This window comes from Neltuma alba, unplaced genomic scaffold (assembly GCF_004799145.2).
Source record: "Neltuma alba isolate B1F8T4 unplaced genomic scaffold, ASM479914v2 tig00005273_pilon, whole genome shotgun sequence".
Classification (NCBI taxonomy): domain Eukaryota; kingdom Viridiplantae; phylum Streptophyta; class Magnoliopsida; order Fabales; family Fabaceae; genus Neltuma; species Neltuma alba.
Genome location: NW_021634043.1, coordinates 11209 through 155052, shown reverse-complemented (window position 1 = coordinate 155052; position 143844 = coordinate 11209). Strand labels below are relative to the sequence as shown.

The 143844-nt window shown below is 33.7% G+C and overlaps 15 protein-coding genes across 24 annotated transcripts; 14 read left to right on the top strand and 1 right to left on the bottom strand.

Moving 5' to 3' along the window:
• The first annotated feature begins 18940 nt into the window (after positions 1–18940).
• Positions 18941–23676, top strand: LOC114747251 (TMV resistance protein N-like). The gene is made up of 5 exons (XM_028935549.1): positions 18941–19425; positions 20391–21501; positions 21736–22008; positions 22103–22939; positions 23214–23676. Exons 1-5 carry the CDS (start codon positions 18941–18943, stop codon positions 23625–23627), a joined length of 3120 nt encoding a protein of 1039 aa, XP_028791382.1. The 3' UTR covers positions 23628–23676.
• A 13682-nt stretch (positions 23677–37358) lies between these two features.
• On the top strand, positions 37359–41604 carry LOC114747249 (TMV resistance protein N-like). Its single transcript, XM_028935548.1, has 7 exons — positions 37359–37849; positions 38490–38844; positions 38932–39062; positions 39243–40353; positions 40613–40888; positions 40988–41459; positions 41561–41604. Exons 1-7 carry the CDS (start codon positions 37359–37361, stop codon positions 41602–41604), a joined length of 2880 nt encoding a protein of 959 aa, XP_028791381.1.
• Positions 41605–41672: 68 nt separating this feature from the next.
• On the top strand, positions 41673–42882 carry LOC114747237 (uncharacterized). The gene is made up of 2 exons (XM_028935536.1): positions 41673–41827; positions 42054–42882. The coding sequence occupies exons 1-2, from the start codon at positions 41693–41695 to the stop codon at positions 42462–42464; spliced, it is 546 nt and encodes a 181-aa protein (XP_028791369.1). The 5' UTR covers positions 41673–41692; the 3' UTR covers positions 42465–42882.
• A 15047-nt stretch (positions 42883–57929) lies between these two features.
• LOC114747248 (TMV resistance protein N-like) lies at positions 57930–58474 on the top strand. The gene has a single exon (XM_028935547.1). It carries the CDS (start codon positions 57989–57991, stop codon positions 58472–58474), a length of 486 nt encoding a protein of 161 aa, XP_028791380.1. The 5' UTR covers positions 57930–57988.
• A 58-nt stretch (positions 58475–58532) lies between these two features.
• LOC114747247 (TMV resistance protein N-like) lies at positions 58533–62651 on the top strand. Its single transcript, XM_028935546.1, has 5 exons — positions 58533–58561; positions 59420–60530; positions 60762–61034; positions 61128–61964; positions 62238–62651. The coding sequence occupies exons 1-5, from the start codon at positions 58533–58535 to the stop codon at positions 62649–62651; spliced, it is 2664 nt and encodes an 887-aa protein (XP_028791379.1).
• Positions 62652–68561: 5910 nt separating this feature from the next.
• On the top strand, positions 68562–72407 carry LOC114747246 (TMV resistance protein N-like). The gene is made up of 5 exons (XM_028935545.1): positions 68562–69310; positions 69987–71097; positions 71293–71565; positions 71657–72102; positions 72182–72407. Exons 1-5 carry the CDS (start codon positions 68829–68831, stop codon positions 72405–72407), a joined length of 2538 nt encoding a protein of 845 aa, XP_028791378.1. The 5' UTR covers positions 68562–68828.
• Positions 72323–73358, top strand: LOC114747238 (uncharacterized). Its single transcript, XM_028935537.1, has 2 exons — positions 72323–72481; positions 72754–73358. Exons 1-2 carry the CDS (start codon positions 72434–72436, stop codon positions 73162–73164), a joined length of 459 nt encoding a protein of 152 aa, XP_028791370.1. The 5' UTR covers positions 72323–72433; the 3' UTR covers positions 73165–73358.
• A 5768-nt stretch (positions 73359–79126) lies between these two features.
• Positions 79127–82043, top strand: LOC114747245 (TMV resistance protein N-like; the record flags this gene model as incomplete). The annotated part of the gene is made up of 3 exons (XM_028935544.1): positions 79127–79614; positions 80289–80861; positions 81275–82043. Coding segments are annotated over exons 1-3 (1830 nt in total), but the record flags the coding sequence as incomplete, so codon positions are not given.
• Positions 81975–89745, bottom strand: LOC114747236 (rhodanese-like domain-containing protein 4A, chloroplastic). Of its 6 annotated transcripts, none has more exons than XM_028935533.1 (5): positions 88949–89616; positions 88112–88214; positions 87585–87818; positions 87122–87183; positions 81975–82041 (listed from the first exon to the last, which is right to left on the bottom strand). In XM_028935533.1, exons 1-4 carry the CDS (start codon positions 89599–89601, stop codon positions 87133–87135), a joined length of 1041 nt encoding a protein of 346 aa, XP_028791366.1. In that variant the 5' UTR covers positions 89602–89616; the 3' UTR covers positions 81975–82041; positions 87122–87132. The 6 variants fall into 6 exon arrangements, with proteins under 6 accessions (XP_028791366.1, XP_028791365.1, XP_028791368.1 ...); XM_028935532.1 differs by lacking the exon at positions 81975–82041 and adding an exon at positions 84512–84569; XM_028935535.1 differs by lacking the exon at positions 81975–82041 and adding an exon at positions 85059–85453 and having other exon boundaries at positions 87707–87818; positions 88949–89745.
• On the top strand, positions 82049–84595 carry LOC114747244 (TMV resistance protein N-like). Its single transcript, XM_028935543.1, has 4 exons — positions 82049–82382; positions 82635–82913; positions 83024–83860; positions 84101–84595. The coding sequence occupies exons 1-4, from the start codon at positions 82260–82262 to the stop codon at positions 84593–84595; spliced, it is 1734 nt and encodes a 577-aa protein (XP_028791376.1). The 5' UTR covers positions 82049–82259.
• A 1304-nt stretch (positions 89746–91049) lies between the features above and the next one.
• Positions 91050–92285, top strand: LOC114747243 (uncharacterized). The gene has a single exon (XM_028935542.1). The coding sequence runs from the start codon at positions 91050–91052 to the stop codon at positions 92283–92285; it is 1236 nt and encodes a 411-aa protein (XP_028791375.1).
• A 1838-nt stretch (positions 92286–94123) lies between these two features.
• LOC114747239 (uncharacterized) lies at positions 94124–100119 on the top strand. 5 transcript variants are annotated; one of them, XR_003740359.1, is made up of 8 exons: positions 94124–94297; positions 96612–96761; positions 97197–97348; positions 97562–97671; positions 97779–97864; positions 98928–99032; positions 99131–99316; positions 99883–100119. XR_003740359.1 is itself a non-coding variant. In XM_028935538.1 (8 exons), exons 2-7 carry the CDS (start codon positions 96652–96654, stop codon positions 99264–99266), a joined length of 699 nt encoding a protein of 232 aa, XP_028791371.1. In that variant the 5' UTR covers positions 96022–96120; positions 96612–96651; the 3' UTR covers positions 99267–99295; positions 99883–100119. The 5 variants fall into 5 exon arrangements, 1 of the variants encoding a protein (XP_028791371.1); XR_003740357.1 differs by lacking the exon at positions 94124–94297 and adding an exon at positions 96022–96120; XM_028935538.1 differs by lacking the exon at positions 94124–94297 and adding an exon at positions 96022–96120 and having other exon boundaries at positions 99131–99295.
• A 21061-nt stretch (positions 100120–121180) lies between these two features.
• On the top strand, positions 121181–121984 carry LOC114747256 (uncharacterized). The gene is made up of 2 exons (XM_028935554.1): positions 121181–121857; positions 121961–121984. Exon 1 carries the CDS (start codon positions 121236–121238, stop codon positions 121836–121838), a length of 603 nt encoding a protein of 200 aa, XP_028791387.1. The 5' UTR covers positions 121181–121235; the 3' UTR covers positions 121839–121857; positions 121961–121984.
• A 6867-nt stretch (positions 121985–128851) lies between these two features.
• On the top strand, positions 128852–129649 carry LOC114747242 (uncharacterized). Its single transcript, XM_028935540.1, has one exon. The coding sequence runs from the start codon at positions 128852–128854 to the stop codon at positions 129647–129649; it is 798 nt and encodes a 265-aa protein (XP_028791373.1).
• Positions 129650–139470: 9821 nt separating this feature from the next.
• LOC114747241 (uncharacterized) lies at positions 139471–139962 on the top strand. The gene has a single exon (XM_028935539.1). The coding sequence runs from the start codon at positions 139471–139473 to the stop codon at positions 139960–139962; it is 492 nt and encodes a 163-aa protein (XP_028791372.1).
• The last annotated feature ends 3882 nt before the right edge of the window (positions 139963–143844 follow it).

Sequence of the window (143844 nt, the reverse complement as noted above, 5' to 3'; positions counted from 1 at the left end):
TCAAATGGTTCTTTATTCTCCAACATTAATTTCTTCTTCCCATATCAGACTTTCCTGCATCCTATTTTTCACAAGTCAACAAGTAAACTATATTAATTAAATTTGTTTTGTATATATATGTCTTTGCGATTTAACTGGATGAGATTTTTCACTTGGATGTCCTCGAGCTTTATTATATTGGATCTATTAATATGGATTATTATTCCCTGAAATTAAAATTTGCACCTCTCAATAGCTGGAAAGAAAAGACTTTCCCTCAAGAGCTGCAAGCAGGATTTCAACAAGATATTCAGCCTGTTCGTTGAAGCGTTTGGGGGTGAAAAAGTAGTTTATGAGTATGATAAGCCAGTTAGTAAATTTGGGAACTGTTTATCATAGCTTTTGGTCAATTTAACTTATAAATTAAAAGCTAGTTTTCAAGCATGATTGTAAAAACACCTAAAACTTACTCATGACTTTTGCCAAAGTAGTTTTTTGAAACTAAAAGACATTTTTACCCATATGTTTATATTGTTCTTATGCTTCTCATATATTTTTTGTGTTTCTCAATCAGTTTTTAGTAATTTATTTTTAATATTATGTCAAGTAAAACTAACTTTTAACATTTTTTATAATATTTTAATTTTTAATATCATTTTTATTTTATATTGACATAAATTATATATAGTATATCATCCAATTAATTATGTAATATTATTTGGTTCAAAAAAATTTCACATTACTATGATTTCTAATTTAAATATATTTTATTTATTAAATATAAATTTTTCCTATTATAATAATTTAAAATTATTATAAATTGTAAATTCATATTTTTAATCATTGTTCATTATTTAATAAAATTCAAACCCATTTTGGTTATTCTATAAACTAAATTTATTTATTTAACCATAATCCAAATAACTTTGTTATCTTACAAACTTTTATAAAAGTTAATCTAAACACAAATTATATTTTCCAATCTAACTTTTACCTAATCTTACTTTGCTAAAAGTCAAATTGAAAATAAGTTATTTTTTCTACCGCCACTGGCTTTCTTTCACTACCAGCATAGCCACCTATAAATATTTTGCCACTTTACGTTCTCATTTGTCTTCCAATTCTGTACTTTTTACGTTGTAAGCCTTTTTTTTTTAATTATGAATGTGATATACTTTTTTTAAATTTGCAAGATATGATTTATTATTCTAAATATAATAAAATTTATAAATTTAATTTACTTTTTTAAATAAATTTATTAATTCAACTGCATCTGGCTGCTCTATGATGGAGAAGGGAGCATGACTCATTTATAACAGTCCAAGTGAGCAAATCTACCAATATACTACAAACAGTTGAAAAGAAAAAAAACTACCCAAGTCCTATAAAGTAAAAATTAAAAATTATTCACTCAAATACTCTACTTAAAATCATCCAGGTCAAGATCTGCCATTATTTTCTCACACTCACCTAGTCACCTTTCCCGCATCCATGCTATAATGTCCTCATCATTCTTTATTGGCATGGGCGGAACATTTGACTGGTTGGAGTCGGAGGTGGGGCAAAGGGAACGTATAATTATTAATTATTATACTAATTATTATAATTATATTATTCTATTTTATATCTTATCTAAATATTTTTAAAAAATACCTATCATTTATTTGGTGTTTTTAATCAAATATTTGAAAAAAAATTATTATATTTTATTTATATTGTATTAAAAAATATCTAAAATTAATTTTTCAAAAAAAATATAGGTTGACAAGCCAATCGGTCAATTCATTATAACGGGTTATGATCGGCTATAGAAGACAATTGGCCATCACACAAGTCTTTTTTAACTCATATTGCCTGGTACTAACCTGTCCCAGTTGCAAGTTACCCCGTCTTATTAGCCCTAGACGAAAGTGAATGAGGAAACAGTAAAGATATGATATGGTGAAGTGATGGAACGACACCAGCAGAGGTTGGGAGGGGGCAGTCATCGCCGGGTGCTGGCGTGCTGCGGTGGAGGCAGGCAGGCACCCACGTAAGTCAGCAACCTTTCCGGCTTTGATTCCGGGGGCATTTCGGTAATTTTTCTTTTTGGGGGGGATGGGTCAAATGACGATGGGTTAAACTCAAAATGCCTTCATAATTTTATTTTTAAAACTAAAATGGAATTCAATAAAAAATTATATAATTTGCTAAAAATTTGAAATCTTTTATTTTTTTTATATATGTTAAACGCAGGCTATATATGTCTAGAAAATAAAAGTAAAATTTATGCATTTTAAAAAAAAAAATCAAACGCAGCTTGTATAATTTATTTTTATTTTTAGAATAAATTTATGTGAGTTTTAAAAGTTATCGCTATGCATTCATCGCGCCCTTGAAAATGTTGGAGTAATTATTATAGTGTTGCCTGTTATGCTCTTGCACTCACGGACAAATAGTTAATTCTAATATTTTCATAAGGTGGAGACAATTTTCGGACAAATAACTAATTGTAATGTAATGCTGTAATTCTGTGCTAAATATGAGCAGACAATTAAAAATATATGTAGAGCTAAAAACTGAGTGTTAACAGAGCTCCCATAGTCCCCTTGTGCCATTGGCCTTCTTTTGAAGCCTTCTCCTTTCCTGTTCCAGCAATTAATACCCACTCATTTATCCAACGCTCGAAAGTTTTCCTATGACGCTTATACATATTTAATACTACCTCCGGTCCTAATTATAAGACCCAGTTGACTAATTTGGAGAGATTAAAGAACTTAGTTAAGTTAATTATTTGTCTTAAATAGGTGTTGTTTTTCCTAAAATATCTTTACTAATCAAGTATATTGGCTAGAACTACTATTGTTAGAAAGACTATCTTGGAAAAAGTGGATAAATATGAGAGACAAAGTGGATTGGGGTCTTATATTTAGGACCAAAATAAAAGTCAAACAGAGTCTTATAATTAGGACCGAAGGTAGTAGCTAAATTGGTCCATCTCTTATTCTTCATGGCGCGCTAAAATTCTTCTGTTGAACAGTAAGTCTTGCTGGTTTTATTTCTGATAATGATACAATTAAATAACTGATTATATTGTTTTACGGACATTTATTATCGATATGTCTGAAGGTGAGCTGATTCATACCAATGCGAAGGATAGCTTAGGGAAAGTAAACATTGGACAATTGTTTGTTGCTGAGCATCCAATGGGAATAGAGTGTCGAGTTCAGAGACTGGCAAGTAAGTCGTCCAAACAAAGATTCCAAAAAGCTCTTATCATCGGCCTTTGGGGGATAGGAGGCGTTGGTAAAACTACAGTTGCCAAAGCTTTTTACAAATACAGTTCGTCATAAGTTTAGAAGGGCAAGAAGTTTTCCTGCAAATATAAGAGAAAATTCAAAACATTCTAATAACCTAATTAATTTGCAAGAGCAACTCAGTTCTGATATCATTAAAACAAAAGTTTTCAGGATACCTAATATTGACAGAGGGAAAAGAATAATTCAGGAAAGATTTCCCAACATAAAAGCATTTGTTATATTGGATGATGTGGATAGCATCAATCAGCTGAACGTATTAAAACTGGAGATGTGGGAGGAATGTCGATCACAGTTTCGATTTAATGAAAGATTGGTAAGACTCTTGGATGCCTTGTATGAGACAGAATTTATGGGATTGGAATCAACCGGAGATACACCCAAGATCTCATATATGGAAGCTTCTGCATCATCTGAGGGCCATGATGACCAAGTTCACCGTGGAAGGTCAGCAAATTCCGTCAATTCTCTTTTGCTTCAATTAGGAGAGTGCGACAAAGCAAAGTCATTGAAAGAGAAGATTTCGCAGGTTTGTCTCTTATTCTTGTTTTTGAGCTATAGTTCGCGTGTGTGTGTGTTTTATGTGTTGATATAAGGATGCAAAGTCTTCAGTTTTTAAGCTATAATAAATGCTTCTGATCCTGACTTTGTTTCCTTTTTCGGGCACATTTATTTGATTACTATTGTTGATGCAAATAGGGATAGAGGTATGGTAGGTGGGATGATTGCCACCTACCTGGTGATCGGTACCCGATTGGTTCATCTTCAGGGGTGAAGGACGCTCAGTAATATTTAAAGTACCTCAAGTCATAGGTTTTCAGTTGAAAGCGATGCTTCTCCATGTTGGGTATTCTTCTCGCATGGATAACACAATGCCTCAATTTCTCATAAATGTTCTGATCATTGACCACACGAAGGGTACTGTTAAACATCTTAAGGGAGAGTCGGCAACTTTCCACGAAGATACAAAATGGCAGAGTATCATTTCAAATTTTCAACCTGGTGATCTGGTGGAGCTCGTTTTAAGTATTGGGCCTCCATTTCCTGTGACGATGATTGCAGCATACTTGATTTATGACGCTTCTAAGCCGCGCAGGTTATTGAAATCATCATTATCGCACAAACTGATTTGCGTTTGTCATATAGCCCCTATACTTCTGATATGTGCTGCAGTTTATAGAAAGGGAAAACGATAATTAAAACCTTTTTAAGCAAGATAATGATAGTTAAGTATCCCAAAATTTGAAACTGCCAATTGATAGACATTTCAATTTTATATTATTACAAGTCAGCCAGAGCATTCTGTTGGTTCATAGAATTTTCCTGATCAATAAATCATCTTGGTCTTTAATAGGACTTTCATAAGATTATTATTGTTTTTCAGATACCATTTGAATGATAAAAGCTTTCCTTTCCAACAATGTGATCTGAGGATCAACTCTCTCTATTTTGTTTTTTTAAAAGAAGGTCAATTCTCTATTTGTCCTGCAAAAACTTACCCAAAACACTGAAAGGATAATGTTAAACAAATATTACACTTAGGAATGGCCCATGCATAAAAGGATCACAAAAGATACACAGGTAGGTATAGGATTTGCTCTCAGTTTTAGTTTTATGATGGATCACAAAGAGAGCCATAGGCATAATTAAAGTACTGCTGTTCAATTTGTTTCTTCCGCTCAAGCATAAATGTGGTCAGAATCACTTGCAAATCACTAAGCTACATAAAGAGTACCAATTAGGCCAATGCGAATGGTTCTTCATTCTCCAACGTAATGCTTTCTTGTAAACTAAAACTCTGTCAGACTGTTCAGCAAAAGTTTCTTTAGAGGAGTATCCCTTATGAATTTACAAAGAATTGAAAAGGTCTTTGAAGCTAATATTTGTTTATCTGTTCTTATCAAAAATATTTTTTTTTTCCTATGAAATGAATCTTTAAAAAACCAAAAAACAAACAATAGACCTCACTTGATTTTAAAAGGCACATGTTTTCCAGTGAGAAATATCATTTCCCGGAGATTGAGAGAAGTCAAATAATTCAATTAAACAAAAAAGAAAATGAAGCAGAATCAGAGATAAGGGGGAAAAAAACAGAATAGCTTCTTCAATAGGACCAGGGTGAACAAGCAGATAGGATAGTACATCCTACTATCCTATTTTTCTCATATAAATAAAAAGCTTAGTAGCTTAGGATGACCTAAGAATTTATTAAGTGGGTTAGCCCACTCCTGGAATTACAAGGCCTTGGCCCTTTATGGAGGGATTCCGCCTTAGTACTGCTTTTGGTAAAATATAGGGAATAGCCGAATAGGTAAGCAAAAAGTTATCAAATAAAATAAATAGCTAAGCAAAGTTGTGAATGACTTGAATGAGTAATCTTATTAATTGCTAAACGATGGTTATTAACAACATTTCAAGTGAATATATAGGGACAGCGCTTCATTGATAGCATATTTAAAGAACATTTTGAGTATACTCAGAGAGTTATGATTGCAATTTTAAATGATTTATATGAGGTAATTAGATAAATTTTGAGCATTAATTTAGGGATCTTCATCATATATATAATAGTTTTAAATTAAAATAGAGATAGATTGGTTTAGGAAACAAATTAATAATAATAATTTAAAGTTTTCTAATGAAAGAAGAGTTTCGATCTCATTTTATTTTGTTTTGTTTTACCTATTTTTTCTTTTTATACTTTAAGCTATATGTGGAAATACATAGTGAACAAAAATAATCTTAAAAGGGTTATATATGTTGGGTTTTTAGGCATACCAATACCCCCTAAGAGGGTCTTAAATAGAGAAAGGGTAACTTATCAAATTGAACTTGAGATAATTTAGATCGTAGACGCTGCTCCTCGACACGATCGGTATCCACATGAATGGGATCATGAACACGAATGCTCTTCATCCAATTGATTGGCCCAATGCACAATCTTCAACATTATGTGTGCAAATGTGAGAGTTTAAGGATTTCATTTTACATAGGCTCCTGGAAATATTATCCATACATAACAGAACGTAAAGTTCAAAAGGATTATGCAGAATTTGACCTATAATTTATTATAAAATTTATGTTTTACATTATTGGTATTTACTTAAAAATATAAGAAGGGGACTGGTAAGGCATATTTTTCTCAAATCAAAAGTCCTTCCTTGTTGGAAAATTGAGCAGCTTGTTTCTTTATAATTTGATGCTCATTGCTATTATATCAGGCGCATGAAGGATCAGATCGGATCTGAATCAACGCCTTGCTTATTGAAGTTTGTCGTGGTGCTTTCATTGCATTCCCTGCACCTCAGAGTCCCGGGCCAACACGCTTATAATTTGTACTACAAAGCTGACCACTTTGTCGGAAATCTTTAATTTGTCTAGGAAGCTGAGCTTAGCCTAATTATGAAATCTTCAAAATGATGCTCTCTCTTACCATCAATCAATCATCAATTAAGTTTATTTCCCAATTAAATGGCGGAGATAGAGAAACACATAGTTGGAAGAGCTTATAACATTTTTTTGCCAACGACGGTAAAATCAGAAAGCAACAATGAATGAGTTAATTGATAGATTATATTTAGGAGCAAAAATTACATCTTGAACATAACTTAGAATAAAGACCGGAGAGAGTAATTGAATTTAAATGCCCTTTTGGTACTTGTCATAGTGCTCCTTTAGAATAGTAATTGGAAACCTCAAAAGCTGATTTACAAAATACGAGGAGGTACGTACATGGGGATTGTTATATTCCCGGAAGGTACTTATAAGCACCTGTCAAGCTAATAGCACATTTTCAATTAGAAGAAATTTTTTGTCGTTTATAGTTTTAACAAATGCTCCTCTGGTCCTATTTATAGAATAGAGAGAGAAAGTTTTTTTGTCCTATTTATAAGTCACTTTATTAAATTTTCAGTGTGAATGTACTATTTTGTCCTTCATTTATTATAGTGTAAGTAGTTATCTTTTTTAAAAGGAGTATATATTAAATAGGTGTAAAGTTGGAAAGTTGTTATATTTTAATGGAGAGTTAATGTAATTTAAGGTTTTCCTTGGTCTGTGTGAAACATGTTGGAAATGCCTTATAAATAGAACCAGAGGAGTATTAAATATTTTTATATATACTCATATTTAATAAGTAAAGTATAAAAATTAGTATAATGTTAGAATTTATTGTTATTAATAAAGATCATATTTGACACTCATTACTATTATATCATGCGTGTCAAGGATCAAAAGGTCCATTAACCCTTTCTTTTAGAATATCATGCCTTGTACCACACGAGATGGAAATAAATATAAAGTAGTTCATCAAAATAAAATTATTTACTTTTAGGGTGAAGAGAACGATGGGCCTTTTTTTTAGAATCAATTAATAACGAAAAAATATAAATGAAAAATAATAAAAGAAAAAGGTGCATAAAATAGATGATAAGGGCCAAGGGATACAGAGTATTACAGACGCACAAAAAAATCCAAGGGATTTTTTTTATAAAAATTTATTCAAGAGTAAATCAACATGACGCTAATTATTTTTTTTTCTATATATTTGACACTAATTAATGTTTAGCCCAACTTCAATGCGTAAAAAAAAATTTGGGATAAAAGTCACTTTTATCAATATTAATCCAAACAAACCTCTAAATCTGTCTTCCTATGAGATGTGCTACCCAATTTTTATTAGAAGGCACTTTTAAAAAAGAATAAATGGTCATTGTTATGAGTCAACAAGTAAATTTGCTTTGCATACATCTGTCTTTACCATATATCGTTGCCGGCTTTTTCATGGCAGCAAAAGTATTTAGCTGGGTGAGATTTCTTTGCTAAAGTGTCTTCAAGCTTCATTATATTGGATCCATTAATATGGATTATTATGTCTTGTGATTAAAGTTTTGTACTCCTTCCGGTTTAAAATATAAGATAATTTATTCATTTATATTTATCAAGAAATTAATTAAAATCAATTTAAAATAATAAATATATAAGACATGTATTTTTTTTTTCAAATACACCTTTATTAATGAAGAGAATAAATAAAAAATACAATAAATGAATCAAAGAAGAAAGAGAATATATGAGGTAAGATAAAAAAATTATTAAATACTTAGATAAAAATAAATATTATCTTATAAAGAATATTTTATGAAAAAATCAAATCATTCTAACAAAATTTAGTTTATATTTTGAATAGGAGGGAGCACCGCTCAATAGCTGGGGAAAAAAAACGAGTCTCCCTGAAGAGGTTTCAAGCAGCAGCAAACCACAGAGATTCGACAAGATATCATCATTAGTTTACTAGCTTTCTTTCACCCACGGCATAGTCGCTTATAAATAATTTGCTACTTTACGTTTTCATTTGTCTTCTGTAGCTTTTAAATTGTAAACCTTTTTTATTATTAGTGTGAGGTTGCCCTTATCTCAAGAAAAAATTGATATAATTTTTTTTAATTTTCAAGATATGATTTATGATTGTAAATATAATAAAATTTAGAAATTTAATTTAATTTTTTAAATAAATTTATTAATTTAACTACAGCTGGCTACTCTATAATGGAAAAGAAAGTCGACTCATTTATAAGAGTCCAAGTGCCACCCTACTGACTACCCCAAACAGAGAGGGCTCACTTTTGAAATAATTTAAATCGGAGACGCTGCTCCTTGACACAATCGGTATCCACACGAATGGGATCATGAACACGAATGCTCTTCATCCAATTGATTGGCCCAATGCACAATCTTCAACATTAAATGTATAAATGTGAGAGTTTAAGGATTTCATTTTACATAGGCTCCTGGAAATATTATCCATGCATAGCATAACGTAAAGTTCAAAAATATTATATAAAATTTTACCCATAATTTATTATAAAATTCGTGTTTTACATTATTGATATTTACTCAAAAATATAATAAGAGGACTGGTAAGGCATATTTTTCAAATCAAAAGTCCTTTCTGGTCGGAAAATTTAGCAGCTTCTTGCCCAGGTTCTTTCTTTATAATTTGACGCTCTTTACTATTATATCATGCGCATGAAGGATCAAATCAGATCTGAATGAATGCCTTGTTTATTGAAGTTTGTCGTGGTGCTTTCATTGGATTCCCTGCACCTCACAGAGTCCCGGGCTAACACGCTGCATAAAAAGACACTGACTTGTTTCTTATTCAGGCTTATAATTTGTACCATAAAGCTGGCCTCTTTGTCGTAGACCCCAACCCACATTGACAATAATTTGTAACGTAGCTGTGACGTCGGAGGATTGTACACAATAGTTTGTCTAAGAAGTTAAGCTTAGCCTAATTATGAAATTTTTAAAATGATGCTCTCTCTTACCATCAATCAACCATCAATTAACTTTATACTTACAATTTTGTGCCTTAAAATTTTGTGCTTAAAAATGGGTCGGTTAAGGTTAAAAATAGGAGAAATTGCAAAAAAAGACTTTGGAATTGCAAAAACGTAGATAGGGACCCTTGACAACTTCACTTTGGGTTTTGACAACTTCAGGGCATATTATTCTTGTCAAAACCCAAAGTGAAGTTGTCAAGGGTCCCTATCTGCGTTTTTGCAATTCCAAGGTCTTTTTTTGCAATTTTCCCTTAAAAATATTTTCAAGGATTAATGCCATTAAGGTGGTCATTTGTTATTTTTTTAAAAAGGCTAAAAATTCAATATGTAATAATATCTATTAGTCAGAATATTAATATTTATTAGTACTTTAATGCTTAAAACAAAGCAGCCTAATAAAATTTTAAATCTAATCAAATGTATCACCTTGTGCATCGCACGAGGGAGAAGTTTTACTCTTCAACTAATTCTCACATACGAAAAAATAATAGTTTAAGTATTAAATTTATCTGATAATGAGTAACAGATAACATACAGTAAACTAAATCCAAAGTGAGTAACCCTAATTCTAATATATGCTCACTTTCTGAGGGTTTTCTGCTGGCTTTATAACTCTTTATCATTCAAATCAAGGCCTTCATCAAATCTATTAAGCTAATAACGAGAAGTATTTATAAGTCTTATGTGACTCTTTCGAGCATCATACACATATATATAATCTGAATTGATTAAATAATAAATATGTGTGTTGTTTTTTCTACAGGCGTGTATCTCTGAAGTTGCCCCATAGAGTAAGTGAGATTGATTATGGGGGCATTCAAGGCAATGAAAAAGCTGAGATGGCTCTAACTTGACTATGCAAATATTGAAGGAGATCAGAGGCACTTTTCCCATAAGCTAAGGTGGTTCTGTTGGCACGGATTTCCTTCCACTAAGTATACATATCAACAAAGAAGTGGCATATAATTGATTTTTTATTACAAAACTGGGCAAAACCCAATCAAAAATTAAAACAGAACATTTATACTTTCCAGGCTCAGATAAGCCTACAGCCTTACACCATCCGAAGTGGCAAATAATTTTATTGGAAGGGATACCACCAAAAGAAGTCATAATGCCAGGAAAGAGATCGTGCTGGACAAATGTCTCTTTAATACTCTTCCGGTCCTTAATATAAGACCCAATTATTGAGTTGGTTTTGGTTCTAAATATAAGACCCATTTCTCATATTTATTAATTTTCTCTAAATTACCCATATGGATACTCGCTCAACCATAGAAGAGGGAGAGGAGGTATTAAGGAAGATGATTATAGTGTTTTAGGAAAAATGTGTCACATTTTTTATAATTAACTAACTTACCTAACTTTCTTAATCTAATCAAATTAATTAAATGAGTCTTATATTAAAAATCGAAAGAGTATTAACAATGAGAATTATATCTAATCAAAAGCGCCAATCATTTCACTCAAAAAAAAAAAAAAAAGCGCCAATCATTTATAAGATGTGAACTAAGTTTTGAATTTTCATTGAAAAACGTGCTAACATTAAATGTTTAATCAATAAGAAAATATTCTGACTCCTTTTTTTTTCCCGACTCTATATATATAAATAACTTTTTTTTCACATAGAATTGGTCTTGTATAAAAACTTTGTTATGTTCTATAAATTTAACACAATTTTTTATTTTATTCCAATTAATATCTTAATCATGTTTCAAATAGAATTGACTCTGAAAACCAAAATATCTATGCGCAATTTCATTATCTCTCAATGAAAATTTTTAATGTTAAAAATAGGACAAGGGGCTCCAATGCCCCACAATCTTATGCCCAAGAAATAGTCTTCTAAGCAAACCAGCGAGATCTTTCTAGGCTTAAGCATTCAAACAAAAAAATAAGGCGAGTTGAGATATTTGAAGGGAGCAGAAAGGCCCTTCCACGAAAAAATGTGTATGACTTGAACGGCATAAGAGAATAATATGGTAGGACTATAACTAAATAATAATAATTGACTGACTTCTGGCCAAAAAAAAAAACAAATATAACTGACTGACTTAGGTATGTTTGGATTAGTGGTGGGAGAAGTTATTTTTTTTTTCAATATGACTTTTTCAAAAGTCAGATTAGGTAAAAGTCAGATAATGTAATATGATTTATGTTTGAATTGATTTTTGTAAAAAAAATCAATTTGAGAAGCTGAAACTTGTTTAGATAATTAATGAAAAAGCAAGTTTAGATGTAAAATGACTTAAAGAGATATAAACTTTATTAAATAATAATGTGATAATTTTAAGAAAATATTAAATTATAAGGGTAAAGGTGCATTTTTAGTCCTAATCTTATTTCTCAAGTGCACCCAGCATTCTGATATTTTTAGTGGTACAATTTTACCTATGATATTTTTTTTGTATATAATTTTACCCATGAACTTTTTTTAATGCAATTTTACTCATTATTTTTTTTTCCAGCATCCCATTTGGTTATCTATTATCTATTCTCATAGTCTTATTTTAAAAGTTATCTATTCTCAAGTAATAAATTTTAGCTTTTGAGAGAACATGGCTTTTGCATCATAAGCCCTTTTAGTGTATGGTGAATCCAAATATTAATTTAGGCCTCAATGTATTTTTTTCTCCTTTAGTGCGTGGTATCACTGTCAGAATGCTTTACCAAACATACTCTTAGAGTATGTTTGGATTGGCGTTGGGCAAAACTAACGTCTAGTCTAACTGACTTTTGTAATTGAAATTAGAGTAAAAGTCAATTAGTGTGATGCAATTTATGTTTGGATATGTGCTTATAAAAAATCAGTTGAAAAGATTAAAAGTTATTTGGATGATTTTTTTTTTATATAATAAATACTTAACACTGGCTGCCCCAGCTACTCCGATTCCCCAGATTTTTTATCAAGAAATGAAAAACCGGACCGGACCAGCCGGTTTAGGCCGGAAACCTGCCAACTGGCCAGTTGTCTGGTCCAGTTTGCCATTTTAACCGTGAAGGAATCAACCCGGTACAAATCGGATTAACTCGGTGTGAATCAGAAGGAACCGGGCAACCCACTGGGCTGAGTGGGTTGGCTGGTTCACTTTTTTTGAGAAAGAAGACAAAGGTGTACCGGGGAAAGGACGAAGAAAAGAGAGGGAAAAGTGAGGGAAAATAATGGAAAAATTTAAAAAGATACCATAAAATAGAAGAAGTAATGAGCAGTAACGAGGAAGTTGAGATTCAAGCTGCAAAATAGGAGGAGAGAGGAGGAGGAGAAGGTGTTCACAGATCCGGCCGGACGAAAATGGCGTTGCTCAAGTTGCAGAAGCACACTGCTAGCTTGTTGAATCGTTGTAGAGGCAAGGTTTGGTTGGATTAGATAAAAAGTCAATAATAAAAGTGGAAGAGGCTGTTATTTTTAATGCAATATTTGATATTAAAATAGAATAAAAAAAGGGAAAAAAGGGACAGTAAACAAGACGTGTTGCATTCAATGTATCAGCTTTTTCTCTTTGCATTTAGGCTAACTGACAACGTGTTGCAGTGATCTAGGATTTTCTTTCCTCTCTTTTCTTTTCATTTTCCTGACCTTGCTTGTACCGTGTTATGTAAATAATAAAATATTTAAAATACACAGCATATAACCCTAATTTTTAATGTTGTATTCAAATTAAATTTTTAGGTATTATAATTCATAAAGTTATTTCTTAATTATTTTTTTATTAAATTATATTATTTTAATATGAACAGTCTAATTCTGATTCGACCCAAGTTAGACCATTAACCCTTAACCTATTATCTCGACCGGTTTAGTATCCGGTCCGGTTTTTTGTTCCTTGTTTTTTATGCCTCCATACCTCTCATCATCCCCCCCTTTTCCTTTTTATCATTTCTCCTTTCTACTTTTTTTTTTTTGGTTATTAATCGATTCTTAGTAAAATGTCCCTAGACCCTAGTCCTCTTCTCCCTAAAATTATTCTAATTTGATGAACTATTTTATATTTATTTCCATCTTGCCTGATACAAGGAATGATATATAATTAAGATAAAAGGAAGGGTTAGTCAACTTTTTAATCCTTGATATGAATGATATAATGTAAACAGTGTCAAATTATAAAGAAAGAAGTTGAGATAACTTGTAACCAAAAAACAAAAAACTGGATTGGGAACTAAACTGATTAACGTAATAATTCAAAGGTTAGTTAGTCGGACTGAGATCAACTAGAGATCAAACAAGTTATATTAAAATAATATAATATAATTAAAAATAATAAAATATAACAACATTAATAATTACTAATAACAAAATAAAAGAAAATATAATAATTGTTTGCTTGTAACAATAACAAAGTACGGCGACATTGATAATTTTAATCTTTTTATCCATCTATAACTAAAATTAATAATCATTGATAAGAAAATCATTACTAAAATTTATTCAAATTAATAGTGACTGAGATATGAGGAGCTAAACAAGATAAAAATAAAAATAAAAGAACCAATAGCAACATAATCATCCAAATCGGCTTATCATCGATTCATACCGGTTTTCATCAGTGCACCCTAGTTTAACCGGTTCGATACCAGTTCAATTCCTGCCCGGTTCAACAACCAAACTAAATCAAACCAAACTACTGACTAATTCACCGTTTTATTTTTGTCCTAAACGTAAAATCTTAATTACTTTGCTTTGTAAATTTATATTTCTTTTAGCTAAAGTATTTCTATTAAGAGTCAATATATTTTTTGATCCCTCAAGTTGGTCTTCATTTTAGTTTTGGTCTCTTAAGTTTCAAATCATAGGTTTTGGTCCCTCAAAAAGCAAAATGATTCAAGTTTTTATTAGATTATAGCAACCAATATTTTAAATCAAAAAAACTTGAGAACCAAAATTTATGATTTGAAACATGAGAGACCAAAACTAAAATAAGGACAAATTTAATTAACCAAAATTGTATTAAGCTGTTGTGAACTACATTTTTTTTAGCCAAGCCTATTAGTTATATATACTAATGGTTCTTAAACAAAGAATAGTTCTGATACATATGATTATAAAAGTAGTTTAGAAAAATAAAAATACATTTATTACTTATTTTAATTATTATATTAAAAACAGGAGATATTACTCATTATGGCATTAGCAAGGAAGATGAGAAGTGGCGCGATGGTCAATAAAAAAGGCAAAGAAGTGTACGAATACCTAAATAAAGAAGAGTCTTACAGCTCCCTTTTAGATTACCATGGCAGAGGTATTAAGGCCAGCCCGTCTTGGTTCGAGTTTTACTGGGACAAAATGGTACACGGGACAGGATTATCTCATCTTAGTCTCTTTATTTTTTTATTTCATTTTTTTAATTATATTTATATAATACATATTATTATTATTTTCATATTTTTTAAAAATTTGAGACTATTGTATGAAACTATGAATCCATTTATTTAAAGCTTTTATATTTGCTAATGACTTGAAATTATTGATAATTAGAATTTTCAGCAAATTCTTATTGTGTTAAGAGTTTTTAGGGTTAAGGTACAAAAATACCTATAACCTTATACCAAAGTATACCCACCACTATAATCTTTTTTGAGGTGTAAAAGTACTTATAAACTTGCAAAATCAGAGCAAAAATGACACTGGGGTTAAATTTGACAAGAGACCGTTACTTTCTGTAGTGGGGCCCACACTAATGTTACGAAAGTATCAAAATACCCTTAAGGCAGGAAAACAAAAAAGGACGAAAGTGCAGAAATACTTATGCACTTTTAGTAAAAGTGCGCTAAATACCATATATTTTTTCACAGGTGTAAAAGTACCAATGACCATGCAAATAAATTAATTCTTTTAGTTTTAGCAAAAAAAACTCTATTAAATTTTATTATATTATTGTAATACTAATAATTTTATAGTTAATATATATCTTTGGTCTTCTCAATTTACATCAAGTTTTAATTTAGCTCCTTAAATTTATGAAGTGTATTTTTAATTCCTTTAGTTCAACACCATTGGTTTCATTAATAGTAAAGGTTGATCTAGCAAATTTAAATGGTAACTTTGTAATTAAATATTAAAATATTAATCTTTAGTTTAAAATTTGTAAGTTGAAAAATATTTAAAATAAAACCTAATAAAGATGTAGTCTGATTTTTAATATCAACAACCATCTTTCAATATATAAAAATATTAATGGACTAAAAATAAACTTTATAATTTTTAGAGGTTAAAATAAAACTTGATGCAAATTTAGAGGTTCAAAAGTATAATAGTAGAATACTTTTTGTAAAACATGAAATAATCAATTTTTAGACGTTCATGGGTACTTCAACAAAGTTATTGTTTAAATTCATTGAGTTAGTATTTTCTATTAATGAGACTAATGGTGTTAATATTTAGTAACTCAAAATATACTTTAAATATTTAAGAAACTAAATTAAAACTTGATAAACTTAGAGAACTAAACGTATAAGTTGACAATACAATTATTAGTATTATAATAGTATGATAAAATTTAATAGAGTTTTTTTTGTTGCCAAAACTGAAAGAATTAATTTATTTTCACTATCATTGGTACTTTTGCATTTGTAGAAAAACATATGGTATTTAGTGTACTTTGACTAAAAGTTTATAGATATTTTTACACCTCGTCTTTTTTAGTTTCTTTTATTTAGGGGGATTTTGGTACTTTGATAACATTAGCATGGGTCTTACTATAAAAAGTAACAATCATTAGTCAAATTTAAGGGCGATGTCATTTTTGCTCTAATTTTATAAGTTTATGGGTATTTTTGCACTTCAAAAAAAGTTATGGTGGTGGTTACACTCTTAGTATAAGTTTATGAGTATTTTTGCACCTTGATCCAAGTTTTTATTTAGAGTTTTTAATGACTATTATATGTAATATTTTAGGCTTTTGTTTAAGGGTACCCAAAGAAAATTAAAAAAAAAAAGAAGAAAATATTTTTACATGGACTAAGCCCAAAAAACTACAATGAGAAAAAAAAAGAAGATTTTATTGTAACAGGCCTAACAACTCAAAAAACATTAAAAAAAATTATATCAGGACGTCTCGGGCTAGAATCAGGACAACACCAGGACGGGACAGGACAGGGGACAGTTTTTCTATCATGTTACTGCTCATTAGGACGGAATCAGGATGGACCTATCACGGTCTTGATCTGTCTCGTAAACAGCCCTAAACAGAGGATAACACTAGGGGAAAGGGGAATTTATGGAGGAGGAAAAAAACGTGAGAATGTGGAAATTTGTGCATCATAAAAAGTTTTCCACTCACGTCTTCCATTTCAGAAGTTCCAACACTGTCCCCACCAATATTGAATTTTCATTGTAGGTGGGTAGATTTCTTCATATTCCATTTTATTTTCTACTTCATTGATTTTCAATCAATGTTGGCATCGCCTGCCATTTTGTCCCAATCAGAACAATGAGGACCATATTCCAGCCATGATGAGCTTACTTGGAAGCGACGTCAGTATTTTTTTCAGAGTGTCAGCAACCCCTTTTGTCATGTAGGATGAGTCGTGTAGAAGGATTACTTTATTAAGTAAGATAGAAATTAAAGAGTGAGTTTTAATCAAGTTAAGAATTCAGAGATTAAGTTATACCAAGTCATAATTAAAAGACTGAGTCACTGAGTTAAAATTTGAATCATTTTTTTCAAATTTTTTTAACTTTTAAAGTGATTTTGACCCAAAAAAAAAAAATCAGCAGCCTTCAAATCCATATCACACAGTATTTTTTCGTTCGACTACCATTTTTTTTTTCAATCCCAAGTGGCTTTTGAGGCTGTTCGGGCACTATCCCAATAATTCCCAAACAAGTTCTTAGATTAAAATATACATTTAGTCTTTTAATTCTGTATAAGGTTTTAATTTGGTTTCTTAACTTTAAAAAGTATATTTTTTATTCTTTAACCCTAAATTTTTTTAAAAAAATTATGACATTAAGAGTTTAAATGTTGATAAAATATTCTCAAATGTTAGCATATTAAGTTCAATTTTCAAAACATCCATGATTGTTACAAAAAATCATCATTAAAGCCTAATGATTTTAAAGTTAAAAGATCAAATATATGGTTTTTAAAGTTAAAGAACCAATTTGAAACCTGGTATAAAATTAAAGATCAAATATATACTTTAGTCTAAATGTTTTTTAACATTAGTTTTTTCAGTACAAACTGCTCTGATCCGCTCAGAGAGGGTGAGAATTACGATTAAATTAAGATGAATTGGCGATAATATAATTAAGAATTTCTCAACTTTCACGGCCGCCAAAAATAAAATATCGAACAGGGCTACTGAGTGATTGACTAATGATTATGATAAGCAACAGACTAGCTACGTACAGTCATAGACAAGCAAATTATGAGTATTTGTGGTTTAGATATCTCGACCAAGCATAAAATTATAGATGATTACACTGCTGTTTAATTTAGGGTAGTTGATTTGCAAAGAAAGGCTAAACAAAGACTGATTTATACTCCCTCTGTTTTTTTTTAATAAGATACAAATAATTAAATAATGTAAATTAAAAAGCTAGTTAAAAATGATTAAATGTAATAATATGTAAGAAAAAAATGTAACTTATTTTTCAAAAGCCCACTTATCTGTGAAAAAGGTAGATGTGATAATAGAGGTTGAAACCCATGCATAGTCAAAATCAATTATTATTTTTCATATTACTATATTTTATATCCTATATAAAATTTTGAAAAAAACTTATATCATGTTTTCAATAATTATGATAATTAACCTGTACTGTCAAACTCATTTTTTTTTTGATACACCGTCAAACTCATTATTATCACAGCTTTTTTTTCAAAAAAAAAAAGAAGAAGCCAGCATTGCCTAATCTCAAGCCACCATCATTGTCAATGGTCCCGTATTCCCTGCCCTTTAAAAATATCAATGGGAGAGAATAAGCCCAAAAGCGAAATAGGAAAGATACATTGCGGTAGGGGTTGGTTATAGCAGAAGATATTAGTATCTCACAACGTGACAAATTAAAGTTTGAATTCCTGCTGAGAAAGGTGTCTACATTTAGTACCCGACAGTGTCTTGAATATGATTGTTTTTAATAAAAGGATACCTATGTTTTAGCGGGAAAAAAAAACCTGACTTCTGGGGACCAAATACAGTTGTAATTGACTGACTTGTTTGTACGAAAAGTATTCAGACGTGGGTGACTAATAAAGGAATAAACCATGAAGCCACACTCCTGTGGATGCCATATCGATATTCTCGATCCTATGATGAATTGTGATCGATCCGTTGAAGCGTTTTATTGATTGGCCTCCTGCCTGATTCCCTCAATAAGCCATGGCTTCTTCTTCTTCTTCTAGTTCTTCCTGGACTTACGACTTGTTCTTGAGTTTTAGAGGTGAAGACACTCGTAGCGGTTTTACTTCTGATCTTTATAGCGCTCTAGGACGGTCAGGGATGCATGCTTTCATGGACGATGAAGGCGTTGAGAGGGGAGAAGAGATCTCTGCCTCATTATTGCAAGCAATTGAACGATCACGAATTGCGTTGGTAATTTTGTCTCCAGACTATGCATCTTCCAAATGGTGTCTGGATGAACTGGTGAACATAATGGAGTGTCGAAGATCTGCAGCTCAGGTGGTTATTCCCATATTCTATAACATAGACCCGTCTCATGTTCGTAAACAGACAGGTACATATGGTGAAGCGATGAAACGACACGAGCAGAGGTTGGGAGGGGGCGATGATCGCTGGGTGTTGCGGTGGAGGCAGGCACTCACGGAAATCAGCAACCTTTCCGGGTTTGATTCCAGACCATTTCGGTAATAAATTCCAAACTAGCTCTCGTTCAAAAAACAGAAAATGCCTTCATAATTTTATTTTAGGGTTAATATAATTTTTCTCCCTCAAGTTTCTTCTCATTTTAGTTCTAGTCCCTCAAATTTCAAATAATAAGTTTTGATCTTCAAGAGGCAAAATAGTCTAGTTTTTTTATTGGATTACAAGACCTAATATTTTAAATAAAAAAAACTTAGAGATCGAAACTTAAGGAATCAAAATCAAAATGAAGGTAGATTTAAAGGACAAAGTTGGTACTAACCATTTTATTTTTTAAAACGAAACAGAATTCAATAGAAAAAAAATTATATAATTTAGTAAAAATTAGAAGTCTTTTATAATTTTCTTATATAGGTTAAACAAAGGCTATATATGTCTAGAAAATAAAAGTAAAATTTATGCATTTAAAAAAAATCAAATTTTGTAATTTATTTTTATTTTACAATAAATTTATGTGAGTTTTAAAAGTTATCGCTATAAATTCATCGCGCACTTGAAAATGTTGGAGTAATTATTATAATTGCGTTGCCTGTTTTGCTCTCGCAGCGCGCCACGGACAAATATTTAATTATAATATTGTGGACAAATAACTAATGCTAATATAATACTGTAATTCTGTGCTAAATATGAGCAGATGAGGGTCCAATTAAAAATATATGAAGAGTTAAAAACTGAGTGTTAACAAAGCTCCAATAGCCTCCTTATGCCATTGGCCTCCTTTTGAAGCCTTCTGTTCGGTTCCAGAAATTAATGCCCAGCGATTTATCCAACGCTTGAAAGTTTTCCTATGATGCATATACATATTTAATAGCTAAATTGGTCCATCTCTTATTCTTAATGGTCCACTAAAATTCTTCTGTTTAAAAGTAAGTCTTATCGGTTTTATTTCTGATAATGATGCTATTTATGTGGCTAATCATATTGTTTCACGGACATTTATTATTGACAGGTCTGAAGTTGAGCTGCTTGATACCATTGTGAAGGATGTTTTAGAGAAAGTAGATGTTGGACAATTGTTTGTTGCTGAACGTCCAGTAGGAATAGAGTCTCAAGTTCGGAAACTGGCAAGTAAGTTGTCAAAAAAGAGATTAAAAAAGGCTCTTATCATTGGCCTCTGGGGGATGGGAGGCATTGGCAAAACTACTGTTGCCAAAGCCTTTTACAATACAATTGGTCGTACGTTTAGAAGAGCAAGAAGTTTTCTTGCGAAGATAAGAGAAAATTCAAAGCATTCTAATGACCTAGTTAATTTGCAAAAGCAACTCATTTCTGATATCATTAATACAGAAGTTTTCAAGATACCTAACATTGATAGAGGGAAAAAGATACTTCAGGAAAGACTTCCCCACATAAAAGCATTTATTGTATTGGATGATGTGGATAGTGTCGATCAGCTAAACGCTTTATGTGGAAGTCTTGAATGGTTTTGTCCTGGGAGTATAATAGTCATAACAACTAGAGATTTGCATCTGCTTAGTGTCATTAGAGCTGATCACAAGTATAAAATGGAAACAATGAATGAAATTGAGTCACTCGAGCTTTTCAGTTGGCATGCCTTTAAACAAAAAGCTCCCCTTGAAAACTTCATAGAACTTTCTAAAAGTGTAGTTGCTTACTGCGGAGGACTTCCTCTGGCTCTTGAAGTCCTTGGTTCTTATTTGTTTGATAGAGAAATTGAAGAATGGGAGGATGTGTTGTCCAAACTAGAAAGGATTCCAAATGATGAGATACAAGCAAAGTTAAAAATAAGTTTTGATGGATTAAAGGATGATATGGAGAAGAATATATTTCTTGACATATGTTGCTTCTTTATCAACAAGGATAGAAACTATGCGACGCATATATTAAATGGATGTGGATTTAACGCAAAAATCGGACTAACAACCCTCATTGAGCGATGCCTAGTAAATTTTAATAGGAAGAATAACAAGCTTGAAATGCATGACTTATTACGTGATATGGGAAGAGAAATCATTTGTGGAAGCCCACGAAAGGACCTTGAGGATCGCAGTAGATTGTGGTTTCAGGAGGATGTAACTGAAGTGTTAATGCAAAACACGGTAAGGATTTCTTTCATGTCTTATTTTCTTTTGCAAGCTCTAATGTCAAAGAACATGCGTTGTTTTTCCACTAGAAAACAAGAGTTATGTACTTTCTTCTTTTTTGTTGCTTCAATTTACGAGTTCCATATTCCCTTTGTCATAAGCATCATGTATAATTTGTATATTGTCTTTCTCTTAGCAAATGGTGAATACTTCTTCTTCTTGTAAAATTTTTGCTGTATGTTTTAACAGGGAACAAAAGTTATTGAGGGCCTATCCTTAAAGAAGCCCCATGAAGTATGTGAGATTGATGCTAAGGCATTCAAGGCAATGAGAAAACTCAGATTGCTCCAATTAGAGTATGTAAATCTTGAAGGAGATTATAGGCATCTTTCCAATAAGCTAAGGTGGCTTTGTTGGCCTGGATTTCCTTTAAAATCTATACCTGACAGCTTGTATCAGAAAAACTTAGTTGCTATTGACTTTAAATACAGCAACCTCAGGCTAGTTTGGAAGAAGCCCCAAGTATGAATTTGTCTTTCCCCACTTGTCAAATGTTTTAAGACGTTAGTATTATAATTTGATTAATTTTTCACATGAAACTTCATTTTTTTTGCAGTTGTTGCAGTGTTTGACAATCCTCATTCTCAGTCACTCACCTTATTTGAGACAAACTCCTGATTTTACAAACCTGCCAAATCTTGAAAAGCTAGTACTGAAAGATTGCCCGAGCTTGAAGATAGTTCACCAAAGCATTGGAGATCTAAAAAAAATCATTTTGGTAAATCTAGAAGACTGCAAGTGTCTAAGGGTTCTTCCTAGAAGCATCTACAAGTTGAAATCAGTAAAAACTCTCATTCTTTCTGGTTGTTCGTTGGTTGACCATTTAGAAGAAGATATTGAGCAGATGGAATCCATGACAGTACTAAAGGCAGATAATACTGCCATAACAGTAGTACCCAAGTCATTAGTAAGATTGGAAGCGCTTAAACATGGATATGTATCTTTCCCAGGCCTTAAAGGAAGAGCACAAGATGTATTTCCTTCTCTCATATGGTCTTGGATGTCACCGACCGATATTCCCCAGTTCAGCAGTGAAGCATTTTTGCTGAGGATGTCATCTCTAGTTTTTTCTGTTGTACAGAATGGCGGCTTTCATGGCCTATCTCCATTTCTAGGCGATCTTGCCAAGCTTCGAGGTATGTGGGAGGAATGCCGATCACAGTCTCAATCCAATGGAGAAATGACGAGACTTTTGGATGCCTTGTATGGGACAAACTTCGTGGAATTGGAATCCACGCCAAGCACATCACAGTTCTCATACGTGGGAGCTTCTGCATCATCTGTCGGTCATGATCAAGTTAACAATGCAAGACCAGCGGATTCCTTCTATTCTCTTTTAATTCAAATGAGAGAGAGCAGCAAAATAGACATATTGAAAGACAGAATACTACAGGTTTGTTTTTGTTCTCTTTTCTACCTCCAATCATGTTTGGAAATATGAGTTATCTGAAGAACCTAACTTACATCAATATTTCTTACATGCATGAAAAATCTATAGTTTCATTAACGAACACTATTACCGGACAGATGCATTATTACTTCCCACAAGTCTAATGAGTATGTGAAAATGAAGGGAGTCGATATTTTATTTTCCCTTTTTTGGGCCACATCATTGTATAAGTACCTAAATACAAGCTCTTGATTCCTGTGTTGATGCCAATATATAGGGATGGAATAATGGTGGGTGGGGTGGTTCTCACCTACCTGGTGATCAGTATCCTGATTGGTTCATCTACAAGGGTGAAGGACATTCAGTAATTTTTAAGGTGCCTCAAGTCATAGGTTGTCACTTGAAAGCGATGCTTCTCAATGTTGTGTATTCTTCTTTCATGGATAACAGAAGCCCTCGATTTCTCATCATCAATGTTCTGATCATTAACTACACGAAGGCTTATGTTAAACACTGCAAGGGAGACTCGGCAACTTTCCATGAAGACACGGAATGGCAAAGTATCATTTCAAGTGTTCAACCTGGTGATCTGGTGGAGCTTGTTTTATATATTGGGCCTCAATTCCCTGTGAAGAAGATTGCAGCATACTTGATTTATGATGGTTCTAAGCGTCGTAGGTTATTGACCTAATTGTCGCAAAAACTGATTTCGGTCTGTAATATAGCCTCAGTATTTCTGATGTAGCGGCAACTTTTAGATATGGAAAATGACAATTGCGACCTTCTTAAGCAAGATAATGATACTTGAGGACCCAAAATTTAAAGCTGCCAATTGCCACAGATCCCAAACAAGATGTTTACAATTTGAAACGCTGGGAGTCGAGCTTCTTTAATTTTCGGTGAAACCAATTTGAAGTTTTTGTATTCACCATAAACATGGAAAATAAAAACGGAAATTAAGAAGGAAGGAATTGTTTAAGAAAAGTCAGCTTCCTAAAACTGCATGTGATAAGCCGTAATACTCAGGAAACATGTTTCTGAACAAGACTTCTCATCTTCAAAAGGTTTTTCAGGAAACAGGGGAGAATAAGAAACCTTGACCTTGCACCACAAATTCCAAATAAGCTAAAATTTAAATGCACATGTAATTGCTATGCTAATTTGTGAGAAAGCTTCTTAAAATAATAATCATAACTAACAGTCAGATTGATTCTGTAATCTGTATGTCTTGTGTGAGGACTAAGGATCTCATGCCCTACCCCCAACAAGATACAAAGAATTTTGATTGCTGTCAGAAAAATTGACAAATAATTCCCTATCTCAATTATAACTGAGAACATGGTTTTCACCATCTCTGAAATTCAACAATCATTTAACGAAAATAAAATTGTGGAGATAAGAAATTCAACTATTTATATTTATATTTGAAGATCATGATCAAACAATAAGTAAAATTTCATTATGGTCCTCCAAGATAACTCCTGTATCAGATAACTTTCTCAAGGACTTCTTGTTTCAATTCACTACTCGAGAGATTGACCTTATTTCAATATTTGTTCTGCAAAAATTCACACAGAACACTGAAAAGATAATGCAAAAACAAAAATATTACACCTAGGAATGGCCCATGCATAAAAAGATCACAAAGATAGATAGATATGCATGGAGTTTGCCCTCTGTTTTAGTTTCTGATGGATCACAAAGGCAGGCATAGGTATAATGGAAGTACAGCTGTTCTATCCGTTTCTTCCGCTCAAGCATAAACATGAATCACGATATGAGTTTATGTAAATTAATTAAAGTGCATCTTAGTTATACCTCACTTCCCATCATATAATCCTCCTTCAGCATTGTAAATTAAAATTTTCAAGTAAATGCCTCACTACCCATCATATAATCCTCCTTAATAAATTTTTCTTTGCTCTATGGTGTCTCTGCTCATGCAATGTAATGTGAGCATGATTTGATTGGTAAATTGACGAGGTCCTAGGAATGATAATATTGCAAGGGAAGTGGCTGATCTGAAAAATAAAATCAATAAGCTTTGGCAGCAGGAAGAACTTCACTGGGCTGAAAATACCTTTTTATTTTTCATATGACTACAATTCAGAGAAGATGCAGAAATAATATTGTGAAGTTGATGAAGGCTGATGATGATAACTGGTTGGAGACAGAAGGGGGAATTGCAATGGTTTTTGAAGATTTTAATTGAAGACCTTTCAACCTCATCAAGTAGCAGAGATTTTTCAGTCCAGAAATCAATGAATTGTTGAGGATAGATCCGTCTATTGATGAAGTTAAGGCTGCTGTTCATGAAATGGGAGGAACTCAAGGGCCTGGACCTTATGGCTTCAGAGGGAACTTCTTCCAAAGCAGCCGGGAGATGATAAGAAATCAGGCATGCTTGCGGGTTAAAAGAAGATATTGGACAGAACTTACAGGTAGATTTGGTAGATGCTCTAGGAAGCTATATGGGCTCAAGCTTTGGACTTTGTTGTTGATAAAGTTTTTTTTTTTTGGGGGGGGGGTGTTAAGGACGGCAAAAGAAATTCCCATCTGAAGCAAGAAGAGACGTGGTAAATTCGATTCCAACGTGAGTCTGCTTTGATGGATGAATGTTTGAATTTGGCTACAGCTCTGGATTTTACTATTAATGAATCATTAAATGAGGCAATCTTCATATCAGATAAATCCGTTTGCGAACCTTATTGGATTCAGAATTTCAGATCGAGCAGGAGTTTGTGATAATGGATGATTGTTTTGTTAGTACTGTTTTTTTTTTTTTTGGTCTTTTGATTTCTATTAGTACTGCTTTATGCTCTGGACTTGTGTTTCTAGTATTTCAATATAATTTTGTATTTTTTGCTTGAAAAAAGAAAGAAGTATTACATCTCGCTCTGGGATGGCGTGGACCATATTTAAGTATTGGGCCTCAATTTGTTGTGAAGAAGCTAATACTTGATTTATGATGATTCTAAGCGCGGCAGATTATTGAAAAAATTGTTGCAAAAACTGATTTCGGTTTATGACATAACCCCCTTACCTCTGATGTGCTGTAATTTTTAGAAAGGGAACAAGATAAATATCGACCCTTTTAAGCAAGATAATGATAAAGTGTCTTTAATTTTATCAACTATTGAGTTTTTGCTTACCAAAAAAAAAATCATTTTTGCCTAAGGAGAATGTCGTACTTAACGATATATCACTGTTAAAGTTTTGATGCATGAAGGAATGAGGTGGCTTCATACGTTGGGGCCACACTACCAAAAAACAACTGATTAGCGACGGAATTTGCGATGGAAACAAATTCCGTCGCTAATTTCCGACGGAATTGGGACGGAAATTCCGTCGTTAATTTTTTCGACAAATTAGCGACGGAATTTTTCCGTCGCTAATATTTGCGACAGAATTTCTGTCCGTCGCTAATCCGTCGGAAAATCCGTCAGTAAATATTTAGTGACGGAATTAGCGACGGAATTTTTTCCGTCGGAAATTTCCGCCGCTAATTCTGTCGCTAAATTGTTTGTCATAGAATTTTTTGTCACTAATTCCGTCGCTAATTCTATTCCGTCGCAATTCCGTTGCTAATCTGTCACTAATTTTAAATTTCGTTATTTTAAATTATAATCTTACAAAAATTATATTATAACAATTAAGAATATAATGATTTAAAAACATTTTTAATTATAAAATAAATTGATATACTTATGGAGTTGGTGGTAATGAAGATATCATCATCATTTATGTCATCATTATGTATATACTGAAAATAGAAAGATAATTTCTTAAAAAACTTATTTATATTTAAATTCCTCTTGATTATTAATAATAATTAAAAAATACAATAAGAATATTAATAACTTTTTTATACAAACTGATATAAGAAAGAAATAATTTTATCATATGTAAAATATATTGAAATATATAATATATGATAGAAATTCAAAACGATTTAATAAATTTATATGAATGGAAATTAATATTGAAGTGAATTATGAATTTCAATCATTAAACAATAAAATTTAATCACGATATAATTAATACTCATGATAGATTGATTTTAGTCTTAATACAAAAACAAATGGTATATATAAAAAATTTTAAGAAAATAAATTACATAGGATATATATACAAGCAGGAGAATACTGTTTATTATAATCTATTCAAATCATTTAATTTTTTATATAGAATAATTTATTAGATTTTATTATAGTAGTTATTTTTTGAATAACAAGATTTTTTGACTAATTATAAATGATTTTCTTCAAATATATAAAACACATATAGATAATATAATATAATGTAATATAATACATATATCATTAAATTGTATATCTTATCAATGTTAAATTAAAAAATAAATTTAAAAAATATTTATAAAAAAATTATTTATGATTTAAAATTCAAGATTAGTGCGGTTAGAAATTAAAATTATTAAAATATTTTTTTAAAATTAAAAATTATAAAACAAATATTGAAAAATTATTTTTTCATTAAAATAGTTATGATTAAAATTATCATATAGTATATTTTTAGTTTTTAATAATATATATAATTGTTTGTGTAAAATAATATTATATATATTTAATTTTACATAATAAGTCAACAGGTTCATTGCAGCTCAACTGGTAAAGCCGCACGCGCACACAGAGGAGGTCCTGGGTTCAAGCCATGGAGAGGTCACTTTGAAGAGGGAATTATGTGGTGGCGACACGTGGCAGGCAAAGGTGACATGTGATGTGGCAGCAGAGGTGAGGTGGCAGAGACACGTGGAGGTGGTCCCCAGTGATGACGTGGCAACTGGTAGAGGCGCCACGTGGCATTTTATTTTATTTTTAAAAAAATCAGGTTAGCGACGGATTAGTGACGGAAAAATTTCGTCACTAATTTGCAACGGAAATTTCTGTCAAGAATTAGTGACGGATTAGCGACAGGAAATTTCCGTCGGTAATTAGCGACAGAATTTTCCGTCGCTAATCCGTCACTAGTCTGTCGCTAAAAGCATGTTTTTTTGTAGTGCCATGTCAAGAACATAATACCAAGTTTGTTTAGATGGAGAGAAGAACCTGGGTAGATAATATCATCCCTCATTGTATTTAGATAAGGGGGGAGAAAAAATGGCAGAGAGAAAATGTATAACATTTACAACGACAATAATACTCTTATTTTATTTTTAGTCAATTTTTAAACTAATTTCATAAAAAAAAAGAACTCAAATACAAAAAAAAAATGACACCATCAAATTAAGGATTAAAGTCAAATCAAAATGAGATTATTTTTTGTATTCTATTTTAAAATCAACATATTGAGCAAAGTATTTTCTCACAAAATAATGAAAGTTAAAATAAAAATAAACATGTCAGTGACTGAGAGAGTGAAAGGCCCCACATGCATATGGACTCCGAGCTGGCGCAACACAACTGCGATGTCGGAGGATTGCATACAATAATTTGTATAGCTAGCCTAACTATGAGATCACTACGATATGATATATTTAATTGAATTGATGTATTAAGTAATTGTGGTTAACTTTGGATACCTCGACGACAAAGCATAAAATTATAGCTGATTACACTAGTGCTTTGGGTAGCCGATTTCCAAAGAAAGCCTAAACAAAAACTTAACGCAATTATAATCGACCGCCTTCTGGCGACCAAAAAAAAAAAAGGAGAAGAAAAACTTATGATTGACTGACCTGCTCGTATTCAGACTTGGTGTCTCACTCCCGTGGATGCCATATCGATATTCTATATCTTGTGATGAATTGTGATCGATCCATTGAAGGAAGCGTTTGCTGCCCTCTCCTCTAATTTCTTCAATAAGCCATGGCTTCTTCTTCTTCTAGTTCTTCCCAGACTTATGACGTGTTCTTGAGTTTTAGAGGCCAAGACACTCGTGCCGGTTTTACTTCACTTGTCAGAAAACATACGAGCAGCAAGTAAGAAATCACTTGAAGTGGGAGTCCCATCTCAAGGGAATATGTATCCCACAGCTTCCTTTGTGCCCATTACGTACAGCCTGCATTAATGATGAGGTGCACTTCAAGTGTTGAATGAAATGGTGCAGAATTCACAACTAATAATAATTCAAATAAACAAGGAGGAAAAATGAAACAGAATATCAAGAACATAATAGCTTCTTCAAGAGCCCAAAATTGAACACGCAGACACGATAGTACATCCTAATAATAATATCCCATATTTCTGACATAAAAAGTTCAATAGCTGAGGATGACCGAAGAATTTATTAAGTGGGTTAACCCATTTTTGGAACTTCAAGGCCTCGCCCTTCATGGAAAGCAATCAATAAAATGAAAGAGTATATTTGTTAGTTGTTAAATAAAATATAGTGAGCAAAAGTTGCGAATGACTTGAATAAATGATGTTATTAATTGCTAAACGATAATGATTAATAACTAATGAAATGTAACAAATATCTAGTGATAGCTCTCCATTCTTAGCACGTTCAAAGAACATTTTAAGGATACTTGGAGAGTTATCATTGCAATTTGAAATGATTTATATGATCTAATTAGATAAATTAATTTTGAGCGTTAATTTAGGGATTTCCATCAGAATAGTTTTAAATTAATTAAAATAGATATAGTTTAGTTTGGAAAAAAACTAATAATAATGACTTAAAGTTTTCTAATGAAAGAAACTCGAAGAGTTTCAGTTTTATTTTATTTTGTTTTACTTTACCTATTTTTTTCCTTTCTATTCTCCTTTTATTTTATTTTGCTTTGTTTGTTTGTTGGTTTTCTCCATTATAAATTTAGAATCAGACACACTGTTTTGGGGACTCAGAATTTGGAACTGAGAGCGCGAGTTCTCTGTGGAGGATTTGGCAGCAAGAGACGACAGCGTTTTTGAATGCATGAAAGTGGGGAATCAAACCTAGAGACGCGCGTCCCACGAGCTGCGAAAGAGAGGGCGAGGAGCTGCCTCCCGGGCACTGTGCACAGGGGAGAGGATCGCTTGGACTTGTGGGCCAGATCGTTATATGCCTCCATCAGCGTCCTCATGTACTCCCTCCCATTCAAAGCATAAGATAATTTTTATTGAAAGAGTTTGGTTTTTTTTTTTTGAAGATAATATATATTTTTATCTAAGTATTTAATAATTTATTTCAATTTTATCCTACATATTCTCCTTCTTCTTTAATTTATTTATTATATTTTTTACTTATTATTTTTATTAACAAAGATATATTTGAGAACAAAAATACATACTTTACATATTTATGATTTTAACTAATTTTTTAATAAACATGAATGAATAAAGTTTATCTTATATTTTGAACGGAAGAAGTGTCTTTTTTCTTCACCTTTTCCTTTTCATCATTTTTCCTTTATATTTTTTTTTGGTTATTAATTGACTCTTAGGAAGATGCCCCTCGTCTTCTTCTCTCCCTAAAATAATTCTATTCTATAGGAAGATGCCTCTCATCTTCTTCTCTCCCTGAAATAATTCTATTCTAATGTACTGTTTTATATTTATTTCCATCTTGTCGATCTGGGACAAGGAATTATGACATAATAAAGATAAAAGCAAGGGTTAGTCGACTTTTTGATCCTTGAATCTTGATACATATGAGATGGTGGTAATCAGTATCAAATCACAAAGAAAGAAGTTGAGATAAATTCTAACCATCAGTTATAAATTACCTCAAATTTTATTTGAACTAGTCTCTTCATACTGTAAATACATAGCAAAACAAAATAATCTTAAAAGGGTTATGTGTTGGGTTTTTAGGCATACCAAACCCCCTAAAAGGGGCTTAAATAGAGAAAGGGCTGGCCTCTTCGGCCTGCGGTGTATAAATCAACTAGCAACATCTTTCTAGGCAGCGTTCAAACAAAAGAACAAGACGAATAGAGCTATTCGGCGGGTCAGCGGAGGCCCTTCCACGAAAAAACGCGTATGACTTGAACGGCAAAAGAGAATCATATGGTAGGACTACAACTAAATAATAACAATTGACTGACTTTTAGCCAAAAAAAGAAAAATTACAATTGACTGACTTAGTGTTTCTTTTTAAGTCTAGCATTTTGGACGACAAACAGAGTCCATTAAATTTAGAAATTTAATTTAATTTTTTAAATAAATTTATTAATTTTATAAGAGTCCATTAACTTTAGAAATTTAATTTTATAAAATTATTTTTTTAAGTAAATTTATTAATTTAACTACAGCTGGCTACTCTATAATGGAGAAAGAAGTAGGAATACCTCTTATTCTATTTATAAAATTTTATTTATAGATTAAAAATAAGATCTTATAATTAGAATTGAAAACATTTTTTCCTGCATTCACACTGTAATGTCCGCATCATGCTTTATCGGCATGCGCAGAAAATTTGACTGCCAGATCGAGGACAGTGAATAGGGCTAGAGTTAGGAGTGAGGACAAAGGACGCGTTTGGATCACATTAGGGGGACATCTCCACATGCAAAAGCCGCTTCTTCTTCTTGTTTTTTTTTTTCCAGCGCAAAAGTAGCTTTTTTTGACAGGAGTGTTGGGAAGTTCTTCGAGTCGGGGGAAGTTTTCACATTGAAATGCGAGTACTGTATTCGCATTAATTCTTTAAAAGTAATTGTATTAATTGACTCTTAGCAAAATGCCCCTCGTCCTCTTCTCTCCCTAAAATAATTCTATTTTACGTTTATTTCCTTCTTGTCGATCTGGGACAAGGAATTATGACATAATAAAGATAAAAGCAAGGGTTAGTCGACTTTTTGATCCTTGAATCTTGATACGTATGATATGATAGTAATCTTGCTCCCAAAAAAAAAGAAAGATATAATAGTAATCAGCGTCAAATCACAAAGGAAGAAGTTGAGATAACTTCTAACTACCAATTATAAATTATCTTAAACTTTATTTGTCCGAGTCTCTTCATATTTTAAGCTATATGTGCACATACATAGTAAACAACAATAATCTTGAAAGGGTTGTGTTTGGTTTTTAGTCATACCAAGACCCCTCTAAAAGGATTTGGCAGCAAGAGACGACAGCGTTTTTGAGTGCATGAAAGCGGGATATCAAACCTAGGGACGCTCATTCCACGAGCAGTGAAAGAGAGGGCGAGGAGCTGCCTCCGGGCACTGTGCAAAGGGGAGAGGATCGCTTCGGCTTGTGGGCCCAGATCTTTCTATGCCTCCATCAGCCCCCTCATATGCTCCCTCCTATTCAAAATATAAGATAGCTTTTACTGAAAGAGTTTGGTTTTTTTTTTTTAAGATAACATTTATTTTTATCTAAATATTTAAAAAGTTTTTTTCAATTTTACCTCATATATTCTTCTTTTTCAAATTTATTTATTATATTTTTTACTTATTATCTTTATTAATAAAGATATATTTGAGAACAAAAACACATACTTTACGTATTTATGATTTTAAATTGATTTTAACTAATTTCTTGATAAATATAAATAAATAAAGTTTATTTCATATTTTGAACGGGAGAAGTGTCTTTTTTCTCCACCTTTTCCTTTTCATCATTTTTCCTTTATATTTTTTTGTTATTAGTAGACTCTTAGGAAGATGCCCCTCGTCTTCGTCTCTCCCTAAAATAATTCTATTCTATAGGGAGATGCCCCTCGTCTTCTTCTCTTCCTAAAATAATTCTATTCTAACCTACTATTACCTCCGATCTTTAATATAAGATCCTATTTGACTTTTATTTTGATTCTAAATATAAGATTCCTATCCACTTTGTCTCCCATATTTATATATTTTTTTTCCAAAGTAGCTCTTCTAACAATGATAGTTCTAGTCAATACACTTGATTAGCAAGGATATTTTAGGAAAGACAACACCTATTTAGGACAAATAACTAACTCAACTTACTTCCTTAATTTCATCAAATTAGTCAACTGGGTTTTATAATTAGGACTGGAGGTAGTATTTTATATTTATTTCCATCTTGTGGATCTGCTACAAGGAATGACACAATAAAGATAAAAGCAAGGGTTAGTCGACTTTTTGATCCTTCAAGCTTGATACGTATGAGATGATGGTAATCAGCATCAAGTCCCAAAGGAAGAAGTTGAGATAAATTCTAACCATCAATTATAGATTGTCTCAAACTTTATTTGTACTAGTCTCTTCATACTGCAAATACATAGTAAACAAAAATATATATATTTTCACATAGAGGGTCTTATATAAAAACTTTGTTATGTTCTAAAAATTTAATGCCTTTTATTTTATTTTATTACAATTGATGTCTTAGGGGGTGTTTGGATATAACCAAACCATGGTTTGGAGAATAGCTTCTGGAGAATAGATTCTGGGGAGAATAGATTTTTTGAAGAATAGATTTTGTGAAAAAGTGATTCTAAGAAGTGAGAGTGTTTGGATAGTTGTTATTAGAAGCACTTTTTACATGTACAAATTACTAAAAAAGGCATAAGTTAATATGATAATTACAGAAAAAATATATTTTATGATATATTTTAATTTGAAGGAATAAAATTGTTAATAATATATTTTTTATTAACATAATTAATAATACATAAGATATATAATTAATAAATAATTAATATGTATATATATTTATAAGATATAAGATTAAATATATTTATAAAAAAATATGTTTATAAAAAAAACAACAAAATACATATTCTATAGGTTCTCATACTCTCCTTTTTTTTTTTCCAAAAGCAAAAAATTTTTGCTTTTCCCAAAACCATGGTTTTGACTCAAAACCATGGTTTTAGATTTTTTAAGGGTGTTTGGGAGATTTTTTCCCAAACCATGGTTTGGGTTGGAACCCAAATACCCCCTTAACCATTGTTTCAAATAGAATTGACTCTGAAAAAATGAATATGTGTGAGCAATTTCATTCTCTCTCTCAGAATGAAAATTTTTTATCATGAAAAATAGGACAAGGAGCTCTAATGCCCCACTATCTTATGCCCCTAGAAATAAATTTCCAAGCAAAGAAATATATTGATGGACCTCATCTCAATGTTGGAGCTAGGGCTGGCCTACGGTGTATAAATCAACCAGCAAGATCTTTCTGGGCAGCATTCCAACAAAGTAACAAGGGGAATTGAGATATTCGGTGGGGCAGCAGAGGCCCTTCCATGAAAAAAAGCGCATGACTTGAACGGCATCAGAGAATAATGTGGTAGCACTATAACTAAATAATAATAATTGACTGACTTCTGGCCCAAAAAAAAAAATTTTACAATTGACTTACTTAGTGTTTCTTTTAAGTCTGGCATTTTGGGCAGCAAACAGCGTCCGTTAAATTTAGAAATTTAATTTAATTTTTTAAATAAATTTATTAATTTTATAAGAGTCCATTAAATTTAGAAATTTAATTTAATTTCTTAAAAGTAATTTAATTTTATAAAACTAATTTTTAAAGTAAATTGATCAATTTAACTACAGCTGGCTACTCTATAATGGAGAAAGAAGTAAAAATATCTCACATCCTACTTATAAAATCTGGTTTACATATTACAAAAAGATATTATAATCAGGAGAGGAGGCAGTGCACTACTGACTACACCAAACAAAAGGGGCTCACCTAGTCACCTTTCCAGCATTCACGCTGGGCTCACCCACTCACCTTTCCCGCATTCACACTCTAATGTCCGCATCATGCTTTATGGGCATGCGCAGAAAATTTGACTGACAGATCAAGGATAGTGAATAGGGTTAGAGTTAGAGATGAGGACAAAAGACGTGTTTGGACCACATTTGGAGGACATCTCTCCGTGCAAAAGCAATTTTTTTTTTTAAAAAAAAGTAGTTTTCTTTTTTGCCAACGCAAAAGTAGCTTTCTGGGTTTAATTGGTGTGACGAGAGTGTTGGGAAGTTCTTCGAGTCATGGGAAGTTTTCACATTGAGATGCTAGTACTGTATTCGGATTAATTCTTTAAAAGTAATTCACATGAAGATAACAGGAAGGGTTAGTCGATTTTTTGATCCTTGATTCTTGATATGTATGAAGTAATAGTAATCAGCGTCAAATCACAAAGGAAGAAGTTGAGATAACTTCTAACCATCAATTATAAATTATCGTAGACTTTATTTTTACTAGTCTCTTCAAACTTTAAGCTATTTGTGCAAATACCTAGTACACAAAATAATCTTAGGAGGGTTATATATGTTGGGTTTTAGTTCATTCCAAGACACCCCCCAGGGACCCCTAAAAGGTTCTCAAATAGAGAAAAGGTAACTTACCAAATTGAACTTGAAATAATTTAGATCGTTGGTGCGGCTCCTCGAATGACTACCCATAATAAGTATCCACACAAATGGAATCATGAAGACGAATTGTCTTCATGCAATTGATTGGCCTAATGCCCAATCTTCAACATTATATGTATAGATGTGAGAGTTTAGGAATTTCACTTCACAGTTTTACATAGGCTCCCGGAAATATTATCCATACATAACGTAAAGTTCAAAAGGATTATGTAAAATTTTACCTATAATTTACTATAAAACTGGAAAAATCCTATAAAAATAGTTTTAAATCACTATATCTCAAATAAAGAATTTCAATAAAATTTGTTATTATTTTGTCAAAACCAAATAAAATGTTGTTGTCAAATCTGATTACAATTTTAATAATTTTAAGTTTCTTTTTATGGGATTCTTTTTATGGAATTTGTGTTTTAGTTAGATTGATATTTACTTAAAAATATAAGAAGAGGACCAGTGAGGCATATTCTTAAAATCAAAAGTCCTTTTCGGTCGGAAAATTCAGAAGCTTCTTTCTTTATAATTTGACGCTCATTACTATTATATCATGCGCATCCAGGATCAAATTTTACCTATAGTGCTTATTTGGAATGGTAATGGGAAACTTCAAAAGTATTTTTTCAATTGCGATTTACAAAATATGAGAAGGTAAGTATGGATAGATTTCTCTCGGCTTATGTGAAAGTACTTATAAACACTTATATAAATAGGTGTAAACAAGCCGATAGTACATTTTTTTAATCAGAAGAAATTTTCCATCGTTTATACTTTGACCAAATATTAAATATTTTTATTATATATGGTCATATTTGATAAGGATAATGAAAGTATAAAAATTAATATAATGTTAGAATGTATTGTAGTTAGTAAAGATCATATTAAATATTGCTGGTAAAAGAAAAGACCATATTAAAGATTAACAGAATTTTATAAAAAATTTAACTGCTTTTGATCATACGCGTGAATTAGTGTTTTGGATAGTTGATTTGCAAAACATTGAATGTTGGGGTCTTGAAAGAGATTGATTTCATTAAGAAAAATACTCCTTCTAATTATATATACAGTACAGGTGCGCGTGACATGCTCTCACATCTATTCTGTAGCATAAGAAAAAATATTCTCATGTAAAGTTAGTCCTATATATAAATTAAACAACACTTAATAATGGTGTAAAACTTTAATGTACTTTTTTTTTCATTTTTATCCCAAATTATCTTGACTGTGTGAAGAATGAATAGCTGTGCGTACGCAATTTCATTATCTCTTATACTGAAATTTTTCGTCGCAAAAAATGCGTATGAATTAAACGGCAGGTAAGAGAATGATAGGGTAGAACTGTAACTAAATTATAGTAATTAACTGACTTCTGGCCCCAAAGAATAATAATAATAATAATTGACTGACTTGTTTATTTTAAGTCTGGCGTTTTGAATTAAATTATTATGAAGGTCGGTTGGCTTTCTCGCAGATAGCGGCTATGTTTGGATTGCAGTTGGAGAAGCCAAAAACACACGGGAAAGCGTGAAACTGAGGTTAGTGGCTTATTGCAGCTTAGAAGATTGTTTGGATGTGACTCCTTTTCTAACTGACTTATGGGAAAAAGTAACTTTTCTAACTGACTTATCCAACGTAATCTGAATCAACTTTTCTAACTGACTTACGGGAAAATTGTGCAAAGCTTACGATCTAATTAGTCATGTGATTTTGTTTACTTTAATTAGAGACCAAATAAATTTGAATTTATATTCTTGTTTATCCATTATATATATTTAATTAATTATCTACAATGTGTTTTCAAATTTTTCTCCATAACAAATATTTTTATTTTATAATCTCACAAATAAACTATTTATATTTTATCATAATAATTTTACGTATTTTTTAAACTATTATCACATTAAAAATATTAAATTTCAAACACTACTATTCAATAAAATCCATGCCCTTTTCGGTCACTTACAACTAAACTAATTTTTCTATTAATTATCTAAACAACTTTTAACTTTTTCAACTGACTTTTTATAAGCACCTATCCAAACATAAATCATATTACACTAACTGACTTTTACTCTAACTTCAGTTATAAAAGTCAGTTAGACTATAAGTCAGTTTTGTCCAACGCCAATCCAAACATACCTGTTGAAGCGATCCGTTGAAGCGTTTCATTGCTCCGCTGTCTGGTTCCGTCAAAAAGCCATGGCTGCCGCTGCTGCTTCTTCTTCTTGCAGTTCTTCCTGGACTAACCATGTGTACTTGAGTGTTAAAGGTGAAGATACTTGTGGTTTCACTTCTCATCTTTATAATGCTCTGAAACAGAGAGGAATCCATGCTTTCATGAACCATCCATGGAATGAGACGGATATCTCTGGAGCAATAATACCAACAATTGAAGAATCAAGAATTGCGTTAGTAATTCTCTCTCCAGTTTATGCTTTTTCACCATCGTGGCTGAATGAGCTGGTGAAGATAATGGAGTGTAAGAGAAGTCTAGCTCAGGTGGTTATCCCCATATTCTATAACGTAGATCCCTCTGATGTTCTTCATCTGAGAGGCCAATATGGTCAAGCAATGGAAATACAGGAGCTATCGCCGGGAAGGGGCCGTGATCAGTTGTTGCGGTGGAGGCAAGCACTTGCCGAAATATCCACAATTCCCGGCTTTACTTACTCAGCATCTCAAGACAGCAGGTTGTTGGATTAATCCCTTCCTATTTCATAAATATAGTTCTATACTTTTTGGAACAATTGGGACATGTTTGCTTGCATAAATTCTTCATTTTTGCAACTTTTAGAGACATCTTTATTTGGGTTACTGTGCTTATTGTTGTTACTTGTACTCCATCAAATTTAGATTTTTTTAGTCAATTAAATTTTCAAACAAAGGTTTTTAATCAAATTTTCTTACTTAATTCTAATATAGAATCCTGTGATTCTGTGCTAATTCTAAATATGAGCAGACGATGATCTAATTAATTAAAAATATATTAACAACAACAGCCTCCTTTTGCCCTTGGCTTTTTGAATCCTTCTCCTATTCTATTTCAGTTTTCCTTTGATAGATGTACATAATTAATTAGTAGCCTAGCTTGTTGTAGCTCATGCATGAAATGCTTTCCTAGACAATTTGATCTCGCTTATAATATTAGGCTTATTAATGCTTGCCCCTTAGTCAAAAAATAATACACTTATTTAGTACCTAAATTATTGCATCTCTTACTCTTAATGGTCTAATAAAGTTCTTCTGCTTAAAAATTAGTCCTGCTGGTTTATTTCTAATAATGATGCTAATTAATTATTGTTTCAAAGATGTTTAATTTAATGTTGACAGTTGGACTGAAAGTGAGCTGGTTGAGAAAATTGTTGAGCAAGTTTCACGAGAATTACCGTCTACTTCTAACCATCCAACGGGAATACAGTCACAAGTTCATAAACTAAAAGTTGATGAATGGTTGAATTATGACGTGTTCTTGAGTTTCAGAGGCAAAGACACTCGTCGCGGTTTCACTTCTCATCTTTATAAAGCTCTAAGGCAGTCAGGAATCCATGCTTTCATGGACGATACAAGGCTTGAAAGGGGAGAAGAGATCTCCGTCTCATTATTGCAAGCAATTGAAAGATCCCGAATTGCGCTCGTAATTCTGTCTCCAGATTATGCGTCTTCCACATGGTGTCTGGATGAACTGGTAAAAATAATGGAGTGTCGAAAAAATCTAGATCAGATAATTATCCCCATATTCTATCACGTACATCCATCTGATGTTCGCCATCAGACAGCCATATATGATGAAGCCATGCAAGTACACGAGGAAAGGTTTGGAAGAGAGTGTGATCGGGTGATGCAGTGGAGGAAGGCACTCAATTACATTTCCAAACTTGCCGGCTTTGATTTATCACAAAATTGGTAATATATTCTAAACCAGCTCTCATTAAAAAAAAACAAAGAAAGAAAGAAAAAAGTGAAAGGAAATGATGATGGGTCAAACTCTTCTGTTTAAAAATAAGTCTTGTTGGTTTTATTTCTGATAATGATGTTGTTTATGTGGCTGATTATAGTTTTTTCATTGATAATTAATATTGACAGGATTGAAAGTGATATGATTCAGACTATTATTGAGCATATTTCAGAAAGAGTAGACACTGGACAATTGGTTGTAGCTGAGCATCCAGTGGGAATAAAGCTTCGAGTTGATGAATTGACAATTGAATGGTCAGGGAAAAACAAAATCCAAAAACCTCTTATCATAGGCCTCTGGGGGATGGGAGGCGTTGGCAAAACAACTGCCGCCAAAGCCATTTACAATACAATTGGCCTTGAGTTTAGAAGAGCAAGAAGTTTTCTTGCAAATATAAGAGAAACTTCAAAGCATGTTAATGGCCAAGTCAATTTGCAAAAGCAACTCATTTTTGATATACTTCAAGTAAAAGTTTCCAAGATACCTAACATTGACAGAGGAAAAAAAATAATTCAAGAAAGATTTCCCAACATAAAATCATTTATTGTATTGGATGATGTGGACAGTGTCAATCAACTGAGCACACTTTGTGGTAGTCTTGAATGGTTTTGTCCTGGAAGTATAGTGGTCATAACAACTAGAAATAGCCATTTACTTGATGCCATTAATGCTGACCACAAATATGAAATAGAAGAAATGAATCAAATGGAGTCTCTTATGCTTTTTAGTTGGCATGCCTTTAAGCAAGCCGATCCCAAGGAAGACTTCAAAGAATTGTCTAAAATGGTAGTTGGATATTGTGATGGACTTCCACTGGCTCTTGAAATCCTTGGCTCCTATTTGCGTGGGAGAACAATTAAACAATGGGAGAATGTGTTGTCGAAATTACAAAGGATTCTTACTAAAAGTATACATGAAAAGTTAAAAATAAGCTATGATGGATTGGATGATGATACAGAGAAGGATATTTTCCTTGACATATGTTGCTTCTTTATCAATAAGGACAGGAACTATGTTACACAGATATTAGATGGTTGTGAACTTTATGCAGAAAATGGATTACAAATCCTCATAGAGCGGAGCCTGGTGAGAGTAGGTAGAAATAATAAGCTTGAAATGCATGATTTATTACAAGAAATGGGAAAAGAAATCATCCGTGGAAGCCCACCTAAAGATCTTAAGAAACATAGCAGACTATGGTCTCAAGAAGATGTGCTTGATGTGTTAACAGATCATACAGTAAGCATTTTCTCAATATACTACTTTATTTTGTAAGTTTTGATGTCAAGGAATGCATTATCTTTTTCTAAAATACAATTATCATCTTCATTTTTCATTGCTACATTATACGTGTTTCATAGCCTTTGTCGTAGCAATCTTGTACATAAGAAGCAAGATCAAGAGATATATACATGTTGGCTGTTGATTGGCTTTGTTCCAACATTTATCATATGTTTTTCCTTGCTTATAACATTTTTTTCCTCCTATGTATTTATAGGGAACCGAAGCTATTGAGGGTATATCTCTAAAGGTATCAAAAACCCATAGAGATCCCATCGATTCTAAGGCATTTAAGAAGATGAAGAGACTCAGATTGCTCCAACTAGACTATGTAAATCTTAAAGGAGATTATAAACACCTTTCCAAAAAGTTGAGGTGGGTTCGTTGGCATGGATTTTCATCAAAATACACTCCAAACAACTTTTACCAAGAAAAACTAGTTGCTATTGACTTCAAATATAGCAACCTCAAAGTAGTTTGGAAAGAGTCCAAGGTATATATGTTTGTTGTTACAATCTATGAAGATAATCAACAACACTCATATAATTCTTCTTGTCTAAAGTTTCTAATACTTCACATGCGTGTTTTGTAGAAGTTGCCAATGTTGAAGACACTCAATCTCAGCCATTCACCTTCCTTGACACAAACTCCTGATTTTACATATCTACCTAAACTTGAAAAGCTTATGATAAAAGATTGTAAGAGTTTGATGTTAATTCAAGAGAGCATTGGGGATCTAAAAACTCTCCTCCATCTTAATCTCAAAGATTGCAAGAGCCTCAAAGATCTTCCTAGAAGCATCTACAAGTTGAAATCATTAAAGACTTTCATTATTTCTGGTTGTTCATTGATTGACCATTTAGAAGATGATATTGAGCAAATGCGGTCCTTGACAATTCTTATGGCAGATAACACTTCCATAACACAACTACCCAAGTCATTACCAAGATTGGAAGGGCTTAAGCATGGATATGTCTCTTTCCCTGGTCATGAAGGAAGAGGGCAAGACATATTTCCTTCTCTCATATGGTCTTGGACGTCACCTTATGATTTTCCTCAATCCCGTATTGAAGAATCTGTGCAAGGCGTATCATCTATAGTTGCCTCCATTGGATGGAATAGTGGCTTGCGTGGTCTATGTCAATTTCTGGGCGATCTTGTGAAGCTTCCAGGTACGTGGGAGCAATGTCGATCACAGTTTCGATTTAATAAAAGAATGGCAAAACTTTTGGATGCATTGTATGAGAAAAATTTTATGGAATTTAAATCAACTCAAGATACACCCGAGATCTTAATAATGGAAGCTTCTGCATCATCTAAGGGCCATGATGACCAAGTTCACAGTGCAAGGTCAGCGGATTCCGTCAATTCTCTTTTACTTCAACTGGGAGAGTGCGACAAAGCAGAGTTGCTAAAAGAGAAAATTTCACAGGTTTGTCTCTTTTTCTTTTTCTTTTGTTTTTTTTTTTAAGCTATACTTAGCGCGTGTGTCTGTTTTCTGTGTTGATATAAGGATGAAAAGGCTTCACTTTCGTTTACGGACAATAATAAACAGAAACGTGAACAATTACTTCCCTCATGCTCTAATAAAGATTTATGCTCCTTTCTTTTCGTTTTTGGGCACATTATTATGTAGTTACTGTGTTGATGCAATACAGGGATGGAAGTATGGTGGGTGGGATGATTCTCACCTACCTGGTGATCAGGATTCTGATTGGTTCATCTTCAAGGGTGAAGGATGCTCCGTAATTTTGAAGGTGCCACAAGTCACAGGTTGTCAGTTGAAAGCGGTGCTTTTCAATGTTGGGTATTCTGCTTGTGTGGATGACACAAGGCCTCAATTTCTCATAAATGTTCTAATCATTAACCACACAAAGGATACGATTAAATTACTAAAAGGGGACCCAGCAACTTTCCCTGAAGATGCAGAATGGCAGAGTATCATTTCAAGTTTTCAACCTGGTGACATCGTGCAGCTTATTATAAGTATTGGGCCTCAATTTCATGTGAAGAAGATTGCAGCATACCTGGTTTATGACGGTTCTAAGCGTCGCAGGTTATTGAAATAATTGTTGCACAAATTGATCCCGGTTTGTAATATATCCTCGGTACTTCTGCTGTAGGCTGTAATTTTTAGAAAGGGAAAATAACGACTACGGGATTTTTAAGCAAGATAATGACAATTGAGGAGCCCAAAATTTCAAACTGCCAATTGCTACAGATTTCAGCCAAGATTTTTACTAGTCAGCTAGAGCATTTTGATTCTTAGAATTTTCCTAATTAGGAAATGACCTTGATCTTCAATTGGCATTTTCAAGTTTCAGGGTCATTAACCGTCATTATCCTGCTAAAGCTGATCCTACCTGCCATTTTCCCTTTCAAAATCTGTCGTGATATGTTCGACAATGTAGTGTGTTTGACTGCTTGTGTGTGAAGACTCAGATGGGTGAATTGGACTTTGAAAAGATTATTGTTGTTTTTAAGTTATCTATTGACTGATAGAAGCTTTCCATTCCAACATCGCGATTTGAAGATCATCTCTCTTAATACAATATGAATGTTGGAAGCTCAGATTTTTAAATTTTCAGAGTAACCAATTTGAAGTCTACCAAAAACATGGAATATAAAATCAGAGATCAATCCATAAATTTCAAGAAACATATTTCTGAACAGCATTTGTCATCCTTTAAACAGTTTTTTTCAAGAAAAGCACAGTAGAATCGGAAACCTTGACCTTGCACCACAAATTTCAAGTACGTTGCAGTTTAAATGCAGATGTAATGAGGTGGCCTCACATGTTGGGGGCCTGTCAAGAAGATAAAAGAATAATGCAGGCGTTTTTATTTTGTTATAACAGGGGAACCTCAATTTATATTTGAATATCATAATCAAACAATAAGTAAAATTCCATTTTGGTCCTTCGAGGTAACTCCTGTATCAAATAACTTCATCAATGACTTCTTGTTTCACTTTACTACTCTGACAGGTTGACTTTATTTCAATCTTTGTTCTGCAAAAATTTACACAGGATACTGAAAGGGTAATGTTAAAACAAATATTACACCTAGGAATGGCCAATGTATAAAAGGATCACAAAGATAGATAGATATGCATAGAGTTTGCTCTGTTTTAATTAGTTTTCTGATGGATCACAAGGGCAGCCATAGGCATAATAAAAGTACTGCTGTGCTATTTGTTTAAATATAGGCGTCGTCAGAGTCCCTTGCAAATTAGCAAGCTACATAAAGAATACCAATATACTAACGCGGCAAAGTCAAATGGTTCTTTATTCTCCAACATTAATTTCTTATTCCCATATCAGACTTTCCTGCATCCTATTTTTCACAAGTCAACAAGTAAACTATATTAATTAAATTTGTTTTGCATATATATGTCTCTAAGATTTAACTGGATGAGATTTTTCACTTGGATGTCTTCGAGCTTTATTAATATGGATTATTATCCTCTGAAATTAAAGATTTGCACCTTTCAATAGCTGGAAAGAAAAGACTTTCCCCCAAGAGCTGCAAGCACGATTTCAACAAGATATTGGTCTGCTAGCTTTCTTTCACTACCAGCATAGTCACTTATAAATATTTTGCTACTTGATGTTCTCATTTGTATTCTAATGCTGTACTTTTTACATTGTAAGCCTTTTTTTATTATTAATGTGATATTTTTTTTAATTTGCAAGATATGATTTATTATTGTAAATATACTAAAATTTAGAAATTTAATTTAATTTTTTAAATAAATTTACTAATTTTACTTCAGCTGGCTGCTCTATGATGGAGAAGGGAGTACGACTCATTTATAAGAGTCCAAATGGGCAAATCTACCTATATACTACAAACAGTAAAAAAAAAAAAAACTACCCAAGTCTTATAAAGTAAAAATTATTCACTCAAATACTATACTTAAAATCATCTAACATGCTGTTCTAATTATGTTGCAGTATTATGATGGTGCACATTGCGCAGAGTACAACAAGTCAACAACAACCAAATAAATGAAGTAATTGAAGAATGGTGTATTTATACGTTTCAACGATATAACGATTAGTTCATTGAATCTTTTGCTTTATTGTTTTGCATAACTTTCTTCTTTATTTAATTATGCTAATTAAACAAGTTGGCAACATATTTTTTATCATCTTAAACACAAGATTATATATATAGTTTGAGTCAATAGTTATAAATGTAATCACATTGGATAGTTGTTATTTCTTGTGATGTAGTTAAGTTAATTATGCTGGTATTTGGTTGTCGTTATTAATCTTCTATGAACAATTTTGTGTTTTGGTGGTAATTAACGTAAATTAGTAAAATATTAATAAAAAACTTCAGGTGGCACTTATATGGCAAATTGAAGAGTCTACTAGATTTCTTTCACTACCAGCATAGTCACTTAAAAATATTTTGCTACTTGAAGACAATCGGTCATCACACAAGTCTTTTTAACTCAATATTGCCTAGTCCTAACCCGTCCCAGTTGCAGGTTACCTCGTATTATCGAGTGAATGAGGAAACACTAAAGATATGATAAGGTGAAGCGATGGAACGACACCAGCAGAGGTTGGGAGGGGGCAGTGATCGCAGGGTGTTGCGGTGGAGGCAGGCACCCACGGAAATCAGCAACCTTTCCGGCTTTGATTCCGCATCATATCGGTAATGTATTCCAAACCAGCTCTCATTGGAAGGGGAGGGGGGTGAGTCAAATGACGATGGGTCACACTCAGAATGCCTTCATAATTTTATTTTTAAAATTAAAATGGAATTCAATAAAAAAATTATATAATTTAGTGAAAATTTGAAATCTTTTATAATTTTTTATATATGTTAAACGCAGGCTATATATGTCTAGAAAATAAAAGTAAAATTTATGCATTTAAAAAAAATCAAATGCAGTTTGTATAATTTATTTTTATTTTTATAATAAATTTATCTGAGTTTTGAAAGTTACCGCTATAAATTCATTGTGCACTTGAAAATGTTGGAGTAATTATTATAATTGTGTTGCCTGTTTTGCTGTTGCAGCCACGGACAAATACTTAATTCTAATATTTTGGACAAATAACTTTTTTTCATATGGTGGAAACAATTTTTGGACAAATAACTAATTGTAATGTAATTCTGTAATTCTGTGCTAAATATGAGTAGACAATTAAAAATATATGTAGAGCTAAAAACTGAGTGTCAACAGAGCCCCAATAGTGCTGTTGTGCCATTGGCCTTCTTTTGAAGCCTTCTCCTTTCCTGTTCCAGCAGTTAATGCCCACTCATTTATCCAACACTCGAAAGTTTTCCTACGATGCTTATACATATTTAATAGCTAAATTGGTCCATCTCTTATTCTTCATGGCGCACTAAAATTCTTCTGTTTGAAAGTAAGTCTTGTTGGTTTTATTTCTGATAATGGTGCTATTTATGTGGCTGATTATATTGTTTCACGGACATTTATTATTGACATGTCTGAAGGTAAGCTGATTGATACCAGTGTGAAGGATGTTTTAGAGAAAGTAGATATTGGACAATTGTTTGTTGCTGAGCATCCAGTGGGAATAGAGCCTCGAGTTTAGAAAGTGGCAAGTAAATCATCCAAAAAGAGATTTCAAAAAGCTCTTATCATCAACCTTTGGGGGATGAGAGGCGTTGGCAAAATTACAGTTGCCAAAGCCTTTTACAAATACAATTGGTTATAAGTTTAGAAGAGCAAGAAGCTTTCTTGTAAGTATAAGAGAAAATTCAAAGCATTTTAATAACCTAATTAATTTGCAAAAGCAACTCATTTCTGATATCATTAAAACAGAAGTTTTCAAGAGACCTAACATTGACAGAGAGAAAAGAATAATTCAAGAAAGATTTCCCAACATAAAAGCACTTGTTGTATTGCATGATGTGGATAGCGTCAATCAGTTGAATGCATTATGTGGAAGTCCTAAATGGTTTAGTCATAACAACCAAAGATCTGCATCTACTTAGTGTCATTAGAGTTGAACACAAGTATAGAATGAGAACAATGAATGAAATTGAGTCTCTCAAGCTTTTCAGTTGGCATGCCTTTAAGTGAGAAGCTCCCCTTGAAAGCTTCACAGAACTTTCTAAAAATGTAGTTGCTTACTATAGTGGACTTCCTCTGGCTCTCGAAGTGCTTGGTTCTTATTTGTTTGACAGAAAAATTGAAGCATGGGAGGATGTGTTGTCTAAACTATGAAGGATTCCGAATGATGAGATACAAGCAAAGTTAAAAATAAGTTTTGATGGTTTAAAGGATGATATGGAGAAGAATATATTTCTTGACATATGTTGCTTTTTGATTAACACGGATAGAAACTATGCGGCACATATATTAAATGGATGTGGATTTAATGCAGAAATTAGAATAACAACTCTCATTGAGCTAGCCTAATAAATGTTAATAGGAACAATAACAAGCTTGAAATGCATGACTTATTACGTAATATGGGAAGAGAAATCATTTGGAAAAGCCCACGAAAGGATCCTCAAGATCGGAGTAGATTGTGGTTTCAGGAGGATGTAACTAAAGTGTTAATACAAAATAAGGTAAGAATATCTTTCATGTCCTATTTTCTTTTGCAGGCTTTGATGTCAGGAAATATGCATTGGTTTTTATGCCAAAAAACAAAAGTTATGTACTTTGTTCCTTTTTGTTGCTCCAATTTACGAGTTCCATATACCCTTTGTCATAAACATCATATATAATTTATGTATTGTCGTTCTCTTAGTAAATAGGGAATGCCTCTTCTTTTCATAAAGTTTTTATCATATGTTTTAATAGGAAACAAAAGTTATTGAGGGCATATCCCTAAAGAAGCCCCATGAAGTGTGTGAGATTGATTCTGAGGCATTCAAGACAATAAGAAAACTTAGATTGCTCCAATTAGAGTATGTAAATCTTAAAGGAGATTATAGGCGTATCTTTCCAATAAGCTAAGGCGGCTTTATCGGTATGGATTTCCTTTAAAATCCATACTTGACTGTTTGTACTAGAAAAACTTAGTTGCTATTGACTTCAAATACATCAACCTCAGGGTAGTTTGGAAGAAACCCTAAGTATGAATTTGTCTTTCCTGCCTTTTCAAATGTTTTAAGCCGTCAATATTATAGTTTGGGTTAATTTTTCACATTGAACTTCATTTTTTGTAGTTGTTGCAGTGTTTGACAATCCTCATTCTTAGTCATTCACCTTACTTGAGACAAACTCCTGATTTTATAAGCATACCAAACCTTGAAAAGCTAGTGCTTAAAGATTGTCTGAGCTTGAAGATAGTTCACCAGAGCATTAGAGATCTAAAAAAAATTATTTTGGTAAATCTAGAATACTGCAAATTCCTGAGCGTTCTTCCTAGAAGCATCTACAAATTGAAATCATTAAAAACTCTCATTCTTTTTTGTTGTTTATTGACTGACCTTTCAGAAGAAGATATTAAGCAGATGGAATCCATGGCAGTACTAAAGGCAGATAATACTGCCATAACAGTAGAACCTAAGTCATTAGCAAGATTGGAAGCGCTTAAGCACGGATATGTATCTTCCCCAGGCCTGGCAGGAAGAGCACAAGATGTATTTTTCCTTCTCTCATATGGTCTTGGATGTCACCCACTGATATTCCCCAGTCCGGTAGTGAAGCATTTTTGCTAAGCATATCTTCTCTAGTTTTATCTTTTGTACAGAATGGCAGCTTTCATGGCCTCTCTCCATTTCTGGGCGATCTTGCCAAGCTTTGAGGGATGTGGGAGGAATGCCGATCACAGTCTTAATTCAATGGAGAAATGGAAGGACTTTTGGATGCCTTGTATGGGACAAATTTCATGGAATTGGAATCCACGCCAAGCACATCACAATTCTCATATGTGGAAGCTTCTGCATCATCTGTCGATCATGATCAAGTTAACAATGCAAGACCAGCAGATTCCTTCAATTCTCTTTTAATTCAGATGGGAGAGAGCGGCAAAGTAGACATTGAAAGACAAAATACTACTGGTTTGTCTCTGTTCTCTTTTCTATCCCCATCATGTTTGGAAATGAGTTATCTGAAGAACCTGACTCACATCAATGTTTCTTACATGCATGAAAAATCTGTGGTTTCATTAACAAACGGTATTACCTGACAGATGCAGTATTACTTCCCACAAGTCTAATGAGTATGTGAAAATGAAGGGAGTCGATATTTTATTTTCCCTTTTTTGGGCCAGATCGTTGTATAAGTACCTAAATACAAGCTTTTGATTCCTGTGTTGATGCAATATATAGGGATGGAATAATGGTGGGTGGGATGATTCTCACCTAGCTAGTGATCAGTATCCCGATTGGTTCATCTACAAGGGTGAAGGACGCTCGGTAATCTTTAAGGTGCCTGTAGTCATAGGTTTTCACTGGAAGGCGATGCTTCTTAATGTTGTGTATTCTCCTTCCATGGATAGCATAATGCATTTCTCATAAATGTTCTGATCATTAACCACAAGAAGGCTACTATTAAATAGCTTACGGGAGGCTCGGCAACTTTCCATGAAGATGAAGAATGGCGGAGCATCATTTCAAGTGTCCAACCTGGTGATCTGGTGGAGCTTGTTTTAAGTACTGGGCCTCAATTACCTGTGACGAAGGATTGCGGCATACTTGATTTATGACGGTTCTAACTATCTCACGTTATTGAAATCATTGTCGAAAAAACTGACTGTCACCTTTAGAAAGGCAAAAGAACAATCATGGAACTTTTCATTAAAGATAATGAATACTTAAAGACCGGAAACTTTAAAACTGCCGATTGGCGCAGATTCCAACCAAGAATTTTGCTAGCCAGCTAGAGCATTTTGATTCATAAAATTTTCCTAATCTGTACATGACCTTGGTGTTTCATTGGCATTTTCAAATTTTAGGGTCATTAACTGTCATTGTCTTGCTAAAATTGGTCTCGTCATTTTCCGTTTTAAAATTTGTCGCATATGTTGGATGCATGGGTGCTTGTCTCTGAGTAGTCTTGGATGCATGGGTGAAATGGACATTCAAAAGTTTATTGTTGTTTCTAAGATATGTTTTGATTGACTGATATAAGCTTTCCATTCCAACAATGATATCTGGAGATCAACTCTCTTAATACAATGTGGATGTTGGAAGTCCAGATTTTTCAATCTTCAGAGAAACCAATTTGAAGTCTCTTTTCACCAAAAGCAAGAACAATAAAAACAGAGATTAAGAATTTTGACCCCAGGAAAAAACAGAGATTAAAAGAAAAAAGTAATTCTTTAAGAAAGGTCAGCTTCCCAAATCTGCATGTGACAAGACATACCATCTTCAAATTCACAAAACAGAGTAGAATAAGAAACCTTGACTTGCACCACAAGACACAAATTCCAAATAAGTTTCAATTTAAATGCAATTGTAATTTTTTATAATACTCTGTGAAACAACTTCCTTGAATAACAATCACAAATGACAATCAGATTGGTTCAGTAATCTGTGCGTACTGTATTAGGACGCAGAATCTCACGCACTCCATCCATTAAGATCCAAAGAATAATTTTGATTGCTGTGAAAAAAAAAAGGACAAATAATTACCTAGCTGAATCATAAATGAGAACTTGGCTTTCACTATCTTTGAAATTCAACAAGCATATAACGAAAATAAAATTGAGGTGATAATAAATTCAACTACTGAATCATTTCTGCTTACAAAAAAACATTTCTGCCTAAAAGATGCCATTTGAGGTGGCTTCATATCTTGTGGGCCCTGTCAAGAAGACAAAAGAATAATGCAGGCTTCATTATTTAGTTATAAAAGAATTTACATTTAAAGTTTATAGTCAAACAATAACTCAAATTCCATTAGGTTCTTCAAGATACTCCTGTATCAAATAACTTCTTGAACGACTTCTTGGTTCACTTTACTAATCCGATAGGTTGGCTTTATTTCAATATTCGTTTTGCAAAAATTATCCAGAACATTGAAAGGATAATGTTAAAACAAATATTACACTCAGGAATGGCCCATGCATTCAAGGATCACAAAGATGGATAGATATGTATAGGGTTTGCTCTGTTTTAGTTTCTGATGGATCATAAAGGCAGCCATAGCCCTAAGCTACATAAAGAATGCCAATTAGGCCAAGCATGCTAATGCGGCACAGTCGAGTGCTTCTTTATTCCCGAAAATATTGCTTTCTTCTTGCCATATTAGACTTCCTGCATCCTAATTTTCCCGCACATGACACTTACAATCCGATGACTAACATCAACTCTCCTTTTTAAGGGAAATGTAAAATAAAACTCTATCAGACAATCCGATGACTAACATCAACTCTCCTTTTTAAGGGAAATGTAAAATAAAACTCTATCAGACCGTTCGGCAAAAAGTTTTTATTAGAGGAGTATCCCTTATGGATTTATGAAGAATTGAAAAGCTCTTTCAAGCTAATAGTATTTGTTTATTGGTTTTATTATTTTTATTAATGCATTATGAGGATTAGCCTGTGAAATAAAGCACATGCTCCATATAGTTACTTGTATGCAGGGTCTTATATTACTTACATTCCCTTCACTTCTGGACAAAGAAGATAGTGTCAATCAACTAAGAAAGTATAAAAAAGGAGGATAAAACGTACTGCTACAAAATCTAAAACTGACTTTTCTTATCAGTTGCCTGTATGATCGGTAAAACTAGTACTCCTTACTATTCTTATTATAAACTTCAAATAACTAAAATTTTCTATAAAAAACAAACACTTTGGGTCATTAAATTTACCAAATTTCTAATGAAGTCACATAATTCAAAGAGGGATTTTAAAATTTTAGGAAATAATAATTATGCCTTTTTTTTATTAGAAATCAAAAGAGAATTCTCAATTAACATATTCCATTTTATAGTTCACACGTTTTAATTCCAGGATTAAGGTAAGTTTAGCACCCTAAAGTATTTTGTCAGGTGTGCCCAATATCCTAAAGTATTTTCTAGTGCGCTTAGCACTTTGAAGTATTTTTTTTCAGGTACATCTAATATCCGAAAATATTTTGTGGTATAATTTTATTCTTAAAGTATTAATTTTTTTCAGAAATGAAGTTGTGTTGTTAAAGTATTGTTTCATGAAGAGTTTTAATTTCATCATTAACTCCTCAGAAGGTCCGTTAAATAAATATATATCAAGCACTATAAAGTATAAAGTATTTTTTAAAATATTTTTAGAGTGTTGGACGCGTCTAAAAAAATATTTCAGGATGTTAAGTACGTTACAAAATACTTCAAGATACTGCACACACCTAACAAAATATTTTAGGGTGCTGGACACAGCTGAACCTTTAATTATAACTTAACAACGTTATGTCTCCATATAATACACTTGTAATAAGCCTTTGAATAAAATTTGATCACAATATAACTTTTAAAATTAAGATGTTCCATTTTGTAGTTAACACATATCAATTTTAAATTAACAACTTTCTGTCTCCAACACTTACAATAAGTCTTTGAATAAAACTTGATCACAACATAGCCTTGACAATTAACATGTTCTATTTCACAATTAAAATGTTTCAATTTTAAATTAACAATTTTATGCCTCTATAACACACTTACATTAAGTCTTTGAATAAAATTTTATCATAAACCTTCAAAATTAGATTATTTTATTTCATAGTGAACACATCTCAATTTTAAATTAATAATTTTCTGTTTCTATAACACATTTACAAGATTAAGGTAGATATATTAAATATAAAAACTAACCCACCGTTGCCTCCTTGATTGATTTTCCGACTTTGCAATATGGATGCCAAGTTTTACTCAATAAGAGCACTTCGCAATATGAAAATGATAAAAAATTCTGATCTCTCTAAGCTTCTAATAAAGAGATATTAGAGTCGTTTTATAAAATTTTAAAATATCTTTTTAAGTTGTGTGACTTCATTAAGGCTTTAACAAATGCAACAACCCAAAGAATTTGGGTTATTTAAATATCTTTTTAAGATATTTTTCCGAGTTAAAAATAGTTATAAGCAATAAATGAGAAAAATAATGAAAGAGAATATATGTTGGTTGAGAAAATGTAATAAGAGAATGTGACCAAAAAGAGAAAACAATAATTAAGGATGAAAATAGAAAACATATATTAAATATTGGGACAAATCTAAACTAAAGCTTATAACACTACTTCCTAAATTTAAAGCTCATAGATAGAGATGGAGGGAGTGTTTATTACAATAATCCTGCACCAGAAATTGTTCCATGCATGAATGATTTGCCTTTCATGTGAACATTTATTTTTTCTATAGTGGAATGATTAGCGGAACGAACGCCTGTATTTTAGCAATACAGATCTAATACTTAACACTGGCTGGCCCAGGCACTCTAATTCCCCAGATTTTTTATGCCTCCACACCTCTCATCATCTTTTTCTCCCTTTTTCCTTTTATTATTTTTCCTTTCTATTTTTTTTTTGGTTATTAATTGATTCTTACTAAAATGTCCCTAGATCGTAGTCCTCTTCTCCCTAAAATTATTCTAATTTGTTGAACTATTTTATATTTATTTCCATCCTGCCTGAGACAAGGAATGATATATAATTAAGATAAAAGGAAGGGTTAATCAGCTTTTTAATCCTTGATATGAATGATATAATATAAACAGTGTCAAATTATAAAGGAAGAAGTTGAGATAACTTGTAGCCAAAAAAAGAAAAAAGAAAAAAACTGGACTGAGAACTAAACTGATTGAGGTAATAATTCAAAGATTAGTTGGTCAAATTAGGATGAACTAGAGATCAAACAAGTCATATTAAAATAATATAATTTAATTAAAAATAACAAAATATAACAACATTAATAATTACTAATAACAAAATACAAGAAAATATAATAATTGTTTGATTGTAACAATAACAAAGTCAACAACATTGATAATTTTGATCTTTATTATTCATTTATAACTAAAATTAATAATCATTAATAGGAAAATCATCACTAAAATTTATTCAAATTAATAGTGACTGAGATATTAGGAGCTAAATGAGATAAAAAAAAAAAAAGAATCAATAGTAACATAATCATCCAAATCGGTTCATCATCGATTCATACCAGTTTTCAACGGTGCACCTTAGTTTAACTGGTTTGATACCGATTCAATTCTTGCCCAATTCAACAACCAAACCAAATTAAACTAGATTAAACTGATTCACCGGTTTATTTTTGTCCTAAACATAAAATCTTAATTACTTTGCTTTGTAAATTTATACATATTTTTTTTAGCTAGAGTATTTTTGTTAAGAGTCAGTATAATCTTTGATCCTTAAGTTGATCCTTATTTTAATTTTGGTCTCTCAAGTTTCAAATCATAGGTTTTAATCCCTCAAAAAGCAAAATGATTCAAGTTTTTATTGGATTATAGAAACCGATATTTTAAATAAAAAACGCTTGAACACCAAAACCTATGATTTGAAACTTAAGAGATCAAAACCAAAATAAGGATGTGAACCAAAAATTGTATTAACCTGTCTGTGAACTACATTTGTTTTAGCCAAGCCTATTAGTTATATATACCAATGGGTTCTTAATCAAAGAATAGTTCTAATACATATGATTATAAAAGTAGTTTAGAAAAATAAAAATACATTTATTACTTATTTTAATTGTTATATTAAAAATAGGGGATATTGCTCTTTATGGCATTAGCAAGGAAGATGGGAAGTGGCTCGATGGTCAATAAAAAAGGCAAAGAAGTGTACGAACACCCAAATAAAGAAGAGTCCTGCAACTCCCTTCTGGATTACCATGATAGTGGTAGGGGTGTTCAAGGCCAGTCCGTTCTGGTCCAAACTTTATTGGGACGGGACGGGACATGAGATGAGTTGTCTTGTCTTGGTCCTTTTATTTTTTTTCATTTTTTAATCATATTTATATAATACATATTATCATTTTTTAAATATTTTTTAAAGATTCGAGACTACTGTATGGAACTATAGATCCATTTATTTAGAACTTTTATATTTGCTGATAATTTGAAACTATTGATGATTAGAATTTTCAGCAAGTTTTTATAGTGTTAAAAGTTTTTAGGATCAAGATACAAAAATACCTATAACCTTATACCAAAAGTGCACCACCCACCATGACTTGTTTTAATTTGTAAAAGTACTTATAAACTTGTGAAATCAAAGCAAAAATGGCACTAGGGTTAAATTTGACAAACGACCATTACCTTTTGTAGTGGGGCCATGCTAATGTTATGAAAGTACCAAAATACCGTTGCCGCAGGAAAACAAAAAAGGACGAAGGTGCATAAGTACTTGTACACTTTTAGTAAAAAAGCGCCAAATACCATATATTTTTTCACAGGTATAAAAGTACTAATGACCATGCAAATAAATTAATTCTTTTAGTTTTAGCCAAAAAAATCTACTAAATTTTATTATATTAATGTAATACTAATAATTTTATGGTTAATATACATCTTTGGTCTTTTCAATTCACATCAAGTTTTAATTTAGCTCCTTAAATTTATAAAGTGTATTTTTAATTCCTTTGGTGTTAACACCGTCGGTTTCATTAACAGTCAAGGTTGATCTAGCAAATTTAAATGGTAACTTTGTAATTAAATATTGAAATATTAATCTTTAGTTTAAAATTTGTAAGTTGAAAAATATTTAAAATAAAATCTAATAAAGATGTAGTCTGATTTTTAACATCAACAACCATCTTTCAATATATAAAAATATTAATGGACTAAAAATAAACTTTATAATTTTAAGAGGTTAAAATAAAACTTGATGCAAATTTGGGGGTTCAAAAGTATAATAGTATAATACTTTTTTCAAAAAATGAAATAATCAATTTTTACACGTTCATGGGTACTTCAGCAAAGTTACCATTTAAATTCATTGAGTTAGTATTTTCTATTAATGACAGTAATGGTGTTAACATTTAGTAACTCAAAATATACTTTATATATTTAAGAAACTAAGTTAAAACTTGATAAACTTAGAGAACTAAACTTATAAGTTAACAATAAAATTATTAGTATTATAATAGTATGATAAAATTTAATAGAGTTTTTTTTTTTTGCTAAAACTGAAAGAATTAATTTATTTTCACTATCATTGGTACTTTTACATTTGTGAAAAAGCATATGGTATTTAGTGTACTTTGACTAAAAGTTTATAGATATTTTTGCACCTCGTCTTTTTTTTCTCCTTTTATCTAGGGGGATTTTGGTACTTTGATAATATTAGTCAAATTTAACAGTGATGTCATTTTTGCTCTAATTTTATAAGTTTATGGGTATTTTTGCACTTTAAAAAAAGTTATGGTGATGGTTGCACTTTTGGTATAAATTTATGGGTATTTTTCACCTTGACCCAAGCTTTTATTTAGAGTTTTTAATGACTATTATATGCAATATTTTGAGCTTTTGTGCAAGGGTGCCCAAAGAAAATTAAGAAAAAAAAAGATATTTTTACAAGGGCTAAGCCCAAAAAACTACGATAAAAAAAATCAGATTTTATTGCAATAGGTCTAACAACTCAAAAAACATTAAAACAAAATCATATCGGATGTCTTAGTCCAGTCCCGTCCAGAATCGGTATAACACCGGGACGGGATGAGACACAGGACAATTTTTCTATTCTGTCACTGTTCATCAAGAAAAAAATCGGGATGAACCTGTCCCAGTCCCAATCTATCTCATAAGCAGCCCTAGACAGAGGATAAGACTAGGGCAAAGGAGAATTTATGGAGGAGAAAAAAAACGTGAGAATGTGGAAATTTGAGCATCATAAAAAGTTTTCCACTCACGTCTTCCATTTCAAAAGTTCAAACGCCGTCCCCACCAGTATTGAATTTTCATTGCAGGTGGGTGGATTTCTTCATATTCCATTTTATTTTCTACTTCATTGATTTTCAATCAATGTTGGCAACGCCGACCATTTTGTCCCAATCAGAACAATGAGGACCATATTCCAGCCATGATGAGCTTACTTGGAAGCGACGTGAGTATATTTTTCATAATGTCAGCAACACCCCCTTTTGCCATGTAGGATGAGTCATGTGTAAGAACGAGTGCTTTATTAAGCAAGATAGAAATTAAAGAGTGAGTTTTAACCCAGTTAAAAATTTAGAGAACAAGTTATATCGAGTCGTAACTAAAAGATTGAGCCACCAAGTTAAAAGTTGAATGACTAAAAGATTAATTTTTTCAAAATTTTTTAACTTTTAAAGTGACTTTTGACCAAAAAAATCAGCAGCCTTCAATTCCATATCAAACAGTATTTTTTGATTCGACTACCTTTTTGATTTTTTATTCCCAAGTGGTTTTTGAGGCTGTCCGGAACTATCCCAATAATTCCCAAACAAGCTCTTAGATTAACTTAAAATACATGTTTTTTAACATTAGTTTTTTCAGTACAAACTGCTCTGATCCGCTCAGAGAGGGTGAGAATTACGATTAAATTAAGATGAATTGGTGATAATATAACTAAGAATTTCTCAACTTTCACGGCGGCCAAAAATAAAATATCGAACAGGGCTACTGAGTGATTGACTAATGATTATGATAAGCAACAGACTAGCTACGTACAGTCATAGACAGGCGAATTCTGAGCCTTTGTGGTTTAGATACCTCGACCAAGCATAAAATTATAGATGATTACACTACTGTTTAATTTTGGGTCGTTGATTTGCAAAGAAAGGTTAAACAAAGACTGACTTACACTTCCTTTTTTTTAATAAGATACAAATAATTAAATTATGTAACTTAAAAGGCTAGTTAAAAATGATTAAATGTAATACTACCTCCGGTCCTTAATATAAAACCCCGTTTGACTTTTTGTTTGGTCCTAATTATAAGACCCCAATCCATTTTGTCTCTTATATTTATGCATTTTTTTCCAAGATAATCCTTCTAATAATGATAGTTCTAGCCAATACACTTAATTAGCAAGGATATTTTAGGAATGACAACACTTATTTATTACAAATAACTAACTTAACTTACTTCCTTAATCTCCTCAAATAAGTCAACTGGGTCTTATAATTAGGACCGGAGGTAGTAATATGTAAGAAAAAAATGTAACTTATTTTTCAAAGGCCCACTTATCTATGAAAAAGGTAGATGTGATAATACAGGTTGAAACCCATGCAATGTCAAAATCAATTATTATTTTTCATATTACTATATTTTATATCCTATATAAAATTTTTAAAAAAACTTATATCATGTTTTCAATCACTATGATAATTCACCTGAACTGTCAAACTCATTATTATCACAGCTTTTTTTTTAAAAAAAAAAAAACCAGTACTGCCTAATCTTAAGCCCCCATCATTGTCAATGGTCCCGTATTCCCTGCCCTTTAAAAATATCAATGGGAGAGAATAAGCCCAAAAGCGAAGTAGGAAAGATACGATGCGGTAAACCTGGCTTCTGGGGACCAAATACAGTTGTGGTTGACTGACTTGTTTGCACGAAAAGTATTCAGACGTGGGTGACTAATAAAGCAATCAATTATGAAGTCACGCTCCTGTGATGAATTGTGATCGATCCGTTGAAGCGTTTTATTGATTGGCCTCCTGCCTGATTCCCTCAATAAGCCATGGCTTCTTCTTCTTCTAGTTCTTCCTGGACTTACGACTTGTTCTTGAGTTTTAGAGGCGAAGACACTCGTGACGGTTTTACTTCTGAGCTTTATAGCGCTCTAGGGCGGTCAGGGATCCATGCTTTCATGGACGATGAAGGAGTTGAGAGGGGAGAAGAGATCTCTGCCTCACTATTGCAAGCAATTGAACGATCACGAATTGCGTTGGTAATTTTGTCTCCAGATTATGCATCTTCCAGATGGTGTCTGGATGAACTGGTGAACATAATAGAGTGTCGAAGATCTGCAGCTCAGGTGGTTATTCCCATATTCTATAACACAGATCCGTCTCATGTTCGTAAACAGACAGGTACATATGGTGAAGCGATGAAACGACACGAGCAAAGGTTGGGAGGGGGCGGTGATCACCGGGTGCTGCGGTGGAGGCTGGCACTCACGGAAATCAGCAACCTTTCTGGGTTTGATTCCGGAACATTTCGGTAACGAATTCCAAACCAGCTCTCATTAAAAAAAAAAAAAAAAGAAGGAAAAGGAAATTACGATGTGTCAAACTCAGAATGCTTTCATAATGTTATTTTAAGGTTAATATAATTTTTTTTTCTTTCTAGTTTTTCAAATTTCAAATCATAGGTTTTGGTTTCTCAAAAATAAAAAAATCTAAATTTTTATTAAATTATAAATACCAATACTTTAAATGAAAAGAAACCATATAGGTAGACTTGAAGGGCAAAGTTTGTATTAACCATTTTATTTTTTAAAACGAAACAGAATTCAATAGAAAAAAAATTATATAATTTAGTAAAATTAGAAGTCTTTTATATTTTTCTTATATAGGTTAAACAAAGGCTATATATGTCTAGAAAATAAGAGTAAAATTTATGCATTTAAAAAAATCAAACGCAGTTTATATAATTTATTTTTATTTTACAATAAATTTATGTGAGTTTTAAAAGTTATCGCTATAAATTCATCGTGCACTTGAAAATGTTGGAGTAATTATTATAATTGCGTTGCCTGTTTTGCTCTTGCAGCCACGGACAAATATTTAATTCTAATATTTTGGACAAATAACTAATTCTAATATAATACTGTAATTCTGTGCTAAATATGAGCAGATGAGGGTCCAATTAAAAATATATGAAGAGTTAAAAACTGAGTGATAACAAAGCCCCAATAGCCTCCTTGTGCCATTGGCCTCCTTTTGAAGTCTTCTGTTCGGTTCCAGAAATTAATGCCCCGCGATTTATCCAACGCTTGAAAGTTTTTCCTATGATGCATATACATATTTAATAGCTAAATTGGTCCTCTTTGTTCTTAATGGTCCACTAAAATTCTTCTGTTTAAAAGTAAGTCTTGTCGGTTTATTTCTGATAATGATGCTATTTATGTGTCTGATCATATTGTTTCACGGACATTTATTATTGACAGGTCCGAAGTTGAGCTGCTTGATACCATTGTGAAGGATGTTTTAGAGAAAGTAGATGCTGGACAATTGTTTGTTGCTGAGCGTCCAGTAGGAATAGAGTCTCAAGTTCGGAAACTGACAAGTAAATTGTCAAAAAAGACATTAACAAAGGCTCTTATCATTGGCCTCTGGGGGATGGGAGGCGTTGGCAAAACTACTGTTGCCAAAGCCTTTTACAATACAATTGGTCGTACATTTAGAAGAGCAAGAAGTTTTCTTGCTCAGATAAGAGAAAATTCAAAGCATTCTAATGACCTAGTTAATTTGCAAGAGCAACTCATTTCTGATATCATTAATACAGAAGTTTTCAAGATACCTAACGTTGATAGAGGGATAAAGATACTTCAGGAAAGACTTCCCCACATAAAAGCATTTATTGTATTGGATGATGTGGATAGTGTCAATCAGCTAAATGCTTTATGTGGAAGTCTTGAATGGTTTTGTCCTGGGAGTATAATAGTCATAACAACTAGAGATCTGCATCTGCTTAGTGTCATTAGAGCTGATCACAAGTATAAAATGGAAACAATGAATGAAATTGAGTCACTCGAGCTTTTTAGTTGGCATGCCTTTAAACAAAAAGCTCCCCTTGAAAACTTCATAGAACTTTCTAAAAATGTAGTTGCTTACTGCGGAGGACTTCCTCTAGCTCTTGAAGTCCTTGGTTCTTATTTGTTTGATAGAGAAATTGAAGAATGGGAGGATGTGTTGTCCAAACTAGAAAGGATTCCAAATGATGAGATACAAGCAAAGTTAAAAATAAGTTTTGATGGATTAAAGGATGATATGGAGAAGAATATATTTCTTGACATATGTTGCTTCTTTATCAATAAGGATAGAAACTATGCGACGCATATATTAAATGGATGTGGATTTAATGCAAAAATCGGAATAACAACCCTCATTGAGCGATGCCTAGTAAATTTTAATAGGAAGAATAATAAGCTTGAAATGCATGACTTATTACGTGATATGGGAAGAGAAATCATTTGTGGAAGCCCACGAAAGGACCTCGAGGATCGCAGTAGATTGTGGTTTCAGGAGGATGTAACTGAAGTGTTAATGCAAAACACGGTAAGAATTTCTTTCATGTCTTATTTTCTTTTGCACGCTCTAATGTCAAAGAACATGCGTTGTTTTTTCACTAGAAAACAAGAGTTATGTACTTTCTTCTTTTTTGTTGCTTCAATTTACGAGTTCCATATTCCCTTTGTCATAAGCATCATGTATAATTTATGTATTGCCTTTCTCTTAGCAAATGGTGAATACTTCTTCTTGTAAAATTTTTGTTGTATGTTTTAACAGGGAACAAAAGTTATTGAGGGCATATCCTTAAAGAAGCCCCATGAAGTATGTGAGATTGATGCTAAGGCATTCAAGGCAATGAGAAAACTCAGATTGCTCCAATTAGAGTATGTAAATCTTGAAGGAGATTATAGGCATCTTTCCAATAAGCTAAGGTGGCTTTGTTGGCCTGGATTTCCTTTAAAATCTATACCTGACAGCTTGTATCAGAAAAACTTAGTTGCTATTGACTTTAAATACAGCAACCTCAGGCTAGTTTGGAAGAAGCCCCAAGTATGAATTTGTCTTTCCCCACTTGTCAAATGTTTTAAGACGTTAGTATTATAATTTGATTAATTTTTCACATGAAACTTCATTTTTTTGCAGTTGTTGCAGTGTTTGACAATCCTCATTCTCAGTCACTCACCTTATTTGAGACAAACTCCTGATTTTACAAACCTGCCAAATCTTGAAAAGCTAGTACTGAAAGATTGTCCGAGCTTGAAGATAGTTCACCAAAGCATTGGAGATCTAAAAAAAATCATTTTGGTAAATCTAGAAGACTGCAAGTGCCTAAGGGTTCTTCCTAGAAGCATCTACAAGTTGAAATCAGTAAAAACCCTCATTCTTTCTGGTTGTTCGTTGCTTGACCATTTGGAAGAAGATATTGAGCAGATGGAATCCATGACGGTACTAGAGGCAGATAATACTGCCATAACAGTAGTACCCAAGTCATTAGTAAGATTGGAAGCGCTTAAGCATGGATATGTATCTTTCCCAGGCCTTAAAGGAAGAGCACAAGATGTATTTCCTTCTCTCATATGGTCTTGGATGTCACCGACCGATATTCCCCAGTCCAGCAGTGAAGCATTTTTGCTGAGGATGTCATCTCTAGTTTTTTCTGTTGTACAGAATGACGGCTTTCATGGCCTATCTCCATTTCTAGGCGATCTTGCCAAGCTTCGAGGTATGTGGGAGGAATGCCGATCACAGTCTCGATCCAATGGAGAAATGACGAGACTTTTGGATGCCCTCTATGGGACAAACTTCGTGGAATTGGAATCCACGCCAAGCACATCACAGTTCTCATACGTGGGAGCTTCTGCATCATCTGTCGGTCATGATCAAGTTAACAATGCAAGACCAGCGGATTCCTTCTATTCTCTTTTAATTCAAATGAGAGAGAGCAGCAAAATAGACATATTGAAAGACAGAATACTACAGGTTTGTCTTTGTTCTCTTTTCTACCCCCAATCATGTTTGGAAATATGAGTTATCTGAAGAACCTAACTTACATCAATATTTCTTACATGCATGAAAATTCTATAGTTTCATTAACGAACACTATTACCGGACAGATGCATTATTACTTCCCACAAGCCTAATGAGTATGTGAAAATGAAGGGAGTCGATATTTTATTTTCCCTTTTTTGGGCCACATCATTGTATAAGTACCTAAATACAAGCTCTTGATTCCTGTGTTGATGCAATATATAGGGATGGAATAATGGTGGGTGGGGTGGTTCTCACCTACCTGGTGATCAGTATCCTGATTGGTTCATCTACAAAGGTGAAGGACATTCAGTAATTTTTAAGGTGCCTCAAGTCATAGGTTGTCACTTGAAAGCGATGCTTCTCAATGTTGTGTATTCTTCTTTCATGGATAACAGAAGCCCTCGATTTCTCATCATCAATGTTCTGATCATTAACTACACGAAGGCTTATGTTAAACACTGCAAGGGAGACTCGGCAACTTTCCATGTAGACACGGAATGGCAAAGTATCATTTCAAGTGTTCAACCTGGTGATCTGGTGGAGCTTGTTTTATATATTGGGCCTCAATTCCCTGTGAAGAAGATTGCAGCATACTTGATTTATGACAGTTCTAAGCGTCGTAGGTTATTGACCTAATTGTCGCAAAAACTGATTTCGGTCTGTAATATAGCCTCAGTATTTCTGATGCAGCGGCAACTTTTAGATATGGAAAATGACAATTGCGACCTTCTTAAGCAAGATAATGATACTTGAGGACCCAAAATTAAGAAGGAAGTATTTGTTTAAGAAAAGTCAGCTTCCAAAACTGCATGTGATAAGCCATAATACTCAGGAAACATGTTTCTGAACAAGACTTCTCATCTTCAAAAGGTTTTTCAGGAAACAGGGGAGAATAAGAAACCTTGACCTTGCACCACAAATTCCAAATAAGCTAAAATTTAAATGCACATGTAATTGTTATGCTAATTTGTGAGAAAGCTTCTTAAAATAATAATCACACACTAACAGTCAGATTGATTCTGTAATCTGTATGTCTTGTGTGAGGATAAGGATCTCATGCACTACCCCCATCAAGATACAAAGAATTTTGATTGCTGTCAGAAAAATTGACAAATAATTCCTATCTCAATATAACTGAGAACATGGTTTTCACCATCTCTGAAATTCAACAATCATTTAACGAAAATAAAATTGTGGAGATAAGAAATTCAACTATTTATATTTATATTTGAAGATTATGATCAAACAATAAGTAAAATTTCATTGTGGTCCTCCAAGATAACTCCTGTATCAGATAACTTTCTCAAGGACTTCTTGTTTCAATTCACTACTCGAGAGATTGACCTTATTTCAATATTTGTTCTGCAAAAATTCACACAGAACACTGAAAAGATAATGCAAAAACAAATATTACCCCTAGGAATGGCCCATACATAAAAAGATCACAAAGATAGATAGATATGCATGGAGTTTGCCCTCTGTTTTAGTTTCTGATGGATCACAAAGGCAGCCATAGGTATAATGGATGTACAGCTGTTCTATCCGTTTCTTCCGCTCAAGCATAAACATGAATCACGATGCGAGTTTATGTAAATTAATTAAAGTGTATCTTAATTATACCTCACTTCCCATCATATAATCCTCCTTCAGCATTGTAAATTAAAATTTTCAAGTAAATGCCTCACTACCCATCATATAATCAAGTAAATGCCTCCTTAATAAATTTTTCTTTGTTCTATGGTGTCTCTGCTCATGCAATGTAATGTGAGCATGATTTGATTGGTAAATTGACGAGGTCCTAGGAATGATAATATTGCAAGGGAAGTGGCTGATCTGAAAAATAAAACCAATAAGCTTTGGCAGCAGGAAGAACTTCATTGGGCTGAAAATACCTTTTTATTTTTCACATGACTACAATTCATAGAAGATGCAGAAATAATATTGTGAAGTTGATGAAGGCTGATGATGATAACTGGTTGGAGACAGAAGGGGGAATTGCAATGGTTTTTGAAGATTGTAAATTTGTAATGGAAGACCTTTCAACCTCATCAAGTAGCAGAGATTTTTCAGTCCAGAAATCAATGAATTGTTGAGGATAGATGCGTTTATTGATGAAGTTAAGGCTGCTGTTCATGAAATGGGAGGAACTCAAGGGCCTGGACCTTATGGCTTCACAGGGAACTTCTTCCAAAGCAGCTGGGAGATGATAAGAAATCAGGCATGCTTGCGGGTTAAAAGAAGATATTGGACAGAACTTACAGATAGATTTGTAGATGCTCCAGGAAGCTATGTGGGCTCAAGCTTTGGACTTTGTTGTTGATAAATTTTTTTTTTTTGGGGGGGGGGGGGGGAGAGATAAGGATGGCAAAAGAAATTGCTATCTGAAGCAAGAAGAGATGTGCTAATAAAATATGTGGTAAATTCAATTCCTCTGTGAGTCTGCTTTGATGGATGAATGTTTGACTATGGCTACAGCTATGGATTCTACTATTAATGAATCATTAAATGAGGCAATCTTCACATCAGATAAATCCCCTTGCGAACTTTATTGGATTCAGAATTTCAGATCGAGCAGGAGTTTGTGATAATGGATGATTGTTTTGTTAGTACTGTTTTATTTAGTGTTTTTTTTTTTGTCTTTTGATTTCTATTACTGCTTTATGCTCTGGACTTGTGTTTCTAGTATTTCAATATAATTTTCCTTCTTTTTTTTTGCTTGAAAAAAGAAAGAAGTATTGCATCTCGCTCTGAGCTATCAGTGGAGCTTATTTTAAGTATTGGGCCTCAATTTCTTGTGAAGAAGATAATACTTGATTTATGGTGTTCTAAGCGTGGCAGGTTATTGAAAAAATTGTTGCAAAAACTGATTTCGGTTTGTGACATAACCCCCTTGCTTCTAACGTGCTGTAATTTTTAGAAAGGGAAAAAGATAATTATCGACCCTTTTAAGCAAGATAATGATAAAGTGTATTTAATTTCATCAACTATTGAATTTTTGCTCACAAAAAAAAAAATCTTTTTCGCCTAAGGAGAATATCATACTTTACGATTTATCACTGTGGAAGTTTTGATGCATGAAGGAATGAGGTGGTTTCATACGTTGGGAGCCATGTCAAGAAGAATAATACTACCTTCGGTCCTTAATATAAGACCTCGTTTGATTTTTATTTTGGTCTTAATTATAAGACCTTAATCTACTTTATCTTTCATATTTATGCATTTTTTTTAAGGTAGTCCCTCTAATAATGGTAGTTCTAGCCAATAAACTTAATTAGCAAGGATATTTTAAGAAAGACAACACCTATTTATTATAAATAACTAACTTAACTTATTTCTTTAATCTCCTCAAATTAGTCAACTAGCTCTTATAATTAGGATTAGAGGTAGTACTAAGTTTGTTTAGATGGAGAGAAAATCAGGGGAGGAGAAAGTGGATAGTTAATTGTAACATCCTTAAAAAAAAAGTTATTATTTCAAAAAAAAAATATTATATTATATTTTATTACTATTAAATAATAATATTTTATTAAAACAAAAAAAAAATGGGGGAAGGGGACAACACGTTCAGCTTTCCACCGAAAGCTGAACGTATTTAAGAGGAAGAGGAATTTGGGGGGAGTTTTTGACTGAAGGAAGAAAAATATGGAGGGAGCATTAATGAATGAAGAAAAATCGAGGAAGGATGGTTGGCAATTTGAAGAATAAAAAGAGAGAGTGATCGCAAAGAATGGAAAGAAAGAGTGAGATGCGCAGAAGGAGAGATTGAGAGAAAAGAAGAGAAGTGTTAGCAGTTTGAAGAGTCATACAAGCTTTGGGGATCATATAGGTACATTAAACACTTCTTTCTATTAAATTTTTCTCTATGAATATTTCCTATATATTTAGAGCTTTATATTAGTAGTATCATTATAATGTTTAGAGAAAATTTTATGATCTGGGTATAGAGTAAGTATTGAGTTTTGAAAATATTTGACTGTAGAAATTTAAAGATTTATTATTAAGAAATTTTAATCGGTTTAGATTTGTCCATTTATTACCCATGATATTTAAAATCAAATTTATTTTGTTGAAAAATCTGTCATTTATGATATATATCATATTTATACCGATTAAAATTAAGTTAAATAATTTATTTGGGTTGTTTGATATATTATTGAAATTTTAATCGGTTTATATTTGTTTACTGAGTGTTTTGAGAATTTTAAACTAAGATTTTGATTGGAAAATGTATTATTCAAGATATATAGAATGTTTTTACCGATTAAATTTAAGTTAAATAACTTATTTGGGTTACTTAATATATTATTGATATTTTAATCGGTTTAAAATGTAAAATAGGTTAAGACTATATTATTAGAAAAATTTTGAAACTGGAAACTTAAGTTATAAATTGAGATTCTTACAATATTAGATAAAAACAATATTTTATAAATAATTATAATTTAAATGAGTTATTTGGGTAGAGAAAAAAAATGTTATTTGAAGTAAGAATTTTTGGATAGTAAATATATGTATAGATATTATTAATAATAAATTCTATGTAATTTAAGTTAATTATTTGTATGTATATTAAATTGTATCTATATTATTTGTAGATTATCTTGTACTTCGGAGTTTGTAATTTATGCTCTTATTTCTCAAGCTGTGAGGTTAAGCTTGGAATAGAGGTAACCGGGGTTAATTTATTTTATATACATGCTTTGGATTGTAAGATGTTTATTATATTTTTATTTTCTCAAGTTAATTTGTAAAATTATGCCTGTGAATAAAATGTACATTTTCTTATATGACAAATTTTGGTGAAGTGGGAAGTATGTTGATTTAAGTATGCTTGAGTTGTGCTTTATTGTAAATTTTGTTTTCTTGTGGTGCTGAATTTAATATACTAATATTTTGTTAGTGAAAAAAAAAATGATGAAAATGTGTCGTACTTTGTTTGAAATTATATCATCTTACTTTGAAAAATTATGAGATTTTTAATATATATATATATATATATATACACATATATTGTGATTATGCATGGGGTTGATGTGTGGAGGTTGGGATTTTGTTATGTGGAGGATAATTGTTCTTGAAGCCCGCGCGGCATGCCTACACTATTGATCCCAGTGTTTGACTTCTTTTTGTTAGACCCCTGTAGTTTTTCTTTTTCCTTGGCCCGGAATTGAGAATGAACTCTTGGGTAGACACCTCTTGCACCATAGTCCATTCTTGGGCAGTGTAGGTATAGGAGGGGGCTTGTTGCTTGATGTGAGTGGGGTGACCTTTGACCGGGTTACTCAGCACAAAAAGCCCGGGTCCTTGTCAAGGAGTCATAAGGAAGAGCAAGGTGATGGGAGGGCATATTTCATTGTGTTGTTGCATATATGTACTTTTATATGAATTGTATTGTGGATGGAGAGATATACTCTTTTTATGTGATTATATCTATTACAGTACCATTTATTTCTTAAACTATATTTAAGCACTACTTCACCAACTTGCCATCCTACTTGTATATGTCATAAATTAATACTTGGTTACTGGGACTTTACGTCTCACCCCGCTATTCATCAATACTTTTCAGGAGAGCCATCTAGTTTGGCTCGGCGTGAAGGGAAGCAACCAGAGGCATAGGCGAGCATAGTCTAGTAGTCCTTTTTTGGTTTAGGCATGTAATGTTATGTATATTGCCATCTTAGGGCCCACAATTGTGTTGACATATACTTTCTTTTGTTTGAATGACTCTATTTGATGGAATGCTGTTAAAATGGCTGAAGGCCATAAGACTCTGCTGTATGTGATACTCTTATGTGTATGCCTTATGGGCTGGGTTGAGCACCCTATGTCTCTTGTGCCCTAAGTCTTTGCGAGATGAATATTATGTTGGGCTTGTGGGCGATTACTGTGCCCTGAGGCTTTGTTCTACGTGTTGTTAAACCCATGAGTGTTTTATGTATCCTGAGCTACTTGGGACGTTTTCGAAATAAGTCAAACTCTTTATAACCATGGTAGTATTTTAACACTCTAACTCAATTCTTTTTCTACCATGGTTATCATTTTAAAAATAGTTTCATAATTATGTATTAAAAAGAGGTCTTTTCATTAATATTATCCCTCATTGTGTTTAGATAGAGGGGAGAAAAAATGAGAGAGAAGGTATAACATTTACAACACAATGATACTCTTATTTAATTTTTAGCCAATTTTTATAGTAATTGCATAAAAAAATGAAACCATCAAATTAAGGATTAAAGTCAAATCAAAATGAAATTATTTTTTGTATTTTATTTAAAGATCAACATATTGAGCAAAGTATTTTTCTCACAACCTAATATAATGAAAAGAAAGTTAAAATAAAAATAAACATGTCACTGACTGAAGGAGTGAAAGGCCCCACATTCGTATGGACTCCGCCCAACACAACTGCGATGTCGGAGGATTGCATACAATAATTTGTATAGCTAGCCTAGCTATGAGATCACCACAATATATTTAGTTGAATTGAAGTATCAAGTAATTATGGTTAACTTTGGATACCTCGACGAAGCATAAAATTATAGATGATTACACTAGCGTTTTGGGTGGCTGATTTCCCAAGAAAGCCTAAACAAAAACTTAACCCAATTATAATCGACCGACTTCTGGCGACCAAAATATATATATATATATATATATTTATATAATTGACTGACGACTGACTTGTTTGTATTCAGACTTGGGGACTCACACTCGCGTGGACGCCATATCGATATTCTATATCTTGTGATGAATTGTGATCGATCCGTGGACGCGTTTGATTGCCCTCCTCTCTGATTCCCTCAATAAGCCATGGCTTCTTCTTCTTCTAGTTCTTCGCAGACTTACGACGTGTTCCTGAGTTTTAGAGGCGAAGACACTCGTCTTAATTTGACTGCTCATCTTTATAGTGCTCTAACACAGTCAGGAATCCATGTTTTTAGGGACGATGGAGGCCTTCAAAGGGGAGAAGAGATCTCCGCCTCATTATTGCAAGCAATTGAAAGATCAGGAATTGCGTTGGTAATTTTGTCTCCAGATTATGCATCTTCCAGATGGTGTCTGGATGAACTGCTGAGCATACTGGGGCGTCTAAGATCTGCAGCTCAGGTGGTTGTTCCCATATTCTATAACATAGATCCGTCTGAAGTTCGTCGTCAGAGAGGCACATATGGTGAAGCGATGGAACGACACCAGCAGAGGTTGGGAGGGGGCGGTGATCTCCGGGTGTTGCGCTGGAGGGAGGCACTCACGGAAATCAGCAATCTTTCCGGCTTTGATTCCAGAGCATTTCGGTAATGTATTCCAAACCAGCTCTCATTAAGGCCAAAAAAAAAAAAAAAAACGGGGGGAGGAAATGAGTCAAATGACGATGGGTAAAACTCAAAATGCCTTCATAATTTTATTTTTAAAATCAAAATGGAATTCAATAGAAAAAAATATATATATAATTTAGTATAAATTCGAAATCTTTTATAATATATATATATATTTATATATATATCAAACATAGGCTATAGATGTCTGGAAAATAAAAGTAAAATTTATAAATTTTTTTAAAAAAAATTCAAACCCATTTTGTATAATTTATTTTTATTTTAGAGTAACTTTGTGTGAGCTTTAAAAGTTATATCTATAAATTCATCGCACGGTTGAAAATGTTTTGAGTAATTATTATACTTGCGTTTTCTGTTCTGCTCTTGGCCTTCTTTTGAAGCCTCCTCCTGTCCGGCTCCAATAGCCTCCTTGTGCCCTTTCGGGTCCAGAAATTAATGCCCCCGATTTATCCTACACTTGAAAGTTTTCCTGTGATGCATATACATATTTAATGGCTAAATTGGTCCATCTCTTATCCTTAATGGCCCGCTAAAATTCTTCCTGTTTAAAAGCAAGTCTTGTCGGTTCTATTTCTGATAATGATGCTATTTATGTGGCTGATTGTATTGTTTCACGGACATTTATTAATGACAGGTCTGAAGTTGAGCTGATTGATACCATTGTGAAGGATGTTTTAGAGAAAGTAGATGCTGGACAATTGTTTGTTGCTGAGCATCCAGTGGGAATAGAGTCTCGAGTTCAGCAACTGGCAAGTAAATTGTCAAAAAAGAGATTTAGAAAAGCTCATATCATCGGCCTCTGGGGGATGGGAGGCGTTGGTAAAACTACTGTTGCCAAAGCCTTTTACAATACAATTGGTCGTACGTTTAGAAGAGCAAGAAGTTTTCTTGCGAAGATAAGAGAAAATTCAAAGCATTCTAATGACGTAGTTAATTTGCAAAAGCAACTCATTTCTGATATCATTAATACAGAAGTTTTCAAGGTACCTAATATTGATAGAGGGAAAAGAATAATTCAAGAAAGATTTCCCAACATAAAAGCATTTGTTGTATTGGATGATGTGGATAGTGTCAATCAGCTGAATACATTATGTGGAAGTCTTGAATGGTTTTGTCCTGAGAGTATAATAGTCATAACAACTAGAGATCTCCATCTGCTTAGTGTCATTAGAGCTGACTACAAGTATAGAATGAGAACGATGGATGAAATTGAGTCACTCGAGCTTTTTAGTTGGCATGCTTTTAAGCAAGAAGCTCCCCTTGAAAACTTCATAGAACTTTCTAAAAATGTAGTTGCTTACTGTGGTGGACTTCCTCTAGCTCTTGAAGTGCTTGGTTCTTATTTGTTTGACAGAAAAATTGAAGAATGGGAGGATGTCTTGTCCAAATTAGAAAGGATTCCGAATGATGAGATACAAGCAAAGTTAAAAATAAGTTTTGATGGTTTAAAGGATGATATGGAGAAGAATATATTTCTTGATATTTGTTGCTTCTTTTTCAATAAGGATAGAAACTATGCCACGCACATATTAAATGGATGTGGATTTAATGCAAAAATAGGTATAACAACCCTCATTGAGCGAAGCCTGATAAATGTTAATAGGAACAACAACAAGCTTGAAATGCATGACTTATTACGTGATATGGGAAGAGAAATCATTTGTGGAAACCCACGAAAGGACCCTGAGGATCGCAGTAGATTGTGGTTTCAAGAGGATGTAACTGAAGTGTTAATGCAAAATACAGTAAGAATTTCTTTCATGTCTTATTTTCTTTTGCAGGCTTTGATGTCAAAGAATATACATTCGTTTTTCCACCAAAGTTATGTAGTTTCTTCTTTTTTGTTGCTCCAACTTACGAGTTTCATACCCTTTTCTTAAAATTTTTATGGTAATGGGACTTCAATTCTTTCCGTAACATTTTTACATATGTTTTAACAGGGAACAAAAGTTATTGAGGGCATATCCCTGAAAAAGCCCCATGAAGTGTGTGAGATTGATTCTGAGGCATTCAAGGCAATGAGAAAACTCAGATTGCTCCAACTAGAGTATGTAAATCTTGAAGGAGATTATAGGCATCTTTCAAATAAGCTAAGGTGGCTTTGTTGGCGTGGATTTCCTTTAAAATCCATACCTGACAGCTTGTACCAGAAAAACTTAGTTGCTATTGACTTTAGATACAGCAAGCTCAGGCTAGTTTGGAAGAAACCCCAAGTATCAATTTGTCCTTCCCCCCTTTTTAAATGCTTTAAGCTGTCAATATTATAATTTGGCTAATTTTTCACATGGAACTTCATTTTTGCAGTTGTTGCAGTGTTTGACAATTCTCATTCTAAGCCATTCACCTCACTTGAGACAAACTCCTGATTTTACAAACCTACCAAACCTTGAAAAGTTAGTACTGAAAGATTGTCCAAGCCTAGTGTTAATTCACCAGAGCATTGGAGATCTGAAAAAAATTATTTTGGTAAATCTAAAAGACTGCAAATGCCTGAGGATTCTTCCTAGAAGCATCTACAAGTTGAAATCATTAAAAACTCTCATTCTTTCTGGTTGTTCATTGATTGACCATTTAGAAGAAGATATTGAGCAGATGGAATCCATGACAGTACTAAAGGCAGATCATACTGCCATAACAGTAATACCCAAGTCATTAGCAAGATTGGAAGCACTTAAGCATGGATATGTATCTTTCCTAGGCCTTGAAGGAAGAGCACCAGATGTATTTCCTTCTCTCATATGGTCTTGGATGTCACCCGCCGATATTCCCCAGTCCAGCAGTGAAGAATTTTTGCTGAGGATGTCATCTCTAGTTTTTTCTGTCATACAGAATGGCAGATTTCATGGCCTATCTCCATTTTTGGGCGATCTTGCCAAGCTTCGAGGTGTGTGGGAAGAATGCCGATCACAGTCTCGATTCGATGGAGAAATTGCGAGACTTTTGGATGCCTTGTATGGGACAACCTTCATGGAATTGGAATCCACACCAAGCAGATCCGTGGAAGCTTCTACATCATTTGACGGTCATGATCAAGTTCAGAATGCAACATCGGTAGATTCCCTCAATTCTCTTTTAATTCAAATGGCAGGGAGCTGCAAAGTAGACTTATTGAAAGACAAAATACTACAGGTTTGTCTCTGTTTTCTTTTCTACCACCATCATGTTTGGAAACATTGGTTTTCTGGAGTACCAGACTCATATCAATATTGCATGCATGAGAAATCCATAGTTTCATTAACAAACAGTGATTACCTTACGGATGCAATATTGCTTCCCACAAGTCTAATGAGCATGTTATAATGAAGGGAGTCGTATTTTATTTTCCCTTTTCCGGGCCACATTGTTTTTTTTATAAGTACTTAAATATGAGCTTTTGATTCCTGTGTTGATGCCCTCTATAGGGATGGAATTCTGGCGGGTGGAATGATTCTAACCTACCTGGTGATCAGTATCCGGACTGGTTTATCTACAAGGGCGAAGGACGCTCAGTAAATTTTAAGGCACCTCAAGTCATAGGTTGTCACTTGAAAGCGATGCTTCTGAATGTTGTGTATTCTTCTTCCATGGATAACACAAGGCCTCAATTTCTCATAAATGTTCTGATAATTAACTACACGAAGGCTTATGTTAAACAATGTAAGGGAGACTCGGCAACTTTCCATGAAGATGCAGAATGGCAAAGCATCATTTCAAGTGTTCAACCTGGTGATCAGGTAGAGCTTATTTTAAGTATTGGGCCTCAATTCCCTGTGAAGAAGATTGCAGCATACTTGATCTATGATGGTTCTAAGCGTCGCAGGTTATTGAAATAATTGTCGCAAAAACTGATTTCGCTTTGTAATATAGCCTCAGTATTTCTGATGCAGCGGCAACTTTTAGATATGGAAAATGACAATTACGACCTTCTTAAGCAAGGTAATGATGCTTGAGGACCCAAATTTAAAGCTGCCAATTGCTACAGACTTAAAACAAGATTTTTACATTTCAACTAGAGCTTTTTGGTTCATAGAATTTTCCCAATTAGTACATGACCTTGGTATTTAATTGGCATTTTCAAGTTCTAGGGTTATTATCTGTTATTATTCTGCAAAACTTGAGACTAACTCTCCTTTTGCTTTTTAAAATCTGTCGTTATACGTTGGACAATGGAGAGTGTCCGACTTTTTGGTACGAAGAGTCTTGGATGGTGAGCTGGACTGTCAAAAGATGATTGTTGTTTTTAAGGTTTTTTTTTGTGTTCCCAATAAAAAGCTTTCCATTCCAACAATGTTATCTGAGGACCATTTTTCTTAATTAATTACAATGTAAATGTTGGGAGTCCAGACCAGATTCTTTAATTTTCAGTGAAACCAATTTGAAGTCTTTGTTTTCACCATAAACATGGAAAATAGAAACAGAGTAATTCTTTAAGAAAAGTCAGCTTCCTAAAACTGCAAGTGATAAGCCATGAAACTCAAGAAACATGCTTCTGAACAAGACTTATCATCTTCAAAGCAGGTTTTTCAGAAAACAGAGTAGAATAAGAAACCTTGACCTTGCACCACAAATTCCAAATAATTTTCATTTAAAATGCAAATGTGGTTTTTTATGCTGATTTGTGAAACAGCCTCCTAGAATAACAATCGCAAATAACAGTCAGATTGATTCTGTAATCTGCACGTACTGTGTGAGGACTAAGGATCTCGTGCAATGCATCCTTAAGATACAAGGACTTTTTATTGCTATCAGGGAAATTGACAAATAATTCCCTAAATCATAACTGAGAACATGGTTATCTCTGAAATTTGACTAGCATATAAAGAAAATAAAATTTGGAGATAACAAATTCAACTATTGAATTTCTGCTTACAAAAATTATTTCCACCTAGTGATGCCAGTTGATAAGGTCGTACAAAAATCACTGTTGAAGCTTTGATGGATGAAGGAAAGTAGTAGCTTCATATATTGGGGGCCCTGTCAAGACGATAAGACAATGATGCAGGTGTCCTTATTTAGTTGTAAAAAAAGGAACCTAAGTTCATATTTGAAGATTATAATCAAACAATAAATAAAATTCCATTTTGGTCCTCCAGGATAACTCCTATATCAGATAACTTCCTTAGTGACTTCATGTTTCACTTCACTACTCCGGCAGGTTGTCTTTATTTCAACATTTGTTCTGCAAAAATTTACACAGAACACTGAAAGGATAATGCTAAAACAAATACTGCACCTAGGAATGGCCCGTACATAACAAGACCACAAAGATAGATAGATAGATAGATACGTATGGCGTTTGCTCTCTGCTTCAGTTTCTGATGGATCACAAAGGTAGCCGTAGGTATAATTAAAGTACTGCTGTTCTATTTGTTCCTTCCGCTCAAATGTAAATGTAGATCATAGCATGAGTTCATGTAAATTAGTTAAAGTGTATCTTAATATCCTTCAGCAATGTAAATTAAAAATTTACTAACAAACTATTGGTTGAGATAATAAATTAAAAATTTACTAACAAACTATTGGTTGAGATAATAAGTGGTCTCACCCTTATAAGGAGGAGAACACAAGTTTGAATTTTGAAAAATGCATTTGTTAGGAGATCTTTAACTTTAATGCTTCCGACTTGACAGAGATTGGTCTCAAATCCAAGTGACTTAAGTATACTCTTGAGTTACACAAAATAGAATAAAATAAAAATTTGAAGTGAATGCCTGACTACCTATCATATCATCCTCCTAGCTGGTAAATTTTTCTTTGTTGTATGATGTCTCTACTCATGCAATGTGATGGGGGCACGATTTAGTTGCCGTAGAAAGGAATTCGATAATTCATCAGCTTTGGTTGATTGGTAAATTGACGAGGAAGACTTCATCAATGGTACTTGGAATGATAACATCGCAAGGGAAGTGGCAGATCTGAAAAATAAAATCAATTAGCTTTGGGGTAAGATTGTGAAGTTGAGGACTGATGATGGTTGGAGGCACTAGAAGAGGAAAGTGCAAAGGCTTTTGAAGATTTTTATGGAAGACTTCTCAGCTCATCAAGTAACACAGATTTTTCTGAAGTTTTGGAGGGTGTGGATAAGCTATAACTCCAGAAATCATCAATGAATGGTTTATGAGAGAGGTGTCTATTGGTGAAGTTAAGGCTGCTGTTCATGAAGTGGGAGGAAACTAAAGCGCCTGGATCAGATGGCTTCACGGGCAGCTTCTACGAAAATAGCTGGGTGATAATAGGGGATCAGGTATACTGGCAAGTTAAAAGTTTCTTTTCAAATGGTTTTAAGCTCAATTCAATTAATGAACTGATCGATGTGGTGCCAATCCGAAAAGTAAAAAGTCCAGTCATAGTCAACGAGTTTTGACCTATAAGCATTTTTCTTATAAAATCATTTCAAAAGTTATGGTGAATAAGTCTAAACCGTGGCTAGATAGCTGCATTTCTGAATAAGAGGGAACCTTTGTGATGAGTCATAATCAAGATAATATTATCATCGTGCATGAGACTTTCCATTATTTGTGTCATAAAAAGAGTGGTCTTCTAGAATTGGCTTTCATGAACAAAGCCTAGGACAGACTTTTGGACTTCTTGTACCATGTTCTGCTTAAAATGGGATAAGAAGCGGGCAAATAGAATAATGCTTGTGGGGGCTTGATCCGGAACACTGAAAGGGAGTTCATAAAAGGCTTCATCCACCATATCAACGACGGTGACACTCTCTCAGCTGAAATTTGGCCTTGCCTACGCAGTTAAGGTTGCCTGTCATGAAAGTTCTAGGCGAGTTATCCTATAGAGTCGGACTCGACGCATGTGATTGAGCTTATTATTATTTGCAGCCAGGAGGATAACCATGCAGATTGTGATGTGATTAGAGAAGTGAAGTCTCTGTCAAAGCGGGAATGGGATGTTCACATTAACTAATATTGATAGTAGCTGCAATAATGAGACCGCTGACTGCCTTGGTAAGAAGGGTCTTAAAGCACCGCCTGGTTTTCACGTGGTCTTTGATCCGCTGGTGGAGCTTATTAACATTCTGAGGAAAGACTGTTCAGTTGGCCCCCTAGGTGTATGATTATCAGTTAAAGTGTCTTTTTGTTAATTAAGAAAGAAGAAGAAGAAGTGGGCAGAATGATGATGAGTTCCTTGGTTTGTAAAGTCTATGAACTTCAAGCGGTATGGTAAAAGAGTATCTTCTGTTAATCAAGTTTTTCAAGTCTCTTCATCAACGATACTTATAGGATAATTATAGATTTAATCATTTAAATTTATATCAAGTTTCAGTTTAATTCTTTAAACTTAAAAATTACAATTTCATTTTCTTAAACTTGAAAAAGTTAACTTTAGTAATAAAAATATTGACTCATTGAACGTAAAACACTGACTCATGGCTAACAAATAGGAATAAAAGTAGACTAAGTTCTTATCAAAAGCCTACGGTGTAACCTGCTTGTGTCTGACATAACTTATTTGGTAAATAGGACAGGGTCGGGTTCTTGTCTATAGCAAGTCCTATTTAAATAAATAAGATACATATTTTCATAAGGGCTAGCCTATAAGCCCACAAGTCTAGTTTATTTAATTGATTAATTTATGCGGGTTTCCAAAAACTAAGAATATAGGGAGGTATTTGGGTACCCAATGCAGTGGAAGGGAGGAACTCAAAACAGAAATTTAGTTTTCTGATTGATAAGGTGCAGAAGAAGTTGAGCGGTTGGAAAAGGAATTGTTTATCTTTGGCTGGTAGGTTAACCTTAGTGCAATCGGTCACACACCAAATTCCGGTGGGCCACATGTTACATGAAAATACACCTAGAGGGGTGTGTCAGCAAATAGAGAAATTGCAGAGGGAATTTATTTAGTGGCAGGAGAATGGTAGACGGAAGATCCGTCTGATGGGTTAGAAGAGATTGTGTTTGCTGAGGGAAGTTGGTGGATGTGGTCTAAGGGATTTGACAGTGATGAATGATGCAGTTGTGCAAAGTGGGATGCGAAATGATAGAGAAACCGGAGAAGCTTGTGTCAAAAGTGCTGAATGCCAAGTAGGGGAGGAAAGCGAAATTAACAAGGTCTTGTAGTGTCAAGCAGAGTGATTCAGTTGTGTGGAAGAGGCTGGGAAAACTATGAGACAGAATGGCGGCAAATGGTGGTTGGGAAGTTACAAATGGAAGGAGAGTCAGGTTTTGAGAAGATAGATGGGTTGGAAATAAGGTGTCGAAGGAGAAATGTAGGTCTACGTGGAGGGAGGAGATGGGAGAAATGTTAGTAAGGGATTTTTTGAATGAATGGGGAGAGTGGAACTTGGATACGTTGAAGGAGCTACTGCCAAACGAGACTGTGGAGAGAGTTCAAGCTATAGTGCCACCAACCACAGATGATAGCTGTGATAAGGTGAAGTGGATAAATAGTTCGAATGGTAAGTTCTCTGTTACCAAAATGTATAAACTTTTGAAAGGTTTTATTGGGTTGAGGGGTGATAAATTGTGAAAGCGATCTGGAAATTTGGGGGGGGGGGGTCCTTTGGAGTATGCAGGTTTTTTTGTGGTTCGCTGCAAATGGTGGCTTGCTTGCTTCTGCTAAAAGACGTAAAATCTTAAGAGACATCTCCAGGGTGTCTAGTTTATGGGGCAGAGGTCGAAGGCACTCATCATGTGTTGCGTGGTTATGTAGTAGCAAGGCAAGTATGGAATGAGTTGCCGGGAAGACAGGAATGGGGAGACTTTTTTGAGCTGAATCTTTATGAATGGTCTCTGCAGAATCTGTAAGTCAAAGGGCAGATGGAATGAATGGAATCAGATATTTGCAGTGTGCGGTTTGGTGCTTTGGCAATGGAGAAATGGCTTCTTTTTTTATTTATTTATTTTTATCAAACATTGCTAAGCTCCACTCTTGTAGAACACGTGACCTCCTCTGTAAGAGGAGACATCGGCGTCAATTAAGTTACAAGCTCTTGGATCCAAAAAAATTAAAAAGCACATATATAAACACTTTGTAATTTGGGTATGTATTCAAAGATTAAATATTATATTTTTCATAATTAATATATGACTATTTCTATACATTTTAATTAAATTAAATTATTTTAATTATTACTAGTCTTATCCAAGTTAATCTCGGTCTGACCCAATAGCTCTTGAATCACTATTTCAATTGGTTTAATGACCATTCTGGTTTTTAGTACTAATAAGCATCACTATGTGATGTTCTAAAAATGGTTAATATAATCTTCAATTCATTTTGATTTTGGTTTTTGCAATTTAAAACTAGTATCATGTTAACACATTATTATCAAGGCATACCTTCAAGTTCAGAGAGTACATATAGTGATATTTATAGATTACCGATCAACAAGATCTTCATATTAACAATAGGATTCAAAAGATGTTAAATATTACTAATCTAGCATAAATATAATATCCTTGACTTTAGGGATTAAATATTGCATTAATCCTTCTAAAAATTAGCGCCTTTTTTTTGTATTTTAATCCCTAATTAATATCTTGACTGTGTCTAAAAAAGAATTAACTGTGAGAAAATAATAGCGGGGTCCAATTTCATTATCTCTTAGAATAAAAATTTTGCCCATGAATTAAACGGCAGGGAAGAGAATGATATGGCAGAACTATAACTAAATTACAGTAATTGACTGCTTCTGGCCGCCAATAGCAAAAAATTGTAATTGACCGACTGTTGTTTCTTTTAAAATGAAGTCTGGCTTATTGAAGTCACTTTCTTGTGAAAATTGTGATCCGTTAAAGCGTTTTATTTTGCGCTGCTGTCTGATTTCGCCAATAAGCCATGGCTTCTTCTCCTTCTTCAAGTTCTTCCTGGACTTACGATGTGTTCTTGAGTTTCAGAGGTCAAGACACTCGTCGCGGTTTTGCTTCTCATCTTTATAACGCTCTAAAACAGAGACGAATCCATGCTTTCGTGGACAATCCAGGGACCGGGTTGGGAGGAAATATCTTGGAAACGTTATTTCAAGCAATTGAAGAATCACGAATTGCGTTAGTAATTTTGTCCCCAGATTATGCTTTTTCCGCTTTCTGTCTGGATGAACTGGTGAAGATAATGGAGTGTAAGAGAAGTCAAGCTCAGATGGTCATTCCCATATTCTATCAGGTAGATCCGTCTCATGTTCGTCATCAAAAGGGCACATATGGTGAGGCAATACAACGACACGAGCAAAGGTTGGGAAAGGGCAGTGATCGGGTCTTGCGATGGAGCGAGGCACTCACGGCAGCCGCCAACCTTGCCGGCTTTAGCTTTTCAGATTCGGAATATAGGTAATATTTCATAAATATCAGGACCGCAGGTTGTTGGATTAACCCCTTTCTATTTCAGTAAAGTTTACGCTTCAATAATTTGTCACTAATTAAGATTGATGTGATGAAGATGATTGTTGTTGTTGATTATTCATTTGGCTGATTCTATTTCATGGTCTTTCTGCTTTATTCTACGTTCCTTTCGATCTTCATTTTAGTTTTAGATCCAAATGAAACAGAACCGAATGGCCGGCCTTTCCAAAAATTAGGATTTGTATGGTCTTTGTGGTTTCATCTTAGTTCAGCTTCGTCCTTCATGCCTATTCTTAGGCACCGAAAAATGTTGAAGTAATTATGATTCAAAATAATAAAAATTATATATAATAATATAGGACAAACAATAACTTAGTCTTAATCCTATATTTATAACTTCAAAAGAATTATAATTGTGTTTCCTGTTCTATTCTTGCACTTTGGCACGGAAAAAAAGAAATTATAGGTTCCATAAAATTAAACTACAAAATGGGACTTATATTTAGGACTGAAGGGATACGTATTCAATAGCTAAATTACGCCATCATCTCTTATTCTTAATGGTTCAATAAAATTCTTCTGTGTAAAAACTAGTCTTGTTAGTTTATTTATAATAATGATGCTAATTATTGTTTCACGGATGTTGAATTTAATGTTGACAGCTGGTATGAAAGTGAGCTGGTTGAGAAAATTGTTGAGAAAGTTTCAAGAGAATTAGGCGTTGGAGAATCACCGTTTGTCACAGAGCGTCCAATGAGAATGGAGTCAGAAGTTGATAAATGGTTCCATTACGACGTGTTCTTGAGTTTCAATGGCGAAGACACTCGTCGCAGTTTCACTTCTCATCTTTATAATGCACTAAAACAGAGAGGAATCCACGCTTTCATGGACGAACCAGGGATTGAAAGGGGAGAAGATGTCTCTGGCTCATTAGTGCAAGCAATTGGAAGATCACAAATTGCGTTGGTAATTTTGTCTCCACATTATGCTTCTTCCAAATGGTGTCTGAATGAACTGGTAAAGATAATGGAGTTTCAAAGAAGTCAAGCTCAGGTGGTTATACCCATATTCTATGAAGTAGACCCGTCTCATGTTCGTCATCAGAGAGGCACATATGGTGAAGCAATTGAACGACATGAAGAAAGGTTGGGAAGGGACAATGATGGGGTGATGCGGTGGAGGATGGCACTCGCAGCGGCTGCCAACATTTCCGGCTTTAGTTCTTCAGCATATCGGTAATATATTGTAATTAAACCAACTCTCATTTAAAAAAAAAAAAAAACAGAGGAAAGGGCATGATTGTTGGCTAAACTCAAAACACATTCCCATATGATGTTGTATGTTTGGACATGACGAAAAACTGAGCAATGTTAACATACAGCGCCAACAGCCTCCATGTGCCATTGGCCTTCTTTTGAAGCCTTCTCCTATTCGGTTCCAGCAATTAATGCCCACTCTTTTATCCAATACTTGAAATTTTTCCGATGATGCATTTACATATTTAGTTGCTAAATTGGTCCATCTTTTATTCTTAATGGTCCCGCTAAAATTCTTCCGTTTGAAAATAAGTCATGTTGGTCTTATTCCTGATGATTATGGTTACTTATGTGGCTGATTATATTGCTTCACTGGTATTTAATATTGACAGGCTTGACAGTGAGTTGATTGAGACTATTGTTGAGAATGTTTCAGAAAAAGTAGACACGGGACAATTGTCTGTTGCTAAGCATCCTGTTGGCATAGAGTCACGAGTTCATGCATTGACAATTGAATGGTCAGAAAAGAGATCCTCAAAACCTCTTATCATAGGTCTCTGGGGGATGGGAGGCATTGGTAAAACAACTGTTGCCAAAGCCATTTACAATACAATTGGTCGTAAGTTTGGAAAAGCAAGAAGTTTTCTTGCAAATATAAGAGAAAATTCAGAACATGCTAATGGCCAAGTTAATTTGCAAAAGCAACTCATTTATGATATCATTAAAACAGAAGTTTTCAAGATACCTAACATTGATAGAGGGAAAAAAATAATTCAAGAAAGATTTCCCAACATAAAAGCATTTGTTGTATTGGATGATGTGGATAGCGTCAATCAACTGAATGCATTTTGTGGGAGTCTTGACTGGTTTTGTGCTGGGAGTGTAATATTCATAACAACTAGAGATCTACATTTACTTGATGTCATTAATGCTGACCATAAGTATAGAATGAGAGAAATGAATGGAATGGAGCTTCTTGTGCTTTTCAGCTGGCATGCCTTTAATCAAGCAGATCCCTATGAAAACTTTGTAGAATTATCTGAAAAGGTAGTTGCTTACTGTGATGGACTTCCACTGGCACTTGAAATCCTTGGTTCTTGTTTGCGTGGGAGAACAATTGAACAATGGAAGGATGTATTGTCCAAACTACAGAGGATTCCTAATAAAGAGATACATGAAAAGTTAAAAATAAGCTATGATCGATTGAATGATCACAGAGAGAAGGATATTTTCCTTGACATATGCTGCTTTTTTATCAACAAGGATAGGAACTATGTTACCCAGATATTAGATGGTTGTGAATTGTATGCAGAAAATGGATTACAAGTCCTCATTGAGCGGAGCCTAGTAAAAGTCGGTAGGAATAATAAACTTGAAATGCATGATTTATTGCAAGAGATGGGGAAAGAAATCATCCGTGAAAGCCCATGTAAAGATCCTAAAGAACGTAGCAGATTATGGACCCATCAAGATGTGCTTGATGTGTTAACGGCGCACACAGTAAGAATTTTCAAGATATTATTTTCTATTCTAAGTTTTGATGTCAAGGGATGCATTATCTTTTTACAAAATACAATTATGATCTTCCTTTTTCATTACTACAGTATACATGTCTCATAGCGTTTGTTATAGCAATCTTGTACGTAAAAAGCAAGATCAAGATATATAAATGTTATTTGTTAATTGGCTTTCTCTCAACATTTATCAAATGTTTCCCTCGCTTGTAACTTTTTTTCTCATACGTATTTATAGGGAACTAAAGTTATTCAGGGTATATCTTTGAAGGCATCAGAAATCCATACAGAGTATCTCATTAATTCTGAGGCATTTAAGGAGATGAAGAAACTTAGATTGCTCCAACTAGATTATGTAAATCTTAAAGGAGATTACAAATATCTTTCCAGAAAGCTGAGATGGCTTTGTTGGCATGGATTTCCGTTAAAATACACTCCTAACAACTTTTATCAAGAAAAACTAGTTGCTATTGACTTCAAATATAGCAACCTCAGAGTAGTTTGGAAAAAGCCCCAGGTATTTATATTTGTTGTTACAATCTATGAAGATAATCAATATCTTTGATAATATAATTCTTCCAGAATGAAGCTTCTGATTCTTCAATTGATACTTGCATGTTTTTGCAGTTGCTAAGGATGTTGAAGACACTCAATCTCAGTCATTCTCCTTACTTGACTGAAACTCCTGATTTTACATATCTACCAAACCTTGAAAGGCTAGTGATGAAAGATTGTCCACGCCTGATTTTAATTAACAAGAGCATTGGAGATCTAAAATACCTTCTGCATGTAAATCTAAAAGATTGTAAGAGCCTTAGATATCTTCCTAGAAGCATTTACAAGTTGAAATCTGTAAAAACTCTCATTCTTTCTAGTTGTTCATCGATTGACCATTTAGAAGAAGATATTGAGCAGATGGAGTCTTTGACAACTCTTATGGCAGATAATACTGCCATAACAGTAGTACCCTTTTCATTAGCAAGATTGGAAGGGCTTAAGCATGGATATGTATCGTTCCCTGGTCATGAAGGAAGAGCAAAAGATATATTTCCTTCTCTCATATGGTCTTGGATGTCACATAACAGCATTCCCCACTCCCGTATTGAAGAATTTGTGCAAAGCATATCAGCTATAGATATCTCAATTAGACGGAATAGTAGCTTTTGTGACCTATCTGCATTTCTAGGCGATCTTGTGAAGCTCCGAAGTATGTGGGAGGAATGTCGACCACGGTTTCGATTTTATGAAAGAATGGCAAGACTTTTGGATGCCTTGTATGAGACAAATTTGATGGGATTGGAAGCAACTCAAGATACACCCCAGATCTCATATGCGGAAGCTTCTGCGTTATCTGAGGCCCCTGACCAACTTAAGATTTCAAGACCAGCAGATTCCTTGAAATCTCTTTTACTTCAACTTGGAGTGCTAGACAAGGCAGAGTTGCTGAAAGTGGGAATTTCTCAGGTTCGTCTCTTTTCTGTTTTTAAATCCATGAGCTCTCTGAAATAACCTATTATCGTTAGTGCGTGTGTGTTTTATGTGTTAATATAATGATGAAAAGGCTTCAGTTTTGTTTTTCAACAATAACTAATAGAAGCATGAACAATTACTTCCGCACACATGCTCTAATAATTGTTCCTGATCCTTGCTTTCTTTCCTTTTCTGGCCACATTATTATTTAATTCATGTGTTGATGCAAAATAGGGATGGAATTATGGTGGGTGGGATGATTTTCACCTACTTGGTGATCAGTATCACGATTGGTTCATCTTTAAGGGTGAAGGACGCTCAGTAATTTTTAAGGTACCTCAAGTCATAGGTTGTTGCTTGAAAGCAATGCTTCTCAACGTCGGGTATTCTTCTTGCACGGACACCACGACGCCTCAATTTCTCATAGATGTTCTAATCATTAACCTCACAAAAGCAACAGTTAAACATCTTAAGGGAGACTCGTCAACTTTTCATGAAGATGCAGAATGGCAGAGTATCATTTCAAGTTTTCAACCTGGTGATCTGGTGGAGCTTGTTTTAAGCATTGGGCCTCAATATCCTGTGAAGAAGATTGCAGCATACCTGATTTATGACGGTTCTAAGCCTCGCAGGTTTTTGAAATCATCGTTATCACAAAAGCTGATTTGGGTTTGTCATATAGCCCCGGTACTTCTGATATGTGCTGCAATTTTAAGAAGGGGAAAATGACAATTAAAACCTTAAGCAAGATAATGATAGTTAAGGATCCTAAGGTTCAAGTCTTCCAATTGATAGCCATTTCAATTTTAGATAATCAATCAACGACGTTGGTATTTCATAGGCATTTTCAAGCTCTATGATCATTAACTGTCATTATCTTGCGAAAATTGACACCATCTGTCATTTTCCCTTTTGAAATCTGTCGTGATATGTTGGACATGGCAATGTGTTCAACTGTTTCTGTTAGAGGAGAGTCTTGGATGGGTGCATCGGACTTTCAAAACATTATTGTTGTTTTCAAGAACTTTTTTTTTTTAAATTATAAAAGCTTTCCATTCCAACAATGTTATCCAAAGATCAACTCTCTTAATACAATGTGAAAGTTGGAAGTCCAGAATTTTTAATTTTCAGAGAAACCAACTTGAAGTCTTTTTCCCTTTTCCACCATAAACGTGGAAAATAAAGGCAGAGATTAAGAAGGAAGAAATTCTCTAAGAAAAGTCAGCTTCCTAAAACTGCATGTGAGTAGCTATGAAATACACGTTTCTAAACAAGACTTGTCGTCTTCAAAACAGGTTTTTCAGAAAACAGAGTAGAATAAGAAACCTTGACCTTGCACTACACATTCCAAGTCAGTATCAATTCAAATGCAAATGTAATTTCTTATGCTAATTTGTGACACAGCCTCCTAGCATAACAATCACAAATAACAGTCAGATTGATTCTGTAATCTGTATTTCCTGTGTGAGGACTAAGGATCTCGTGCAGTACATCCATCAAAGACACAAGGAATTTTGATTGCTGTCAGAAAAATTGACAAATAATTCCCTAACTCAATCATAACTGAGAACAGAGTTTCCACTATCCCTGAAATTCAACAAGCATATAATATGAAGAAAATAAAATTGTAGAGATGAGAAATTCAACTATGGAATTTCTGCCTACAAAAATCATTTCTGCCTAAAGATACCAATTGAGAATGTCATATAAAATCACTGTTGAAGCTTTAATGGATGAAAGAAAGAGGTGGCTTCATATGCTGGAGGCCCTGTCAAGAAGATAAAAGAATAATTCAGGTGTCCTTATTTAGTCATGAAATGGAACCTAAATTTATATTTGAAGATTGATCAAACAATAAGTAAAATTCCATTATGGTCCTCCATGATACCTGCTGTATCATAAATTCCATCCATAAAAGGATTACGAGGGAAAGCCTAGCAGCTAGCCACTCTCAACAATCGTGAGCCTAGACACTGACAAGACAAACCTAGAAAGAAAGATAGATATATGCAGGGCTCGCTTCTGTATTGGTTTTTGAAGGATCATAAAGGCAGCCAAAAGTACTGCTGTTCTATTTGTTTCTTCTGCTCAAACATAAATGTGGATCACAGTATGAGTTTATGTACATTAATTAAAGTGTATCTTTCAGCAACGTAAATTAAAAATTTGCAGTAAATGCTCACTACCCATCATGACCTATGATGTCTCTTCTCATGCTACGTTATGTGTTTGCGATCATATCTAGCCAGCCACTCTATTGCTGCTGCTGTTTGTATAATATATGGGTCAGGATCTTCTTCAGACTGATGGGCCCAACAAGTATTGGGACAGAAAATACGAGAGAAGAACCAAAGATGGCCCAGGGCCCATGTCTGATCAGAATTTGCTACGAAGGAAGGGTAGAAGCGGGAATGATAATATGCAAGAGGGGTAGCGATTTTCTGACATTGTCAGGTAGTGGGAGTACGTTTTAGGAGGGAAAGGCGTAGTAGTGAGGTAGGCAATTGGTGTGTCAGACAGGAGAGGGGTGTCTGATCTCTCGAATATCAGATCATGAGTGTTTTCCTTCATTTTCTAGCTATTTTCTTAGCGCATTTCCGGGTGTGTTAGCTTTTTGCATCAATAATTAGTGTTTGTATTCTCTTATTTTCAATCAGTAAAGAGGATACACGGCAATATTTTCCCAGTCATATAGTTTCTAGCTGCTGGCTCTATCACAGACTGTCTCAAGTAAACCGCAATAGAGAGATCTCATGGTACTGTTTAATGTTAGCAATGAATATTAATGCATAAAAATGATAACTTTAAATCTAAACAGGAAAATTTGTCAAATCAAAATTCTAGATCTCTTCCCTTCCTGTCTATTCTTCTCAATCCAATCATACTATAAAATCCAAGCCTTTAGTGAGCCAATGTACTGCAACTCCATAATTAGGGACTTGTATGTTTTTCTACATGATAGATGGCACACCTTTTTCTTGAGAGTAACTGGGTTTTGTACTATTTTAACTTCACAGAAGACATCTGGATTGGTTTTTTTCGTAAACGGTGAGGACTTAGGATCACATGCAATATATTCATTATTGTAACAGAAATTTTCTTTGCTGGTAAAAGAAAAGGTGACAAATAATTCCCTAGCTCATTCATAACTGAAAACACTGCTTTCACTATCTCTGAAGTTTAACAAACACAAAAAGAAGATATTATCGTCAAGACAAAACATTCAAATATTAGGCAAGAACAGGAATCGCATACCAACAATGTCGCTATTGTGGCTTTGATGGAGTTGGGGAGGATGGTGGCTTCATATCTGGGTACTGTCAAAAACATAAAAACAATCATACAAGGGTCCTTATTTACTCGTAGAATTAAAGCATGAAATTTTAGATATTACAATAAAACTACTCATAAGCCAATGTAGTGCTTTCCGGAGAATTACCCTATTTTCTAAACAATGTGATTTAGAACGCCAGTAAGCTAACATGCTATAGGATACAAGTGTGGGCCCAACCATGGTCCTACTGAAATGCTAACTTTCATGCTCATACGTATTTGCTCAATAATTAAAATGAGGAAGGAGTTGAACCTTTCACCAACAAACAAACAGAATATTATTAATCTCACTAAAACATGTTTTTCCCAGCTAAAATATCCAAAAGTGATTTGATAGTACTTAAATAGATGGTAACCGGGGGGAAAAAGATTTCAGTTAATGTACATTTGGGTAGGGAGAGGAGGAAGCTTTAGAATCAATCTTCACATCTGGAAAGGATTCTGCAGACTTTCTCGCAGGTCCAGTGTCCGAACTTTGATCTTCCAGTTTTGGGGACAAGGAGTTACCATTATCTTCATTTTGCTGAATGGCCCCATTTGTACCAAGTTGTTCTGAAGCTTGTTTCTTTTTCCTTGGGTAAATATGTACAGAAGGAGGTAAAAGGGTATCCTGTATTTCCTGCAAATATAAAGGCATAAAATTGATTCCTCTAAACCATCCTTCCAAAAGAACTTTCTGTGACAAGAAACCTTCATTTAAGGTTGTCATCAAATAAAAGAGTAGGAATTGAACTATCACAATATAATAATGAATCCGCCATTTAGGATTTTTCATATTCAAAAGAGTATTAGATAAATGTTGCAGTAAAGGATGAAGAATTTGATTATTTGCCAACGAGCATCAAATTTCTTATGAATTTTGTGTGGTGAAGAACATCAGGCAGAATTGGGAAAAATAAAAAATACACATACCATCCACCCTTGCTCGCCTCTGACTCCTCCTCTAATTGCATATGCCTCCTTGAAACCATTCTTAAATAATAACTCGGCCACTTTCATGGATTTACCATCAAAACTACCTTACACACAAAAAACAAAGCAACTAATGGACTTTGAATTGTGTATAGCATTTGGTAAAAGAAAATGAAATTTTGTTCGTCTACAATTCAACTTCTATCACCTTTATGACAGACTTACATAAAATTATATTCAATCTTCTGCAAAAATTAAGATGTGAAGAAGTGAACAGTATAACCAGAAGATAAACTTTGAAGCATCCAATTAAAAGACATTTAGTTGGTCAAAATAAATCAGCTTGTCGTACAAACAAGAAAAAGCTGCGCAGAAAAGGCCCAAAGCCAATCCCAGATGAAGCTGCAGATAAATTTGGTGTTCAGAATAGCACCTAGGTCCTGTACTGTCCATAGGACCAAAACTCGAAGCAGTTATTCAATCACTCCTTCGCAGGGGGCATGTTATAGAATGAGATATAAAAAACACTGAAAATACATCAGTCACATTCCTCCAAGTGCCCTTTATGATTATTTGTCTGATAGTTTTAGTGAAATAAATTATCAAATTTCCATCATATTTTTGTATTAAACCTTCATAGAGATCCACATGTAAAACTGTCAGAAACAACTCTGCATTTGCCAAATTAAACAATTCGATCAGACCAAATTTTTATTTTGGCATTTCCTCTTGGTTTCCAATAAGCTGCACTTTAAACCTAAAGAACACAGGATTCAGAAATCTTTTCCATCATAGGAGAATATATTGCATTAAAATGCTACATTTTATTTTACTTACTTGTCCAGAATACAGAGGACAGTATTTGGTGCATCGTTGAAGCTTTCCAACACCTTCTTAACAAACCCGTCTTCGTCTCCTTCTGAAAATTCAACCTGCACTGTTTCCTTATTCAAAATTTTCAAATTGGGAGACCTCAGGAATTTCAAATTCTTTCTATCTCTTATGTCCAAGAGCTGAGAATAAGGATCATCCCGCAGCTTCCGATATGCATCTAGGGCTGATATGAACTTGTATTTTCTAAAATACTCTTGAGTCAAAGGTATGGCAACCAACCAAATGAAAGTACACCCGGCGACGAAAAAAGGATATCTATTTAAAAAGTTATCAACCGAGACGACAATCGATTCCAAATTGATTTTGCCCGACTCTGTCTCTGCCACAGATTCTGCGGCGAGGCAAGGAGAAGCAGCGAAGAGGTCAATTATAGCAAAAGATAAGCACCCGGCAAGATTTTGAGGAGAACTCTGAGAATCGGTTTGAAGCGAAATGGGAATTTTCTTAGTGGAATATGAAGATTGGAATGAAGAATCAGGCGGTTTCGGGTTTGAGAAAAGATTGAAGGGTTTGAAGGCAGGAAGATTTTTCTGGGTTGTGGGGTGGTTTTTGTAGAGTGGGAAAGAAGAAGGGAGGAGTAGAGGAAGCGTATCCATCAAGAGATGAGGAAGGAAGTAAGAGCGACAGAGAAAGGATAAAAATGGACTCTTGTACGACGGATCAACGCCGTTTAATCCTGCTTGGCATGTTAGTGCTCACCGTTATGGTCGGAGTTGGGGCATCACCCCTTTATTCCCCCTTAAGCTAATAATTAATAATATTTTAAAAATAAACTTTTCTTTTCTTTTTTTTTTTGGGTTGAACAAAATTTCATTTTTATCCTTTTATCACTGTTTTTCTATTTGATCCCTCAGTATTATTTTCAAAAAAACTGGTAAATTTTCAGTTGAAAAAGTGAAAATATACAGGAGTATTTATAAATCATTGATAACTAATTTTTTTTAACTTTTAATCACAATTACGCGTAGATAAATTGGATGGCAACAGAAAAACCAAGAAAAAAAAAACCGGACCGGACCGGCCGATTCGACCGGAAAACCGGTGAACCGATGGCTGGTCCGGTCTGAGAGGCCAAAAAAACCGGTTATTAGTTGAACCGTTCTCAACCGGTAATAACCTAATCAAACCGGGAAAACCGCCGGGTTGATGGGTTGCCCGGTTTTGGAAATTTTATTTTTTTTTAATCCGTCAATCCATGAAAAACGACGTCATTTGGCATGGAAAATTAAAAAAAAAAGGCTATCCGGTCCAAATCGAATCAGCTCACTCAACCCCTGCTTCGGTTTCTTTCTCCTTTGCCTTTCACTTCTCGCTGTCGCCACCCTCCCCCAAATCGAAAATCCCTAACTGAATCAACCTTATTGTGCCGGAGCGTTCTTCGCCATCGGAGGTCCCGAATCTTCGCATCACGTCGTCACGGTTGAACGTTGAAGCAGCCGGTGATCGTGGTTCAAGAGCAAATCTACATTGCAACCGCAGGTAGTCGCCTCCTGTGGTCGTTACTTCTTGACGGTGGCAGAATCGTTGTCGCCTTGTCGGAGCTGCAGGTGGTTGATTCTGTGCTCTTGTCTTGTTGTCTTGTTAGTAATTTTTATTCAGCTAGGCTTAGATAGTTAGATCATAAATGTGCTCTGCTGGTAGCCTCTTACGGTTTTTCCTTCACTGAATCACTGGTCATGTTGTGTGCGTTCTTCATAGTGATTGATTTCAATGATTTGTTTACTTGGAACATCATTTAAATGATGATATCTGGTCAGCACATGTGAGAGGATTCATTAATTAAAAGTTTAGAGAGTTAATCCCATATCCCCGATGGCCAAATGTGAACATCATTTAATCAAATGAGAAGCAACGTAAGAACATGATCATACTCGTTTCACTGGTCATGCTTTGTGCGTTCTTTATACTGAATTTGTCAATTTGATCTTTGATTTTTAATCAGTGATGTTGTATTATCCGAGCTAATCCCATAGCAATGAATCCCCAAATGGCCAAATGTGATATTTGATATTTGATTTTCTTGATTTGTTATTTAGTAACAGTGATGGATATTTCAAGTAATCCAAGTTCAAGAAGTGACAATGTGACTCCTAATACGGGATCTTCTGCTCCTAATACTGAAACTTCCACTCCTACACCCACTTCTTCATTACGTACCAAAACTGATCCTGCATGGGCACATATTGCATACAAAAAAGAGGAGACACAGAATATATATACTTGTCTTTTTTGTGCTAATAGTTATAGAGGAGGTGGGATAAATAGGATGAAGCAACATCTTGCTGGTATCACTGGTCAAATAGCTTCTTGTAAGAAAGTTTTACATGATGTACGTCATAGAATATCAGAATCTTTGAAAGAATCTTCAAAGAAAAAAACTGTTGAAAACTTAGAAGAGGATATTGAAGAAACCCATGTTGATTTACAAATTATCATGAGTACTTCAAAGAAGAGGAAAGCTACTGGGAGTATGGACAATTATTTTGCTCCTAGGACAACCCCTGATTCCCAACCAGGTATTAAAAGTGCATTAGCAACTAAAGAAGCAAAACATAATGTGAAAATGTTGATTGCTGAATGGGCTATTGTGAACTGCATTCCATTTAAAGCATTTGATTGCCCTTTATTTCAAAAAGCTGTGGATGGAATTGCTTCAATTGGGCCTGGGTTTAAAGCCCCTAGTGCTTATGATTTCAAAACCAATTTATTGAGTGATTGGAAAAAAGAATGTCAATTGCTGATTGATTGTCATCGAGCTAAATGGAAAAACAATGGCTGCACACTCATGGCTGATGGATGGACCGATGTTAGACAACGCACTTTGATAAATTTCTTAGTGTATTCTACACACGGTATGTTATTTGTGAAATCTGTTGATGCATCAGATCTAGTCAAAGATGCTAAAACTTTATTTACACTATTTTGTGAAGTCATTGAGTGGATTGGTCCTAAGAATATCGTTCATGTAGTGATTGACAATGCAGCCAATTATGTAGCATGTGGCAAACTGATTAAGGAAAAGTATAAAAGCATTTATTGGTCTCCTTGTGCTGCTCATTGTTTGAATCTTGTATTGAAAGACTTTTCCAGTATGCCTCATGTGTCGGACCTTGCATCAAAGGCATCAAGAATAACCATCTTTGCATACAATCATATGGTTTTCTTATCCTGGCTGAGGAAAAGACCGAGCTGGAAAGAAATTGTGCGTCCTGGTGCCACAAAATTTGCTACTACATTTATTAGATTGCACAGCATATATATGCACAAAAATGACTTGTAAGCTTTGGTTGTTGATAAGCATTTTGTGGACCACAAATTATCCAAGACCGAAGCAAGAAAATTTTTTAGTGCAATCATATTAGATAACCGGTTTTGGAATGACTGTTATGAAGTTGTAAAGATTGTATCTCCTTTGATAAAATTATTGCGAATTGTGGATTCAGATGAAAACCTTCATTGCCTTATGTTTATGAAGGCATGCGAAGAGCAAAAATGGCAATTAAGGAGATGTTTAAGAAGAACGAGGAGATGTATAAGCCTTATACAAGAATTATCCAAGCTCGATGGGACAGGCATTTGAAAACCAATGTTCATGCAGCATCATACTTGTTAAACCCTGCAATTACATATGGTCCAGATTGTCTTAGCAAGTCAAAATTAATGATGGCTTTGATTGATGCGGTGGAGTCTTATTCAGATGAAGATGTTGATGGCTTTCTGGTGATGAAACAAGCAACTACTTATCGTGAAGGCAAAGAATCTTTCAGTAGACCCTCATGTCAAAAAGCTGCACAAAAATTAGACCCTTGTAAGTGTTAATACTTTATAGTATTTTCATAGTTATTCACTAGTTCTTTATAATATTGTATGTTAAATGTATTTTATTATGCAGATGAGTGGTGGACATATTATGGTTGTTCAGTTTCAGAATTACAACGCGTTGCAATGCGTATTCTTAGTCAAACTTTTGCTTCTTCTAGTTGTGAGAGGAATTGGACCTTGTTTGAGAGAATTCATACAAAAAAAAGGAACAGATTGGAACATAGCAGGCTGAATGATTTGGTTTTCACAAACTATAATCTGCAATTGAAGCATAGGTACCCTTGGAAATACTAAATGCTTTTAATCTTCTATTTTAATTGATTTATATTTAATTGAATTTTTATTTGTCATTGAAGGAATACATTGAAGAAGAAGAAAAATTATGATCCAATTGACTTTGAAAATATTGACATGGTGGACTTTTGGGTGACTGAAGAAGATTCCACCCCTGAGTTTGATGATAGAGATGTGGTTACAATTGAAAGTGTTCTTAACAATGAAGGCACTGCAAATTCAACAACTTTTGAGAGGGATAATGAAGGTTTATATATATAATTAAGATTCTATTAGTATTCTTAGATGAATATATAACTATTTGCATAATCATTAATATTGATTATTATCTTATATAGGTGATGAAGATATGGACATTGCTGATCCTCCACTTTTGCACGATGATATTGTTACTCCTACTTTTCCTCGCCCAACTGATGATATCTCAGTCCATGCTCCTACCAATGATCTTAATGATGATTTTGATTTTGTATAGTGATGAAAATGTGAATTTTATTAATATTTGCTTGGTACAATTAAACCTTTAAACTACTTTTGTAACTTTCTATCTTTTTTTTTGAGTGATTATTATTTATGAATTCAGTTCTATTTTAATATTGTGAATTAAATTATATTATTTTAATATGACCGGTCCAACCCGATCCGACCTCTGGTTCGACCAGTGACCCTTGATCCACTGCCTCGACCGGTTTAGCTCCCGGTTCGGTTTTTTGTTCCTTGAGAAAAACGCTTGACAGATATATTGATTATATATATTTATACTATTTCTATGTGAATGGTTGGCTAAAAAAAATCTACGGATATGAATTGTGACATGAAATCATGAATTATGCAATGAAATCCATAAACGGAAACAAGTCGGAAAATAATAAAACCCTAGTTGAACCCTTCAAGTAGTTCTTCAACATAGCCTCCAATCCACCCGCAAATCCCTCCTCTCTCTTGAGCAGAGGATTAGTCGGACTTCAACTGAATCAGCAATTACCCACTTCACTAGCTCACTCTGAACACTGGCCAGTGGCTGGTTACCTTGTCCTCTTCCAGTTCTTCGTGCAGGAACCATCAGCGGCGGCAGCGGTATCTCTTTTCATTGTTGGTTGTATCTGGCAGACTTGCTTGTGTACGGCTTGGCGTCCGATCTTTCTTCATCAGCGCAAAGTTTGCCCGCGTCGTGGGGTATGATATTTAGGTGTTTTCTTTTCGCAAATTTTCTTCTTCCGTTGGAAGCACCCAACGGTTTCAGGGTCTTCGGACGCTCAGACTCTTTCTGAAATTGCTTGGAAACACTCCACTTATATGCTTTTATAGTCCGGCTTATGTAAAATTGTAAAATTATTGTCTTTGAGATTTCGGGGCGCCGGGTATCTACTGGCCCCTTATAATCCAAAACAGAGCCCCGCCACTTCTTTACAACTTCAAGTTTTCTCTGTTTGGAGTTAAAATGTACTCATCTGCTTTTTAATATAAGACATATTTAACTAATTTGATTAAATTAAGAAAATTAGGTAAGTTAGTTAATTATAAGAAATATGATACGTTTTTCCTAAAATACCATAATTATCTTTCTTAATACCCCATGTTTCTCTTCTACTTAATTATGGTTGAGAGAGTATTTATAAGAATAGTTTAAAGAAAATTGATAAATATAATAAATAGGTCTTATATTTAGGACCAAAATCAATTTAATAATTAAGTCTTATATTAAAGACCGAAAAGGTATTTAATTTTTTTTTTTCTGGGTTTTTGTTCTGGGTTGGAAGAGAAAAAGCAAATGACATGGTCTTGTATTACACAATAGAGTGAGGTGGCGCTGGAAGGCGAAGCCCAGCCGGCTGTTAAAACCCTTCTAACTTCTAAGGTGGTGTCTGGCAACCATTAAAAATGAATTTAAAAAACACTTTAATGTAAAACACTATAAAAATATTATTAAAATTATGGTTTGATTTTTACTTAAACACCTATTAAATTGAAGACTGAGCTTATAATTTAGAGTGTAAGTTTGGTTTAAGAAAACCGTCTTTGTGGGGCTGAAAAATAAACATGCTAGCTCTTGATTACTGGTGTGCTTGTGTATATATATTTTGAAAACTCTTTCACTTATTAGCGGTTCAATCAAAAATCGGTGGTTCGGATAATGGTCTAGTTTGTTTTGAATATTAAACTAGGAGAGTTGAATCCGTAGCAAACTAATTAAATCAGAATGAGTTGGTGAAAACTGGTAAAAACCAATATGAACCAGTAATGAAACAGTTTGGATGGTTATGTTGTTATTGGTCTTTTTTATTTATTCAACTCTTAATATCTCTTAATTTCTATACATTTAAATGAATTTTAATAATGATTTTGATATTAATAATTATTAATTTTAGTTAATGATAAACTATAAAGATCAAAATTCTCAATGTGATTAATGTTGTTATATTTTGTTATTTTTAATTAAATTATATTATTTTAATATGACCTGTTGGATATTAATTTGATTCCGATCTGACTAACTGATTTTTGAATCACTATCATAACTGGTTTAATGTCTGGTTCAGTTTTTTATTTCTTGCTTATTAAATTGTTATCTTATCTATTTATTATTTTTTTCCTAACTGAAAAAGAGGAGGGGAAAAAAAAAAAAACCTAGCACGCGCTTGGTTTCGGACTTTACTACTTCGGGCGGTCACTCTCTCTCAGCGCACACGACGCCCGGCGGCCGGCCTCTCGATCTTACCTCTCCCTCCCTCAGTCCTTCTCGCAGTCGCCCAGTCGCAGACGCAGAGAGCAGAGTGGCAGCACCGGCACGCAGCCACGCACCACGCAGCTTGACTCTCCTTCCCTTGCGAGTTGCGACACCCGACAGAGCAGAAGCAGAGCAGCAGCGGCAGCGCGCCAGGCCACCAGCGTCTTCGGCCTTCACCTCTCCATCTCGCATCTCGCCTCTCCTTCCCCGTGCTTCACTTCTTCTTCTCCCCCCTCGCCGTGCGCTCGTGCCCGTGGGTTGATTCTTGATTGTTAGTATTTTAGATTTAGATTTCCTGCTCATATATGTTACTTTTCTTTGTGTTAGATATATATCTATATGTGTGTGTGTGTGTATAATCTGATGTAAATGTTAGATTGACCAGTACCTTTTTTGTGTTTGTTTGCTTCTCTTGCTGTAACAATCAATTGCATTCCTTCTTCATGTTGGGTGAGGAGAAAATCCACCTTGTCTCTTTCACTTAGTTTTCTAGAGGTGGGGTGTATAGAGTAGTCTTTTCTTATTTGGAAGTAGGAAATCCAATTTCTACAACTTTTCAGATTTTTCATTTGTTTTCCACCTCATGCACAATTGTAGCCTTACTTTCTTTTTTCAGTTCTCATTATGAATTACGTCTTATCCCCAACTTGTAGTCTAAATATATTTTTCTTTCCTATTGTCATTCATTCATTTTGTTTTCTTTTTCTTTTTCTTTTTCTTGTCATTGTTTTCATAATCTTTGTAGCGTCTTGTTGGGCATAGGGTTGCTGCGCTTCTGCTTCACTGAAGAGGAGTAGCAGCAATGGAGGGCTTGAAGGTTTCAGATGCTAATCTAGTCGTATATGTTCATCCTTCAAAAAGTAACAAAGTTCATCAAGCGGTTCTCAATGAGCTCAGCACTTTGCTTTTCACGTAAGTTATCTCACCTTCCTTTGATTTTATAGGATTTATGAAAGCAGTTATGATTTTTTCTGTTTCAAGGACATTATTGCTCATAAAGTTTTAGCTGTTATATGTAGCTGCTAATTATTTTATTTTTACTAGGGTAGAAAGAGATTCACGGCAATGTTGGGTGCTGGCATTTTTACCCTGTTTTATCAACTAGTGATGAGACAAGTGCAGAAAAGAGTTTGGTTTAATTTGATATGGGTTTCATTTATATATTTGGAAATTGACAATTACAGGATTGCCAAACTCTGCGTGTTGCAAACATGGGAGCACCATAAGTTCACTTTTGAGTTTTAATTTTAATTTTTTGGTATCTTGAAAATTTCGGGGCTCAATTATACCTGGTATACCAATGGGCTTACGTTGTTGTAATGCTATTTTGGTGTGCTGTCCTTGCAGGTTCAGTGAAATCTTTGATGGAGTTGTGTTAGCCTATGATGTCAACTTCCTTGAGAAATGTGCAAAAGTTCTTTCTGGAGTTCATCCTTATTTTGGTGTTACACTAAAGGCAAAGTTGTTACTTTTTTCCCCAAAGCCAAATATGCTTTTAGGTGATTCACTTATTGTGATTTAAGAAACATGAATGTTGGTATTTTGTAGTTACTTGATCGTATCAAGCTATAAATAATGAAATTAATCTTCATATTTTTCTGTTTCATATATTGATTATGTTCTTATTTTTCCAGAGTTTAATCACATCTTTAAGTGTTTTTTGGACCCCTATGTTTCCGTTGCTAATTTGGCCAATTGATTGTTTCCTTCAGAAGCGAAGGTGGTAAAGCTTACGCAAGAATCCATTCATGCCATTGTGCTTGGCTTTTCTTCTGCAGTAATAGCTGACAAGGACATTAGGGAAGAGTTCACATACAGAAATGTGAGTACCTCAACATGATATTCTAAAATATCTTTCTGTCTTTCCTCCTTAATGTTATGATTGTGATTTGATCAATGATGTCGACATGCTGTTTATGTTTCTAATAGAAACATGGGCAAGGTAGGTACATAAGCAGATTGCACAAGCGGCATGTGATAAAGGTTGGAACCATGATACGCTTTGAAGTCAAGAGGTGATAGTGCTGATGCTACCTAAAATGAGATTGTGTTCAATGCATTTCTATTTTCAGTCAGAATCCAATTCAATGTAGTGTGCTAGACATATTTTTGTGTCTTTGTCTCCATTAGGAAGTAAAGGCTTTGCAAATCATCATAACTGAAATAATTGGAATTGATTTTTTCAGTCTTGATGTTAGCTGTTTGTGTTTAAGCCTTCCTGATTGCTTGTTAGGCATTCTGTGCCGGGCATCCTGAATAGAGCATAATGAATGTCAGTGGAACTTAAGGAATTTAATGAGTTATAAATAATATGATGTGCACGAATTAAGTGATTGTAATTTTGTCTATGTTGTGAAAAAGCTATTCATCTTTTTCTGATGTTTATGTGCTGACATTTTGTGGTTGGGGACTGAGTCAATGACATTTTTCCCTTATTGGCATTACTGATTGAGTATTTTCCTATGTTTATTTGTTTCCAAGACCTTTTGATGTCGTGATCCAACAATGAACCATGAAAATGAAAACAATTTGTCATGGTCTGAGAAAGTGGGTAGCTATTTAATAATTTCTAAGCATGATTGAACTATAACAGAGTGGTGGTAGTTATTCGGTAAATTAATTTATTACTCTTAACAAAAAATTTACAACTTAGCAGATCTCAATTTTCTTAAAATGAGTTAGAAAGTGAATTGACCTCACTGTATGATCTAAAAAGTAGAATGAAATATACATTTTGAATTATTTTTTAGATTTATATATTTTCAGTTGGTCTGGCAAATATTTCTTGGAACCTTGGTCACTTATTAGTTTATCAGCAACTGGTAAGAATAACGTTTCATGCACGTCCTAGATATTTTCATATTTTTCTCGCAGAGGTCTCCTTCTTGAAGATGCTTGATATGTCTGCTGCTATTGCAACTTTGTGACATGATTTGCTGTTGTTCATTACATTTGTTCTCTAGCTTCCTGAATTCAGATATTAGATCATACCTATGGTTATGTATTTCCTAAATGTGTCAAAGTTTCGCCTGGCAAATTGCTCATCACATGACTCCCATCAATGATTCGACTCTGCAGCTTTGATGAGGAAATACTTCATGTTTTTGGATCCCTGAAGCTAGATACCACAGGCGGCATTCATTGGTTAGATAAGAACTTGGAAGATGTTCCCCAAAGTGACAGGTTCCTTTTACCCCACTCACTTCAACTCATTTTTGGACTAATAATATTACTGGCATAGGGGATATTTTTGGACATGATTCTAGCATAATCTAATACAGAAGTGCAAAGAAGAAGAGAGAAAATGAGGGAGAATCGCTAATTTTAGAGCAAAACGCTATGGTTGAGGAACCAATTTTCTTGGACAATGCACACGCGAAAAAGCCAAAGAAACAAAGAATTAAAGAGGAATCCTGAAGTTGAAAGTAGCAGGGGAATTCTCTCTTGTATGTATTTTGTTTTCCCAGGTAACTTCTCTTCTTTCACAAAGAAATTACACAACTGAAATTATGAAGAGTAGCAAGACTTTAAAAAAATCATCTAACTTTATTGTTTTGGACACATGCCAGACTGCATTACCAGGAAACGGTTTTTTTATGTTTTTAATTTAATAATTTAATTTCTAGAATTGAACTTTTTAGTTATGTTTAAACACAGATCTGGATACTCTACTCATCCTTCCTCTCATTTTCTTCTCCTCATCCCATCTTCATCTTTAGATTAAATTTGAACGGTTGAAATTTAATATCTTATAAAATTATATTACAATATCCGAAAGATTATATTTTAGACTGTTAAAATTTGATCTGGATATTTAAGTATAGACTACGTGACAATAGAAAAATTAGTTTCATAAAATAATGAAGCTTAGCTGTTCATTTTTCAATCCAACAGTGGGAATGAGAGAAAGAGGAAAATGGATGAGGAGAGAATCCAAATCTGTTTAAACGCATGGTAGACCTATAAATAAATATATAATTTTATATCTTAGTCGCTTGTGTTTGATTATTTGATTGCTGGGTCTTTCTTGCAGAGGGCTTTCGCATTATTTTGCAGCTTGGCAACTGTCTAATGCCCAAGAAACAGCAGCTTCATGTATCACTAGAAAACATGAAAAGAGAAGGGAAAGAGGCCAAGAAATCTTAACAATACCTTGAGTTAGTTTTGGTCTTAGACACAAACAGATTTATTTACAAGCATCAAAACTCAAATATGTTAAACCTTGTAACCCATATTCGGCTTTAATTTAAATCCAAGTTTGTATGTCCTATTGAGTGCTGCCATTTTATTTATTTATATATCTGTCTCCGAATAGAGGCAGCGTCTTACTTTTGCTTTCTTGATTCGAATCATTCTGGATTATCACTCACAACTAGAATACATAAAAATGATTAATAACAACGCATGGTGGCCAGTCTTATTGATGGAACAGTGTGGATATTGTAACCATTTTTATGGGATATCCACATGCAAGGATAAATACAGCTTGCTTTCCCAATAGGACGCTTAGGTTCTGAATTTATGATCCAGGTTGTTTGACACTCCCTCTTATCCAAAACGAGTTACTTTCAATCACCTCACTGAAACCAAAGACTGGTTAGCTCATTAAATCTGTCTTGAATTGAAAGAATTTTTTAACTCTGCCTCTTCAAATGTATCTCACCTTTCTCATCTTTCTTTATATTCACTGTGTACTGCCAATAAGTGAGTAAAATTTGAAAAATGTACTCTCTTTTTTTTGATAAAATCTAAATAATTGAATTGTATGGTTTAAAAAAAATTGTTAAAATTAGTTAAAAGTACCACATACTTAGAAAATATTTTTTTGTTAAATATGTTTTTATTTATAAATGGGTAGATGAAAATGAAGTGGGAAAAAAAACACAGAATGTATGGGAAAGGGATGGAGAGAGAGAGAGAATATTAATTAAAAATGAAAAATAAAAATATATTTAATGTTTAGACCTTTTCCTCTTATAAAAATGTGCTTGAAGAGCACCACATCATTTGCTCTGACAAATGAAAATACATCACATCAATAAATCAAATTTCACGTGCAAGCTTATCTGTATTTTTCTTTCAAAAATTTTAGTTTCCATCTTTTTGCCTCGCTTCTCTCCCCTCCGTCATGTTTTCCTCTTCGTCTTTTTCTTTTTCAAATCCGCTCTCCTTGTCAACAATTTTCCCTTCGCTCCAACCTTATTCACCAGATGCAGAGCGGCGTCCTTTCCTCCTTATTTTTCTTTCAAAAATTCTAGTTTCTATCTGTAAGATTAAGAATATTTGTCTCTTTAAATTAGTTGTTTTTTCAATTTTTATTTTATTATTATAATCCAGACAAAACGTGAAAATTGGTTTCATGAAAAAGTCATTTCTCTTTCCTATTCAGTGTGATTTAAAATCGGTTAAACGACATCTTTGCTTGGGAAGTTTTCACAAAACTAAAGAGTTATGGGTAGTATCTAGAAATTTTTTTTTTAGGGAACAATGTCATCCTAAAAATTGTAAAAACATAGCAATCTCGTCTTGCCCTAACAGACTCAAACTGTCAACCGTTAGTTGACTCAATTACGGCTAAGCTGGCTTTGACATGTAGAATATTATCCCACATGTTATGCTACCTAATAAGTCATGTCGTCGTCATCATCCTCACTGAACAAAAAAAAAATGTAAGAATCAGATTGAACGCACCGTAGTAGATGATATCGAGCCGATCTTCAACTGCACCCGCTTCTTTTTCTTGTTTACTCCCCTTCATCTCCCTCCTCCTTTTCACAGCGTCCGTTCACAGAGGCCAAAAGGTTTCCAAGCTCTTTCGTTGAAAAGTGCAAGAAAATCCCACCGCCAAACCAACCGATTTTTAAATCTTGTTATCCATTTTTTGAACAAGCAACACCTTGGAAACACCCAAATGGTACTATGTTATGCATAATTTATCATTTACCATTTAACAAGTAACATTAAAACCTACTCCAATGGCGGAAATAAGCTCACCGGAGAGTAAATGTTTGAATGGGATGGCAAATGGAATTAATTTTATATATGGTCAACAGAAATTGCAAAAACAAAAGTGAGAATCTCCTAATGACTTCTCAGTTGCAAAAAAGAAAACAAGAGGGAAAAAAAAGGCGGACCCCAAGCTTCTTCCCAAATGCCCTTAACCAATCTCTTTAAAAAAAAAAAAAACCAATCTGGAAGAAAATAGAGAACACCGATCGAAAGCCGGGGAAGATGAACAATGAACAAAAAAATTAACAATTAGCAATTGCCCAAAGCCAGATCAATAGAACACAAAGCTTAATCAACATCCTCACCAAACAAAAAGGAGACGGTAGGAGTCAATGGAAGAATAACGGGAAATTTTCTGCAAAATGTTTCAGAACAAGAACGAGAAGGCTAAGAAGGCAGGAGGGAGAGTGGTGATGATCGAGATCTTTAATGCAGGAGGAAGAGTGGCGTTGGCTTAGATGATGGTGGACCGTTAGAGTCTGTTAGGACAGGTTGACATTACTACATTTTCATAACCTGGGTAACATTACTCCAAAAAAAAAAAAAATCCGAAAATCCATAGCTTTTCGGGATAAAAAGCTCTTTTAAACCCATTTAAAATAGAAAACTTCAACTCAAATTATGCGCGCGCACACATTTATATAACCTTAAACCCTTTGGTTACATATATATATATATATATATATATATATTGAATTAAGAGATTGGTAATAGAATCCATTTGAAACAAGGAGGCATCAGCAAGTGGGGTGAGGAAAGTGATCATAACTATAGACCAGCTACAAAATCTCTCTCATTTTAACGGTAAGCTTTTTAACTACATGTCAGTAAATCAATTAAATGAAATAATAATGACGAAGTAAGTGGAAAAGAAACATAATTTATGGTTACGAAAAATTCCAGAGCAAAAATCCTGAAATTAGTATTTTTTTTTAATTTAGGCACCTAACACTTCAAAATGATGAAGAAGGAGGTAAATCCAAATTGAAAGTTTGAAATTCAAAGGAAATGACAAAATGCCCCATTTTAATTATTTATACGTTGGAATCCATAAATAGAAAATCAGATAAATGAAATATTAAAACTGTAATACATAACTACCTGAATGCAATGGCAAGATGTGCAGAGGAAAGGCTCAAGGTACTTAGTTTAATGGTGGACCAGCTAGATCACAAAGTAGGCGAAATGAGTATAAATGAATCCCACTTTGTTAAAAAAGACCCCTGGGAAGAGGCATTCTGATCGCAAAGCCTTGAGTCGAGTTAATCAGTTAATCAGATACTTGGTTATAGGATTCGAAAAAAGCGTCGAATATCGGTCGCCCCAAGGGTTATTAAAAATAAGAAGATATGCTGAGGGGAAGGGTGAGAAGTCCTTAGGAAGGAGGAATGTGAGATTAAATGAAAAGAAATCTAAGCACAAATGATATATAGGACTGTAGCAGGAGAAACAAAGTATTTTTAATTGAACGATCTAAAACTGAAAATACAAGAATTTTAGGTAAATCGACGTTTTACACACACACACACACAATATAGAGTAGTCTAAGTAAGTGGAATGATAGCTTACTATACTGACTTGTTTCCTTAAACATATGCGTATAGAGTCTAAAGTAAGGGGCGTTATAGTTTATGATAATTGACTGACTTGCTTCCTTAAACGCATGGGCTACAAGCTGGCGCAACCCCGTATTTTGGGTAGTTGATTTGCAAAGAGAGCCTAAACAAAGACTGGCACAGTCAATTACATATTTTTCCCTCGTCAGCGATATATATATTTATATGATTAGAAGTGAAACCACCAAAGAGATGACAGGGAACAAATGCTTCTTTAATCTGATAATTCTATAAGGCATGACGGATCAGTAGTGTATTGTCTTTTTTTTTTTTTTGGGTGAAAAGTAGTGTATTTTAATCTAAAGAATGTTGTTGGCATCTCCATTCCTTTTTATAAAAGATTCTTTATTGGGTATCATCTTTCTATTTTTATAAGAGATATTTAGAGGTTGTTTCAAATTTTTTTGTTAATTTTTCATTACACTCCTATTTAATTACTCATATTACTCAAACTATCATATTGTATTTAATTCCCACTGAAGGAAAGTTTATGTCAGGTGCCAATAACAAAAGGTAGATTTACACCCTAACCCTTTAAATTTTTTTTTTTTAAATCTGAGATCTATAGGTAACTGCCCCTATATTTTCTTGGTCCACTATATAATTGCTTAGAAGTGATAAGGTGAAAATGCGACAGATCAGTAGCTAGTGTATTTGCATCCGAAGAAACTTGTTGGCATCATCGGCACCGACTTGCATCGTATTATCAAAGCATGTAATACATTAATTAAAGAATGAACATGTGCGTTGATTAGCTAGTAAACTGAAAAACTGAGAAAAATATTGAGCACCAAACAGTATGAAAAGAGAGATAAGCTCGAGATGCCGTGGTTGACCAGAAGTAACACTATATATATAAGCTCATCAAGAACCAGATGATGAAAGCCTGAAGGTAGAAGCTCATTAATTATCGGTGACAAATAGAGAGTGATTTCGGAGCGACGATACAATGAATCACCCACGGCATGACCACCCATTGAGTTTGAAACGTGGCAAAGCAAACCCATTTGAGTGCAGTGGATGCAAAGAACTGGGGTTTGGCCCCAGGTACCAATGTTCAAAGGATTGTCACTTCGTTCTTCACGAGGACTGTTTCAAGGCTCGCCCTACGGACCCACCCAGAACTCATTCATTAATGGGCAGCAGCAAATTCCGGTTTCTTTGGGAACCTCCCGGCGGACCGAACCGCCGGTTGTGTCGTGCTTGTGGGATGGACGTACGAGGTTTCATGTATCATGATCAATCCATTCACAAGTTTCACTTGCACCCCTGTTGCATGAACCTTAAGATCACCGTGTGTGATCGATATTTCAGGATGACGCTGATTCTTAGTAGCAGAATACCCCCCATTTTCAACTGTTGTGTGAAATGCCAGAGGAAGGATCTGCAAGAAAAAAAAACAAAGTGCCGTTCAGAGCGTGGTACTACAAGTCCTTTTTTGGAAACTATAAGTACCATGTTTGTTGTGTGAAGAAATTGATCCGTGATAACTGGGAAAGAGGGTATTTCAATGCTGCTGCTTCTTCTTCTTCTTCCGGAGGAAGAAGCTCGTTCAGAGGTAAGACTGATAGTTCATCAAGAAGTGGGAACGTGCAAAGTGATAGAAGCTCGATCACATCATCAGCCACAAACTTGGCAAGAAGAGGCTCGTCGAGGCCGCTGCCGCCGCCAGCAGGAAGAGGCTCTTCGAGGCAGCCGCCACCGGCAGGAAGAGGCTCTTCGAGGCAGCCGCCACCGGCAGGTAGAGGCTTGTTAAGGCTCCGGCCGTCACCACCGCCGCCAGAAAGAAGAGGCTCCTTGAGGCCGCCGCCGCCGCCAGCAACAAGAAGAGGCTCGTGGAGGCCACTGCAGCCGCGGACACCGCCGCCAGCAAGAAGAGGCTCGCTGAGGCCGCCACCGCCACCTCCGCCGCCGCCAACATCATGCGGCATTCATGGGTCGATCAAACAGGCGAAAATAGGTTTCAACCTTATAATACCAGTTCTATTCGGAGATCCAACTCCAGTTTTAGCTTCTCTCGCTGAAAACTTACTGGATTGAAGGTTGGATCCATTATATATGCGTAATGGTGTTTTTATATGGCTCCTAATCCTTGAGTTATGTCTGTACTGCTCTTTCTTGTGTGATGAACTTGTAATAGCCAATAATTGATCCAAGTCTCAGCTGCCAATTGACTTGGTGTTTTTCTTGCCACTTGGTTTGTACTTTTGCTGTACTGTTTGTGCTAAATAAAACTTTCTTTCACGTCTTTTTCTTTTGCGGATAACCACAGAAAATGAATCTACTAATGAAGGTTACAGATTTGCTCAAGAGGAAGAAACCTATAATATTATAGTTGCTCATGGTTATTTGGCCCATTGATCTTCCAATATGCTAGTTTTAAAAAAAAAAACGGGTAAGGTTTTGATCCAAGGATTTTTGAAATAATACCCTTATTTGTCACTTTGGAGTTACTTTAAAATTACTTAAATTAATCGAATTAATGTAATATAGTGCACAATCCAGGTTATATTCACTTTGAGAAGTTGAAATAAAATTAAATCCTAGTAAATAAATGTAAGTAACCTAAACTATAAAAGGATTTTTTTCGATTTTGATGAAAATTAAAATTAAAATACTTTTTTATTTTTTATATAAAAATGATTAAAATGAATGATGATGAAGGAAATAAAAATGAAACACGCGAGTAAACAATGATAATAATCAATCCTCCAATTTAACAATATAGGCAATTCTCACTCCAAAAGATACAGGAATTAAAACAATAAATTAAGAATTATAATTAAGCTTTTAATATAACAACTGAACCACCTCGAATTGTCATAAAATATTTTCCTAAAATCTCAACTTTCTAACTACAACCAGAATAGTAAAATGGAATTAAGGATGCTAATAACTAATGCTTAATTAAAACTCTTAAATCTAAAACAACAGAATTAAAGCTAGCAAAAGACAATATAATCCAGGATACCAGGTTACCTCAGAAAATCACAATATATTAACTCCAAAATCAATGCAAATATCATAACCACAATATCATAACTGAAATTAAAACTATAAACAGCATAATGTCAAATGCTAAATAGTAATCCTGCCACAATAATTTCTAAATATAATCAGATTAAACAATGCAAATTTTTTAATAATCATAAGACCTAGGAATTGTTAAACAACTATTAGATAGGAAATTAAAGTAACTAAAACTCTCTTTTGATGATCTGAGCTCTTACTATTGTTGTTAAATTAGATAATTATGAAGCTCTAGCCACGGTTAGCCATAAAAAATGCCACCTCCAGCAGTCTACCATATCCAGCCATGAAGAACAATGAAGAAGTTGAAGATTGATGATAATGATGGAACTGGATCGATGGAGGATGAAGATTCAGCGAGAATGGGATATGGAGGTCTGATTGCAGCTTGACGGATTCTGTCGCGCTCCTCTCCAGAACGCCGTCAAGCTCGTTCCTCCAGCGCTGTCGGCCACGCTCTGCTCGCCCCTGTTCGTCTGCGTCTCCGTTCGTGCCACTGGTTCGCTGTGTCCGCCGTCGCTCACGTTGCCGCCAAGCGCCCTCGCGTCCTCTCTGTTTTTGCTCACGCTCTGCTCGCTTCATTTTTTTCTTTTTCGCCGACAGCTCCCTCGTGCCTCTTTGTTGAAGATGATGATGATTTAAATAATTTAGGGCAGGTAGTGAAACGCACAGTTTTACTACCTGACCCTCTTATTATTACTTTTTTTTTTTATTTCATGTATTTCTTTCTTCTTCTTTTTTTAATTTTTAATTCTTCAACAAACTTGCAACCAAAATTCAAGAATAAGTAGTATTAATTGTCCTTAAAAATCAATCAATCACAATTATGATAATTTCCACTATTATGCAATAATTCAATTTAAAGCACTCTAATATAAAATATACTCAACTAATGCAATTAAGGACCAATAATAATGACAAAAAACCACCAAAAATATATAAAAATACATTTAAAAACATAGGTTTGTCAATTTTTCCTCCCATTCATTCTCTATCACAGGCATAGATCTGGTTGAAAGATTTTCATTCCTTGCCCCCTGGTATTTTATTTTCATATCCAGAAATTAGAAATTAGAAAATGGGACTCTGAATTCTAATAAATTATCGTTATCATTTTAATGAATTTGACTTTAGGTTTTAGTCCAGATTGATTTATTTTTGAATTTATTTGATTGCGTATACATATACATATATATATATATATATATTATAAAAGAAAACATTCTAAGTTTTGAATGCGAGGCTTTCACAAGAAATATCGATCAAGTACAAAAGACGAGCTCTTTGGAATATCCTTAGAATCCGTAAATAGAAAATCAGATAAATGAAATAACTTTAAAACTGTAATACACAAGTACCTTAAAAAGAGAATGGGAATGTTTTTATATTTGACAAATTTTCCCATACATTATACTACCTCTGGTTCTTAATATAAGACCCTGTTTGACTTTTATTTTGGTCCTAAATATAAGACCCCAATCCACTTTGTCTCTCATATTTATTTTTTTTTTCCAAAGTAACCTTTCTAATAATAAGAGTTCTAGTCAATACACTGATTAGTAAAGATATTTTAGGAAAGACAACATATATTTAGGATAAATAACTAACTCAACCTACTTTCTTATCTCTAATCTCTTCAAATTAGTCAACTGACTCTTATAATTAGGACCGGAGGTAGTATAATATATACTACTTCCGATCTTAATTATAAGAGTTAGTTGACTAATTTAAAGAGATTAAGGAAAGAAGTTAAGTTAGTTATTTGTAATAAAAGTGTTGTCTTTCCTAAAATATCTTTGCTAATTAAATGTATTAGCTATAACTACCATATGTAAGAGGACTATCTTAGAAAAATATATATAAATATGAGAGACAAAGTAGATTAGGGTCTTATATTTAGGATCAAAATAAAAGTCAAACAAGGTCTTATATTAAGAACTAGAAGTAGTATCATATAGAGTCTAAAGTAAACAGTATTATATTTACCAAATAGGAACATTGTGCGTAGGTTATTAGTTATTATAGGTTTTGATTCATGTATTGATATTGACTTGGCTTAAACCTCCACAGGGCAAGCCACCCGACTGAGTTAAAGCCCCCACAGGGGTTACAAGCTGGCGCAACCCAGTGTTTAGGGTAGTCGATTTGCTTAGGAAGCCTAACAAGGACTGTGATATATATATCAATTATATAACTTTTCCCCGTCAACTATATATATATATATCAATTAAGAAGTGTTGGCATATAATTTTATTAGAAGTGATCGCTCTAAAGAGATGATAGGTAACAAATGCTTCTTTAATCTAACATTGCCCCCACCTACATGAGAATGAGTTTGGCAGGAATTTAGCATCATGTTCTTCTAAAAAGCAACCAACAGTTGCACGATCAAGCACAGAGGCAGAGTACAGAAGTATGGTTGCAACACTAGCTGAGGTTCTTTGGTTAAAGTCTTTGTTCTTTGAGCTGCAAATTCAGTTGCCTTCAGTGCCACAGCTTCTTTGTGATAATCAGAGTGCTGTAATGATGACTAGAAATCCAGTCTTACATGCACGAACCAAGCATCTGGAACTGGATCTACACTTTGTACGTGAACGAGCTATAAGGCAAGAAATTCATGTGATGCAATTCCAACTTCAAGTCAAGTTGCTGATGGGTTGACAAAGCCTATTCCCTCTTCACAGTTTTCAGATTTTAAAAAGTATGTAAATGCAGGGGAGTACCTTAAATTGAGGGGGAATGATATTTTGGTTAAGTAACTCATTATTATGTAACTAACATTATTGTATCCTAACAGATTTAGTGATCTGGATTAGTCGTTTGGTTGGATACTTGGTTATATGATTCAAAAAAGCGTCGACTATTGGTTGCCAAAGCGTTATTAAAAATAAGAAGATATGCTGAGGGGAAGGGTGAGAAGTCCTTAGGGAGGAGGTAAGTGAGATTAAATGAAAGGAAATCTAAGCACAGATGATATATAGGATTGTAGCAGGAGAAGCAAAGTATTTTTGATTGACCAATCTAAAACCGAAAATATAAGAATTTTAGGTGAATCAACATTATATATATACTCCTCGATCCGGTCCTAAATATAAGACCCCTTTTAGAACCGAAGGAATATATATATATATATATATATAATATAGAGTCCAAAGTAAGGGGAATCATAGTTTATTATACTGACTTGTTTCCTTAAACACATGGGCTACAAGCCGGCGCAACCGAGTATTTTGGGTTGTTGATTTGCAAAGAGAGCCTAAACAACGACTGGTACAGTCAATTACATATTTTTCCCTCGTCAGCGATATATACATATATATATATATACATATAATTAGAAGTGATAGCACCAAAGAGATGGCAGGGAACAAATGCTTTTTTAATCTGACAAATCTATAAGCCATGACGGATCAGTAGTGTATTGGTTTTTTTTTTTTTGGGTGAAAAGTTTGTATTTTTTATATGAAGAAACTTGTTGCATTGGCATCCCCATTCATTTTTATAAAAGACTCTTTTTTGGGTATCAACCTTTTTTAATAAGAGATGTTTAGAGATTATCTCAAATTTGTTTTATTAATTTCTCATTATACTCCCGTTTAATTAGTTATCTTACTCAAAATATCACATTGTATTTAATTCCCACCGAAGGAAAGCTTATGATGTCAGGTGTCCATGGCAGAATACTTATGGGTAGATTTGCACTTTAACCTTTAATTTTTTTTAAGCTGAGATCTATAGGTAATTGCTCCTATATTTTCTTGGTCAACTATATGTTATATAATTGCTTAGAGGTGACAAGGTAAAAATGTGGCAGATCAGTAGCTAGTGTATGTACACGTGAAGAAACTTGTTGGCATCTTCGGCACCGACTTACATCGTATTATCAAAGCATGTAATACATTAATTAAAGAATGAACATGTGCGTTGATTAAATAGTAAACTGAAAAACTGAGAAAAATATTGAGCAGCAAACAGTGTGAAAAGATAGGTGAGCTCGACACGCCATGTTTGACCAGAAGTAACACTATATATATGAGCTTGTCAAGAATCAGATGATGAAAGCCTGAAGGTAGAAGCTTAATTATTTGCGACAAATAGAGAGTGATTTCGGAGAGACGATACAATGAATCACCCACGGCATGACCACCCATTGAGTTTGAAACGTGGCAAAGCAAACCCATTTGAGTGCAGTGGATGCAAAGAACTAGGGTTTGGCCCCAGTTACCAATGTTCAAAGGATTGTCACTTCGTTCTTCACGAGGACTGTTTCAAGGCTCGCCCTACAGACCTGTCATGCACAAGGGTCCAGATGACCCAACACGAATGCGGGATCCATCTGGGGCCCATGGCCCATTGAGCATACAAGGATCCAGAAGGAAGAGTCAGAGAGCACGACGTAAGACCTGGAAGCTGAGGGAATTGGAGGATTCTATATAATAAGACAAATACGGTTATGAGAGGGTGTGATTGGTATTTTGGAATCTCTTCGTCTCTGTGGTTCTCTCTCCCTGGCTCTTTCTCTCTTTCTCTCTTTTACATTTCCGTTCTGCACTTGTTCTCCTTCTCTTATATTTCTTGCATTGTTTCTTTCTGATGAATACCGATATGATGATTATTGCTGAGTTGTATGTTGAGCTGAAACATTAATAGAAGTTCTATCTTCTGCTATTCGAATATTTCTTTGCGATCATAACAGGACCCACCCAGAACTCATTCATTAATGGGTAGCAGCAAATTCCAGTTTCTTTGGGAACCTCCCGGCGGACCGAACCGCCGGTTGTGTCATGCTTGTGGGATGGAGTTACGAGGTTTCACGTATCATGATCAATCCATATTCAAGTTTCACTTGCACCACTGTTGCATGAACCTTAAGATCACCGTGTGTGATCGATATTTCAGGATGACGCTGACTCTAAAGGGCAAAATGCCCAACATTTTTAAGTGTTGTGTGAAATGCCAGAGGAAGGATCCAAAAGAAAAAACCAAATTTCCGTTCAGAGCGTGGTACTACAAGTCCTTTTTTGGAAACTACAAGTACCATGTTTGTTGTGTGAAGAAATTGATTCGTGATAACTGGGAAAGAGGCTATTTCAATGCTGCTGCTTCTTCTTCTTCTTCCAGAGGAAGAAGCTCGATCACATCATCAGCCACAAGCTTGGCAAGGAGAGGCTCATCGAGGCCGCCACTGCTGCCGGCAGGAAGAGGCTCTTCGAGGCCACTGCCGCCGGCAGGAAGAGGCTTGTCGAGGCCATGGCCATCACCGTCCCCGCCAGCAAGAAGAGACTTGTCAAGGCCGCCGGCGGCGGCGGCGGCGGCAGGAAGAGGCTTGTCGAAGTCACAGCCGTCACCACCGCCGCTGCCGGCAAGAAGAGGTTCGTCGAGACTCCCGCCAGCGAGAAAAGGCTTGTCGAGGCCATTACCACCGCCGCCGCTGCCGCCAACATCACATGGCATTCACGGGTCGATCAAACAGGCGAAAATAGGTTTCAACGTTATAATACCAGTTCTATTCGGAGATCCAACTCCACGTTTAGCTTCTCTCGCTGAAAAATTACTGGATTGAAGGTTGGATCCATTATATATGCGTAATGGTATTTTTATATTGCTCCTAATCCTTGAGTTATGTCTGTACTGCTCTTTCTTGTGTGATGAACTTGTAATAGCCAATAATTGATCCAAGTCTCAGCTGCCAATTGACTTGGTGTTCTCTTGCCACTGGGTTGTACTTTTGCTGTACTGTTTATGCTAATAAAACCTTCCTTCACGTTGTTTTCTTTTGCGGGATCCTCCACCTTTAGACTTTAGTTTTAAGTCCAGATTGATTTATTTATGAATTTATTTCATTCTTTTTTTATTTTAACCAGCAATTTATTTGATTCTCTGTGTGTGTGTCTGTGTGTGTATAAGAAAACATTTTAAGTTTTGAATGCGAGGGTTTCACGAGAAATATCGATCCGCACATCAATCGAGCTCTTTGGAATATCCTTATAATCCATAAATAGAAAATCAGATAAGAGAAATAGCTTTAAAACTGTAATACACAAGGACCTTAAAAAGCGATTAAGAATGTTTTTATATTCGACACATATTCCTATACATTATATAATATTTATCACATAGAGGCTAAAGTAAACAGTATTATATTTACCAGTCAGGAACATTGTACGTAGCTTATTAGTTATTTTCGATTTTGATTCATGTATTGATATTGACTTGGCTCAAACCTCCAGAGGGCAAGCCATCCGACTGAGTTAAAGTCCCCACAGGGGTTACAAGCTGGCGCAATCGAGTGTTTACGCTGATTTGCTTAGGAAGCCTAAACAAGGACTGAGACACACACACACACACACACACACATCAATTATATAACTTTTTCCCTCGTCAACTACATATATATATATATATATATTTCAATTGAGAAGTGCTGGCATGTAATTTGATTAGAAGTGATCGCTCTGAAGAGATGATAGGTAACAAATGCTTCTTTAATCTAACATTGCCCTCACCTAAATGGGAATGAGTTTGGTAATCATCAAATCTACACCATCCATATTGAAATAGTCCAGATTTAATTTCTTTTTTATTTTTATTTTTTAAAATAATTATTTTAATGGGCATGGAATCTAAGATAAAGGTAATCTCTTAACTATCTCTTAATTATATTTTTTTTAAAAAAATAATTTTTTGTTTAAAAAAATTAATTAAAAATTTTTAAATATGGACCACTTAAATTAGTTATGAACAGTTTAGGTTTGATAAGCTTGGGATGTTCATCATCTTCATAAGTATCCAAACTGGTTCCCACCTTACATGACAAGATATATATATATATATATATATATTTGTTTGTATCTAAGTTTAATACCATTTTTACTCCTAAAAATTTCATCTCGTTTTGGTTTTAGTTCCTGAAAGATCGAAACCTTGTTCTAAGGACCAAAAACTTTAGATAGACTAAAGTAAAGTCAAATTTCGTAGTCTTGTATCGATCAATGATTATTTGAATTGATTACGTTCCTAAAGTTTTATAAATTTACTCAATTGGTCCTTTTGATTTGAACAAGAAGTAAAACTATTAAAATTAAGGAATAGAATTGTAACGCTTTTTGAAGGATTTAATTTAAAGAATATATAATGATCTAGGAGAAAGGCTCTATGTTTTAAAATTTGTTTTACATATTAATGAGATATTTGCCCAAAAATAAATGAATATCAAATAAAATATCTCATTAAAATAATTGTTATACATATTATATTTCGAAGTTGATTAAGTAATATTATTTAGCAGGTAATAAATAATAACTGTTTAGCTTTAAAAAAATCGAGGTGAGTTTATGAAGTTATTTAGATTATCTATATCTAACTAGATTTTAATATTTAATTTTTTAAAATAAATAAATTTAAATTTTATTTTTATAACACAAATAAAATATCTTTTAATAAGTAATAACTTAATGAAAAAGTTAAACATAGATTATCTTTCTTTCATTCGTCTATATCCTGCACGCGGCCTCTTTTTTCCATTTTACTGCCTTTTCATTCTCCCGTAGTCATTCCCATTCCATAGATCAATCCTCTCTCCGTCATATATACTAGTATGTGTGTGCGTATATATAGCCAAGCTCAATGTATTTTCAATTGATTTACTTGATTATTATTTTTTTAATCAGGGATGCAGCACTAATGGCTTAGAGTTATAAGTGGATGACTAGAGTCAGTAATACGGGCCAACCCACCGGTTATGGTTGGCTTGTGGCAAGCTCATGGACCGACGGCCATGGGTTGGTCCTAAAAAGACCGACTTCTAATGGGCTGATATTTTACCAACCCAGCCCGCCAGACCATTTTTTTTTTTGTGTCTTTTGTTTTCTTTTAATAAAATCTATTCCAATTCTTAAACACCTAAAATGAAATATACAAATAGAAATTATCATAAATAAAACACGAAATCCAAAGTTCTAAACATTACAAAATGTTAAGCATACATGATACATCATCCTAAATGATTAAACATACATCTCAAATTAAAACATAACAAATCTAGATCAATAATAACACAACCACAATGTTACAAATTACTATCAAGAGCTCAACCATGAGCCACCATTCAATGTTGATATAGTTCAAAGAATGATATGAAGATGTGAAATTATTTGGTTGAGCTTCATAAGTAGAATCATCTTCTCTTTGCTCAACTTACTTTTTCACAAATAAAATTCATAATACAAAGTGAACGATATATTACATTATGGTAATTTTAAATAATGAGAATGAGATAAAGGACCAAAGTAAACATAATTATATTTGAAGAAATAAAATAAAATAAAGTGGGTTAGCTTGCCAACCATGCGCGTTAGCCCGTCGCGAGCTCGGTCTTGGTGGTGACTAGCTCAAAAGATCAGTTTTGAAAGAAGCCTGATTTTCATCGACCCAACTCACTATTTCTTGGTGGATTGATGGGTTGAGTCCATGTATTACCGGCATCAGTGACCTCCCACTCCGGAGGTAGTATTAACAGTACGGGATTACAAACGAATCAAGCCCATAATCTCCTACTTAAAGGGTTCGTGTATCATGATCAATACAAACACAAGCTTGACTTGCACCCTTGTTGCATGAACCTTAAGAGCACCATGTCTGATCCCTATAAAAGGATGACTCTGATTCTTAAGGACAAAATGCCCTCCAAGTGTGTGAAATGTGAGAAGAAGGATTTAGAAGTACAGAGCAAAGGGCCGTTCAGAGGGTGGTCCTACGTGTCTACTTGTGGAAACTATTGTTACCATGTCTATTGTGTGAAGAAATTGATTCTGCATAACTGGGAAAGTGGCTATTTCAATGTTGGTTCCTCTTCTTCTTCTTCGTCTCCAGGAGGAAGAAACTTGTCCATAGATGAGACTGCAACTCAAGCTTGATCACATCAGCCAAAAGTTTTTTGGCCTTGGCAAGAAGAGGCTCGTCGAGATCATCTTTACCTCGTGGGTTGATCAACATGGCCAAAATAGGTTTCAGCGTTATAATCAGTTCTATTTGGAAATCCAACTCTACTGTTCACTGCTCTCCCTGAAAAGTTACTGGATTAAAGGAAACAGATACAGTTCCAGTATATGATATATATAACTTACGCAATGGTATTTTTATATTGCTCGTAATCCTTGAGTTTTGTTTGTATTATGTGTGACGAACTTGTGTCAGCTGATGATTGATTCAAGTCTCTACCAGTTGGCTTAGAACTTGGCAATTGGTTGCACTGTTTTTGCTGATAAAACTTTCTTTCACTTTGTTTTCTTTTACGGGATCCTCCAACCTTTAAGTTTTAGGTTCAAGTCCAGATTGATTTCTTTTTGAATTTGCTTTTTATGTGTAAAAGAACATTCTAGGTTTCGAATGTGAGGCTTTAAGAAGAAGTATTGATCTGTATGTAAATCCAACTCTGGCTGTGAAAAAACTATCTGGACACGAGGTTGCAAATTAGAACTCATAAGATTATGGCATATCATTGAAAAGACAAAATAACTTCATATAATAAATTTCGAATGGATGATTTCGATAGATTTTTAATGAAAAAGACTTAGATATTTAGTTCTTATATTTTGTCCTCATGTCATGTGGATTTTTTTTTATGGATTATTTATTCTTTAACAAATACTATTATTAGCGCTTTGAAATTCTCTTCATCTAATGGTAAAAAAAATTCTCTTGATCTAATTTAGTTGGATAAAAATATCAAATATATAAAATTAAATATCTAAGTTTTCTTTATTTTTAAAGTGATGGAAATAGAAAGAACAACCGTTGATCTTTTGACTTCATGATCCAATACCACACGCAAGTAGAATCACTACGACTTATCCAGCTTTTTTGTTTTGACAAAAAAACGAAGAAGAAGAATCACTAGGACCCAACTTATGCTACACGCGGTAGGTACACGGCTATATTAAAGAAAGGGAGAGGAGTTTCTAGATGTAAAGAACCCGATAATGCGTTGGCCAAAAAAAAAAAAGCCCTGATTGGGGGGGGGGGCGGTGGTAGCGAGCGTTTTTCTCAAAAGTTGGATAAGTATCCTTCACGGAATCTTCCTTCTTATAATGATGTTTGTCATTTTTCTTTTTTTCTTTTTTGCGTCTTTAATGGTGATGTTTTTGGTTTTTTCGGCAATAATCAGATTTGAGGGCTTCAATGACAACAAATCTCACAACGACTTCGATTCGTGCTTTTTGGAGTTGGATTTTAATAATAATGGTCCTGCTCCCTGATAATGAAATTTTAGTAGTTTTGAATTTCTAGGGAGCCTTTTTTTTCCCATATATGGGTATTATATACGTTATTTTTAAAGAGAATAACCTCTCCCACTTTTTCATCTATTGGTCATTATTTGAATTTTAAAAATAATACATAAGTAAATATTTTTTTCTTTTTTGGGCTCTAATGCGCCCAAATCAATCACAGGTGGATCTTCATAAAACCCACCGTTTTCCAATTGAATTAGTTTTGTAAATATGGCATGCAAGGCAAGTAGTAAGAGAAGTTTTGTTTCAATTTACATGAAATTATTTTTTTTAAGTGATTCCCCTGAATGGATTTATTCTCTACAAACTCCCTTTTCAATCTCATATATTTAAGTGCTGTAGACCACGGGCACATGATGGCTCTGTTTGAGTGTTCTTATACCATTAATCCGTTTCCTGCGTCGGTACAAAACAATTGATCTCTTGATGATTTGTTCGTACATTGATTTAGACATCCCAAATTTACTTAAGAGTCGAAGAATTTAGGTTTATACTGTGGGTTTGTCTAGACTTAAATTTGTAATATGTTAATGGCAAAATCAAAACGACACGATATAAGAGTAATTATGCAATTCTCTCTTCTTCTTTTTTACAAAAGTAATTATGCAATTCATATCTTCTTTTCTAAAGAGCAGAACTTGAAGCAAGTGAATAGAACCTTGTTTTTTATTGCTATGTGAGTTAAAGGTGTAATTAATTTATTTATCGATATTCTTTAACTTTAACAATATTATAGAGATATAATTCAACATATACTATGATTATCTTAGATACATTAATTTAAAAGTGTTATGGTAGGAAAATGATTTTTTGCTGTTAAAGTGATATATCGACAAAAGGAAGATTTATTTACAAGCATGAAAACTCAAATTTGTTGAACCTTGTAATATCCTCGTTCGGCATTAATTTGAAACCAAGACTTGTATATCCTATTGATTGCTTCCATTTTATTTATTTACATATCTATATATCTCCGAATAGACGCAGCATCTTGCTTCTGCTTTCTTGAAGAAAATCATTCTGGATTATCACTCACTACTGGGATGTCTTAAAATGATGATTAACAATGCATGGTGACCTGTGCTATTGATGGTACTGTGTGGGTATTTTGACCATTTTTATGCCATATCCACCTGCAAAGATAAATACAGCTTGTTTCCCTATGGGGACACTTGGTCTTTGAATTTATGATTCTCGACTCTCGAGGTTGTTTGTGATATGTGCATGAGCACCAGTTGGATCATATAGATCACAGCACAGTTTTGAATCAGTGATCATTATGAGAAACTTAAATCTGTTTTTGATTGTGTGAACTGTGTGAAGCCATAATTCATACAGCTAGCTGAGACAGTAAAAATTAGTCGTCTCGAGTCCTTTAGAGTATTTTTAATTGAACAATCTAAAACTGAAAATATGAGAATTTTAAGTAAATTTTTCTATGAATGATTTTGTTCACACAATAAGTTAATTGATCGATAGTATACTTACTCAGTAGTGTTTCGTATTTTTCAATATCTTCATTTGATATGTTTATATGTTATTGAGCTTTACAATTATTCTATTTTATTTGCTATCAATTAAAAGAAGGGAAAAAGACATGAAAAAATGACAGTTAAATGATGAAATCGTCAAATGGTCATCCAAATAAGCAAAGTTTTAGTTTAGGTATAGGTGACCAAATTGGGATTTGCAAATTTGTTGGAATGACCAAACACCAAATATCCTTGCTAGAGCTCTAGGGTCCTTGGTCATTAGAGCTCCAGCCTCTGGCGGCTGGTAACTATTGTTTTGAAAGTTTTTTTAAGTCTGGTAATGCGATTAATAAGTTTTTTTTAATACTTTTAACAAATTCATTATAGCAGTTAATAACTGATTTTCTAAGGAATTCAAAAAGTGACTTTTTATAAATTTAGTAACGCAGTTAATTAATAATTTCTGTGATACTATTAACAAGTTTGATATAGCATTTAATAACAGGTTTTTTTAAAATTCAAAAAGAGGCATTTTTGTAACTTTAGTAATCTAGTAACTTGGTTAACAAATCATGTTACAAGTCATGTAACGATATTAACAACTCTTATAACATCATTAATAACTCTAATAACAAGTCATATAATGATATTAAAAACTTTCATAACCTTAGTGATTGCTTAATAAATGGGACAATTTTGTTATACAACCTTCATAGAGAGCTGATATTAAAAACATTAGCTTTCATAGGAAAATTTTATTAATGACACTACGAGAGTTGTTAATTTGACCCGTTAACTGGGTTACTTAAGTTATAAGAATACTATTTTTTGAATTTCTTGAAAAAACTATTGTTAATTGTTATATCAAACTTATTCATAGCATTATAGAACTTATTAATCGCTATAAAATGGATCGCTTTGGGATCAGATGGTTACCACGTTTGACACCCAACCATAAAGATCCCACCATTTTGATCCACTAGCTTGGTATGATGGAATTAAAAAAAAACAAAGAAAAGAAAGATATTGAATAAAATGAAAAAATAATAATTTTATAACAATTTTTTTGGGGTGAAATATATGCTTTTCAGAACATGTTCAAATAATAAGGGGGGGGGGATGGAACATAGATAAAATTTGAAATATATTTTGATATAAAAAAGGTAGGAATATTTTGGATCTGACACATTTTCCTATATATTAGTTATTCATCAGTTAGGGAATTTTAGCGAATTATCAATTTTAAATCATATGTTGATTTTTTTTTGCCAGGACCATAATTTGATATTATTTTTAAAAAAATTATATATCGATAATAATTGGATAACCGAAAAGAAAAATATATATGTACACAAATAAAAAATGTGCTCCTAAAATTTTGTCTTTGATTCGTGTGTCTATAAGTATTAAAATTTCTTCAATTCACACATGAACAGATATTCCTCCAAAGCAACAAATAAAATTTTATACGATCATTTTCATCCCACAAGGAGGCAAAGGGAGAGGAGAGCAGAGCAAAATTCTTGAACGTCAACCGAAGTTTAGAATATATTGATATAACAAAAAGGGGAAAAAAGAGTATATTAAAAAATTACGAAAGAAGAAAAAAGGGATTAGGAGTCTTTTTATGTTTCACACATTTCTTTCATACATTATATAATTATATATCATATAGCATCTAAAGTAAGCAATATATTATTTATCAGTTATGAAACACTGATAAGAAAATAATAACTAAAAAACTTTTAAAAATTTTTAAAAAATTGAGATTAGTTATAACTTATAAGATTAGTTAGATATCATCTGTACTTGATCAATTTACTTTGACTATTCTTCCCTCCCTTAATTTCTATCACCGCCTCCCATCACCCCATATATATCCAAATCCCTTTCCTCCTTGTATCTTCTGCTTTTCTGCGAAACATCCGATCCGCGTAAAAAATTTATAATTGACTGACTTGTTTCTTTTAACTGTGGCTTTTCCCACTAAACTAATTACATTTGGGTGGCTAATAAATGAATTAATTATAAAGTCACTTTCTTTCGTTGATTGAAACCTTGCGTCAAGTTATCAACCATCATTCTCGAAGATTTGCCCGTTTGGATTTTCTGTCAAAAATCAATTATTATTGGCAAACTCATGGTTTTCGTCAAAACAAAATCGAACACTCCTTAAAATGTCAAGATCAACTTTTAAAATATGTTTCAAAAATTTCATCCTTTACATATTTACTATTTGAATCACGTCATTTATAAATAAATTTGTAAGAAATTGAATTTCTTAAAACCTCTGGTAATTAATATTTTCATCCGAGACTCATGGACTCTTTTTCCTATATATTCTTCGTCATCCATGTCTATGCCTATATATGCCAATTAATTAAGCAGAGGTCTACAATTGATTGGAAGTGATAGCGCCCAAGAGACGATAGGCGACAAATGTTTCTTTAATATCTCACAATGCTCTCAGCCATGACAGACCAATACTGTATCCATATATGTGAGAAACTTACAGGCACCTTCGGCACCAAATTATAGCGTATTTTTAAGGCATACTATGCATTAATAAAATAATGAATATATATATGTATATGTTCCTTGATCAAATAGTAAACTGAAAATTCGAGGAAAGTACTAAGCAGGAACAGTATGAAAGAGAGTCTATCTCAAGAAGCCAAGGTTGACAAGAAATAACACCATATATATAAGCTCATCGATCAAGAACCAAATGGAAGTATCAACGTAGAAGCTTATTATCAAATAGAAAGTGATTTCGTAGAGACAATGAATCACCCATGGCATGACCACCCAATGAGGCTGGAACGAGACGAAGCAAACCCATTTGAATGCAGTGGATGCAAAGAACTAGGGTTTGGCCCTAGGTACCAGTGTGAAATGGATTGTCCCTTTGTTCTACACGAGGACTGTTTCAAGGCTCGCCCTACGGACCAATCCAGAACCCATCCATTCATGGGTAGCTGCAGATTCCAGTTTCTCTGGGAACCTCCCGGCGGACCGAACCGCCGATTGTGCGACGCTTGCGGGAGGGACGTTAGAGGGTTTGTGTATCATGATCAATACAAACACAAGCTGGATTTGCACCCTTGTTGCATGAACCTTAAGAGCACCATGTCTGATCCTTCTAATAGGATGACGCTGATTCTTAAGGACAAAATGCCCTCCAAGTGTGTGAAATGTGAGAGGAAGGATTTAAAAGTACCGAGCAAAGGGTCGTTCAGAGGGTGGTCCTACGTGTCTTCTTGCGGAAACTATTGTTACCATGTCTATTGTGTGAAGAAATTGATTCTGGATAACTGGGAAAGTGGCTATTTCAATGTTGGTTCCTCTTCGTCTCCTAGAGGAAGAAACTTGTCTATAGATGAGACTGCAAGCTCAACCTCGATCACATCAACCAAAAGTTCGTTGGCCTTGGCAAGGAGAGGCTCCTCGAGATCATCTCTCACTCGTGGGCTGATCAAACTGGCGAAGATAGGTTTCAGCGTTATAATATCAGTTCTATTCGGGAATCCAACTCCACTGTTTACTGCTCTAGCTGAAAGCTTACTGGATTAAAGGTTTTTGATAGATCCAGGTCGGGTACATGTTATACATATGTACATATGTATGTATATAATTTACGTAGTGGCATTTTTATATTGATCGTAATCCTTGAGTTGTTTGGATTACTCTTTTAGGTGTGACGAACTTGTGATAGCTGATGATTTATCCAAGTATCCGCCAATTGGCTTCGTGTTCTCTTGGCACTTGGTTGTACTTTTGCACTGTTTTTGCTAATAAAACTTTCTTTCATTTTGTTTTCCTTCACTGGATCCTCCATCCGTTAAATTTTAGGTTCAAGTCCAGATTGATTTCTTCTTTAATTTGTTTTTTATGTGTAAAAGAACATTCTAGGTTTCGAATGTATGTGAGACTCTTTAATGTGAAAACTATCTGGAGACGAAGTCGCAAATTATAACTCATAAGATTACGAAAATCATTACAAAAAGGTTTAATATTATAAATTTCAAATGATGATTTCGATGGATTTTTAATGAAAAGACTTGGATATTTTTTTAGCCAGAGAAAAAAAGAGACCCAGATATTTAGTATTATATTGTGTCCTCATCATGGCTGTGGAATTTTTATAAATTATTTATTCTGTAACAAAAGCTATTATTAGCACTTTAAAATTCTCTTGATCTAATTTAGTTGGATAAACAAATATTAAACATATACAATTAAATGTCCTAAGTTTTGTTTATTTTTAAAGTGATGGAAATAGAGAGAACAACCGTTGATCTTTTGCCTCATGTTCCAAAACCACACGCAAGTAGAATCACTACGACTTATCCAGTTCCTTTTTTCCCAAGAAATAAGAACCACTAGGACTCAACTTATGCTATCCGCGGAGGATACGCTACTAATTAAAGAAAGGGAGATAAGAGTTTCTAGATGCAAGTGAACCTCATAATGCAGTGTTGTGCTGTGTCTAACTGAAAAGTAAATTTACTTTGACTATTCTTCCATCCCTTAGTTTCTATCTTCACCTCCCAATGCCTCATATATATCCAAATCCCTTTCCTCCTTCTATCTTCTGCTTTTCTGGGAAGTATCCTGTTAGCGTAAAAAAATCCATAATTGACTGACTTGTTTTTTAGCTCTGGCTTTTCCCACTAAACTATTAACATTTGGGTGGCTATGAACTAATTATAAAGTCACTTTTCTTGCGTTGACTAAAACCATGCATCAAGTTATTATCAACCTTGCCTGACAAAGATTTGCCTGTTTGGAGATTTTGTATCAAAAATCAATTATTGTGGCAAACTGATGGATTTCTTCAAAACAAATCAAACAATCCTTACAATGTCAAAATCAACTTTTAGACTGAAATTTCATACCAGCTTCTGTTAATTATAAATCAATTTTATTTAAAAAATTATTTTCTCATCGCTTATCCAAATAGGTCCATTCCATATATAACATCATATAACGTCAGAGCTGACACAAACACGACTATATATCAATTATATATGTGTGTTTGGAAAAATTACGCATAACTCCCAAGTAAGAAAATTGAATACAGATATGTTTTAAAATTTTCATACTTAAATTTACATATTTACAAGTCACGTCATTTATAAATAAATTTGTAAGAAATCAAATTTCTTAAAACTCATTATATTTTTATCTGAGAACAGTATTGTGCTAGGTCTAGCTGAATAGTTAATTTAGTTATTGAATATCCAGGAAGCCTTTTTCTCAGTTATTTCAAAAGACAATAACGTCTCCCACTTTTTCCTCTACGGATCAGTATTTGAATTTTAAAAATAATAAATTAAAAAATAATTAGATAAATAAATATTATTTTTTCGTTTTGGTCTTTAGTACACCAAAATCCCTTAGTTGTGGATCTTTCATAGAACCCAATATCTCCTATTCATAATTGATGGATTTATTTTTTACAAATGCTCCCCTTCCTATTTCATATTAAGCGCCCCATCATGATGGCGGGCACATGATGTCTCGGTTAACAGTACGAGAAAATTGTTCTCTTGACGATTTGTGCTTGCAGCAATTTTATATTTTAGACATCCTAAATTTATTTACATACACCTTTTTCTATGGTATATAGCCTTTGTCGCAGATAGAATATCCACGATTATGAAATTTATAAATAATATTATAGGAGACATCGTCTTAATTTCAAGCAATCTTCCTTTCACTCACACATACATATATATATATATATATATTACTTTAACAGTAAGCAATCGTTTTCCTAGCAACGCCATCTAATTAACATGACCACTATGATAAAGTGGAACACGTTGAATGATATTTTCATGATATTGTTAAAGTCAAAGAATATCAATAAAAAATTAATTATACCTAATGAAAAGCAAGAATCTATTCACTTGCTTCATGTTATGTACTTTCTCTTATATCTTACTATACAATTTAAACACACAATATATAGACCCAATTTTTTCTACTCTTCTTATTTTATATGATGTCCAATTCAAATAATTTGTTGTAGTGGTGAGAGGTATCATAGATTTGGGATGAGTGGGGTTTGCGAGCTAACTTTAATTACGATTAGTCTTTACGTTTTGAAGGATAAATAAAATTGTTAATTAAAATTATGTAGTAGTGGAATCATTATGTCAGGGATTACTGTCGACCTAATCATCTCTGGTTCTTTTGTTTTTTTAAAATCATGACGCGTGTCTTTCTCCCGTAAGTCTTCTATGTTGTCCTTCGTTGTCCCTTCGTCTTGGAAGTTGGGATAAAATTGATGGACCAAATCGATAACGTAACTAAGACAAACTTGAGAAATTTAATTTATTGATAAATTTAATTACTTCATTGTCACTTCTCTTGTATGTGGGAACTGAGGGAGCAAGATTGAGTCCTTTTTCTTCGTCAACGATGGATATATCAATTAAACGGCTGGAAAGAGGATAATATATAATAACCAAACCTAAAAGAATATAATCATAACTAAATTATATAATTATATTGACTGACTTCTGGCCCAAGAACATCATAATTTACTTAACTCTTGCTTTCTGTACAAAACTATTCAAACTTGAATGACTGATAAATGAATTCCTTATATATAAAGTCACTTTCTTGTGGATCCCATCGATATATTTAACTCTCCACATAAAAATTATGTTTTATTGAACGATATAATTCTGAAAATATATATTTTTTAAGCAGACTTTTATGAATAATTTGCAAATATGATAATTGGCGGCTAATTAATTAATCAGAGTGTCATGCATATGGTTTTCGGCATTTTGTGTCTTTTTGCTTCTATCATTTTTCAGTGCTCGATCATGTCCACTGAAATTGAATAGTCATGATCTTACGTCCATTGTCATGTTTTTATATTCTTGTTTTGTAATTTTATTTTATGAATTTTAGAGGAAAAGACAATGAGATATAATGAAGCATTAGTGAAAATAGTATTTACCTTTTTGTTAATTTCTTTTTCTGCATTTGTTTTGGAAATCAATATAACAATTAATGAGGGGGGGAAGTTGTTTGGAGCATCCAAATACGCCTGCAAAAGCGAAAAAATCAATAGGATAAATTGGAACATTATTATTTATATTCATTTCAAATTGTGTCACTTTTAAAGTGAGATTAACGTAAGTTGATTTGATCTATTCGATATCTATGAAAAAATTGACGTAAAACGCTAACAACATGTTAATCTCATTAATAAGAGAATTTTTAATTTAACATACTTTATTACATAAGTTATTATAAAGAGCCGACATAGTGTAATAAGTAAATAGGTGTGGGGTGTATGTATTGTTATTTTTTAGTATTATTTATTTTGTTTCAACGAATCTAACCATGATTATTAATAGATTACTAACTCGCGTGGATTAAAAAAAAAAAAAACATCTATCGAACGAAATGATCAACCTTCCTTGCCCAAGTCAATGCAATTTAAGGGCCTACACAACGACTGCTATATGTCAATCATATACACATATGAAATTTATTTATAGGTCTAAAGTGAAAAAAAATAAATACAGATATGTATAAAAATTTTCATATTTACAAGCAAAATTTATAAATATTGACTTCCTTAAAAGCTGTTAGTATTTAATTTTTTAACGTGAGACCTACGGGCAATTTTCCCTATATTTTCTTCGTCAACAATATATAGTACATAATTGGTTAGAAGTGATTAGTTACACCTCATCAAAAAAAAAAAAGTGATTAGGTAAGAAGTGATTGTGTACAAATGCTTCTTTAATGACAGATCAATAGTGCATTTATATATAACGTATTTTCAAAACATGAATTAAACATTTATAAAAGACTAAACATGCCAGTCGATTTAATAGTAAACTGAAAAATTGAGGAAAAAAAAATATTGAGGCAACGGACAGTACGAAAAGAGACATAAACTCGAGAAGGTAAGCTGGGTTGACCAGAAATAACGCTATATAAACTAGTCAAGAACCAGATGAAAGTCTCAAGGTACAGAAGCTTGTCAATGAGAAATAGAAATAGAAAGTGACTTTGGAGAGAGACAATGGATCACCCACGGCATCAGGATAATCACCCAATGAGGCTGAAACGAAACGAAGGAAAGCCATTTTTGTGCAGTGGATGCAAAGAACTAGGGTTTGGTCCAAGGTACCAATGTGCCAAGAATTGTGATTTCGTCCTTCACGAGGTCTGTTTCAAGGCTCGCCCTTCAGACCCACCCAAAACCCATCCATTCATGGGTGACTGCCGATTCAAGTTTTTCTGGGAATGGATTGCTTTGGGATTAGATGGTTACAGCGTTTGACACCCAACGATAAAGGTCCCACTTTGATTCACTTGTTTGGTATATCAAATGAAAAAAAAAAAAACAAAGAAAGATATTGAATAAAATAAAAAAACTAATTTTATGACAATTTTTTTTGGAGGTGAAATATGTGCTTTTCCGAACATGTTCAGATAATCAGGGTCGGAAGGAACATAGATAAAATTTGAAATATATTTTGATGTAAAAAAGGTAGGAATATTTTTAATCTAACACATTTTCCTATACATTAGTTATTCATCAGTTAGGCAATTTTAGCTAATTATCAATTTTAAATCATATTTTGACTTTTTTGGCCAGAAATATATTTTGATGTTATTTTTTAAAAGAAATCATATATCGATATTAATTGGATAACTGAAAAGAAAAATATACCTGTACATAAATAAAAATGTGCTCCTAAAATTTTCTCCTTGATTTGTGTGTCCATACATATTAAAATTTCTTCAATTCACACATAAGCAGATATTCCTCCAAAGTAACAAATAAAATTTTAAAAATGATCATTTTCATCCCACAAGGAGACAAATGGATAGGAGAGCGAAGCACGATTCTTGAACGCAGACCAAAGTTTAAAATATATTGATATAACAAAAAAGGAAAAAAAGAGTATATTAAAAAATTACAAAAGAAGAAAAAAGAGATTAGGAATGTTTTTATATTTCACACATTTTTTCATACATTGTATTTATCATATAGCGTCTGAAGTAAGCAACATATTATTTATCAGTTATGAAACATTGATAAGAAATACTCCTCCAATGCTTAACATATGACCTGATTGTTAAGTTAATTTTGGTCCTAAATATAAGACATATTTCTTATATTTATCAATTTTTTTCTAAATTACTCCTATAGATATTCTCTCAACCATAATCAAGTAAGTGAGGGAGGGAGAATATTAAGAAAGATGATTATGATGTTTTAGAAAAAACATACCATATTTCTTATAATTAACTAACTTAGCTAACTTTCTTAATCTAATCAAGTTAGTTAAATAGGCCTTATAGTAAAGACCAGAGGAGTAATAACTAAAAAACGTTTAAAAAATGGATATTAGTTATAAAATTGTTTAGATATTCTTAATCAATTTACTTTGACTATTCTTCCACCCAGTAATTTCTATCACCGCGTCCCATTACCTGATATATATCCAAATCCCTTTCCTCCTTGTATCTTATGCTTTTCTGCGAAACATCCGATTAGCATAAAAAATTGATAATTGACTGACTTGTTTCTTTTGACTCTGGCTTTTCCCACTAAAGTACTCGCATTTGGGTGGCTAATAAATGAATTAATTATAATGTTACTTTCTTGCGTTGATTAAAACCTTGCATCAAGTTATCAACCGTCATTAACGAAGATTTGCCTGTTTGGATTTTATATCAAAAATCAATTATTATTGGCAAACTCATGGTTTTCTCCGAAACAAATCAAACGCTCCTCAAAATGTCAAAATCAACTTTTAGCCTGAAATTTCATACCAGCTTCTATTCCCAAAATCATAATTATAAATCAATTATAATTTAAGTATATATTTCTCATCGCTTATCCAAATAGGTCCAGATATAATATAACATAAGAGCTGACACAAACACGACTACATATCAATTATATATATATTTGGAAAAATTACTCATAAATCTCAATTAAGAAAATTGAATATAGATATGTTTCAAAATTTTCATACTTTAAATTTACATATTTACAATTTGAATCACGTCATTTATAAATAACTTTGCAAGAAATTGAATTTCTTAAAACCTGTTGTAATTAATATTTTCATCCCAGACTCAGGGACTGTTTTTCGGTCATCCATGTCTATACCTATATATGTCAATCAATTAAGCAGAGGTCGATAATTGATTGGAAGTGATAGCTTCCAAGAGATGATAGGCAATAAATATTTCTTTAATATCTCACAATGCTCTCAGCCATGACAGACCAATACCGTATTCATGTACATGGAGAAACTTACAGGCACCTTCGGCACCAAATTATAGCGTTTTTTTTTTAAGGCATCTATACATTAATAAAATAATAACTAAATGTATATCTTCCTTGATCAAATAGTAAACTGAAAATTTAAGGAAAGTATCGAGCAAGAACAGTATGAAAAGAGAGACTATCTCAAGAAGCCAAGGTTGACAAGTAATAACACTATATATATAAGCTCGTCGCTCAAGAACCAAATGGAAGTATCAACGTAGAAGCTTATTATCAAATAGAAAGTGATTTCGGAGAGATAATGAATCACCCATGGCATGACCACCCAATGAGGCTGGAACGAGACGTAGCAAACCCCTTTGAATGCAGTGGATGCAAAGAACTAGGGTTTGGCCCTAGGTACCAGTGTGAAATGGATTGTCCCTTTGTCCTACACGAGGACTGTTTCAAGGCTCGGCCTACGGACCCATCCAGAACCCATCCATTCATGGGTAGCTGCAGTTTCCAGTTTCTCTGGGAACCTCCCGGCGGACCGAACCGCCGATTGTGCGACGCTTGCGGGAGGGACGTTAAAGGGTTTGTGTATCATGATCAGTATAAACACAAGCTTGACTTGCACCCTTGTTGCATGAACCTTAAGAGCACCATGTCCGATCCTTATAATAGGATGACGCTGATTCTTAAGGACAAAATGCCCTCCAAGTGTGTGAAATGTGAGAGGAAGGATTTAAAAGTACCGAGCAAAGGGTCGTTCAGAGGGTGGTCCTACGTGTCTTCTTGCGGAAACTATTGTTACCATGTCTGTTGTGTGAAGAAATTGATTCTGGATAACTGGGAAAATGGCTATTTCAATGTTGGTCCCTCTTCTTCTTCTTCGTCTCCAGGAGGAAGAAACTTGTCCATAGATGAGACTGCAAGCTCGAGCTCGATCACGTCAGCCAAAAGTTCTTTGGCCTTGGCAAGAAGAGGCTCGTCAAGATCATCTTTCACTCGTGGACTGATCAAACTGGCGAAGATAGGTTTCAGCGTTATAATATCAGTTCTATTTGGAAATCCAACTCCACTTTTTACCGCTCTCGCTGAAAAGTTACTGGATTGAAGCAAAAGGATACAGTTCCAGTATATGATACACGCACGCACACACACACACATATATAATTTATGTAATGGCATTTTTATACTGCTCGTAATCCTCGAGTTTTGTTTGTATTATGTGTGACGAACTTGTGTTAACCGATGATTGATCCAAGTCTCTGCCAATTGGGTTCGTCTTCTGTTGGCACTTGGTTGTACTTTTGCACTGTTTTTGCTGATGATAATGAAACTCTCTTTCACTTTGTTTTCTTTTACGGGATCCTCCAACCTTTAAATTTTAGGTTTAAGTCCAGATTGATTTCTTTTTGAATTTGTGTTTTTTTGCTTTAAAGAACATTCCAGGTTTCGAATGTGAGGCTTCAAGAAGAAATATTGTTTTGTATGTAAATCGAACTCTGGATGTGATAAACCATCTAGACACGAGGTTGCAAACTAGAACTCATAAGATTACGACATATCATTAAAAAGATAAAATAATTGCATATTATAAATCTCAAATGGATGATTTCGATGGATTTTTAATGAAAAAGACTTAGATATTTAGTTCTTACATTGTGTCCTCTTGGCGTGTTGGATTTTTTAATAGATTAACAAATACTATTACTAGCGCTTTGAAATTCCCTTGATCTGATGGTCAAAAAAAAAATTCTCTTCATCTAATTTAATTGGGTAAAAATATTAAACATATAAACTTAATTATCTAAGTTTTGTTTATTTTGAAAGTGATGGAAATAGAGGGAACAACCGTTGATCTTTTGCCTTCATGTTCCAAAACCACACGCAAGTAGAATCACTACGACTTATCCAGTTAATTTTTTAAAAGAAGAAGAAGAAGAAGAAGAAGAATCACTGGGACCCAACTTATGCTACACGCGGCAGATACACGACTAGATTAAAGAAAGGGAGAGAAGAGTTTCTAGACGTAAAGAAACTCATAATGCCTTTTCTCTCTCCTCCTCTTTCGATTCTTCAGGGCGGTGGGAGTGTGTCTTTCACGGAATCTTCCTCTTTATAATAATGTTTCGTCATTTTGTTCCTTTTTTTTTAAATCTTTAATGGTGGTGTCTTTGGTTTTTGCGACAATAATCAGATTTGAGGGCTTCAACGACGACAAATCTCACATAGCGGTTTAGATTTGCGTTTTTTGGGATTGGGTTTTGATGATAATGGTCCTGCTCCCTGATAATGCAGTTTTAGGCTTGAATTTCTAGGAAGCCCTTTTCTCATATATGGTTATAATATGAGTTACTACTTTTAGTTTTTAAAAAACTAGTTAACTAATTTGAGTAAATTAAAAAAAGTTAAATTAGTTATTTATAATAAATATGTGTTGTTTTTCCTAAAATATCTTGGCTAATTAGGTGTATTGATTAGAATTATCATTATCATAAGAACTATCTTGGAAAAAAATGGATAAATATAAAAGACAAAATAGATTGAGGTCTTATATTTAGTATCAAAATAAAATTTAAACGAGTTCTTATATTAAAGACTGGAGGTAGAATTTCTAAAGAGAATAACCTCTCCCACTTTTTCGTCCATGGGTCATTATTTGAATTTTAAAAATAAGAAATTCAAAAATAAGAAATAAATATTATTTTCTTTTTTGGGTTCTAATACACCCAAATCAATCACGGGTGAATTTTTTATAAAACCCAACATTTTCCAATTGAATTAGGTTTTTAGAAATATCTTACAATATATGAAGAGTTTTGTTTTGATTTACGTGAAATCACTTCTTTTTAAGTTATTGTAAATGGTTGCTAGACTCGCTCTGAATGGATTTACTCTTTACGAACTCCCCTTTCAATCTCACATATTTAAGTGCTCTAGCATGACCACGGACACATGATGTCTCTGAGTGTTCTTATATCGTTAATCCTTTTCCTGCATACAAAGCAATTGATCTCTCGATGATTTGTTCGTACATTGATCTTATGATTCAGATGTCTTAAATTTACTTACAGACATTTTTTGCATGGTTAACCCAATTCCTCTCGAGCTAGAAGTCAAATAGCCTTTCTCAAATGTATAATATCAATGCACAATTATAATAAAGAACGTCTTAGACGTCAACATAATTTTAAGTAATATTCCTTTTGCCCATATATCACTTTAATAGGGAACAATCATTTTCCTAGCATAAAACTTTTAAATCAATCTATTTAGGATAACCATAGGATATATGCTAAAGTAGCTGGCATGCGTTGAATTATATCTCTATAATATTGTCAAAATCAAAGAATATCAATAAAAGACTTAATTACACCTTTTATGGGCCAATAAAAAGCAAGGTTCTATTCGCATTCTTCATGTTCTGCTTTTTAGAACAGAAGGTATGAATTGCATAATTACTCTTATATCGTGACATTTTGATGTTGTCATTAGCATATTATTCTTCCGGTCACCCATTTTGTAGTGTATACATTATAAAATAGGTCTTATATTTAGGATCAAAAGAGTACAAATTTACGTCTAAAAACACACACACACACAGAGTATAAACCTAAAGTCTTCAACTCTTCTCATTTCGTATGACATCAGCTTGGAATAATTTATTGTGGAAGTTGGGGTTTGTGAGCTAACTTTAATTAGTTTTACAGTCTTGTATTGATCAACGATTAATTACTTGAATTAATTAAGTCTCTAAAGTTTCATAACCAAGTTATAAATATATTGACTGACTTCTGATCTGGCTTAAAAAATTATAATTGACTGACTTGTTTCTTTTAATTAACTCTGGCTTTCTGCACAAAACCATTCAAGCTTGGGTGACTAATAAATGAATCCATTATAAAGTCACTTTGTCCTAGATCCCATCGATATTTGGCTTCTCCAAATAAAATTTGTTTTATTGAACAATCCAATCCTGAATGTATGCTGGCACAGAAAAGTGGGATCAATGTAAGTTGATGTATTCAACATCTATGAAAATATTGCCGTAAAACGCTAATAACATGTTAATCTCATTAATAAAAACATTTTAGTTTAACATATTTAATACGCACTATACAAGTTATTATGAACAACGGACATTGTGTAATTAAGTGAATATGTGTGCTGTGCACGTATTATTATTTTTTCATGTTATTTATTTTGGTCCAACTAATCTGACCATGATTATTAAAGCACTAGCTCGCGTTGATTTAAAGAAAATCCACCTCATATTTACGGTTCAAACTGGCATGTTTCCAAGACAATCAGACAGATTACGTTCTTTTTTTTTTGGGAAAAAAAAAAGAACCACTAGGACTTAACTTCTGGAGGATACGCCGCTAATTAAAGAAAGGTAGAGTAGAGCTTCTAAATATAAGTGAACTTCATAATGCAGTTTAGGGGTTCTTTTGCTGAAAACTAAACCATGATTTTAGAAATAATTTTATGGAGTTTAAAATAAACATGTGAAAATAATTTTATCTTGATTAATATGAAAATAATTTTTTAAAATGTTTTTGAAACATCCCAAACACTCCTTAGCCTTGAATTTCCGGGGAGCCTTTTTCTTAGTTATTTCAAAAGAGAATAACCTCTTCCACCTTTTTCTCTACGGATCATTATTTGAATTTTAAAAGTAATAAATTAAAAGATAATTAAATAATGTAATATTTGCCAAAATCCCTTACTTTTGGATCTTTCATAGAACCCGATATCTCCCACTCACACTTGATGTATTTTTTTTTTTTTTCATGACCATGTGTACATGATGTCTCAATTAGCAGTACAAAACAATTGATCTCTTGACGATTTGTCCTTACATCAATTTTATACTTTAGATAACCTAAGATTACTTATATACACTTTTTTCTGTGGTCAATCTAATCCCCTGGGGTTAGTTTAAAAACCATGTAGAAATTTATATAATAATATTATAAGAGACATCATCATAATTTGAAGTAATCTTTCTTTCACCCGCACGCGCGCGCGCACACACATATATATGTATATCACTTTAATAGGAAACAATCGTTTTCCTAGCAACGCCATCTAGCACGACCACTAGCTATATGATAAAGTAGAATACGTTGAATGATATTTTCATGATATTGCCAAACTCAAAGGATATCAATACAAAATTAATGGCAGAATTACAATGAGTTCTCAAAGAAGAAAAATAATTACAAAATAAATTCAGAAGTTGTCATTTCTTACTTTGAAACTTGTCATTACATGCTGTTTAGGTTGTTATTCGAATTATTTTAGTAACTATTTTACTTCCTTAGGACCTTATTGTAATTCTCCCAAAATTAAGTATACATAATGAAAAGCAAGAACCTATTCGCTTGCTTCATGTTATGTTCCTTGTCTCATATCCTAAGAGCCCCTGTCATTTTGATTTTTCTTTTTTTGTCATGAACACTATACAAACACACAATATATAGACCCAAATTCTTCTACTCTTCTTATTTTGTATGATGTCCAATTCGAATCATTTGTTGTCTCGTTAGAAGTATCATGGATTTGGGGTGAGTGGGGTTTGCGAGCTAACTTTAATTACGCCTCCAGAAGTTTCATTAACTATACACAATTATAATTAGTCATTACGTTGTGAAGAATAAATAAAGTTGTTAATTAAAATTATGCAGTAGTGGAATCATTACGTCAGTGTCATCGTGCGTCTCTTTCTCCGGTAAGTCTTCCATGTTCTTCTTCGTTGTCCCTTCGTCTTGGAAGTTGGGACAAAATTGATGGACCAAATCGATTACGCGCGTAACTAAGACAAACTTGAGAAATTTAATTAATTCATTGTCACTTCTCTTGTATGTGGGAACTGAGGGAATAGGATGAAATCCTTTTTCTTCGTCAACGATGGATATATCAATTAAACGGCTGGAAAGAGAATGGTATATAATAACCAAACCTAAAAGAATATAATCATAACTAAATTATATAATTACATTGACTGACTTCTGGCCCAAAAACATTATAATTTACTTAACTCTGGCTTTCTGTACAAAACTATTCAAACTTGGGTGACTGATAAATGAATTCATCATATATATAAAGTCCCTTGCTTGCAGATACGATCGATATATTTGACTCCCCAAATAAAAATTATGTTTTATTGAACGATATAATTCTGAAAATATATGTTTTTAAGTAGATTTTTTTATGAATAATTTGCAAATATGATAATTGGCGGCTAATTAATTAATCAGATCGTCATGCGTTTTACGGCATTTTGTGTCTTTTTGCGTCTATCATTTTTCAGTGCTCGATCATGTCATGTGAAAATGAATTAGTCATGATCTTAAGTTCATTTTCATTTTTTTATATTCTTGTTTTGTAATTTTATTTTATGAATTTTAGAGGAAAAGACAATAAGATTTAATGAAGCACTAGCGCAAATAGTATTTACCTTTTCGTTAATCATCTTTTTCCGCATTTTTTTTTTGGGGAAATCAATATGACAGTTAATGAGGGAAAGAGCTGTTTGGAGCATCCAAATACGCCCGCAAAAGCAAAAAAATCAATAGGATAAGTTGGAATATTATTATTTATATTCATTTCAAATTGTGCCGCTTTTAAACTGAGATCAATATAAGTTGATTTGATCTATTCAATATCTATGAAAATATTACTGTAAAACGCCAACATGTTAATCTTATTAATAAGAGAATTTTTAATTTAACATACTTTATTACATAAGTTATTATAAAGAGCCGACATAGTGTAATAAGTAAATAGGTGTGGGGTCAGGGGCGTATGTATTGTTAATTTTTAGTATTATTTAATTTGGTTCAACGAATCTAACCATGATTGTTAACAGATTAATAACTCACGTTAATTAAAGAAACATCTATCAAATGAAATGATCAACCTTGCCCAAGTCAATGTAATATAAGAGCCTACACAACGACTGCCATATATCAATCATAAATACATATGAAAATTATTTATAGGTCTCAAGTAAAAAAATAAATAAATACAGACGTGTATAAAAAAATTTTATATTTACAAGAAAAATTTGTAAATATTGAATTCCTTAAAAGCTGTTAGTATTTAATTTTTTAACGTAAGACCTACAGGCAATTTTTCCTATATATTCTTGGTCAACCATATAGAGTATATAATTGATTAGAAGTGATTAGGTACACCTCGTCGGGAAAAAAAAAAAGAAGGAAAAAGAAATGATCAGGTACGAATGCTTCTTTAATGACAGCTCAATGGTGTATTTATATATAACGCATGTTCAAAACATGCATTAAACATTAATAAAAGACCGAACATGCGAGTCGATTTAATAATAAACTGAAAACTTGAGGAAAGAAATCGAGGCGACGAACAGTACGAAAAGAGACAAACTCGAGAAGCTAAGGTTGACCAGAAATAACACCATATAAACTCGTCCAGAACCAGATGAAAGTCTCAAGGTATAGAAGCTCTTCAGTGAGAAATAGAAAGAGAAAGTGATTTTGGAGAGAGACAATGGATCACCCACGGCATTAGAATAATCACCCAATGAGGCTGAAACGAAACGAAGGAAAGCCATTTGTGTGCGGTGGATGCAAAGAACTAGGGTTTGGCCCAAGGTACCAATGTGCCAAGAATTGTGATTTCGTCCTTCACGAGGTCTTTTTGAAGGCTCGCCCTTCAGACCCACCCAAAACCCATCCATTCCTGGGTGACTGCGGATTCAAGTTTTTCTGGGAACTCCCGGCCACCACAACCACCGGCAGTGCGATGCTTGTCAGATGGGCATACGAGGTTTCATGTATCATGATGAGTCCAGACACAAGCTGGACTTGCATCATTGTTGCATGAACCTTAAGAGCTCCATGTTTGCTGGCTATTATAGGATGATGATGCTGAATCTTAAGTGCAAAATGCCCTTCAACTCCAAGTGCCTGAAATGCCAGAGGAATGATCCGAAAGTACAGAACAGATGGCCGTTCAGAGGGTGGTCGTAAGTGTCCTTTCTTGGAAAGTATTGTTACCATGTCTATTGTGTGAAGAAATTGATTCTGCATAACTGGGAAAGGGGCTATTTCGATGTTGCTTCTTCTGCTTGGCCTTGAAGAGGAAAAGGCTGGTTCAAAGGTGAGACTGCTGCGAACTCGTCAAGAAGAAGGGGCGTGCAAAGTGATAGAAGCTGGGTCACATCAGCCACAACATCTTCGGCCTTCATCAATGGCGGTTCTTCTTCTTCTGCTCGGTTCGGCGATGAGACTGTGAAGTCATCAAGAAGTAGAAGCGTGCAAAGTGATGGAAGCTCGATCACACCAGCCACAAGCTCTTCGGAGAAAATAGGTTTCAGAGTTATAATATCAGTTCCATTCGGAAATCCAACTCCACCGTTAGCTTCTCTCGTGGAAAACTTACTGGATTGAAGGTTGAAGTTGAATCCATTATATATGTGTGTCTTTGCGTAACGGTATTTTTATCTTAAATTGCTTATAATCCTTGAGCTATGTTTGTATCACTCCTTTTTGTGTGATCAACTTGTGATAGCCAATAATTGATCCAAGTCTCAGCTGCCAATTGGCTTTGCGTTCTCTCGGCACCGTTTACGCTAATAAAACTTCCTTCACTTTGTTTTCTTTTGCGGGACATCCTCCACCTTTTAACTTCAGTTTTAAGTCCACATTGATTTGTTTTTGAATTTTGATTCTGTATGTGTGCTTGTATAAACGATTTTTAAGTTTCGAATGCGAGGCTTTGACAAGAAATATCGATCCGTACGTAAATCGAGCTCTCTGGAATATCGTTCGAATGCATAAACAGAAAATCAGATAAATAAAATAACTTAAAATACTACAATTGTGCTACATTGTGTACCTTAAAAAGAGATTAGGAATACTAAAATTATTTATTAGGTAGGAAAATTTTTGCTTATATTATTAATTCTGAATCTTGTATCACTTCATTGTCTCCACTCAAGGACATGCCAACGGACCCAGTCGAATCCCCAACCTAGGTTATCAGTTCTGGTGCTCATCTGATACTTATCAAATTTCAACCATTCATATTTACAGCTGAAATTTAATTTTTTCATTTTTTTTTAAAAATGTTGTTTTAATAAATAGATAATCCAAAATAAATATAATCTTTTAACTATAAGTTGTTTTAAAAAATAATTTTTTAATTTAAAAATTATTAGTTGAAAATTAAATCTAGACCACTAAAACTATATTGGAATAGTATAAATTTCACCACAGCAATGAGTTTTATGATGCTCATCACTGCGACAAGCATCAAAACTGGCTTCCCTAGGCTACTGGCTAGCTTGCGCGAACCTAGTGCTTTGGTTGTCCTTGTTTAGTGCTTATCATATGATGTGCTCTGAAATATAAACCATTCAAAATATGATTTGAAATTGGGTGGCTTAGATTTAAAATTTTTAATTTAAAATTTTTTAATAAAAAATTTATTTTTCTAAGTAGTGTTAGTTATAAAATTATCTTTATCTTAAATTATATATCTATAAAAATAAAAAATTATTTTAAATATAAAAATTATTTAACTTGAATATGAACCATTCAATATCAATTTGGATGGTCCAAATTAAAATGAACACTCCATATTCATCAAAAGATGAGCATGGAAATTGGAATGTGCTCACGTGTTCTGGGTAGTTAATTTGCAAAAGAGAGCCCAGTTAAAGACTTACATATATATACACACTATTTCCAGTCCTTAATATAAGAGTTAGATAACTAATTTATATATATTTAAAAAATTAGTTAAATTAGTTATTTATAATAAATTTATGTTGTCTTCTCTAAAATATCCCAATCAATCATGTGTATTGAAACTATCTCTTATGAAAATTTCTTAATATGTGCAATCATTATAGAGATTACTTGCAGTTGAAATTGATAAATATTAGATGCAAAGTAAATTAAAATCTTATATTTAGGAACAAATTGAATTTTCAACAACTAGCTTTGGGTCAACTAATTAATGTAACCAGGATTGTCAATAGATTAGCCTACGTTGATTAAAAACATACATCAAGTCATCAACCTTCCTTGCCGAAGTCAATGTATTATAAGATCCTGCGCAACCGCCACAGCTATCAGCCAAATAGATAAAATTTGTAAAAACCTAAATTCCTTAGAACCTGCTGATATTTTAATTTTTTTTTTTTAATGGAGAGCTACGAGTAATTTCCCCTGTACCTTCTTCGTCAACTATATATAGTTATATAATTGATTGGAAATGATAGCGCCAAAGAGCAGTTAGGTACAAATGCTTATTTAATCTGATAATGCTATCAGCCCTAACAATCAGTAACGTATTTATATACGAAGAAACTTGTTGGCATCTTCGACACCGAATTATATCGAATTTTGAATAAGGTATGTAATACATTAATAAAAGACTGAGTATGTGAAACAACCGTATGAAAAGAGAGACATATAAGCTCAAGAAGCCAAGGTTGACCAGAAATAACACTATATAATGAGCTCCTCAAGAACCCAATGAAAGTAACGTAGAAGCTTAATATCATCGACAAATAGAAAGTGATTTCGGAGAAACAATGAATCACCCACGGCATTACCACCCAATGAGGCTGAAACGTGACGTAACAAATCCATTTGAATGTAGTGGATGCAAAGAACTGGGGTTTGGCCCTAGGTACCATGTGAAATGAATTGTCACTTTGTCCTGCACGAGGACTGTTTCAAGGCTCCCCGTACAGACAGATCCAGAATCCACCCATTCATGGGTAGCTGTAGATTCCAGTTCCTCTGGGAACCTGCCGGCGGACCGAATCGCCGGTTGTGCGATGCTTGTGGGAGGGACGTTCGAGGATTCCTGTATCATGATCAGTCCAAACACAAGCTTGACTTGCACCCTTGTTGCATGAACCTTAAGAGCACCATGTCTGATCCCTATGGTAGGGTGACACTGATTCTTAAGGACAAAATGCCCTCCAAGTGTGTGAAATGCAAGAGGAAGGATCTAAAAGTACAGAGCAAAGGGCCGTTCAGAGGGTGGTCCTACGTGTCCTCTTGCGGGAACTATTGCTACCATGTGTATTGTGTGAAGAAATTGATTCTGGATAATTGGGAAAGGGGCTATTTCAATGTTGGTTCGTCTTCTTCGTCTTCGTCTTCCAGGGGAAGAAGCTTGGTCAGAGGTGAGCCTGCAAGCTCATCAAGAAGTATGAGCTTAGAAAGTCATAGAAGCTTGATCACATCAGCCACAAGCTCTTCGGCCTTGGCAAGAAGAGGCTCCTCGCGGCCACCGATGTCATCTTTCACTCGTGGTTTGATCAAAATGGCGAAAATTGGTTTCAGCGTTATAATATCAGTTCTATTTGGAAATCCAACCCCACTCTTTACCGCTCTGGCCGAAAACTTGCTGAATTAAAAGGTTAGATCCTTTTTGGGCGTAGGCCCCGTATTATTCAAAAGAAAAAGGTTGGATCCTTTTATATTATGATATATATTTACGTAATTCATCGTATTTTGATATTGCTATAATCCTTGAGTTGTGTTTGTATTACACTTTTATGTTTGACGAACTTGTGATAGCCAATAATTGATCCAAGTCTCTCCCAATTGGCTTCTTGTTCTCCAGGTTACTTGGTTCCACTTTTGTATTGTTTATACTAAAAAATTTTCTTTCTTCTTTTGCAATATCCTCCATCTTTAAATCCTAGGTTTAAGTCCAGATTGGTTTCCTTTTAAGTTTCTATTTTGTTTATATAACACATATACACACAAAATTCTAAGGCTTAAATGTGAGGCTTTCAGAAGAAATATCAATCCATACATAAATCGAGCTCTAAATGTCTAAAACGCCTTGATACGAGGTTATACAAGTTACAACTCATAAGATGGCAAAAAATATCATTAAAAAAATAAAGTGACTTCATATATAAATTTCAATTGAATTATTATCATGAATTTTAAGAAAAGAAACTTGTATACTTAATCAGTGCTATATATTGTGTCCATAGTAAAATCTTGGCATGTGAATTTTTTTAATAAGTTATTTGTTCTATAAAAATCTTTAATATTACTAATATTATTGGCACTTTAAACTCTACTTGATATAATTTAAAATATTAAATGTATACAGTTAACTTGTTCTCCTATTTTTGAAAATAACTATGAAAGGCCTTACCAAAAAAAAAACTTGGAAAGGAATGAAGTTGAGATTATTTTCCTCCAACTAAAAGCGAGCAAAAGTCTAGGTGGTCCTGCTCACGGGCAAGTCGTCTGTCTAAGTGTGGAAATTTTGGCCTCTTCCATATTTGACCCATTCAATAGCTCTTCTTTCCTCTTTCTTCATAATTTACACAGTTTCTCTCGAGAGCTAAATAATTACTAGTTATATTTTTTTTTGCCGGAATTATTAATCTTATACATTGCTATCATTTCCCTTTTAATTAATCTGACCGTTCTTATGGGCAAATGCATGCCGGCATTTGTAGTTAAGTGACAAGCATACTGATAATTGTATAGACCCTCTTTTTTTTAAAATAAAAATACAACATCTGATATCCCGCCCGCACTATTTGAATTAAATGCAAACATTGTCAGAGTCTAATTCGAGACAAGTCTCTCAAAAATATTTCTATATTCAGACAAATTCAAAATCAAAATTTTATGTTTAAATTGTTATAAACTTCTTAGAGCATGTTTCATTTAAACCAAATATGCTTTTTCATCATCGCTCTCTCTTTCTCTAATAAGTCTTTTATCATTGTGCATGTTTTCCTTCATTTTAGAAGTTGCCACAAACTTGAGGGACCAGATCGACAATTAAGACGAATTTGAGGGAGTTGATTGATAAATATTACTCCCTCCGTTCCTTATTATAAGAGACAAATAACCAAATTACGTTGATAAAAAAAACAGTTAAAATTAGTTTAGGACAATTAATGTGTAAAAAGTATAATGTTTTTTCCAACAATACTCCTATTAATAAGGAGAGAGAGTATGAGAGAGAACAATTAAATTATTAAAAGAAAGAGAAGTGGGAGGGAGAGAGAATATGAGTAGGAGACAAAATAAATAGGGGTAAAATAGGAAATCAATACAAAAAACTAGAGACAAATTTTAAGTGTCTCTTATATATGGGAACATGCCATAAGCATCAAATGTCTCTTATAATAAGAAACGGAGGGAGTAAAGTTTAAGGACAGCGTCGATATTTGATGCTACTTTGAATATTTTCTTTATATAGATGGGAAATTAGTTTTCTTCGTCATTGATGTATATATCATTCAAACGGAAGTTATTATTTTATCATAATTAAATTATAATTGACGGAATCAAAATTAGTACACATCTTGATTAGCACTCTAAGCTCATCAAATTTAGACCGTCTATATTTAATTTGAACGATCCAGATTTAAAATTTTTAATTATTTATTTTTAAATAAAAAAATTTGTTTTGAAAGAATGCTAGTTAAGATATTATCTCTGTTTTGGATTCTATACACATTAAAGTAATTTTGAATTAAAAAAAATCAAATCCAGACTATCTAAATGAGATATGAACATTCTTGGGATTACTGGTTCCAATAATTGACTGACTTTTGTGTAGCTTCAAAAGATTTATACTCTAATTGACTAACTTAGCTTGTTTCTTTTAATGCTGTTTTTTTTTTTTAAACTAAACTATTCAACTTGGGCGACTTTATAATCAGAAGTCACTATCTCGTATTATAATAATGTTGTGTATTATTTATTTCTTTATTTTTGCTAAACACATATCTTGCTACTAATGGCAATATTATTCAAGATACAATTGGGTACTAAATGTAGGCACCTCTTTTAATAGGATTCAAACTTTGGTTTGTTACATTTTGAGAGACCAGCCTCTTCTGCTAGATACTTAAACCCCGTTCATCAAATCTGGCCATTATTGTTAAAAGTTTAACCTACGTCGAATGAAAAACATGCATCCGGTCATCAACCTTCCTTGTTCAAGTCAGCGTAATACAAGAGCCTACACAACCACTGCTATATTGACTTCTTTATCCTAATGGAAAGAACTCACACACCCATTATACTCAAGGGAAGTCAAATTTGTAACATTTTACTTAAGCCAAGAGTTAGGAAGGCTTGACGTCAGTTGAGCCAAACAGCTCCAAGAAACCTTGACTGTTATATATTCTGAATCCATATACTGATATTGACATTATATATTTAGATTATTTGACGGTGGAGAATATATAATCTCCTATCCTAAATGCTCGAGTACATACATATATACAAATATAGTCCTAAATGTTGTCTTTGATTTGTTTTTTGTATTGCTTTTGTCTCCAATCAGGCATTGTGTACCCGAAGAGCCGCGAATTATATTGTATTTTGAGAGTATGTAATACTATTCCGGTCCTTATTATAAGACTTGGTTGATTATGATGACCGTTCTTTTAAAACCTATTTAGATTAAATCAAACAATTTATTTGAAAGATTAACCATGATAGAAAGAAAAAACCTTAAAATTTTAAAACCACTATCATGGTTAAAAGGAATAAACTTATGTCATGAGAAATATCCATTATTAACTTGGGCCTTGGACTTCCAAAGTCCAGAAATACTATTTAATCATTAGTCCAAACCAAACTCATACTTTCAAACCGAGTGGGGGCACTTTCTGTTTCGGTGGGTTGCTCTCGTCGGGTCGGCGGGTTGCTTTCGTCGACTGGGCGAGGTAGTTCTAGTTCCTGTTTCACTTAGTGGGGGTTGCTTTCGCTGAGTGGAAGCAGTTCCTCTTTCGTCGAGTGGGGTGTTGTTTTCGCCGAGGAGTCGGTTTCCGCCTTTTCTCCATCTCCTCAAGTTTCAAACATCTTAAGGGCATTTCGGTCTTTTCGCCGAAAATATTAATTCCAGATTGGTTCCCAGTGACCTCCTTGTCATTTTGCTTATTCAGGTCCCTTATTTGTCCTTTTGGAATTGAAGTGGTATTTTATTGTCATTTTCCCATTTTTTTATGGATTATTTATTCTTTAACAAATACTATTATTAGCGCTTTGAAATTCCCTTCATCTAATGGTCAAAAAAAATTCTCTTGATCTAATTTAATTGGATAAAAATATTATATATATAAAATTAAATATCTAAGTTATCTTTATTTTGAAAGTGATGGAAATAGAGAGAACAACCGTTGATCTCTTGGCTTCATGATCCAATACCACACGCAAGTAGAATCACTACGACTTATCCAGCCTTTTTGTTTTGAAAGAAAAAAAAACGGAGAAGAAGAATCACTAGGACCGAACTTATGCTACA

Excerpts from the sequence above, each read along its gene's own strand:
- LOC114747251 (XM_028935549.1), top strand. The coding sequence starts at position 18,941 with ATGGCTTCTTCTTCTTCTTCTAGTTCTTCCTGGACTTACGACTTGTTC. Across the intron at positions 22,009-22,102 it reads TAGTTTGGAAGAAGCCCCAA|TTGTTGCAGTGTTTGACAAT; the intron begins GTATGAATTTGT and ends TTTTTTTTGCAG. Across the intron at positions 22,940-23,213 it reads TGAAAGACAGAATACTACAG|GGATGGAATAATGGTGGGTG; the intron begins GTTTGTTTTTGT and ends GCCAATATATAG.
- LOC114747249 (XM_028935548.1), top strand. The coding sequence starts at position 37,359 with ATGGCTGCCGCTGCTGCTTCTTCTTCTTGCAGTTCTTCCTGGACTAAC. Across the intron at positions 40,354-40,612 it reads ATGTGTTAACAGATCATACA|GGAACCGAAGCTATTGAGGG; the intron begins GTAAGCATTTTC and ends ATGTATTTATAG. Across the intron at positions 41,460-41,560 it reads TTATGATTTTCCTCAATCCC|CTTCCAGGTACGTGGGAGCA; the intron begins GTATTGAAGAAT and ends GATCTTGTGAAG.
- LOC114747237 (XM_028935536.1), top strand. The coding sequence starts at position 41,693 with ATGGAAGCTTCTGCATCATCTAAGGGCCATGATGACCAAGTTCACAGT. Across the intron at positions 41,828-42,053 it reads TAAAAGAGAAAATTTCACAG|GGATGGAAGTATGGTGGGTG; the intron begins GTTTGTCTCTTT and ends GATGCAATACAG.
- LOC114747248 (XM_028935547.1), top strand. The coding sequence starts at position 57,989 with ATGGCTTCTTCTTCTTCTAGTTCTTCCTGGACTTACGACTTGTTCTTG.
- LOC114747247 (XM_028935546.1), top strand. The coding sequence starts at position 58,533 with ATGTGTCAAACTCAGAATGCTTTCATAAT. Across the intron at positions 58,562-59,419 it reads ACTCAGAATGCTTTCATAAT|GTCCGAAGTTGAGCTGCTTG; the intron begins GTTATTTTAAGG and ends TATTATTGACAG. Across the intron at positions 60,531-60,761 it reads AAGTGTTAATGCAAAACACG|GGAACAAAAGTTATTGAGGG; the intron begins GTAAGAATTTCT and ends ATGTTTTAACAG.
- LOC114747246 (XM_028935545.1), top strand. The coding sequence starts at position 68,829 with ATGGCTTCTTCTTCTTCTAGTTCTTCGCAGACTTACGACGTGTTCCTG. Across the intron at positions 71,098-71,292 it reads AAGTGTTAATGCAAAATACA|GGAACAAAAGTTATTGAGGG; the intron begins GTAAGAATTTCT and ends ATGTTTTAACAG. Across the intron at positions 71,566-71,656 it reads TAGTTTGGAAGAAACCCCAA|TTGTTGCAGTGTTTGACAAT; the intron begins GTATCAATTTGT and ends TCATTTTTGCAG.
- LOC114747238 (XM_028935537.1), top strand. The coding sequence starts at position 72,434 with ATGGCAGGGAGCTGCAAAGTAGACTTATTGAAAGACAAAATACTACAG. Across the intron at positions 72,482-72,753 it reads TGAAAGACAAAATACTACAG|GGATGGAATTCTGGCGGGTG; the intron begins GTTTGTCTCTGT and ends TGCCCTCTATAG.
- LOC114747244 (XM_028935543.1), top strand. The coding sequence starts at position 82,260 with ATGCATGATTTATTGCAAGAGATGGGGAAAGAAATCATCCGTGAAAGC. Across the intron at positions 82,914-83,023 it reads TAGTTTGGAAAAAGCCCCAG|TTGCTAAGGATGTTGAAGAC; the intron begins GTATTTATATTT and ends ATGTTTTTGCAG. Across the intron at positions 83,861-84,100 it reads TGAAAGTGGGAATTTCTCAG|GGATGGAATTATGGTGGGTG; the intron begins GTTCGTCTCTTT and ends GATGCAAAATAG.
- LOC114747236 (XM_028935533.1), bottom strand. The coding sequence starts at position 89,601 with ATGGATACGCTTCCTCTACTCCTCCCTTCTTCTTTCCCACTCTACAAA. Across the intron at positions 88,215-88,948 it reads GTCCTCTGTATTCTGGACAA|TTTTGATGGTAAATCCATGA; the intron begins GTAAGTAAAATA and ends TGTGTAAGGTAG. Across the intron at positions 87,184-87,584 it reads CCTCCTCTCCCTACCCAAAT|TACCCAGATATGAAGCCACC; the intron begins GTACATTAACTG and ends TGTTTTTGACAG.
- LOC114747243 (XM_028935542.1), top strand. The coding sequence starts at position 91,050 with ATGGATATTTCAAGTAATCCAAGTTCAAGAAGTGACAATGTGACTCCT.
- LOC114747239 (XM_028935538.1), top strand. The coding sequence starts at position 96,652 with ATGGAGGGCTTGAAGGTTTCAGATGCTAATCTAGTCGTATATGTTCAT. Across the intron at positions 97,349-97,561 it reads AAAGCCAAATATGCTTTTAG|AAGCGAAGGTGGTAAAGCTT; the intron begins GTGATTCACTTA and ends TGTTTCCTTCAG. Across the intron at positions 99,033-99,130 it reads GATGTTCCCCAAAGTGACAG|AAGTGCAAAGAAGAAGAGAG; the intron begins GTTCCTTTTACC and ends AATCTAATACAG.
- LOC114747256 (XM_028935554.1), top strand. The coding sequence starts at position 121,236 with ATGGGTAGCTGCAGATTCCAGTTTCTCTGGGAACCTCCCGGCGGACCG.
- LOC114747242 (XM_028935540.1), top strand. The coding sequence starts at position 128,852 with ATGAATCACCCATGGCATGACCACCCAATGAGGCTGGAACGAGACGTA.
- LOC114747241 (XM_028935539.1), top strand. The coding sequence starts at position 139,471 with ATGTCTGATCCCTATGGTAGGGTGACACTGATTCTTAAGGACAAAATG.